Source organism: Phascolarctos cinereus, unplaced genomic scaffold (genome assembly GCF_003287225.1).
Source record: "Phascolarctos cinereus isolate Bilbo 61053 unplaced genomic scaffold, phaCin_HiC Scaffold_4;HRSCAF=312, whole genome shotgun sequence".
NCBI classification, from domain to species: Eukaryota; Metazoa; Chordata; class Mammalia; order Diprotodontia; family Phascolarctidae; genus Phascolarctos; species Phascolarctos cinereus.
This window is the reverse complement of record NW_027555847.1, coordinates 125,268,837-125,395,787: the sequence shown is the minus strand read 5'-3', so window position 1 is coordinate 125,395,787 and position 126,951 is coordinate 125,268,837. Positions and strand designations below refer to the sequence as shown.

General features: G+C 39.2%; 2 protein-coding genes across 11 annotated transcripts; one reads left to right on the top strand and one right to left on the bottom strand.

Moving 5' to 3' along the window:
• The first annotated feature begins 26,241 nt into the window (after positions 1 to 26,241).
• On the top strand, positions 26,242 to 86,032 carry NSMCE1 (NSE1 component of SMC5/6 complex). Of its 3 annotated transcripts, none has more exons than XM_078152519.1 (9): positions 26,242 to 26,373; positions 28,551 to 28,682; positions 69,231 to 69,352; positions 74,733 to 74,810; positions 78,684 to 78,830; positions 79,063 to 79,151; positions 83,265 to 83,378; positions 84,249 to 84,369; positions 85,766 to 85,856. In XM_078152519.1, exons 2-9 carry the CDS (start codon positions 28,565 to 28,567, stop codon positions 85,769 to 85,771), a joined length of 795 nt encoding a protein of 264 aa, XP_078008645.1. In that variant the 5' UTR covers positions 26,242 to 26,373; positions 28,551 to 28,564; the 3' UTR covers positions 85,772 to 85,856. The 3 variants fall into 3 exon arrangements, with proteins under 3 accessions (XP_078008645.1, XP_078008646.1, XP_020862020.1); XM_078152520.1 differs by having other exon boundaries at positions 28,548 to 28,682; XM_021006361.2 differs by lacking the exon at positions 79,063 to 79,151 and having other exon boundaries at positions 85,766 to 86,032.
• Positions 86,033 to 93,864: 7,832 nt separating this feature from the next.
• Positions 93,865 to 122,267, bottom strand: KDM8 (lysine demethylase 8). 8 transcript variants are annotated; one of them, XM_021006335.2, is made up of 9 exons: positions 122,131 to 122,267; positions 121,341 to 121,559; positions 117,764 to 118,318; positions 115,716 to 115,882; positions 107,432 to 107,564; positions 102,465 to 102,509; positions 95,876 to 96,025; positions 94,226 to 94,318; positions 93,865 to 94,140 (listed from the first exon to the last, which is right to left on the bottom strand). In XM_021006335.2, exons 3-9 carry the CDS (start codon positions 118,247 to 118,249, stop codon positions 93,976 to 93,978), a joined length of 1,239 nt encoding a protein of 412 aa, XP_020861994.1. In that variant the 5' UTR covers positions 118,250 to 118,318; positions 121,341 to 121,559; positions 122,131 to 122,267; the 3' UTR covers positions 93,865 to 93,975. The 8 variants fall into 8 exon arrangements, with proteins under 8 accessions (XP_020861994.1, XP_020861993.1, XP_020861995.1 ...); XM_021006334.2 differs by lacking the exon at positions 122,131 to 122,267 and adding an exon at positions 121,835 to 122,003; XM_021006336.2 differs by lacking the exon at positions 122,131 to 122,267 and adding an exon at positions 119,072 to 119,164 and having other exon boundaries at positions 121,341 to 121,828.
• Between the last annotated feature and the right edge of the window lie 4,684 nt (positions 122,268 to 126,951).

The window sequence follows — 126,951 nt, the reverse complement described above, 5'->3', positions numbered from 1 at the left end:
AGAAAAAGGTAAAGATATTGACCCTGCTTGCCCCATTTTATTATCACCACATCACCAGAAATTCAACTGATGCAAAGTGGTTTTCGTAATGGAGAGGCCAAAAGAACCTAGAAACCTCCTTAGTCAATAAACACTTGCTCTTTTTGCCAAGCAGACAGGAATAGCAAGAAAGGGCTGTTTAGAATACCAGGATGTTTAAAATCTCATTTAAAAAACAATCCAGAGGAGGATGGCAGAAGATTGAATAGTCTTACCACATAAAATAACGAAAAGTAGTGGAGGTGAAATTCTTAATTCTATTCAAAGCTTGACATGGTAACCAACTTAGTCAGATTATCTCAAGAATACTGACAGATAAAACTGAAAGGAGACAATAAGTTGGTGGAAGATGGACAGATCACCCAGTGTTTCTTAATGATCTATTTTAAAGCTTCTGAACAAGCAAAATAAATAGTTAGAATCAGAGGTAAGACAATTAATTGGAGAAAAAAATTCACAGTAAATTTCTTTGATGAAGGGCTAATATCTAGGCTGTATAAAAGACATAACTGAAGTCCCAAACAAAGGCTCACCTCTTGTCCACTCATCAAGGTGATCAGGGAATTCTCTTGATCAAGCTCTACATTAGTAATGGGCTTGACAGGAGAGAAACATGGTGGGGACACTGTGGAGATAGGCTCCATCCGATCTTTGAGTTAGGGAACCAGCAAGTTGTGAATGAAGTTTTACATTCCCTTCGGACCTGATATACCACTGCCTAACCACCCTTTCATCTGTGAGTTTGTTGTGAAGGTCCTGGGAGAATGGGGAAGTGGCAGGCAAGTATCTAAAAAACCTGTAGTAGCGCATCTACGGCTTTATCTGTCATTTCCCTTGGTTTAGCTGTGTGTGGCTCCAATGTAGGCAGTCAAAACACAGAGTCCTTCTAAGGGTGGAACTGAGTGGGGATGTGATTTTGCCTCAAAAGCCATGCTTTAGATCCTTCACAACTGAGGTTAATTCCACATCACTGGGGAAGACTGGTTAGGGGTGGTTTCATATCTCACTCTAAGCAGAGCTGGCAGATTCCAGTGATGAGGAAAATCCCAGGGTACAAGGACAGGTAATCCCTGACCAGGAGTAGAGGTACAATTTCCCCTTGAAGGGAAAATAAGCATGAACCCAAAAGTCAGATTAGGTTGGTGTTAAAGGTGGGCCCAATACCAATATCACGCTACTTCAAGTTCTATGTGGGAGAACTCAACCATAGATAACTACTACTGGTATAGAGAAGATCTGTGTTCATATTCAGAGGAAGATAATGGAGCTAAAAAAGCCATTCCTTTTTCAACGAGAAATGACAAATGGTCGAAAGCACAAAAAGAGTTCTTGGAAGAACTTAAAAAGGACTTTAAAAATAAAAAAAGAGATATCAAGGGAAAATTAGAAAAAAAAGAGCAATCTGAGAAAATAAGGAAAATTATGAAAAGAAAATCAATCAACTGGAAATAGAGAATTAAAAACTTAAAGAAGAAAATAATTCCTTGCAAACTAGAATTTAGCAATGACATTATAAGACACCAAGAAACAATAAAATAAAATCAAAAGAATGAAAAAATAGAAGAGAAAGCAAAACCTCTCATCAGAAAAACAAGTGATCTGGAGAACAGACCAAGGAGAGACAATATAAGAATTGTTGGACTACCTGAAAATTACAATTTAAAAAATTATGATACAATATTACAAGAAATTACTAAGGAAAATTGCCCTGAAGTTCTAAAACAAGAAGGTAAAGCAGAAATAGACAAAATCCCTCACCACCTGAAAGAGATCCCATAGGGAAACCTTACAGGAATATCATAGCCAAGTTTCAAAGCTCCCATGTTAAGAAGAAAATATTGCAAGACACTAGAAAAAAGTAATTTAAATATCATAGAGCTACAATAAGGATTACACAAGACCTAACAGCTACTACATTGAAGGATCATAGGTGTTGGAATACTAAATTTTGTAGAGTAAAAGGGTTGGGGTTACAACCACTATAACTTACCCAGCAAAGTTACATATAATCCTGAATGCAAAAAAAAAAAAGGACATTTAATGAACTGAAAGTCTTCCAGGTATTTGTGACAAAAACAGCAGAACTTAATGGAAAAATTGACATTTAAGATCCAGGAGAAATATAAGGTAAACATTAAAGACCAATTATAAAGGACTCAATAAGGTCAAACTATTTACTTCTTATATATGAAAAAGTTATCAGTACTCTTAAGATTGTCATCCTTATGTGGGTAGTTTGAAAGAAAGGCTTGGGCTGAGTTGTGTATGATGGGGTGATTCTAAAAAATAAATCTGCATAGGGAGAGATAAAAAGGAGTAATTATCTCATAGAAATGAGGCATGAAAGGAAGAACTGGTATAGAAGAAGCAAGTAGGGGGGAGGGAGGGCTGGTAGTGCTGGAACCTTACTGTCACAGAAAATGGGTTAAAAAGGGAACAACATATATATCTAAAAGGGTATAAAAGTCTTCTAAGTTCAGAGAGAAATAAGAGGGCAAGGGGACAGGGTCAGAGGAAAGGATAAGGGAGGGACTCTTTGAGAGGTGAGTAGGTTAAGGAGGGCAAGGTAGCCAATAGAGGTAAAGCAGAGGAGTGATGAGGGATAGAGTAAACATGATTTGAAGGATAGGGAGGAAAAATAGGAAGGAGGAAACACAACAGCTAATTTTAGCTTAGAAAGTGAATGGGATGAATTTACTCATAAAATGGAAATGGATAGCAGATTAAAAATTAGAATTCAACATGTTCTTTTCAGAAAACACTATAAAAATGAGAGATAGACAAAGATAAAATAAAGGGCAGGAGTAGAATTTATTATGTAAAAAAAGCAGGGGTAGTAATCATGATCTCAGACAAAGTTGAAGCTAAAATAGATTTAATCAAAAGAGAAAAATAGGGAAACTACACCATGTGTTAGCAATATTATTCAATATTGTTTTAGACCATTTAAAATTACTGGACAGTATAAAATACCTGAGCATATGCCTGCCAAAATAGTCACAGGAACTATATGAACATAAACATAAAACACTTTTTTATACAAATAAAGTCAGATCTAAATAACTGAAGTAATATTTATTGTTCATGGGTAGGTAAAGTCAATATAATTGAAAAAAATATAATTTTACCTAATCTATGTATTCAATGCCATCCCAATTAAATTACTAAAAAAATTATCTTACTGAGTTAGAAAAAATAATGATAATGTTCATTTGGAAAATAAAAGGTCAGGAATTTCAAAGAAACCAGGGGAAAAAAATTGTAAAGGAAGCAAGCAAATTCAGTAGCATCAGACCTTAAACTATATTTTAAGGTAAGTGTAAAATGGATAATTTCTCTTAATTTAAATTGAAATTTTCTGGTACAAATAAAACCAATGTCACCAAGAATAGAAGGAATGCAGAAAATTGGGGAAAAGAACTTTCACAGATAATCTCTCAGACAGGATGTGATTGGGTTGGAATATTGCCATAGTGTAGGAAATTATGAGCTGGTTGAGTTAGAAAAACATATAAAGACTTGGGCTTATGAAAAAACATGTTATCCACCTTCAGAGAAAGAGATAATAAGTGGAAATACGCATAGTACTGTCTTACATACATGTGCATGAGTGTATAGATACATATTTATAGATATCTATGTATGTGTTTATGTACAGACATATATCTATATCTATCTGTGTTTAATTGTAGCCTTCTTTAGGGTGGGGAGGAGTAAGGGGAAAAAACAAAGATTGCATAGCAGAAAACAAAAGAAAACCTACAAGGAAGCAAAGAGAAGTTGGGTGGCTTTGAAAACAATGTGTAGTATTTATTATATAGATTTTCTTGAAATGGGAATTTATTGTTTTATATTGAATCCTCTCTTGTGTTCTGCTGTGTATATGGCCATGCTTTTTTTTTTCTTTTCTGGTTTTGTGTTTAAGTTTAAAATGAATTTTTAAAATTTACAAAAAAAAAGTTCTATGTTAGGATGCAATAAGGTACTCGAAAGTTATTGAACAGTTAACAAAAATGTTTACTTTGCCCTGACACAGCAATGATATGCAAAAAGAATACGGTGCCACTGGCTTTTCTAGATACAACCTCCCTTGTCTCCATATGGAAATGCCTCTGGTTTGCAGGGCAGAGTATAATGACTTGCATGGTCTTCAGACGTTCACCTAGTTGGAGGTGCACCGAATCCATGTGAGTGGGACTTTTTTTTTTTTTGCCTTCAAATGACCAGGAAACTGCACCAAGGGAGGCAGGAGTCAATCAGGTCCCAGGGATAGCTTAATTGTCTTTTAGGGAAAAAGTAATCCCTGTTCAAGGAAATGGGGGAATCCTAATCCTAATTGTAATTGGTAGCAGGGTACCTGTGATGAGATAAGAAGAAAGAATATTTGCTCGGTGGAGATTAGAAGCTGAGGATTCAGAGCCTGCCAGGAAGTTAACAGTTTGACTGACTCAACCCAATTCCCTAAGGTTCAGTTTGTTTGTTACTGGGGCTACTTGTGTTTTCCACTACCCAATTAGTGCTGATGTTCTGATGTTGACACAGGTAGGGTCTACTGAACTTCCTTCTGATTCTGTAGGGCTGTGGATATGTACAGGTGGGTATCTTTTGAGCAAGACATTGGCAACATGAAGATTTGTTTCATGAAACTCCCCTGCCCCAAACTGCGTACTTTTATGGTTGCTAGTTGCTTGTGTGACCCCCTCCCCACATCACTGTGTTGGCATTGCTATAGGACCAAACATAGGAGCATCCATCCCATCACTTGGGTGAGAAGGCTCAGGAAGTCTTGCAATAAAGAAAAAGGTCAACAAGAGACAATCACCTAATTTGAGAAAAGGGGAATAATTAAATGAACTGAAGTTAACAACTAGCATGTCACTGACCTATCAGATGGAGTGATATAAACTGGTTGACATCATTTATAGCAAAATTAATGCTGCAACAGCTTTGAGAGTATGAGAGTGATGGCCTTTTGTTATGGCTATTCTTCATTTTCCTAATGGGTGACAAAGAGCTATTCTGCAATGAGTTCAGTAACATGTAGTAGAAAGTCCTCTGACCTCGAATTCAGGAGTCCTCAGATACTTACTGTCCAATCTGTCCTCTCTACAGATGCCAAAATAATATTTCTAAAACACAGATATGACCATGTCACTCCCCTACTCAAAAAACCTTCACTGGTTCCCTATTGCCTCTAGGATAAAATGCACTATCATTAGCCTGGCATTCAATGGTCCCCACAATATGACTAGGTGGCATGGTGCATATAGTGCCAGCCTCAAGTTTGGCAGGAAGATGACTCTTCCTGAGCTCCAGTCCAGCCTCAGACACTTGCTAGCTGTGAAAGCCTGAGCAAGTCACTTACCCCTGTTTGCCTCAGTTCCTCATTTGTTATTGCTCCTCCTTTGTTTCTCAAAGAGGACCAATGACATCATGAGCATGATATCTTAACTTGAGCACTAGTTGGATTTAAGCAAGACAGAGCTGCATAGTGGTTTATCAAACAGTAGATTATTATAGTCATTGACTACTGCCTTGCATACTTAACCTATTCCACTGATCCACCACTCTAGTTCTTAGCTAGTACCAAGCAGTTTTGATGATTGTTGCTTTATGATACGATTTAAGATCTGGAATGGCTAGGCCACCTTCCCCTGCATTTCTTTTCATTAGTTCCCTTGATATTCTGGACTTTTTGTTATTCCAAATGAATCTTGTTATTATTTTTTCTAACTCTATAAAATAATTTTTGGTAGTTTGATTGGTATGGCACTGAATAAGTAAATTAGCTTAGGTAGACTTGTCATTTTTATTATATTAGCTTGGCCTACCCATGAGCAACTGATGTTTTTCCAATTATTTAAATCTGACTTTATTTGTGTGAAAAGTGTTTTGTAATTGTGTTCATATAGTTCCTGGGTTTGTTTCAGTAGGTAGACTCCTAAATATTTTATAATGTCTACAGTAACTTTAAATGGAATTTCTCTTTCTATCTCTAGCTGTTGGGCTTTGTTGGTAATATATAGAAATGCCGATGATTTATGTGGGTTTAAAAACCTGTTTTTCAGAGCTATATTTCAAGAAGTCAAAAATGAAAACTGTACAAATAAAGTAAATTATCTCAGCTTTTTGAGAAGGAGGAGAAGATACCAACATTTCCCAACCCAGAGGGCAGTTACTGTTACTCGCAGATAATATGGCAAAGATAGTTAATACAAAACCTTCTCTTAAGAACCTGATTCGCCCATTCCACCAAGTACACAGAGCATCCACGGGAGTAGCTGTCTTAACTTTATACCATTCTAGTAGTGAGATACAGGTATGAGAACTACATGTGACATGGTTGAATTCATGTCACCTGCTCTGGAAGTCCTTCTGTCTCTGTTGTTGTTGTTGTTCATCCTCTGCTCTCAGAGAGGATCAGTGACATAATGAGCATGATGTCTTGACTGGCGTCAGCTGGATCTGAGTGAGGCACAGCTGTAAAAAGCTGTCAGCCTAGCTATCTCCTCCAGAGTCATCACAGTCCAGTGACAAGACAAAGGTCAAGATGACCTTCGATGGTCCCTCCTCATCTGTAAAATGAGCTGGAGAAGGAAATGGCAAACCACTCCAGTATCTTTGCCAAGAAACCTCCAAAGGTGGTCACAGAGAGTCGGACATGACTGAACAACAATGACAATTGACTCTCACCACCATTTTGCATCTTCCTCTCTGCTGTCAAGTTGATCTTAAATTTAGGTCTGACCATGTCACTTTCTCCCATTCAATAAACTTTAGTGGTACCTGATCACTTCTGGCATCAGATATAAAACCTTCTGTTTGGTATTTAAACCCCTTTATGACGGGGCTCCCTTCTACTTTTCCAGTTTTCTTACTGTCCCCGCTGACTCCCATACTCTGTGACACTGGCTTCCTTGCTTGTCTAAAACATAGATAGATAGATAGACAGATAAAGAAATATATCTATATATCTTGTTTTCACATAAGCTATTTGCATGTTGAGAGCACAGACTATTTTTTGCCTTTTTTTTTGTATCCCCAGCACTTAGCAAAGTGTCTAGTACACAGAGGGTACTTAATAAATGCTTGTTGACTGACTAAGCTCTTTTTTTTTGTCCTTTCATTTTATTACCCTTCATTCACTCTTTGTTCCAATGAAAACTGCCCTTATAGCTATTCTATGTATACAACATCCCATCTTCTGCAGCTTTGCCTTTCTATAGGCGATCCCACATACCTGGAATGCACTCACTCCCTTTTCACCTTTGCCTCCAAGAATTCCTAGCTTACTTCAGAACACAGCTCAGGTGCTACCTCCTGGACTTTGTTAATTTCCCTCATTGTCAATGCTATTTTCCTCTTAGATTTCTTTCTATTTATTTTGGGTGCCTGTTGTATCCTTCTGGGAGGGTGTAAGCTCACTGAAGGCAGGGGTCACTTTTTATTGTTGCTGTTTTGTATCCCAGAGTGTCTTGTACATAGCTGGTGTTTTGGTAGGTAGTTGTTGAATTGATGTCCTGGCTTTGCCACCTATTAGTTTTATGATCCTGAGTGAGTTATTTCAACTCTATGAGCTTCAGTTTCCTTATCTGTAAAATGGGTAGAAAAGTACTTATGTTCCTTTCCTCACAGAGTTATTGCGAAGGAAAAGCTTTGCCATAGAAATGTGAATTGTTAGCAGTATTATGATTGAAAGGATACTTGCTTCATCACTGACTATGACCTTCAGGTGACAACTTCTAGGGGCAAGTTCCTCATCTAAATGGCACATTGTGGAGGAGCACAGCCAGACCCAATGAAAGCCGGTCCTTTTCCAAACTACATGGTAAGCTTGTGCATAGCAGCTGGCCCTGGCAGAACTTGCTCTAAAATCAATTGTAACTGACCTCTGTGTAGCACTTCACAACTACCAAAAATTTTTTAAATCACATCCATCTTTCTCACTTGATGACCTACTATGTGAGTCAGATAGTGAAAATAATACCCCTTATACTAAACAGACAGCAGAGTGGAAATGGTGCCAGATTTAAACTTGAGTAAAGAATTCAAATTCTCATTCTGATACTAACTGTGTGAATGTGGCTGAGTCTCTCAGACTTGGTTTTCTTATTTGTGAAAGGCAGAAAACAATTCTTTCACTACTCATCTCATGGGTCTGTATGGCTTGTTAAACTTTAAGCGCTAAGGAAATGAGTTTTGTGGATTACCAATTACAGAATTTCTGAGCTTGAGGGAACCTAAGAGGTCATCTAGTCTAACTCATTCCTTTTACAGAGGAAGAAACTGAGGCCCAGAGTCATGGAGTGATTTGCTTCAGGTTACAGTTAGAGGTTGAGCTAGGCGTTAGAACTAGGTCTTCTGATTCCCAATCCAACCATCTCTCCCTCTAGAATGAGGCAGCTTCATCAGGCCTAAATTTAAAAAAGTGGACTCCATCAACTTTATTATGCCAATTCCAGGTTCTTCTTTCAACAACTACCTAGAGAAAGAGGTCATCATTTGCCACCTGAATTGTTTTCATACACTCTTTAAATCTAAGTTTTGATCTCTTTTGTATTTGATGCTATTTTTTCCCTCTCTATTGCCAAAACAACAGACTCATACTTTCTAGTTAATTCTGTGGCTAGAATAATTTCGTGGGAAAGACAGATTCACAACATATTTTTTACCACAGTAACTACCTGCTTGTAGAGGTACAGGATGTTGCTGGAATAACAAGTGAATGCCCTTGTGTTTCAGTGAAAATTCACATTCAACAAACATTTATTAAGCATTTTTCTGTTTTCAGAGAATCCAGGTTATTTAAAGTTTAACTTGACTAACATGAAACTATGTTTTACATGATTTCACATATATAATTAATATCAAGTTGCTTGCCTTCTCAAAGAGAGGGGAGGGTCAGGAGGGTAGGAGAGAATTTGGAAGTCAAAATTTTAAAAAATGAATGTTAAAATTTTTTTACATGTAATTGGGAAATATTTTATTTTATTTTATTTTATTTTATTTTATTTAAAAAATTTTTTTTCCCATATGCTTTTGAGTTGAAAATTTTTTCTCCCTTTTTCTCCCCCCCCCCACCCTCCCCAAGACGGCGCACAATCTGACATAGGCTTTACATTTACATACCCATTAAACATATTTTCACATCAGTGAAGTTGTAAGTAAAAATTAAAACCAATAGGAGGAACCATCAGAAAGATGAAACAAAATTCAACTTAAGGTAAAAATAAGTGAGAGCGATTCGACTTCCATAGTTCTTTCTTAGGATGTGGACAGCATTTTCCATCCTGAGGCCTCTGCAGATGTCTTAGATCCTCGTAATGCTGAGAAGGGTTCAGTTTAACATTCTTAGTCATTGCATAAAGTCGCTGCTATTGTATACAAAGTCCTCTGGGTTCTGCTCACTTCACTCAGCATCAGACCATATAGATCTTCCCAGGTTTTTCTGAAGTCAGCCTGTTCATCATTTCTTATAGAACAATAGTATTCCATTACATTCATATACCACAACTTGCTCAGCCATTCCCCAACTGATGGGCATCCTCTCAATTTCCAATTCTTTGCCACCACAAAAAGAGCTGCTATGAATATTTTTGTACATGTGGGTCCTTTTCCCATTTGTTTGATCTCTTTGGGATATAGTAGCCCTAGAAGTGCTATTGCTGGATCAAAGGGTATGCACATTTTTGTAGCCCTTTGGGGCATAGTTTAATTGGGAAATATTTAACAAAACAAAAAAATATTAAAAAGAAAAAGAAAAGAAGTTAAAAAAAGAAAAAGAACCTGCTCGTAAATAGTTTATTATTAAGTAAGGGGATAAGACACTAAAATACAAAACTATGGTGCATAATATATGATAATTGCATTAGAGAGTTCCAAAAACTGCTATGTCAACTCCAAGGGAAAAAGTAATTATTGATAGTGAAGTTCAGGGAAGGATTAATAAAGGAAGTGGCATGTGAACTGAGTTTTAAAGGATGCTTAAGAATTAGAAGGCAAAACAAGTATGTCTGATAAAGGCCTCATTTCTCAAACATATAGAGAACTGAGTCAAATTTATAAAAATACAAGTCATTCCCCAATTTATAAATGATCAAAGGATATGAACAGGCAGTTTTCAAAGCTATCAAAGAAATCAAAGTTATCTCTCGTCACATAAAAAAATGGTCTAAATCACTATTGATTAGAGAAAAATGCAAATTAAAACAACTTTGAGGCACCACCTCACACCTAACAGATTGGCTAATGTTACAAAAAAGGAAAATAATGGATGTTGGAGGGGATGTGGGAAAACTGAGACACTAATGCACTGTTGGTGGAGCTATGAACTGATCCAACCATTCATTTTTTTTAAAAATATAAACAAGATGATATATTTAGGAATCATTCAGTCTGAAAGGCAAGTTCTCTCCCTGCCGATTCTGAAAGCCGTCTGATGGAGCTGAAATGCTGAGCTTCACGCTCCTACCTCTTTCAAGATTCATTTGTCCATTGTACTAAAGACAGGCATACCGTTTGCATTCCAGATAAATGGATTTGACGGTAAGCCTCATTCTTTAGTATGATTCTTACTAGGAGATAATTCAATATTTAATATCCCCTTGAACATCGCTCATAGATAATTTTGCACCTTTTCTTCATTCCATTAAGTTACCTTTAAAAAAAATTTATATAAGCTTTCAGAAATGACTTCTGAAAAACCAGTGGTCAGAAGCTGCCTGTGATTCATTAATGCAGACAGAGGGTATTTGGATCTCACTGCATTGTGCGGATCAATAAATTCATCTACATTTAGCTAATTCTCAATCCTTAGCTAATTCTTTTTTTTTATTAATTTATTTTGATTTATCAACAATCACTTCCATAAGCTTTTGAGTTTTAAATTTTTCTCCCCCTCCCTCCCCAAGACAGCATGCAATCTGATATAGGTTATACATATACATTTCTATTAAACGTATTTTCACATTAGTAATGTTGTGAGGAAGAATTAGAACCAAGAGGAGGAACCACCAGAAAGAGAAAACAAAACAAAGCAGAAGAAAAAAAATAGTAAATAGTATGCTTCGATCTGCATTCAAACTCCATAATTCTTTCTTTGGATGTGTTATCCAACTATTCTGGAGGGCACTTTGGAACTATGTCCAACAGGATATAAAACTGTGCATACTCTTTTATCCAGCAATACCACTGCTAGGTCTACATCCCAAAGACATTTTAAAAAATGGAAAAGGACCCATTTGTATAAAATTATTTATAGCAGTTCTTTTTGTGGCAACTAAGAATTGGAAATCAAAGGGATTGCCCATCAATTGAGGAATGGCTAAACAAGCTGTGGTGTATGATTGTGATGGAATATTATTGTGCTATAAGAAATAACAAACAGGATGATTTCAGAAAAACATGGAAAGTCTCACATGAACTGATGCAAAGTGAAGTGAACAGAACCAAAAGAACACTATACCCAGTAACAGCAATACTGTTCGATGAAGAACCATGAATAACTTAGCTATTCTCAGCAATACATTGATCCAAGACAATCCCAAAGGACTAATGAAACATACTATCTGCCTCTAGAGAAAGAACTGATATTGTTTGATTACAAATTGAAGCATGCTATTTTTCACTTTCTTTCATTCTTATTCTTTTATTCAAGTCTTCTTGAAAAAAACTAACATGGAAATGTTTACATGATTATACATGTATAACCCATATCTATATAATAATATATAATTTTAAAATCTATGTACCATCTCAGGAAGGGAGGGAAAGAGGGAGGAATAGAATTTGAAACTCAAAACTTTTTTTAAAACGTTAAGAATTTGTTTTAACATGTAATTGGGGAAAATTTTATACATAGATTACATACACACACATACGAATTATCAGGCAAAGGTGGGGAGGGAAGACATTCTAGGTATCACCTACACAAAACAGCTTATCCATAAATTCATTGGGATTAGGGTTCAAACAGATTTGATGATAAACTATCTCATCTGTCTCATTTCTCCCTACTCATTTTGAAATTGGAAACTTCTTTTTAAAACTTTTATTGATATCTTTTATTTTTACAGCACCAACATTTACTAACCCATTCCTCCTTTTCATCCCCCTTCTACTTCTCCCAGAGAACCTTTCTTGATATTGAAGAATTTGAAAAAAAATCAGCAAAACTGACCAACATATCAACCAAGTCTGACATTGCCTTTCATGTTCTGAACCAATAGTCCCCTATTTCTGCACAGAAGTGAAAGAAGTGCGTTCTCATGTCTCTTTGGGGTCAAGCCTGATCATTATAACTTCATTGCGTTTGGTTTAGATTTTGTAGTTGTTCTTTCCACTTATTTTGTTCTAGTTGTTGTGTATGATGTTTACCTGGTTCTGCTCACTTCACTTTGTATCATTTCATATATCTTATCTTCTTTCTCTATTTGTTATGTTCATTGTTCCTCACAATATTACAATTCGACAATATTTGTTATATTCATTGTTTCTTACAATGCAGTAATACTCTTTTCCATTCATGTAACACAACTTATTTAGCCATTGATGGGCATCTATGTTTTTTGTTTTGTCCACTGGCACTTTGTACTTATGTGCCATTTACGATTTGTGTAACCTTGAGGAAGTCAATTAATTTTCTCATCTGTTAAATGAAGAGGTTGTACTATGACTGCTGAGGTGCAGGGCCAACATTCTATGATCTCTAAGGCCTTGTAGCTCCAATATGCTATGACTCTTTGAGATTTCCTGATGACTTAAACATGGACCAAAAAAAATGGTAGGCTCTGGGCAAGCTAATCTAAACTCCAAGTACAACTTGGCAACTTGATTGAATCGTTAAGAATTCCTTCCTCCAGGGCTGCTTCTATTATAAAGTAATATTGTAGTTAAGTATTAATACTGAGTACGAAATATTTTATAGCATGCTTTCCTTTACTCTTAAACATTCCCGGATTCTCATTACACCTTATTTTCACAAAATAATCACTGTTTTTATTGATATGGACTTTTGTTTTCCTCATTTGAAGAAGATTTCCAGCTATTTTAATTTTATGCTTGGAGGGTATAATGGGGAAAACACTGAAAGGGGAGTCAGAAGATCTGAGTTTAAATCCCCATTACTTAATAATCATGTGATCATTGGAAATGCTGTAGGCTTTAAGTTTCCTCAGCTAAAAAATGAGGCAGTTGGATTAGATGATCTTTGAGGTCCCTTAAAGATATAACATTCTGTATTTATTACAGTTAAGCAATAAAACTAAGTATCATACAGAAAAATGATTTATTCATTTAGCCTCTTGGTAGACAAGAACCCAGAACTTTCACTTTTATCCAGTTAATATACAGTTTGAAGAGAATGAAAAACAGGATGAAAGGGTTAAGACACCTAATTTCTTGTTGGAAGAAGAGATATGGAGACAATGAAGTGGGGCAATTGGATGGAGGGGATTGAGAAACAATCAGGACGCACTGAGGAAAGAAGGAAAAGGGTTAGTTCTGTGTCATTCTTTAAGTTGGGTGACTCTTGAGGGGGGAGTAATCTTGTTACTTCTTGAAACCCAGGTGACTTTGAGATTTAACTTCACAAAAATGGTGGATAAAGGCAGAATGATGTCGCTAATGCTATTTTAATTATACATTTCCTCCTTTGATCATGAGGTTCTCAGGGAGGCAGGGACCCTGGTCACAGTTCCAGGGTGGAAATGGTGCTCACAGATCAGAATACAGAACAGGAGAGTAGTAAATACACATCTCCCTAGATCATACCACTTTGGAAGAACCTAAAACTTACAGGTACCCAGGATTACCTCTGAAAACAGCTGCACAAAAAACCTAAAGCTTGGGACAGTGCCCTCTCCACTCCAGAAGCAGAGTCCCACTTTAGCATAGAATTAAAAGTAAAGAAATAGGCTGGAAAAATGAGCAAACAGCAGAAAAAGATTCTGACTATAGAAAGTTACTATGGTGACAGGAAAGATCAAAATGCAAACTTAGAAGAAGATAACAATCAAAACTCCTACATACAAAGCCTCAAAATATGAATTGGCCTCAAGTCATGGAAGAACATAAAAGGACTTTAAAAATTAAGTAAGAGAGGTAGAGGAAAAATTGGGAAGAGAATTGAGAGTGATGCAAGAAAATCATGAAAAAGAGTCAACAGCTTGGTAAAGGAGACCAAAAATATTGAAGTAACACCATAAAAAAACAGAAGAGGCTACATGGTAAAAGAGGCACAAAAATCCAGTAAAGAGAAGAATGCCTTCAAAAGCACAATTGGCCAAATAGAAAAAGAGACACAAAAATTCCCTGAAGAAAAGAACTCCTTAAAAAGTAGAATAGGCCAAATGGAAAAAGAAGTACAAAAGTTTACTGAAGAAAATAATTCCTTAAAAATTAGAACTGGGCCTCCCATTGGTTCTAATTCTTCTTTACAGGATGACTAATATGAAAATATGTTTAATATGAACATACATGTAGAGCCCATATGAGATTGCATGCTATCTTGGGGAGGGAGGAGGGAAGGGAGGCAGAGAAAATTTAAAACTCAAAAGTTTATGGAAATGAATGCTGAAAACTAAAAATAAATTAATTAAAAAATAAGAATTGGGCAAGTGTAAGCTAATGACTTTATGAGATATCAAGAAAGAATAAAACAAAATCAAAAGTGAATAGAAAATGAAAATACGAAATATCTCATTGGAAAAACAGCTGCCCTAGAAAATAGCCCCAGGAAAGATAATTTAAGAATTACTGGACTACCTGAAAGCTATGATCAAAAAAAAGAACCTAGACATCATCTTTCAAGAAATCATCAAGGAAAACTACCCTGATACTCTAGAACCAGAGAGTAAAACAGAGAACTCAAAATCAAAACTCTCACATATATTATAGCCAAATTCCAGAACTCCCAGGTCAAGGAGAAAATATTGCAAGCAGCTAAAAATAAACAATTCAAGTGTTGTGCAGCCACAGTCAGGGTAATACAAGATTTAGCAGTTTAGAATATGATATTCTGGAGGGCAAAAGAGTTAGAACTCCTACCACTGCTGCCAATCACCCTTCTCCTCCTCATACCCTCATGCTGATTGAGACTGTGTGGCCTTCCTTCAAATCCTGCTTATTTTTTTCTACAATTTCAGGCCAAATGCCCTTTATTTCTATAATAAAAGCATTCCCCTGCTTCCCTTTTAGGTTTCTGAGTGTCATTGTGAATAGCAGGGGCCACTATAGTGGGTTTTGATTCATTAGCTTTCCCTTGCTACTTGTAAACCTAGGTGACAGTTCCCTGCAATTCAAGGATATCCTTTCCATACCATGTAAGACATGGCTTTAAGTAGTCTCTGGTGTCTGGAAAAAACTGGATTATAAATGCATTATGGATTATGTAGGCACCTCTTGGATTTAAAGAATCTAGACCTGCAAAGCACCTAGCATTCTTTCAAAAAACTGAATTGGAGATTCATCCTTATTTTGGGTGCTGTCTTGGAACTTATTCCAATTTTCAGGCCTTTCAGCACACTTCCATTTCCTTAATTAGATGTTCTCTAGCCTACTTCAACCTAATGTACTCAGCAGGGGCATTTGGGTTCCACTGAGGATCCTGGGGGTGGGGTGCAATTTGTTTGATTTTCTTGTTGTTGGCCTCCAGGGGATAACGGTTAGCAGTTTCAATGATAGCTGTTCTTTCCCCTGAGGAAAAGAATGTGTCCAATATGTCAGTCATATTCCCCCAAGTGGGATTGTGACCTCTTATTATTGCCTGACATTGCCTAATAACTGTCCCTGGATCCTCATCAAATTGGGGTATGTTAGTGTGAGAGAGAAATAGAGAGAGAGAGGAAGAAGAAGAAGAAGGAGAAGAAGAAGGAGGAGGAGGAGAAAGAGAAGGAGAAGAAGAAGAAGGAGAAGGAGAGGAGAAGAACGAGAAGAAGAAGGAGGAGGAGGAGGAGGGGAAAAGTGAGTGGGAGGAATAGGAGGAGAGGAAAAGGGAGGGAGAAGGGGGGAGAGAAAGGGAAGAGGGGGAGGAGGAGGGACAGGGAGAAAAGGGAGGGACAGGGAGAAAAGGCACTGGAACAGAGACTGCAGGCAAGAGAAAGTCAGGGAGACAGATTGTCAGAAAGAGTAGCCCAGCACATTCAATATTTTAATTGCCTACGTGCATAGATCTCAAGAAGTTTTAATTCTTTTAATTTGCAATGATTAAAGGTCCCTTCTTTGGGCCAGATCAGAAACCCTTCTGGATATTTATATATCTTAGACCAATCATCACATAATTTGAGAGCTCCATTTTTAGTCATTGTGAATGGGAAGTTTTCCTTGTTCCCAGGCTAATATAAATACTTCCCCAAGGGGGTATCCATTAGCTTACTAGAGCTGGTCCCAATGATACCTTTATCAGGTTCTACTCACCTCATCTGGATGTAGTTTGGGGAGCATGGAGGTCTGAGGACAGATGTTCCTTCACTTAGAAAGTCTCTCAGTAGAAATGTTTTACTGGAGCACTCTTTAGGGCATTTCTATGGTTCTCTTGTCCTGTGGCTATTCACGGCAACCCGCTTCTGGCTGTAAACCTCACCCAAACTGTTACAGTTAAACAATAAAACAGTGTCATTCAGACAAGTGATTTATTTAGCAGTGCATGTGGTTGCAAAACAAACTGGGTTCAGGGCTCTTGGTAGCCAAGAACCCAGAATTTTGGTTTTTACCCAGTTCATATACAGTTTGTAGGAAATGAAAAACAGGATGAATGGGTTAAGGCACCTATTTTCTTTTTAGAGGACATCTGGAGACAAGTGAGGTGAAGATGAAGGTTGTTTGGAGGGGATTGAGAAACAATCAGGAGACAGAGGAGAGAAGGAAAAGGGGGTAGTTTTGTGACATTCTTAAAATTGGGTGACTCTTGGTGGGGAGATAATAAACTTGTGACTTCTCCAAACTCAGGTGACTTTGAGACTTGAAGGAAGCCAGGGAAGCCAGGAAGTGGATATGAGGAGAGAGTATTCCAGGCATGAGGATTTACTCTGTGTTCAGAGAACTGTCATAGGCCTTGGGGAAGATAATAATTCAGAAATGATAGTGTTCCTGTGTTCATGGAACTTAAATTTGATAAAAAAAAATATGATATATACATAAATAACTATAGCACAAAAAGTAAACCTAGTTCAAAACAAAATTAGGTAAGATTTTCTGTCCTTTGCTTGTCTAAAATGCATTGTTTAGCACCTTTTGGGAACATTTATTCCATTTCCAGATCAGGAGCTTACACTGTAAGAACTTAAAGAATGATGAAATCCTAAAGTTGGAAGGGACTTTGGAGGGCTCATCTGAGTCTCCACCCAATGCATGAAACCTGCATTATCACTGAGAAGGGGGCATCTGCTACAGTCCCCACCCCACTGGCAAAAGCATTCCAATATAAGTGACTTACTCCCATGCCCTCTGTCTATGTGGAGTTCTTCTAACTGTCCTAATAAAAATAAAATTCTTAGGAGTTCCACGTTTCATCTACCTGTATAGAATCCCAAACAGTTTAATCTTATTGCGTCCCTTATGATTTCTCTTTCATGTTTACCTGTCTATGAGCCTCCTGAGTCTATGTTTGAAAGTCAACTTTTCTATTCATCTCTGGTCTTTCCATCAGGAATGTTTGAAAGTCTTCTCTTTCATTAAGTCTATTTTTTCTCCTGAAATTTTTCTAGGTGGGTTCTTCTTGGTTGTAATCCTAGCTCCTTTGCCTTCTGGAACAGCATATTTCAAGCCCTCTGCTCCTTCAATGTAGTAGCTGCTACATCTTGTGTGATCCTGACCATAGCTCTATGGTATTTGCATGGTTTCTTTCTGGCTACTTGCCAGATTTTTACCTTGGAGCTCTGGAATTTGGCTATAATATTCCCAGGAGTCTTAATTTTGGGATCTCTTCCAGGAAGTGTCAGTGGATTATCTAAATTTCTATTTTACCCTTTGGTTCTAGCATATTAAGGTAGTTTTCCTTTATAATTTCTTGAACTAAGATGTTGAGGCTCTTTCTTTGATCATGGCTTTCAGGTAGTTCAATAATTCTTTTTTTTTAAAATACTTTTTATTCATTTTAAATTTAAATACAAAATGAGAAAAGAAAAAAAAGAACATTTCTACATATACAGTAGAACATGAAAGGATTCAATACAAAACAATATATTTCCATGCCAAGAAAACCTATGTAATAAATACTACACACTGTTTTCAATGCTATCCAGCTTTTCTGTGCTTCCTTCTAGGTTTTCTTTTGTTCTCCCATGTGTACTTTTTATTTCATTTTTCTTCTTCCTTCCTCCCCTACCCCACATAAGGCTACAATGAAAAGCAAATATAAATACATACACACACACACATATATATATATATATATATATATATACATATATATGTATATATGTATATACACACACATATCTTTATACATACACACACATATATACATGTACACATACACATATACGTATATGTAAGACCATACTCCCTATGAATATTTCTATTTGTCAGTTCTTTCTCTAGAGGTAGACAGCATCTTCCTTCACAGGTCCAAGTCTTCCCATGTTTTTTTAAATCAACCAGCTCATCATTTCTTATATCACAGCAGTATTCCATCACAATCATATACCACAGCTTGTTTAGCCATTCCCTAATTGAAGAGTATCTATCATTTTAACCAATCTGATAGATGTAAGATGATATCTCAAAGATGTTTTAATTTGCATTTCTCTAATCAATAACGATTTAGAACATTCTTCAAGAACATTATGTCTAGTTTTGATTTCTCTATCAAAAATCTGCCTGTTCATATCTTTTGACCATTTATCAATTGAGGCATGACTCATATTTTTATAAATTTGACAAAGTTCTTTATATATTTGAGAAATGAGACCTTTTATCTGAGAGATTGTCTATGAAAGTTTTCCCCTAATTTTCTGCTTTCCTTCTAATCTTGGCTACATTGGTTTTATTTATACAAGAACTTTAAAATTTTAAATAATCAAAATTATCCATTTTTATACCTCAACAATGCTATCTCTTGCTTCTTCATATATTACTTTCTTATCTATGAATCTGATAGGTGATATGTTCCATGTCCTAATTTTCTTGTGATATCTCCCTTTATATCTAGGTCATGTATCCATTTTGACCTTATCTCGGTACATGGCTTAATATATTGGTCTATGCCCAATTCCTGCAGGACTGCTTTCTAGCTTTCCCAACAATTTTTTTTTTTACCAAATAATGAATTCTTATCCCCAAAACTTAAATCTCTACATTTGTCAAGCACAAAGTTACTGTAGACCTTTACTACTGCATGTTGTATGTCTGCTCTGTTCCACTAATCTACCTTTCTATTTCTTAGCCAGTACCAAATAGTTTTGATAGTTACTGCCTTATAATATAGTTTAAGGTCTAGTACTGCTAAATCTCCTTCCTTTACATCTCCTCCCTCACAGATCTTTAAAATTCTTGACCTTTTGTTCTTCCAAATGAATTTAATATTTTTTCTAACTCAGTAAGATAATTTTTTTAGCAATTTAATTGGGAAGGTATTGAATAAACAGATTAGTTAGGAAAATTGTCATTTTTATTACATTGACTTTGCCTACCCATGCACAATGAATACTTCACCAATTATCTAACTGTGACCTTATTTGTATAAAGAGTGTTTTATGTTTATGTTCATACAGTTCCTGTGGCTGTTTTGGCAGGTATACAGTCAGGTGTTTCATACCGCCTAGTTATTTTAAATGGTCTAAGATGGGGGGTGGGGAACCTGAGGCTTCAAGGCTACACAGGGACCTGAATCCAAACTTCATTGAACAAATCCCCTTAATAAAAGGGTTTGCTCTGTAAAACTTGGACTTAGTCAAAAGGCCGAACCCAAAAGACCTATCAGGCCACATGTGGCCTTGAGGCTGCAGGTTCCCCACCCCTGGTCTAAGACAATATTGAATAATATTGGTGACACAACATAGTTCCCCTATTTTCCTCTTTTAGTTAAATCTATTTTAGCTTTAAGTTTGGGATCATATTTACTATCTGTTTTTTTTTAAACATAAGTTCTACTCTAGTCCCTTACTATAACTCTGCATCTTTCATTTTTATTGTTTCCTTAAAGCAACATACTGCTGAATTCATATTTTTAATCAATTCTGCCAACCATTTCCATTTTATGGATAAATTCCTCCCATCCACATTCAAAGTTATAATTACTTGTTGTATAATTCCCTCCATCCTATTTTGCTTCACTATCCTTCTGGCACTATTTACCCTATACTTCCTCACTCTTTTCTACTACCTTACTCTCCTCTTCCTTAATCTACCCCTCTAATGTTATTAGCTTCCCCTTGCCCAATCCTACTTTATAAGGAATTATTTTCTTCCTTAAGTTTTTAACTCTCTGTTTCCAGTTGACTGACTTTCTTTTCCTAATTTTCTTGATTTTCTTGGATTGCTCTTTTTTCACAATTTTCCCTTGATTTTTAAGGTCCTTTTTAAGTTCTTCTAAGAACTCTTTTTGTGCTTGTGACCATTTGACGTTTCTCACTGAAAAAAGAGTGCCTTTTTCAAGCTCCACTGTCTTCCTCTGAACATAAACCCAGAGCTTCTCTATCCCCATAGTAGCTATTTATGGTTGGGTTCTTTCTCCTTTGCTTGCTCATTTTTATTTTGTTTTGTTTTATTTTATTTTTAGCAGCTTACAATTATAATCAGATTCTAGGCCCAAGGTATGGGCAATGATGCCCCAGTCCTCAGATCCTTCTTGCCGTTATTTTCTGAGCTCTGTCCCACGGCCCAACCTTGGGCACTCCCCACCACCCCTAAGCCATGGCTAGGGACCCCCAGCCATGCTATCCTACAAATGTTCTTTCTCCCTCTCGTCCTTCTGGTGGCTGCAACCTTCAGCTGTCCTCTCTGCCCTCTGCTCTCTTGCAAGTACCCACAGCCAGCAGGGTCCCTGTCCCTCTGCTACTGCACTCACCAGGCATTTGCTAGTTCCTTCTCCCTCTGTAGCCGCAGCCCAGGACCACGTCTGGTCAGCACAGCTATGCTTGGCATCCCTCAACAGTGGCAGATCTTTTAATCTTTTCTTACTCAGCTGTCTGACTCCCACACCGTGCATGAGTTGAAAGTTCCAGAGGCTGAGGCTGCCTCCCAACCCAGCTGCCCCTATGGCTTGTTGTTTGTTGATTTAGTGGAGTTGCCCTGGAGGCGTCTGCACTTTACTCAGCCCAAACCTCTACCCCTGGAGGTCTTCTCTACTTGTTTCAGGAGGACAACTGTTTTACCCCAACTTTTGTTTGTTTCTGCTGCTCTGTGTTGGCTTTGAGGTGATGTTCTGTCTTTTTTGGTGGAGGAAATTTGGAAAGCCTGAGGTTTTCTGACTTACTCCACCATATTATCAGAATCCTCTCCTAGTCCAACAATTCTTAAATTATTCCTCTTTTGTGTATTTTCCAGATCAGTTGTTTTTCCGGTGAGATATTTCATATTTTCTTCTATTTTTTCATTCTTTTTTGTTTTATTGTTTCTTGATGTCTCATGGGGTCATTAGCTTCCACTTGACCAATTCTAATTTTTTAAGGAATTGTTTTCTTCAGTGAGCTTTTGTATTTCTTTTTCCATTTGGCCAGTTCTGCTTTTTAAGGTATTATTTTTGGTGCCCCTTTTACCAAGCTGTTAATTGCCTTTTCATAATTTTCTTGAATAGCTCTCATTTCTTTCCCCAGTTTTCCTCTATCATTCTTATTTTAATTTTAAAATAACTTTTCCAGGAATTCTTATTGGACTTATATCAAATTCACAATTTTCTTTCCTTTGAGGCTTTGCTCATAGCTGTTTTGACACCATTGTCTTCTTCTAAATGTGTGTCTGGATTTTACCTGTCATCATAGTACCTTTTTATGGTCACATTATTTTTTTTGATATTTGTTTATTTTTCCAGTCTATTTCTTGACTTTGAACTTTATATTAAAGTTGGACTGTCTTCCTGGGAGTGGAGTGAGGGCATCATCCCAAGCTTCAGGCTTTTTTGCCCTGCTGTTTTCAGAGCCTGTTCTGGGATTCAAGGTGGTGTGATCTAGGGAGAAGTGTAGTTACTGCTCTCCTCATCTAAGTTCTCTTCCTTTCCCAGGAAGGGTAAGGTTCCTGATCCCTTGCAGCCACAAGACTCCTCCTTCTCAGGGCCCTTCCTCCCTTGAGACTGAAAGCTCTCCTGTTCACCTGGAACTAAGTGGATACAGGCAATGGAGTTACCAAACAGCACCTATGTCCTGCTCCCAGTGTTGGCCCGGGCCCCCCCCCCCCCCAACCTCTTTCTGACCAGTTGCCCAATCCCCTTACTGTCTCTGGCTTGAGAGCTTCCAAAGCTGCTGCTGCCACTGTTGCAGCCTCCAAGGCCCATAGCTGGTGTTAACCACCATATGGGCTACAGACCAGCTCTTAACCCAGTATCACAATTTTCTCTTTTTGACCTCCTAAGTTATCTTGGGGTAGGAAAATATCTCACTCCAACCTTTTGTTGACTCTGCCACTCTAGAATATGATTCGAGGCATTATTTTAAACTTATTTGGAGAGGAATGTTATGAGAGCTCAACTCAACCTGAACTGCCACTATTGAGGGATGCCAAGTGTAGCTGTGCTGACCAGACGTGGTCCTGGGCTGCGGCTACAGGGGGAGAAGGAGATAGCAAATGCCTGGTGAGTGCAGTAGCAGAGGGACAGGGACCCTGCTGGCTACTGGTTTCAGTTCCAGGGCAAAGAGGACAGCTGAAGGTTGCAGCCACCAGAAGGACAAGAGCGAGAAAGAGCATTTGTAGGATAGTATGGCTGGGGGTCCCTAGCCATGGCTTAGGGATGGTGGGGAGTGCCCAAGGTTGGGCCGTGGGACACAGCTCAGACAATAACAGCAAGAAGGACCTGAGGCCTGGGACACCACTGCCCACACCTTGGGCCTAGAATCTGAAGTAGAGCTTCCTCTACTCTTGACTCTGCCCCTGGAAATTTCAGCTAATAATTTCTTGACTTGCCTTACTGATAATTTCCTCAAATGTGAAGAAACACCTCAAATGGGAAGTTGCACCTGATTCCCAGAAACATGGAGGAACTGGCTGCTTTGGTGGAATTGATGGGAACCTTGGAGGTAGGCGGAAAAGGGAGTGATTACATCATCTTAGAGTTAGGAGTTGCAATAGAGAAAAGTCAAGAATATTTTAACATGCACCCTAGTAGTGCTTCCTATAAGATGTGTGTTGTTATTGTGAATATCCTCACAAGATTTTAAGAAGTACAGAACAATGGCTTGAGGGAATGCATTGATAGATATCTCTAGAATCCTGCCCACCCTCCCTTATGGGAGATTCCTGCCTTGAAGGAAATCAGGAGAAGGGACCATAAGACTGGTGATATATTCTCCATGGAGAGAGAGGGATACCACACTAGAACTGAATCTCTTTGTCCACCAAAATATTGTTGGTGTAGGGGCAAATTTTTAGGGTCAAGCTACTTCTCTGGCCACCACTTCTTAAAGCGGGAAGGTAACCAAAGACAGACTTAACTCTTTTCTACAAATGCTAGTTACATAAAAAACCATCACAGATAGTGAATAGCAAGTAAACTCATTTATCCAAGCAAATAGTGAATGAAACAGAAGAAATTCTATAGATTGGAGTATACTAGAAAACACACAAGAATGATGTAAGTCTGCTGATATCTTGTTTAACCAAGAGAGGGGTATCAATCTCATCCAAAGAAATTTTGTGAAGTCTCTAAGGAAGCAGGATGGAAAGCAGGAACATGCTAAGGCTCCATATTCCCTTACATGTTTGCCATGTCCAAATTCTTTTTCTCCTCCCTCCCTGAAATTTATGTCAAAGAGAACCTGGACCTACTCATGTCCTCTTAAGAAGAGGGAATGAACAACACTGCTCCTCTCCAAAGCCCTCAAGGCAGATTTGCTCCTCACACAGGGAATGAATAATAGCTAACATTTACATAGTGCTTGCTATGTGCCAGGCACAGGAATGTGCTAAGGGCTTTGCAATTATCTCATTTGACCCTCACAACATCCCTGAGAGCTAGGTGCTATTATTATTTTTATTTTACAGATGAGGAAACTGATGCAAAAGAGAGATTAAATGACTTGCCTAGGGTCACACAGCTAGTATCTCAGGCTACTTAATTCTAAGCCCAGCACTCTCTCTGTTGTGCCACCTAGCTGTCCCAATTACATTATCTTTTTTGACTGTCATGGCATTGTTGATTTATATTGAGCCTGTAGTCCACTAATATCCTCAGGTCATTTTCTCTCTCTCTTTTTTTTTTGTTTAGCCATGCTACTTGTGCTTTTGATTTTTTTTTTGCTCCCAAGTGCATTATATTTTTCCTATATTTCACCTTGCTAAATCTGATTCATCATTTTAGCCAACTGAAATTCTTTTGGATATTGATTCTACTGTCTAATTTATCAGCTTTGCTCAAGGTCATACTGTAAGTGACAGAGCTATGGTTAGAACCCAACTGTTTTTATTTTAAGTGTAGTGGTCTTTTACTCCATCTTGAATTTGGTAGAGCTGTGTGAGATAAAGTTGGAGAAGTAGGTCAGAATCTGACAGTGCGGGTCCTTGAATGTCAGCCTATCGAGTATTGGTATGCAGCAGAGAGAGATTAAGTTTCTTCAGAGTTGGGGATTTATGTCCCCTCTTCCTCTTTTTTGTACTCCCCAGTATAGCAATGAGCCCTCCATTACAATAGTGGTCGATCAACAAATGTTTGTTGAATGACTGTTCTATGATAGAGGTAACACACAGTAAAGAAGGGCTGAGATTAGGAGACAGGACTTTAATTTGTTGTATGATTGAGAAATAATTTTTCCTCTCTGGGCTTCAGTTTTCTCATCTGTAAGATATAGGAGTTGGACTAGATAATCTCTAAGGCAGGAGTGCTTAACCTTTTTTTGTGTTGTGGACCCCTTTCTCCGAATAATATTTTTTAAATTCATAAAAAAATATACATAGGATTACAAAAGGAATCAGTTATATTGAAATTAATGTGTAATTTTTTTTCCCATTCAAGTTCATAGACCCTCTGACATCCGTCTACAGATAGATTTCAGGATTATGGATCCCAGGTTAAGAAACTCTGCTGTAAAGTTTCTTCCAGTTCCTAATTCTACCTTTCTATAAATTTCCAGAAATGTTTGTGCTTTGATACTATGCTATGAAACAGTACCACATATGTTTTCATATTAAATAATTTCCTATTAAAAATGAACCTAAGGGATATGAGAGAGGTCTGATACATACGGCCTCGAAGACTTAGATTCTATTTGTTTGAAAGAATTTTTTTGTTTTAATTTTTCTGACATTACTGCTTCAAGCATGGTATTTGATTACTGAGTACTCCCTCTACAGAGGCAGATTAAATCACTCTTTAGTTTAGGATATGATCATTGAAAGTCTCTAAGCTGAAAATATTTGGCCAATATGGTTTTTGTAATACCTATAATATACATATACAGGTATATTGTATACATACATGTATACAATATATAGAATATATAATCTATTATATATATATGATACATAAACTTGTTTGTACATAGTTGTTTGCCTGTTAGGGTGTGAGCTCCTTGAGAGCTTTCTTTCTAATCCCCAGTACTTTGCCCAGTGCCTAGCACATAGTCAATTAATAAATGCTTATTGACTTAACTTGATTTTTATGGCCCTTCCTTAGCACTGACTTTCCATGTTCCATATACCTACCAGCCAGACGTCCCATGCTCTGAGGTCCTTCCCACCTCCGACATCCTGTGTTCTAGATTCCCTCTTGGCTCTGACAACTCATGTTCTAGATCTCCTCTCAGTTCGGTTAGACAGCGTTCTAGGTCCTCCCTCAGCTCTGACAGCCCCTCTGTGTTCTAGGTTCCCCCTTCAGCTCTCACGCTCTTTGACACTCTCTGACATCGAGACTCTCGCGTGGGGGAGCGAAAGTTTATTCCTTCCCCCTCCCACACACCACAACATCCGAAGAAGCCCAGGGAGGCAGGAGTGTTGGTAGGAGGCTACCGGAGGAAGCGTGGGTGTCACCGAGGCCGCGCCCGTAAAGCCAATGCCGCGTCTCCATAACAACAGCATCGCGCCCCTTCCCTTTCCTCCTTAAATTCTCCTTCAGGTGTCCAGGAAGCCGGAAACGGAAGTGCGTGAGCGGAACGGCCCGTGGGGGGGGGCTCGCGGAGCGGCTTCTCGTCATTGACCAATGGGGAAGTCGCCTTCCTTTTGGTCCCGCCCCCTCCCACTGTAGGATCGCGCCAGGTACGGGGTCTAGTATTTGGGGATCGCGGTGGGGATCTGCGGGGTGCCAGTGGCGGGAAGGGGTTGGGGCTGCAGGCGGAGCGGGGAGCGCCAGGAGGCGAGGAATTGGGAGCTAATTATCCGGAGTCACTGGGCTCTGGATGTCCGAGGCAGAATTCGAACCTGGGGCCCCCAGTGGCAAGCCCCCGCGTCTTTCCGCCGCTGCTGGGGAAGGGAGGGCGGGCGCGTAGTAGGCGCCTAATAAATGTTCCTTGACTGATCGGTTGGGTGTAGAAGCCCCTGCGGCTAAAGAATGGAGGGGAACCCCCTCTTCCTCTATTCTTCTGGGTCCAGCCTGTTGTCCATCTGCAGTGCCTGTCCATGGAAAATTCATGACTTAAAGACCTACCTATTGGACACCTATGTGTCATATAGACATGTCATTATCTGTTTTGATAAACTGTATGTCATAGTCTAGACAATGGGCCTCATTTTCCTCATCTATAAAACAACACATTGGATTAGCTCAAATTCTATCCTTTCTCTTAGCTCTAAGTTTAGCGGAACTCTAGATAATAATAAAAACAGTACTTATAGGATAGCATTGTTATAGTTCTATGAAAAACTAGGAGAGTTAGTGGTAGTTGTAAGCATGAATCTGGATCAGAGAGGTCCAATGAACTATTTATTTATAATCGTGCAACTCATGAGCATCAGAATCTGGACTAGAACCTAGGTCTTATGATATTCAGCTCCACTGTTATTTCCACTAAAGCAGTCTGCCTTTCCTTACTTGAATTCAGACTGGTTCTGTGGTGATCACAATTTGAATTTCAAACCTGGAGAGACCAGATGTAAACCACTTCTATGAGAAACTGTTTCTATAAAAGCTATTTCTTACCATAGGTCTAGAGCAAGGATTCTTAACTTGGGGTCAATGGACCACTATGGGGCTATGGAGAGATTTCAGGAAGTCTTTGGACTTGGATGGGGAAAAATATATATCTTTCTTTTCTCTAACATATAACTGAAATGTAGCATTTCCTTCAGTTATTTCAAAACATTGTTCTCAGAAGGGGTCAATAGACTTCACCAGACTGCCAAAGGGGACCATGATACAAAAAGTGAAGAACTCCTGATAAGAACCAACCTCATTGAGGAAACTGAGGTCCAGAGAGTCAGAAAGCTAAATACCGGTAGATCCTTTACCAAACTGCTAAAGGGGTCTATGACACAACAAAGATTAAGAATGTTTGATTTAGAGTAAGAAGGTCAGCTGGTCCAGTCCTCTCATTTCTTGCATGAAGAGCATAATGCTTAGACAGGTTTAGTGACTCTAGTACCGAGGGTGTAAGTGACTGAGACAATATTTGAATCTAGATCCTCTGATTTCAAATGCAGTTCTCCTTCCACTGTTTCTGCTCTGTTGTGGTACTCTACCACCTTTACTCTGTGTTTTTGTCACAGAATGGAGATGAATGACCCTGGGTTCTTAAAGGTTGTGGACCCAATGATAGACTGTTATCCAAAGACTAGGGGAGGCTTATTACCATATTGGATTGCTACAAATTAATGAATATTTTTTGGCCATAGTGACTCATGAAGATTGTCTGCTAAGGCATGGAGGTGTTGCATTCTGTGCTGGTGGAGGGAATAGGCACATGAATAAAATTACATATAATGAAACTTTTGCGTTTCTCAGTATGCTAGGTATTGTGGAATGGAAACAAAGAATAAGAGTCCCTGACCTCTTGGAGTGTATATTTCAGCAGGGAGTTAAGGCATTTACACAAATCATTATAATACAAGGTATAATATGCTGTATTCAGACACAAGCGATCCTTCTGGCTGGGGGGACTATGAAAGGTTTCTTGGAGGAATTGGTAGTTGAGCTGACCTTTTTGGGGGAGTTAGAAGGGTCAAGCTAGGGCTTATTAGAAGTGAAACAAATTTTAAATAACTTAAAATTGACCCTCTCTTTCTGCAGTTTTAGAACCATGCCCCTCTGAAACACAATGGTTGAATTATCTGGGGAAATAAGTCCAAAATGGGAAGATGCTGAGATCCTTTTTAACATGAGGAACTTGATTAAAGCATCACATTTTATCTTCTAAACTTCATGAACAACTTTGAAACAGTATTTTGTATTTGTTCGAAGATGGCTAATGCTCACCCATCTCTTTTGCTCTCCCAAGCAGAGTACAGTATCACCATGGCCAGCCACATGACTGATAGCCATCGTCGATTCCTCCAGGTACTGATGTCTAATGGAATAATAGATGCAGTTGAGGCAAGACGGCTACATAGATTTTTCTGTGAGCAGCATAAAGGTGAGTATGACTCCTTGGAAATCTTGAAAGTAGCGGTAAGGGGGTAATTAATAAGTAGTTAAATTTTGGCAGTGAGAAGCCAATGATGGTTCTTTAGCAGGGAAGGGACATGATAAATGTACATTGAGATTATTCAGGGCATAATGTGTAGGAGGGATTAGAAGGGGAGAGATCTAAGAGACCATTGAGGAAGTATAGGTATGAGATAGTAAAAGAATGAACAAGGACACTGGAAGCCAGAAAAGAAAGGAGGGAACAAGTGAAAGAAAAATTTTATGCAGGGAGGATTTGATGACTGATGGGATTTATGAGATGAGGAAGAGATGAAGATGATTCCAAGGTTCTGAACTTGCGATCCTCGGGAGACTGGTTATGCCTTTGATAGAGTAAAGGAAGTCTGGAAGAGGAATAGATTTAAGGGTAAAAAATTGACAAAGAACCATTGGCTTAACTTTTCAAGTAAATGTGTATTGATCATATAGTATGTGTAGACCCTGAAGAAAAGGTAAAGAAAACAGCCTCTGCCCTCAAGCTTTCACTGTTTTCTTAACTCACTAAAGTGTCTTCTGACCTCATTGTTCCATCATAACTGCTTTTTTCTAAAGTTACCAGTGATCTTCTTATTGTCTAATTTAATGGCCTTTGCTTTTTCCTCATTCTTCTTGACCCCTCTGCAGCTTCTGACACTGTTGTTCACCCTCTTCTCTTTGATATTCTCTCCTTTCTAGGTTTACTATTTCCTGGTGATTCTCTTCTCTAATTGGTCCTTCCAAATGTCCTTTGCTGGATCTTCATACAAGTCACACTTGCTAATCATAGGTGTTCCACAGGGCTCTTTCCTGGGCCCTCTTCTCCTTTCTCTGTATATTGTTTCACTTGGGCATCTCATGAGCTTTCAAGGATTCAGTTATGTCAATGCAGATGGTTCTCAGATCTATTTATCTAACCCTGACCTCTCTGGTGATCTCCAGTCTTATGTCTCCAACTGTCTGTTGAGCATCTCAAACTGGATGTCTCATAGACATCTTAAACTTAACTTGTCTAAAACTAAATTCGTTATCTTTTCCCCCAAACCCTTTCCTCTTTGTAATAACATTGCTGTTACTGTTGAGAGCACCACCATCTTCCCATTCACCCAGCCTGGTGTCGCTCTGGACTCTTCCCTTTCTCCCCACCATTCCAGCCTGTTGCCAAGCCTATCGTTCATACCTCTGCGATCTGTCATCCGTGCCCCTCCTTTTCTCCCCTAACTCACCATCCTAACACAGATCCTCATAGCTTCACACCTGGACGATTACAACAGCCTGCTGGTTGGTATCCCTGCCACAAATCTTTTCTCACTCCCATCCATTGCTCCATTCAGCTGTCAAAGTGTTCTTCCTTAAGTGCAGGTCTGACCATGACCATATTACTGACTTTGTTATCTTCTACTCAAAAAACTCCAGTGATTCCCTGTCACTTCTAGGATCAAATAAAAAAAATCCTCTGTTTGGCATTCAACACCCTTCATAACTTCCTCCCTCCCCACATCTTTCTAGTTGTGTTATACCTTCCCTTCCTCCCCAAGCCCATATTCTGTGACACTGGCTTCCTTGCTGTTCCTTGAACAAGTCACTTCATCTCCTGACTCTGGACATTTTCACTGGCCATCCCCCATACCCAGAATGTTCTGTCTCCTTATTTCTGCCTTCTAGCTTCCCTGGCTTCTTTCAAGTCCCAACTATAATATCTTCTACAGGAAACCTTTTAGGATCCTCCTTAATTCTAGTGCCTACTCAGTGGAGTATTTTCAATTTGTCCTGAATATGTCTTGTTTGTACGTAGTTGTTTCCATGTTGTCTGCCTCATTAGACTGTCAGCTCCTAGAGAGCAGAGACTGTACTTTGCCTTTCTTTATATTTTCAACATTTAGCACAATGCCTGGCTCATAGTAGGCACTTAATATATGTTTATTGACTGACTGATAGACTTTAGGATCTATAGTCTGATAGAATTTTTTTCGTTAAAGAACATTTTAATTTTGATCTCTTTCCCTAATCCTGGGCCCTTCTTTTGGTAATATTTCTTATTGAGCTCCAAATTAAAAGTACAGGATGTGAGCTTCAGTGTTGGTGGGGGAGTTTGACAGTGGCCAGGAGGAAACCACTTGATGACACTGCTAAGTGTAAAAGTATTTTTGATTTCATTTGACCTTTGAAGTTATGATCTAATTTAGGAAAGTCCTCTAGAACTTGTCCTTGGATTGATTTATTCATATTTTTCTTGACATATTGGAGTACTAGAAAGATGTTAGGATGGTTAGGGAGCAGACTTTGCAAATATGTTTTTCTTTTTTGTTTCAACAAAAAACCTGTACTCTGTGATCAGCTCTTAGTGTGAAGGATTTGAGAAGCTGGAGGAATGCTATTTAAAGTGAAGCTAACACTGAGCAAAACCAGTTTTGTTAATTTTTTGCATTTGAAGATATGCCCAGGAAAATCCCCTTTTATAAACTGGAAAAACTATTCAGTTTCTGAGAGAAATGTGAAAGAAAGAAGAGAAATTGAAACTGTAAATTGTTCTTACAGAAATGATGGCCTTTCCTAGAGTGTTTGGATAGCTTTTAAAAATGCCACCTACTATGTGGTGTTAATTTTGGATCTCCTTTCTCTTTTGTCTTGTCTTTCACTTTGGAAATACATCCCCACTCTTTCTTACAAGTCATTTGAATTATTTTTTTCTTGGCTATTACAACAGCTCACTAATGGTATTTCTGTCTTTGTTTATTCTCCATTCATCACTGTGATAGATAGAGAAATTATTAAATGCTTTTTTTGTTTTCTGGGAACCATACTAAACGCCAGGGATGCAAATACAAGCAATTAAGACAATTCCTGCCTTTAAGGAGCTTACCTTCTCGTAAAGGAAGACAACCAATGAAGGGGATCTGGAAGGTGGTGTTGGTGGAGGGCGTATACATGGTTCCATGATATAGAGATGGCAGAGAAGAGGCATTGTAGAGGACTATGTCAGAACAAGATAAGCCAAAAACTGGCCTCTCAGAGCCTGACTTGCCAAGGTCAGAGTCCAAGATACAGATGGGAGGGAGCTTATGATGATAGCAGGCACGTAGGTAACACGGTGCAGAGGTGGGAAGTTAATCTGATGCCAGATAATTCTCATGGCACTGATCATGTCTCTTTGCCTATGCCAACTCTTCCATGGTTTCCATTTATTTACTAAATAAAGTCTATACTCTTTAGCTTGATATTTAAAGAGTTACACAATCTGACACAATCCTCTTTCTCTCTTCCTGTCTCCTAATACTTCCCTTCATGTTCTCAATGCCTCAGGAAGAATGAATTACTTATTTTTTTTACCCATTCATGGATTCCCAGAGCTGGAAGGGACCTCAGACATCATCTGTTCCAACTTGTACCTAAATTAGAATTGTCTTGATAGCATACTCAATAAATTTTATTCAGCCTTTGCTTGGAGACTTCCAGTGAATGGGAATTTACTACCACCCCAGGCAGATCAGTATTAACTGTTTTGTTTTTTAATATCAAGGCTATATTGCCTGTTTACAGCTTCCACGGATTGCTCCTTTTGATTTATGGAATCAGAAGAACAAATCTAATCTTCTCTATGACAGCTCTTACATACATGAAGACAGGGATGTTGCTCACTGTTTATCTTTTAAATTTTTTTTCTTTTTTTTTAATGAACTTAATAGACATTACAAACACAAACATTTCAAAAGAAAATGAAGAATTGTATATGAAATCATAAGCTTCCATTGTAGTTTTTAAAAATATATCTTAAATTTGGTAATAAAATTTCCTGTTTATGTCCCCTTCTAAACTTCCTTTTGTTTTCTCTTGTGTTTTAAAAATATTTTGTTGATGGTCTTTTCTTTCTTTTTTGCATCTCTGTCACTATCTACAAACACTCTTCCATGCTTCCCCTCCCCTAGAACAAATGGAAACCACCTCTTGTGACAAATAAGTATAGTTAATAAAAACAAACCATATTGACCAGGGATGGGGAACCTTCAGCCTCGAGGCCACATGTGGCCCTCAAGGTCCTCAAGTTTGACAAACTTAGAAGTTTGGATTTAGTCAAAGGGCCACACTTGAGGACCTAGAGGGTCACATGTGGCCTCAAGGCTGCAGGTTCCCCACCCCTGAAACTGACTTATTTGAAAACATATCTTAGGGCCAGTGCCAAGATTGTGGAGTAAAGGCAGGAACTTGCCTGAGCTCTCCTAAATTCCCTTTCCAAACAACTTTAAAATAACTCCTCAAAATAGATTCTGGAGCCAAATTGGGGTAAAACAGTTTTCTACCCAAGGGCAACTTAGAAGTTTGACAGTAAAGGTCTGTCCCACTAAGGTGAGAGTGGAGTATAGTTCAGCATAGGCCATCCCCTGGCAAGTCAGCAGCATGCCTTGGAGATGACTGAATCCACAGTGGTGGCTTCTGGAGCTCTCAGCCCACAGATAGTAAGGAGGTTGGACAGCTGGTCAGAAGGAGATTACAGGGGACCCTTTGCTGTCACTGGGTACAAGACTATGTTACATTGCCCATATACAGTTCTGGGTCTCAGTCCCAGGGCGAGGAGGAGCACTAGCAGGAGCAGGAACCCTGGTTGAAGTTCTGGGGTGGAGAAGAGTGCTTATGGTTGCTCACAGACTAGAGCACAGGCCGGAAGAGCAGTGACCATGCCTCTCCTTGGACCATACCACCTTGGAAGAACTGAAAATTTACAGACTTCCAGAACTAACTCTGAAAACAGCAGCACCAAAAAAACCCTGAAGCTTGGTACAGTGCCCTCTCTATCCCAGGAGGAGAGCTCAACTTTAATATAAAGTTAAAAGTTAAGAAATACTCTGGAAAAAGAGCAAATAACAAAAAAAAGAAACTGATTAGAAAGTTATTATGGTGACAGGGATGATCAAAACCACAAACTTAGAAGACAACAAAGTCAAAACTGCTACATCTAAAGCCTCAGAGAAAAATATGAATTGACCTTAGGCCATAGAAGAGCGCAAAAAGGATTTTAAAAATCAAGTAAGAGAGGTGGAGGAAAAATTGGGAAAAGAAATGATAGTGATGCAAGAAAATCATAAAAAATGAGTTAACATCTTGGTAAAGTAGGTACAAAAAAAAATACTGAAGAAAATAACACCTTAAAAACTAGAATAGGTCAAATAGTAAAAGAGGCACAAAAATCCACTGAAGAGAACTCTTTAAAAAAGCAGAATTGGCCAAATGGAAAAAAAATATACAAAAATTCACTGAAGAGAAAACCTCCTTAAAAAGTAGAATTGGTCAAATGAAAAAGGAGGTACAAAAGCTCACTGAAGAAAATACCTTAAAAATTAAAATTACACAAGTAGAAGCTAATGATTCTATGAGACATCAAGATACAATAAAACAATCAAAAGAATGAAAAAATAGGGAAAAAATGTGAAATATCTCATTGGAAAAAATAGCTGGCCTGAAAAATAGATCAAGGAGAGATAATTTAAGAATTATTGGATTACCTAAAAGCCATGATCCAAAAAAGAGTCTAGACACTATCTTTCAAGAAATTATCAAGTAAAATGGCACCAAATATCCTAAACAAGAAAGTAAAATAGAAATTGAAAGAGAAGGTAAAATAGAAATCTCCTGAAAGAGATCTCAATATGAAAACTCCCAGGAATGTTATAGATAAATTCCAGAGCTCCCAAGTCAAGGAGAAAATATTGCAAGTAGCCAGAAGGAAACAATTCAAATATTGTGGAGCCACAGTAAGGATAGCACAAGATTTAGCAGCTTCTACATTAAAGGATTGGAGGGAGGCTTAGAATGTGATATTCCAGAAGGCAAAGGAGCTAGGAGGTAGGTAGAGTCACCTACCCAGTATAATCTTTCAGGGGAAAAATGGTTATTTAATGAAATAGAGGACTTTCAAGCATTCTTGATGAAAAGACAAGCGCCTTCCTCCACAGCCATGGTCTGATGCTGGTGGAGTGTGAAGAGAAAAAGAATCACGGGCCAGGTGGGAGCAGTGAAGAACAAACTCCGTTTATTGATCTGAGGGCTCAGGCTTATATTGTACTGGATCAAGCAATAGTAACATTATTTTCCATGAAAAGCACAAACCTAATTAAATGATTTCCTTATTTTCTTGTACCTTGTCTGTTACTTTCTTTCCTGCATCCTGTCCTGTACCCTATCTGTTTCCTCCCTTCCTACATCCTGTTCTCAAGAGATGGAACAGGGGGGTGGTGAGCCAACATCCTAAGTTTACACAGCTGTTGGGTTTAGTACAATCTACAGGTAAGACTCTGGCTGGCCTAAGCCCTCCAACTCCCCAGAGCCGGCCCTCAACAGTGAATAAAAAATTTGACTTTCAAATACAAGACTCAAGAGAAGCATCAAAAGGAAACATAAATGGGAAAAAGAAATCATAAGGGATTCAATAAGGTTAAACTCTTTATATTCCTGCATGGGAAGATGATACTTGTAATTCCTAAGAACTTCATCATTATTAGGGTGGTTAGAAGGATAATACATAGACAAAGGGCATGGGTATAAGTTGACTATGATGGGATGATATATAAAAAATTAAGAGGTGAGAAAGAGGAATGGTTATGATGAGGATGCTATTTAAAAAAATAAAATTAAGGGTTGAGAAAGAGGGATGCACTGGGAGAAGGGGGAAGGGAGAGGTAGAATGGGGTAAATTAGCTCACATAAAAGAGGCACAAAAGAGCTTTTACAGTGGAGGGGAGGATAGGTGGAGGTGGCAAATAGCACTTGAATCTTACTCTTATCAGAATTGACTCAAAGAGGGAATAACATACCCAATCAGTTGGAGATAGAAATCTATCCTACCCTATAGGGAAGTAGGAAGGGAAGGAGATAAGAGAAGGTCAGGGGCTGATAGAAGGGAGAGTGAGTTGGGGAAAGTGGTGATCAGAAGCAAAATACTTTTTTTTCATGGCTCCATTCATCATCCCTGTATCTTTCTTTTTTTAAAAAATTAATTAATTTATTTTTAGTTTTCAACATTCACTTCAATGTGATTTTGAATTCCAAAATTTCTCCCCATCTCTCTCCTTCCCCCACCCCAAGATGGTGTGCAATCTGACATAGGCTGTAGGTATACACTCATATTGAACCTACTTTCACATTAGTCATGTTGTAAAGAAGAGTTAGAACCAATGGGAGAAACCACGAGAAAGAAAAAATGAACAAAAAAAAGATCAAATAATATGAGAGGAAAAATACTTCTGAAGAGGGTCAGGGTGAAAGGAGAAAAGGATAAATGGGGAAAAATAGGATGGAGGGAAATATACAGTTAACTGTGAAAAAATTTTTATGTCAAGTTTTTCTGATAAAGGTCTCTAAAGGTCTCATTTCTCAGATATATAGAGAACTGAGTCAAATTTTTAGGAGTATAAGTCATTCCCTAATTGATAAATGGCCAAAGAATACAAACAGGAAATTTTCAGATGAAGAAATCAAAGCTATCTGTTAGTCATATAAAAAACACTCTGAATCACTGTTGATTAGAGAAATGCTCTTTTGAGGCACTTCCTCATACCTATTGGATTGGCTGTTATGGAAAGGAAGTAGGAAAATTTGGATACTAAAGCACTGATTCATCCATTCTGGAGGGCAATTTGTAACTGTGCCCAAAGGACTGTCAAACTGTGCATACTCTTTGACTCAACAATACTGCTACTAGGTCTGTATGTCAAAGAGATTTTTAAAAAAAGGAAAGAAAAGAAAAGAAAAAGGACCTATATGTACAAAAATATTTATAGTGGCGGTGGCAAAGAATTGGAAATTGAGGGGATGCCCGTTTGCTAGGGAGTGGCTGAACAAGTTGTGGTATATGATTCTGATGGAATACTATTGTGCTATAAGAAATGATGAGCAGGATGCTTTTGGGAAAACTTGGAAAGATTTAGATGAACTGATGGAAAATGAAATGAGCAGACCCAGGAGAATAGTAGACTCAAGAGAAGTGAGTAGACCCAGGAGAATAGAAAAACAGCAATATTTCATAATGAGCAACTGTGAATGACTTAGGTATACAGTGATCTAAGACAATTCTGAAGGACTTAGATAAAAAATGCTGTATGCCTCCAGAGAAAGAACTGATGGAGTCTGAATGCAAATTGAAGCATACTTTTTTTTTTTTTGGCTAGGCAGTGGGGTTAAGTGACTTGCCCAGGGTCACACGGCTAGTGTCAAGTGTCTGGTCTGAGACTGGATTTGAATTCAGATCCTCCTGACTCCAGGGCTCTATCCACTGCACCACCTAGCTGCCCCCAGTGAAGCATACTTTTAAAAACTTTATTTTTCTTGGTTTTTTTTTTTTGGTCAGTGTTCTTTATCACAACATAACTAATATGGAAATACGTTTTGTACGACTGCACATGTATAATTATATCAAATTGCTTGCCTTCTCAAGGAGTTGGGAGAGAAGGGAGGGAGGGAGAGAATTTGGAACTTAAAATTTAAAAAAATGTTAAAAATTGTTTTCTCATGTAATTAGACAAATATATATTAAAAAAAAGTCTCATTCCATATCTGTAGTCTTTCCCCTCTTTTTGAAAAAATGGGAGGCTTGCTTCAATACTAGATCTCTGAAGTCTTTTTTTAAATTTAAAATTTTTTTTTACTTTTCAACATTCACTTTTATAAGATTTTGAGTTCTAAAATTTTCCCCCTTTTTTCCCTCTTCCCTCCCCAAGACAGCATGCAGTCTGATATAGCCTGTACATATACATTCATGTAGAACCTATTTTCACATTAGTCATGTTGTAAAGAAGAATTAGAACCAATGGGAGAAACCATGAGAAAGAAGAAACAAGCTAAAAAAAGAAAAAAGAGAGAGAGAACAAATACTATGCTTTAATCTGCCCTCAGACTCCATGGTTCTTTTTCTGGACAGCATTTTCCATCATGAGCCCTTTGGAGTTGTCTTGGATCCTTGCATTGTGAAGAAGAGATGAGCTTATCAAAGCTGGTCATTGCACTTTGTGGCTCTTACTGTGTACAATGTTCTCTTGCTTCTGCTTACTTCACTCAGCATCAGTTCAGTCAGATCTTTCCAGGTTTTTCTGAAGTCTGCTGGTTCATCATTTCTTATAGCACAATAGTATTCCATTACATTCATATACCACAGCTTGCTCAGCCATTCCCCAATTGATGGACATTCCCTCAATTTCCAATTCTTTGCCACCATAAAAAGAGCTGCTATAAATATTTTTGTACATGTGGGTCCTTTTTCCCTTTTCATGATCTCTTTGTGATACAGTCCTAGTAGTGGTGTGGCTGGATCAAAGGGTATGCACAGCTTTATAGCCCTTTGGGCATAGTCCTCAATTGCTCTCCAGAATGGTTGGATCATTTCACAACTCCACCAACAATGCGTTAGTGTTCCAATTTTCCCACATCTTCTCCAACATTTATCATTTTCTTGTTTTGTCATGTTAGCCAATCTGATAGATATGATGTGGTACCTCAGAGTTGTTTTAATTTGCATTTCTCTAATCAATAGTGATTTAGAGCATTTTTTCATATGACTATAGATGGCTTAAATTTTTTCATCTGAAAATTACCTGTTCATATCCTTTGACCATTTATCAATTGGAGAATGACTTGCATTCTTATAAATTTGACTCAGTTCTCTATATATTTTAGAAATGAAGACCTCAAGTCTTGACTGGTCATTACATTGATCAGAGAAGAGGTCTGAAGCCTTTCAAAGTAATTTTTTCCTTCCATTATTGTAGATGTTGTGTAAGTTGGCCTGATTTTGCTCATTTCGGTCGTTCTAAAACTATTACATCTATCATTTTTTATGGTGTAATAACATTTCATTACATTAAATACTACATTTTATCTGGCCATCTTTTTTCTAGCCCACGCATCCTTCTGCTGGTCCTTATGTGGTCTGATCTCAAAGTCTTTCACAGTTCTGCTAGCCCATTAATTTATCAATGTCTTCCCCAAATTGTGGTGCCTAGCACTGTCCATGATCCCCAGATGTGGTCTGAACAGGACAAAGTCCGGTGGAACTATAATGTCCCTATTGCTGGACATTATGCTGCCTTAAGGCAGCCTAAGGCCACTTACGCTGTTTTGGTCCTTATATCATGCAGTTGACTTGGCTAGAATTTGAAATCCATTAAAACTCCTAGGTGTTTTTCAGATTAGTTGTTTTCTAGCAGTGCCTTCTGTATCTTATACTTGTGAAACTGATTTTTTTTTTTGGAAACCTACTGTAAGTTAATTCTATTAAATTTCACTTTACTTTATTCAGCTTGGCTTTCTAGCCTGTCAAGATGTTTTCTTATCTTGAAATTGTCTTTGTATGTACTAACCATCCCCCTAGCTTTATGTCATCTATCAATTTGAGAAGCTTATCATCTGTGCTTTTATCCTGAGACACTTTACTAGAAACCTCCTGTTGAGTTGACAACGTCATGACTGCTCTTTGGATCCAGACATTCAAAGTTCTAAATATACTTAACTGTACTATTATCCAACTTTCCATCTTTTTCCTAAGACTGGCATGAGAGACCTGTCATTTGCTTTGCTCTAATCTAGCAAAATATAGCTACAGTATTCACCAATTCTACGACTCTGCTAACTCTGTCCAAAAAGAAAATAATGTTAGGTTGGCAAGACTAATTGTTGATAGAGCTATATTGACTCTTTATGTGATTTATGCTTATATTTTCCAGATGATCATTCGCTGTTTCTTTATTGTATTTTAGTGTTTTTCCAAGACTCAAAGTCAAGTCCACTGGCCTATAATTTGCACATTCTCTTCATTATTCTTCGATTGAAACTTTTGTACTTCTCCATTCTTATAGTATTTCTTATTCTCCAGTCTTTCAAAGAGAATTAGCAGTGACTCACAAATCTTATCTGCAAGTTTTCATTCTTTTTAAAATTTTGAGAATTTAAAATGTGGAGATCCATATCCTATGACAAAAAATAAGAAGATAAAGGATGGAGATGCATTTTCTTATTTCTTCTTTGAATTTGAGCCTGGTCATTATAATTATATAGTATTCAGTTGTATGTGCTCCTCCCCCTGCCGTTTACTTTGTTGTAGTCATATATAGTGTTATTTTTGGTTCTGCTTTCTTCCCTTTACATCCGTTCATCTTAATCTACCTGCATATTTATGTTTGTTATTTCATTTGGCACAATAATATTCCATTATGTTAATGTACCAAAATTTGTTTAGCTATTTCCTAGTCAATGGGCAACTGGGAACTTTGTTACCAGTTCATTACTAATATGAAAAGTGCTACTATAAATATTTTGGTGTATAAAACCTTTCTGCCTTTGTTCTTCTTGGCATCATTGGATCATAGATTTGGAATTAAAAGAGACCTTCGAGGCCATCAAGTCTAACTTCTTCATTTTACAGGGGAAGAAACTGAAGAGGCTCAGAGAAGTTGATTGACTTGCCTGGGGTATATGCTTAGGAGTGCCATCTTTGGATTAGACAATATGGACATTTTAGTCAGTTTCTTAGCATGATTCCGAATTGCTTTCCAGAAATATTGGAGCCATTCTCAGATCTACTAGCAGTGCATCTTTTAGGGATGGGGCCCAACTCAGGCCAATTCCCTGGGAGTTAGAGTTGGACTGCTAGACCCAGAGATGGGCAGATTCAAGTTTAAATCTGGCCTCAGACACTTATTAGCGGTTTGACTTTGGGAAAGTCAGTTAACTTCTGTCTGCCTCAGTTTCTTCATCTGTAAAATGGGAATTTAAAAATCTATCTTCCAGGTCTTTTGTGAGAATAAAATGAAATAATATTTGTAAAGCACTTTACAAACCTTAAAGTGCTATGTAAATGCTAGCTGCTATTATTATCGTTATTGTTATTATATTGGAACAAAATGAGACACTTGTAGGTCTTTCAGCAGCTAACAAAACTAGATTTACTTGGCCATAGTAGGAGGATAGTCACCAAGGATAGGCATAGAGGACCCTTCAAGTTGATTCAGCTGAGGTAAGCTGAATGCTTGCCCGAATGATCCACTAACCAAGCACCAGGGAGCCGCTAGAGCTCCCTGAGTTCCTCGTGGCTGATTTGTACTCAGGAGACAAGAAAGTGATTTGTCCCCAGAGCCAGTCAAGTCTTTTTTTTTTAAATTTTATTCATTTATTTTGATTTATCAACAATCACTTCCATATTCTTTTGAGTTGAAAATTTTTCTTCCCCTTTCTCTCCCCCACCCTCCCCAAGATGGCCCACAGTCTGATACAGGCTTTACATTTACATTCCTATTAAACATATTTTCACGTTAGTGAAGTTGTAAGTAAAAATTAAAACCAATAGGAGGAACCATCAGAAAGATGAAACAAAACTCAACAGAAGGTAAAAATAAGTGATAGCGATTCAACTTCCATAGTTCTTTCTTTGGATGTGGACAGCATTTTCCATTCCGAGGCCTCTGGAGATGTCGTAGATCCTTGTAATGCTGAGAAGGGTTCAGTTTAACAATCTTAGTCATTGCATAACGTGGCTGCTATTGTGTACAAAGTCCTCTTGGTTCTGCTCACTTCACTCAGCATCAGACCATATAAGTCTTAACAGGTTTTTCTGAAGTCAGCCTGTTCATCATTTCTTATAGCACAATAGTATTCCATTACATTCATATACCACAACTTGCAGAGCCAGTCAAGTCTTGAGGATGGTCTCAGTACCTTTTAAGGAAAAACTATCCTATCATAATGAGAATAGAGGCAGGAGATAGTTTGTTGCTCCTACCAGATTATTGGTATGACTTCCTTTCCTTCAACATTGACTGTCTTCAACTTGTTTCATCTTGGTTAGTTTACTGGATGGGAGATGGAACTCAGAATTCTTTCGTTTTGTATTTCTCTTGTAATTGAGTAGAACAATCTTTTGTATGGTTGTAAATCATTTGCAGTTCTTCTTTTGAGAACTGTTTATTCATGTCCTTTGACCGTTTATCCATCAGGGATTGAATCTTGATCTCATATATATATGTATTAATTCCTTGTATATTGTGGATATCAGACAGTTTTCAGAGATTTCGATGCAAAGATTTTTTCCTCCTTTATTCTAGTTGCATTGATTTTGTTCAGTTAAAAGCTTTTCAATTTAATGTAATAGAAGTTATCTATTTTATCTTTTGTGATTGATGATGTTGGACTTGGTTGATATATTGGTTTATTTTACTATTTATTTTTCTATTTTTTTATTTATTATAAGGGATGTCTGGGGTTGGGGTGAGGATGAGGATGAGGACAATGATGGGAAGTGATATCTTGGGAAATGTGGGTGATGTAAAAACAAAATATCAATGAAAACGAAAGGATTTTCTCTCTGGCTGTAGCTATGACAAATGTATCTAGTATAGTCCTATTCTAATTTTGTAAAAAAAAAGCATATATATATATATATATATATATATATATAGATAGATAGATAGATAGATAGATAGATAGATAGATAGATAGATAGATATGACTTTCAGTATTCCTGTCATTTATCTGTTTTTAGTTTATTATTATTAGTTCTTTCACTACCCTAGGATATGGCCTATCTGTGCTAGGTTAAGTCTGTGGTCAGAATGTCTGGTTTTTTTTTTTTTATGTAGACTTACTGAACAAATATAGAAAGATTGTACAGTGTGACTCACAGTAGGGAGCTACTGAGGCTTTTTTAAGGTGGGGAATGAAATAGTTAGAACCATGCTTTAGGAAGATTATGTTGGTGGCTTTGTGAAGGATATATGAGAGAGGGGAGATACTAGAAGCACAGAAACCAATTAGGAAATTATTGTAATAATCCAGGCAAGAGGAGATGAAAGCCTGAAATAGGATGCTATGTGAACAGAGTAAAAGGGACAGATGCCAGAGAGGTGGAGGCAGGATCAATAGAATGTAGAAATTGATATGGGGTATGAGGGAGAGGAAGAAGTCAAGGATGACTTGGAAGTAGTGAACTCAAGGTAAGCAGCTGTGGTCAAGAGGAAAGAGTAATTGATTTGGAGTGAGAAGATTTGGCTTCACACTGTGCTACTTGTCACTTGCTACTTGTATCACTTCATTGCTCTGGGCCTCAGTTTCTTTGTCTATCAAATGAAGGAGTGGAACTAGATGATCTCTAAGATGCCTTCTAACTTGCAATCCTATGATCCCTACAAATGTAGGTTATTGGGAATTGTGGTTCCCTCTGTTGAAACAGAGAAGTTTAGAGAAAGGGCTTAGGGGAGAAGATTATGTATTTGTTTTTGGGCATAGTGGACTTATGTGTCTACAGAACACTTGGATGGAGATGCCTGGGGTGGCGGGGTTGGGCGTGTGTGTTAAAGAGCGATAATTATGTTAGGTCCGTAAATTTGGGATTCATTTGCTTAAAGCTGATATGTGAATCCATACGGACAGATGAAGTGACCAGAGACAGAAGAAAAGAGAGGAGGGCTCCTTCAGCTACAGTGTTGAGTGACATCCAGCCTTAGAGGGGCAGGAGACGGATGATGAACCAGCAAAGCTGACTGAGAGGGAGAATAGCCCAGGGAGGGAGAGCTTCTGAGGGTGGCTGAGAGTGCCAACAGTGGTCAGCTACAAATGCTTTGTCATCTTTACATCATCCACTGCAGTGAAGTGGAGTAAAACTGTCAGGCAGGGTAAAAGTAGAGAAGGATGGCTAATATATCGATGACAAAACTAGGGTCAAAAGAGTCTGGACAGGTAGAAATATGGATTGAAAGCAACGAGGTGAAATTGAATAATTATGATAATCATTTTCATTTACATAGTTTTTTGTAAGGCACTTTCATTTTTTTTCCTTCCAAAGAAGTTGATGAGATCCATGGTACAAAGGGTTCTCTTTGTCTTACAAAGTAGGGAACTGAAGATCAGAGATGTGAAGTAGCTGGTAAATGTTAGTGCTGTTCCCAGCTGCACCCAGGCTTCCCAAATTCAGTGCTTTTTTTTATACTACATCATAAGGTCTTTCTCAGAAATGATCATAAAAAGACATTAAACATTTTAAGGTTTATAAATTGCTTTATGTATGTGATCTTATTTTATAAATAAAAGTCCTGTGTAAATATAAAGTCCTATACTTAGGTTCAAAAAATAAATATCACAACTAGATGAGAAGAAATACATTGAAATATCTATTATTACAGAATTTTTATGGACGTGTTCAAAGACTTTGTAGTCTTTTTATTTTTTAATAAAAATCTTTATCTGCCTGTATATCAATTTGTTTCATGCTTGGTAGTTGTTTAGCTTATCTAATTTATGTAACTATCTTTAATGTCTGTGTATATGTTTCAGGTACAATGGTAAGGAACCATCAATATTGGTAGATGCATTAAAAGTATTAATATTGTATCAACAATGATGTTTCTGACATTTTACTTGAATATTTTATCTTGTATCATGATATAATCTGCAAATATCTTTTTTCCACAAAGAGCTGATGAATGTTACAGAGTCCAAGAAAGTTTGTCTAGACTATTAATTATTTTATGGGAGGGCTTTTTTTTTTTTTACATTGCTAATTAACCAGGAAAGCAATTCCAGAAGCAACATTTTAAAAGTATAACTTGATGAATCTTTCTGCATGCTGAATTTTACCGTAGGCAATTACATTCTAAGTACCATGGAGTGTCTAGACTGAGAGGGAAAACAAAATTAGACTTCTCAGCCACAAGACTAGCTTTTTAATTTTAAAGTAACTTTTATTTCTATTTTGCTGGCCTGGAACTGGCCAAATTAGAGTCAGTTCTTACAGCACTGAACTAAGTCAGAAGATTTGGGATGGTGTCTTGACTGTCACCTGAAACAAGGCATTTAACTTCTCTGAGTCTGTTTCCTTATCTGTAAAATAAGGATGATAACACATGTATTATTATTATTCAGTTAATCAGTAAACACTTATTAAATGGCTACTCTGAGTCAGGCACTGTACTAAGTGCCAATAATCTATGTGAGGATCAGATAACAGAAGGAAAGTATGTGAAGGGCATTTGTACCCATAAGTTGTTCATAATAATAGTTTGGCTGCTCTTGGAGGAGAGCAGTGGAATTGACTAACCCCATACATTTGATTTGATGAGTTAAATTTAGTGAGTGTTTACTGAGTGACTACTACAGTTTTGGCTCTGAGATAGTGAAAAGCCAGATTGTATAGAGGGAAGAGCTCAGGCCTTAGACTCAGAAATCTAGGTTTGAACCCCACCTTAGACCCTTTTTAGTTGTACATCTATGGGTAAGTCACTTAAATTCTCAGAGCTTCAGTGTCCTTATCTGGAAAATGGGGATAGTTGTCCTTGCATCGTTCACTTCCCATCGAGGGTTAGGAAAAGTGCTTGGTCAACTTTAAAGTGCTGTAGGAATGTGAGTCTCTCATTCTGAGGTTCCTGCACCTCTGCTTTCCCTGTCATCTTTCTCTTATATCCAGGAATTATTTGTACAGGGCTTTGTAATACATATACATATACATACATACATACATACATACATACGTACATACATATATATATGTAGATATATATATGTGTGTGTGTGTGTATATATATATGTATATATATATACATATATATATACATATAATGCTGATATCTCAGTTTGAGTGTTTGCGTGACATTTTGGGAATTAAAATTTGATTCACTTTAATACATTCATTAAACACTTGCTGTGTGCCAAGTACTACAAGGAATGAATAAAATTTAAAATTTAGATAAGGTGTCGTACCTGCCCTTATGAAGCTTATAGTCTAGTAGAGTGACATAAACCATGTACAAATAACTAGAATACAAAATAATATATAATAAAATTGCACTGTAGGTACACACAGATAGCTGCCTGAGCACTGAGAGAGAAATCAGAAGAGGCTTTCTGGAATAGTAGTATTTGAGTTAGGTTTTAAAGAATGCATAGGAATTCAAGAGAGGGAGGGAAAAGAGGGTAGGGCTGGCATTCTAGGCATAGGTAACAGTATAAGTAAAAGTATGTAGGTGGGAAAATGTGGGCCATGAAGAAGGGATATTGAGCTAGCCAGTTTGCTTGCAGCTTGGAGCATGTGGTGGGGAATAGCATGTAATAAGGCTGAACAGGTAGGTTGGAGTCAAACTGAGGGATTTTAAATGCCATTCTGAGAAACTGGAGCTTTACTTGGTGGCCAGGTTGCCATTAGAGGGCTCTGAGCAGTGTAAGGTGCTTCGGTATCCTCACATGTTGGTCTTGCCTTTCTGTAGCCCAGGGGTAGGGACCCGTGGCCTTGAGGCCATATGTGGCCTTTTGGCTGAATCCAGACTTCACACATTTGTTCTGGGCTGTGCTTGAGGACCTTGTGTGTCTAGCCCTTCCCAGATCTGATTTCATGCCAGACGTGGACAGCGTTCTTTCTTGATCTGTTTCAGCTTGAGCCACACTGCCTTTGTGCTTGCTCGTGTCTTCACTGGGCCAGGGTATCGCAGGTTATGATCAAGGGGTGATGGTGATGCTGGTGCTGGGCACATCCTATAGGTATGCAGTCAGTGTGTATGGAACTGAGTTGATGATGGGATGAGATGAAGTGATTTTGTTTTAAAGGCCTTTCTTGTATCTAGGGCCATTTCTACATTTATTAAAGGCCTGTTAAATATAAGGCTCTGTAATAGGCAAAGAGTTAAGATGTGAGCCCTAGCCTCCAACCTAGGAGCTTCCGATCTGGTGGAGTAGATAAGCTGTGAACTTTAGTCTGGACTTGCAGTTTCATCAGGATCGGAGATTTCTCAGTGAGAAGCCTTGCTCTGTCAGTGTAGACTGGCAATTGTTACTATTCTGGGATGTGAAGTCTTAGGGAGTTGCCTGAAACATTGAGAAGGTAATTAACTTGACAAGAGTCACATTGTCACCGTGTGTCAGGTGGGGAGGCTAGCTCTTTATTCACTAGACTGCTCTGCTTCTCAAAAATAGCATACAACCAGAATATGAGTGTATATAATGAGCAGAAAGTTCTGTGTAAGCAGAGAGGGAGCGATCACAAGGCCGCCTGGGCCTCTCACACCAGTCAGTCAGCAAGCCTTTATCAAGTGCCTACTACGTTCCAGCCATTGTCCTGAATGCTGGGGATACAAAGAAAGCTCTCCAGGCGCTCACATTTGCTGAAGTCCCCTGTGCCAAAAGCGGATCAGCTAATAAATTCTGACTTGCTTTAGTGCTGATTTCATCTTTCAGAAGGTAGAGGAACAAGAAAGAGCAAATTTATTTCTGGATCTGATTCTCATCAACAAAGAACTGGTTGCTGGAGTGAAGACGATGAAAAGCTTAGGGGGGTGGAGGGAGGAGTGGCTTTCCTTTTAGGATTCGTGATAGAAGAAAATTGGGACCAGTCTTCATTTCTCACCAGACTGCACACCTCTGGACTTCTTCATTCCCCAAGAACCTCTTCATCTTGGAAGATCACTTCAGAAATAGTGATCTAAGCCCTGGGCTCCTTCCCTTCTGAGAACTTCCATTTAAGGAGAACACCATGTCTTCATTTCCCTCCAGCAAATGATTCCTCCTGACTTCTCCATACCATCTTCCCCCCTCCTCTTTTTCAGCTTTCTTTAATGTGTGTCTTCACCATTAGACTATAAGGTCCTTACACCCAATCAGCTTAGCCCTGTTAGAATTAATTAAAAATTGAGCTTAGAATCTCAAAGCTCAAGCAGTCCATCAGCCTCACCAGAATCAGGGCCTACAGATTTTAGCTTCCCATCCCTTGAGGAATATGAGGTCATGAGATAGATCCTACTTATCATTCATCCAAATCCTTTGAAATCTAGTGTCCCAAAAATATAGGGTGCGTGTCAGACCAGCTATAGGTATATACCAGTCAACCACAACATTTATTAGATGCTTGCTGTGTGCCAGCCCCTTGGCTAAGCACTGCCTTGTTCTATTATAGCATGAAAGCTATATGCTCTAAAAGCATTTGCTTCATAGCTTACAAAACCCTTTCTTCACAACAATCCTTTGAGTGTGTTAATGTGAGTGTTATTATCCCTATTTTCTAAATGAAGAAACCAAGTGAGGTTTAATGAAGTGTTTAGTACTAGAGTCAAGGTTCTAACCCAGGTGTTTCCATCCCCAGGTCTATTATTCGTTGTATTATATACCATGGTATCTTGTCACTGCTGTTTTAATGGATTTTGTTGTTGTTCAGCCATTTCAGTTGTGTCCAACTCTTTGTGACCCCACTGGAGGTTTTCTTGGCAAAAATATAGGAGTGATTTGCCATTTCCTTCTCTAGCTCATTTTACAGGTGAAGAATTGAAGGCCAACAGGGTTAAGTGACTTATCCAGGGTCATGTAGCTAGTAAGTGTCTGAGGGTGGATTTGAACCCAGGAAGATAAGTTTTCCTGATTTTAGACATGGGGCTCTATCCACTGTGCTATCATTATATACTTATTAATTGTAGCTGGGATGAATGGAGCTATCATAAATATACTAAAAGAAAACTCCAAACATTTTATGCTTATTGTCATTTGAAGCAAAGCCAAAGCACAGTTTTTCCAAATGAAATCACCTTTTTGAATTTTTAAAAAGCATATTTATGGTCACCTTCTTGTTCTGTGAAATTAGATGTGGTTGTAAAACTTTTGTCATTATTAGACCAGCCCTTTCTTCTCCAACCCTCTGGCAATTCTCAGAATCCGTAACCTGATACACCCTGACAAAAGGCGATTGAATAATTTGTTGCAACATATCCTTTTGATTGAGGCACCCCAAGGTAAAGGAACCACAGTTATGTGATTTAATGTGTTAGGTTAAGTCCTTGAAATACATTTTCCCAAATGACCAAATCTTTTTACCTAAAGCCATCATTAAGATTCATTCTCTTGGTGGAGGACTGGTTCTGCTTAGCAGCTCTCTTCCCCACTGCAGCCATTCTCATCACAGTAAACTCTATACTAATTATTTCCCCAGGATTACTGAGGATTGAGTAGAAATTATTCTTTTCAGTTGATAGGTGGAAAAAAAATATTTCAGCACTGAGGAGTTAAATAAAGCAAAGTGGCCAATCACACATATGAGGCTGGTGGTTGAGATAAGATTACACTGCAGTAGTTTTTGAATAAGGTTGGAGGATTATATTTACGTGCCCTTTATGACTAAGCACAAATCTTGAGTCATCAAGAACAGTGTCGAGCTCTTTCTAGCATGTTACCCTTTGAGCCACAGTGGTTCAGGATTCTCTTCTGAGTGTCTTATCTCCACTCCTCTTCGCATATTTTACTGATCCCATCTCCCTAAATTTGTAAGGTGTGGTCCTGCTCGTCTCATTTCTTTGTTGATATGGTGTATTAGGGAAACCAACTCACTCTTGGTATTTCTACCCTTTTTTGGAGGGAGAGAGGAAAAATAAAATCATTGAAAAGATACACAAAAAATGAAGTGCTGATGTGGAAAAAGAGTATTGAAATGTATAGCTCCTCAGGCTTGGGGAGGAAGACTCCAGAGGTGACTCTGAGAGATGCTTGCCAGTCTTTGGGTCATAGGATTTAGAGCTAGGAAGAATATCAGTGATGACCTATTCTGATCCCTTCCTTTTACAGATGGTGTCAAGAGAGGATAAGTGACAAATCCAAGGTCACATAGATAGTAAGTAGTCAAGGTGGAATTGGAACCCAGGTTTTTCCATTCCAAATCCAGGACTGATGTCATTTTGGTGTGTTGCTACTATTCATTGCACTAAATCAGAGGGTTCTAACCTGGCATTGCTAAGACCCTACATTGAACATTAGGAACCTGAGGCCTAAAGGGGCACTAATATAGGTAGGACCAGTTGAAAAACAAACAATGAAATTCAAGTACAACAATGGCTATGCAGTACAAAGCATTCTTTTTAGATTTTTAGCTGTATATGGTATGTCTCTTGTTATTTACTTCCTCAGTTCAATGCACTAAGAATCTCTTGGTACCTTCTCTGTATATGACATTGTTGTAGGCATTGAGGGAAATACAAAGAGAAATAAGGCATCATCTCATATTAGAGAGGTAGAAAGAACATTGGTTCTACAGTCAGAGGACCTGCATTCAAGTCTTGCTTGGTAACTGCCACTTAGCACCTGTGTCAGCTAGGACTTCTGTTTCTTCATTTTTATTTTTTTTTTATTTAACATTTTTTAGGCAGTTAGGGTTAAGTGACTTGCCCAAGGTCACACAGCTAGGAAGTGTTAAGTGTTTGGTCTGAGGACGGATTTGAACTCAGGTCCTCCTGACATCGGGGCTGTGCGCTATACACTGTGCCACCTAGCTGCCCCCTGTTTCTTCATTTTTAAAATAAGGGGTTTTGCAATAGACGACCCCTGCTGTCTCTTCTGGCTCTGAATCTATGATCAGTAGATGACAGCAGGTTGAAGGACAGGTTGGATTTCAAAAGTCAGAAATGAGGTAAGAATCACAACTTTCAGAAACTCAATGTCCCCCTAAGTATAACACTGAAGTTAGATTAGTTAAGTTCTTGGGGCCCTTGCAAGTTTATTATCATTGTTATTGGTCACAATAAATAATAATGTTAAATGGTAACTAATAAGAAGCAAAAATCTGATTAGACAGCAGTGTAAAGGATGTTATTTTGTTGTTCAGTCGTTTCAGTTATGTCCAACTCTTCACGACCTCATTTGGGGTTTTCTTGGCAAAGAATACTTGAGTGGTTTGCCATTTCCTTCTCCAGTTCATTTGACAGATGAAGAAACTAAGGTAAAACAGGTTAAATGATTTGCTCAGGGTCACACAGCTGGTGTCTGAGGCCTGATTTGAACTGAAAAGATTGTTGTATACAACCTGTCCTTCAACCTGTAGTTCACATGCCACTAAAATTTCCTTGAAGCTTTTTTTGATCTCCTCAGCGATTAGTAACCTCCCTCCACTTGTATCTCTCAAGGTACCTGTCCTTTAGCTTCAGTTTAAATTGTACCGTGTGTATACATGGATCTTTCCTACTGCATTATAAACTCCTTGAAATCAGAATTTGAGTCCTTTTCCTAGGACCATATGATTTAGGTCTAAAGTAGATTTTTGAGACCATCTAGGTTGGCCTCTTTATTTTACAGGTGAGGAAACTGACACCCTGAGAGGGTGATGGGTGAAATCTGAAATAACTGAGGAAATAGAGGTTTGAGCTTCTGAGCATATCAGTTTATTAAGCAACACCCAATTGCGTAATGGACCAGGCCCCCACAGCTTGGCTCTGGACCCCAAACACAGAGGGAGACAGATTTTTATGCATTAAAAGCAAACAATTAACAGAATATAAACCAGAATATAAGATTAGGTAATCTGATTTCTCATTGAAGGAAAGATTAGGGACTTTCCAAGTTGGGAAGGGGGATGACTGAAGGTGTGGATTTTCCTGGATGTGAAACAGAATATTACTCATTTCCCACTGTTAGCAAGCTGTTGGAATGTTCAGGAAAATGAAACTTAAGTTTCAGAATAGAATCTGTTTTACAAGATAGAGTCAGTTGGGTTCATACAATTCTCTCAGAAGTGATGTGATTTTTCCAACATAACACAAACAGTAGAACCCAGCATTCTTTTTTTTTCTTTTTTCTCTTTTCACATTAGTTGTGTTGTGAAGAAGAATTAGAACCATTGGGAGGAACCACGAGAAAGAAGAAACCACAAAAAATAAAAGGGCAAATAGTATGCTTCAATCTGCATTCTGACTCCATGTGGATAGTATTTTCCATCATGAGTCTTTTGGACTTGTCTTAGGTCCTTGCATTGCTAAGAAGAGCAAAGTCTATCAAAGTTAGTCATTGTACAATGTTGCTGTTACTATGTAAATATTCTCTTGGTTCTGCTCACTTTACTCTGCATCGGTTCATGTAAGTCTTTCCAGGTTTTTTCTGAAGTCTGCCTGCTCATCATTTCTTATGGAACAATAGTATTCCATTACATTCATATACCACAACTCATTCAGCCATTTCCCAATTGATGGGCATGCCCTCAATTTCCAATTCTTTGCCACCACAAAAAGAACTGGTATAAATATTTTTGTACATATAGGTCTTTTTCCCATTTGAAATGCAGACCTAGAAGTGGTATTGCTGGGTCAAAGGGTATGCACAATTTTATAGCCCTTTGGGCATAGTTCCTAATTGCTCTCCAGAATGGTTGAATCAGTTCACAACTCCCCCAACAATGCATTAGTGTTCCAATTTTCCCACATCTTCTCCAACATCAATCATTTTCCTGTTTTGTCATGTTAGCTAATCTGATAAGTGTGATGTGGTACCTCAGAGTTATTTTGATTTGCATTTCTCTAATCAATAGTGATTTAGAGCATTTTTTTCATATGACTATAGATAGCTTTAATTTCTTCATCCGAAAATTGCCTGTTCATATCTTTTGACCATTTATTAATTGGGGAATGACTTGTATTCTTATAAATTTGACTCAGTTCTGTATATATTTGAGAAATGAGGCCTTTATCAGAGATACCAGTTGTAAAAATTGTTTCCCTGCTTTCTGCTTCCCTTCTAGTCTTGGGTACATTGGCTTTGTTTGTGCAAAAACTTTTCTTTTTTTGCTAGGCAATAGGGTTAAGTGACTCGCCCAGGGTCACACAGCTAGTGTTATGTGTCCGAGGCCAGACTTGAACTTAGGTCCTCCTGACTCCAGGGTCGGTGCTTTATCCACTGTGCCACCTAGCTGCCCCCTGTACAAAAACTTTTCAATTTAATGTAATCAAAATTATCCATTTTGCATTTCATAATGTTCTCTATCTCTTGTTTGGTCATAAGTTGTTCCGTTCTCCATAAATCTGACAGTGAACCCAGCATTCTTTAGATCCAGTGTTTTCCTCACCCTGCTCTGCTCTTTCTTATCTTTATCTCTTAATGAGCAGCATAGTTCCTTTACAAACTTCAAGTATCTCTGATTTTTTTGGGAGGATTGTAGCTATTCCTTCCACTGGAGCAGATTGCAACCTTTCTACAACTTGGACAGTGGGTGTAGACAAAAAAATTCATCACCTTATTACCAACTTCATGGTGAAATTAATGAGGTTGGGGGGTGCGGGTCTTTGCATTACATATATGCAGTTGGTGATAGGTCTATACTTAAAGCCTTTCAAATTTGATAGGACCTACATTACGCAAACACTTTTGGGAAGCCCAGTTCCTCTCTTCACCATAAGGAAATATTGGTGAACTTTAATGGAGATAGGTCTATACTTAAAGCCTTTCAAATTTGATAGGACCTACATTACGCAAACACTTTTGGGAAGCCCAGTTCCTCTCTTCACCATAAGGAAATATTGGTGAACTTTAATGGAGTAGAACTTCGTTTGAAGTAGATACTTAGTTTACGTTTGTTGGATATGCTGAATTATCCTGTCTTCCTTCTCACCTACAAACATGGTCAAATCTTCCCTAACCTAAAGAATCATCTCTCAACTCTGCTACTTTCCCAAGCTATTACGATACCTTGCTCTTCTCCTTCACTGACAAAATTCTCGAAAGAGTATTCTGTACTCGCCTCCACATCTCACCACCTGCTCCTTCCTCCTAGAAGTCTGTCTTCTGCCCTCTGCCTCCACAACACCTTACATTTTAGCTTCTCACTTCTCTGCCCACCATTCTACTGAAATGGCTCTCTGCAAGGTCACTTGGGAACTCTGTCGTGTTAAATGCGTTGTTCTCTTTTCTTTCTTTATTCCGCTTGTCCTCTCTGCAGTATTTGACATTTCTCCTTCTGGTTTCCACCTCTTCTCTTGGCTTTCGTGAGATTGCATTCATGATTCTCCCCATCTTTCTGATCACTCCTCTCTTTTTTGCTGGCTCCTTATCCTCCGCCCATCCGTAAAACATGAATGTCTCCCAGATTCTGTCCTTGGTTTCTATTAGTGATTTAATTTATTCCTCTGGATTCAATTATCACTTCTCTGTAGTTGGCTCTCAAATCAATACCTCTATCTCCCACCCTGGCCCAGAATTCTAGACATCTATACTACCCCCTCAATAACTCCACTTAGATGACCTGCCAGTACCTAACATTTATCATGTCCAACCAAACTGATTATCTTTTTTGATTGTTATCTAGGGAGACAGTTTTGCATAGTAGCTAGAGCTCTGGACTTGCAGTCAAGAGGAACTGAATTTGATCTTACTAAAGACACTTACTAGCTGTGTGACCCTAGGCAAGTCACTTAATGTTTCTAAGCCTTAGTTTCCTTGTATGTAAAATGAGGATAATGAAAGGCCCTACCACACAGAGTTATTGTGAGTATCAAATAAGATAGTATATGTTAAATGCTTTGTAAAGTGTAAAGTGCTAATATTAACTGCTGAAAGTCACTCACTGCATTGTGGGCCTCGCTAGTTGTCTTGACTCTTGTCTTGCCACTGGACTCTGATGACTGTGGAGGAGAAGGTGAGGCTGATGACTTTGTGCAGCTCTGCCTCACTTAAATCCAGTGCATGTGCGAGTCAAGACATCACCCTGTGATATCATTGGTCCTATTCCAGAACAAAGGACGAACAACAATTTATTAACTGCTGTTACTATGATTGTTCTCACCCACAACTTCCCCTTCCTCCAACTCAGGGGTTCCTAACCTTTTCTGGGTCATGGATCCCTCCGGTAGTCTGGTGAAGCCTGTGGATCCCTTCTTAGAACAGTGTTTTAAAATGCGTGGCATGAAATATACAGGATTACAAAGAAAAGCAATTATATTGAAATATGGTTATTAAAATACTTAAAAAAAAATTCCCAGACCCCAGGTTAGGAATCCCTGCTTTACCTTTTCCATTTCCATTGATGGCACCATCTTCATTAAGACCCAGGCTTGCAATTTTTACTTCTTCCACCTCCCCCCTCTTGTCATTTGCAAAATCCTATAATTCTATCCCTTGCATCTGGCTCCTAATATCAATTTTCATTGCAATCACCCTTGTTTAGGCCCTTATGTTTCTTGTTTAAACTATTGTAATAACCTTCTGACTGGTTGTTGTGTCTCAGACGTATGTTCTTTCTAGTCTTTCCTTCGTGCCACCACCTGAGTAGTCCTCTTACTGTACCACTGATTATGGCATTCCTCAACTCAGAGGCCTTCAGGAGCGTTCCGTTGCCTACCCAACAAAGTATAAGTAATCTCTTTGTCCTGGCATTCCCAGCTCCCTACAGTCTGGCTTCAGTCTGTCTTTGCAGCTTTATATTGTACCGATTCCCTTCACCTACTTCCCAGCCAACCTGGAGTTGTCTTCCATTCTTGTCCTCCTCTCTGCTGAATCTAAACCTTCACTTGTGCCATCCCTCATATGGGGACTCTTCCTTCATTTTCTATCTGTTGAAGCCCCTCCTTTCCTTTGAATCCAGACTTAGATTGAATCCCCTTCTTCTCCCCACATCTTACTTTCCTACTACCCGTATCAGTTTCCCTGGACCTATTCTTTTCACTTATCTTCTTTTCCCTGAGACTTTGTAAGACCTTGGGATTTCAGAGGTGGAAGGGAGCTTTGGGATCTTTGATATGAGCTTCTGATTTTGCAAATGAGAATACTAAAACGCTCAAGCAGTGGAAGAAGATAGTAAATGGAAGACCTGTACTTAGAACACAGGTCTTCTGACTCCAAATCCAGGGTTCTTTTCACTTAGATTTGTTGTTTGTATGCGTTCTTCCCTCCCCCTTTCCCGCATTAGATTTTAAAATCCTTGAATTAGAGTATGTATTTTATGTCTCTCTATCCCCAGCATCCAGCACAGTGCCTTGCATTCAGTAGATGCTCAACAAATGGATAGATATGAATAAAGACAGTGTGCGAACTAGGGATAGATTCAAGTCTCCCAGCCCCCCAGTCCAGGGCTCTTCCTGGTTTATTATTTATTCTGCCTCCTTTGGCAATTGGTACTGCTTGTAGTTTCCATTGCCATAAGTGGACACACTCCCTTGGGGGGTCTGGTTTCTTGCTGCTGCTTCTCCTGACCAAAATTAGAATCTCATGATTGTCCTGCCTAATTTGGAAATATCTCAACAGCTGGAAGTTGTAGTCTCCTTGATCTGTAGCCTCTCTGTCCAAAACCACACCCATCTCCCTAGGTCAAGGAGGGAGAATGGTAAGACCCACAGACAGCCAAGAGTCTCTCCAAGTGGAATCGATTCCTTTCTCTCAAAGAGCAGACATGTCCCTGTCTTATTTACTGTGGGGTCTGTCTTTTCCCCTTCCTTGGAGACCCAGTAGCACCAGCTGACTGAAAGGCATTTCTTGCCAAGTAAACCTCTGTCTGTGCTCTCCCAAGTTTCTGGGCAATGGGCTCTTCTCGTGCTTGGATGTTTGCCTGTGCTCCCTTCCTCCCCTCATTCTAAGTGTGTGGGGCTGGATATAATGTGATTATCAAGGGGACAAAAGATGTGATGAAAGGTGGTGCTAGACTGAACTACTTGTGATCCCAGGGCTGCCTTTTGATGTTACATTGGACTCTGCAGTCACTTTTCATCTTGGGCTTCATGCTTGACACATTCGGTAAATATTTATGAATCCTCTGTTAGCTGCAGGGCCCTTTGCTAGGCAGGGGAGGAAATGTGTACCATTTAATGGTGTTTATTATAGATATCTTCAGTCAACAAGCTTTTTATTAATTGTCTACTATACGTCTGGCGCCTTGCTAAGCACTGGAGATAACAAAGAAACACACAAAAAAGTCATCCTTGTCTTCAAGGACCTCACAGTCTCATGGGAGGAGGCAACGACATGCAAACAGCTGTGTACAGACAGGCCATTGACGGGATAAACTGTCGATAATTTCATGGAGAAAACTCTAAGTTCAAGGAGGAGACTGGAAAATGGCTTCTTGTAGAAAGTGGGATTTTAAGACTTGAAGGAAGGAGAAGAAGCTAAAAAGCAGATGAGGAGGGGGAAGAGTTTAAAGCCAGTGAAAATGCCTGGCGTCAGGAGCTGGAGTGCCTTATGGGAGGAATAGCAAAGAGGCCAGTGTCACTGGATTGTAATATACCCAACTTGGTATATTATATTGGGGCTGAGGAGGAAGAGTCAGGCAGGTTTGAAGTCCAGACAGATTTTATATTTGATCCCAGAGGTAATAGGGAGTCATTGGGGTGTATGTGGCCAGACTTGCATTATAGAAAGATCGCTGATAGTCCAGTGGAGGATGGACCGGAATGAGGTGGGGAGACCCACCAGAAGGCTGTTGCAGCAATCCAGGCTTGAAGTGGTAAGGGCCTAATAAAAGGGTGATGGGCAGTGTCAGAGGGAGAAGGGCATGTCCAACAGATGCTGTGAAGGCAAAACTGACAAGCCTCAGCAGTAGAGTGGATATGAAGCAGGGTGAGAGTGAGGAAGTGAGGATGACATCTAGTTTGCCGGCCTGTGGGCCTGGGAGGATGGTGGTGCCTGGAGAGCAATGGGGAAGTTAGGAAGAGAAGAGTTTGGGGGTAAAGATGATGAGTTCAGTTTTGGATATATTATGATGTCTATGAGACATATAGTTCTATATGTCTAAGAGGAAGGTGGAGATATGAGACTAGAGGGCAGGAGAAAGTTTAGGGCTGGATAAATAAATCTGAGAATCATCTGCATAGGGTTGATAATTGAATCCATGGGATCTGATAGTATCATCAAAGGAGATAGTATAATGGAAGAAGAGAAGAGGACCCAGGAGAGAGTCCTTAATAAGGAAAGACTTCTTGTGTGTGTCTGTGAAGACTTAATAAGAGACTGAGAGGAAAGGAAGTGTGAGAAGGCCTTTTCTAGGGGTTTAGCCACAAAAGGGAGGAGAGACGCAGTATGATAGTCAGCAGGGGTATGCATGTAAGTTGCTTGAGGGAAAGGTCCATTTATTATCTAAACCCTGTGTCTCCTGCAGGCCTAGAATACTGCTCTGTATATACTAGTCCTTAAACATTTGTTGAATGAGATTCCTTCTTTTATAGTTTAAGGCAAGCAGTAGTAACAGTAGTAGATAGTATTTATGTAGCACTTTAAGGTTTGCAAAGTATTTTTCATGTTATCTCACAACAGCCCTCACACTGACCTTATGATGTTGGAGATCTTATTATCCTCATTTTACAAATGAGAAAACTGAGACAGCAGAGGTGCCGTGACTTGCCCAGGGGCACACAGCTAACAAGTGTCTGAGGCTGGATTTAAACTCAGGTCTTTCTGACTTCAAGTCCAATACTTTATTCACTGCACCATCTAGCTCCCCTAGACAATCATTAGTTATTTATTCAGCGTTATCATTAGGTGCATTGTGCTGTGCTAGATTCTGGAGCAGATAACAAAGATAAATAAAACAGATCTTGCTCTTTAGGAACTTTCAATCTAGAAGAGAGCAGCTAGGTGGAGCAGTGAAGACCTGAGTTCAAATTTGGCCTCACACGCTTAGTAGCTGTGTGAACCAGAGCTAGTTACTTAACTTTGTTTTCCTCAATTTCTTCATCTGTACAATGAATTGGAGAAGGAAATGGCAAAGCACTCCAGTGCATTTGCCAAGAAAACCCCAAATGGGGTCACGATGTTACCTCCTCCATGAGGCCTTCTCTGATATCCTAGCTAGAAGTGATTTTTTTTTTGATCTGAGCTGACCTCATTGTACTTATGCACTTTTTATATTTTAATTTGTATTACATTTAGCTGTGTAAATGTCTTTCCTACTTAGATTAGAATTTGAGTTTCAGGATAGGTTGTTTATCTTTTTAATCTTGTGTATATACTCTAGTGGTGGATGGGGTGTTCATGGAAGACTAGCACATGTAGTGTGAAGGCTTGCCAAGCCCTTTTCAGGGCTGCTCGTCCACCTTTCACCCAGCTCTCACCTGTGGCACCAAGAAGCTGTAGCATGTATAGTGGCCACACCCTGTAAAATCGTTTTGGCAGATTTGCTAAATCAGGTTGAGGATAACTGACAGGCCTCAAACCTGTCAGTGAGTTGGGAGGATATCTACCATAAGCATGGGAAGACTTTCCCTGGTAGAATGGGCAGATGAGAACAATTTGAACGGCCGGCCATGAGGGCAGCTGAAGCAGGTGCTATGGAGCATCAAGAGCTTGGTCAGACATCAAAGACACCAAGGTCATGCACTGCATCTCGACCATCGCCAAGTGTCCTGTCTTTTGTCTTGCCTGTGGACTTTGATGACTCTGAAAGAGATAGTGACACTGATGACTTTGTGCAACTCTGTACCACTTAAATCCAATTCATGAGTGAATCAGGGTGTCACCTGTGATGTCACTGGTCCTCTTCGAAAATGAAGGACGAACAACATCTCCTCTAGCGCAATATGGTGCATGTACCTTAGCAGAGAGAGAGGTTTGTTGAATGAATGAACAATGCAAATTAGAATATTATATATGTACATACCTATGTATGCTATATATATATATATGTATTTAGAGAGTACAGTGATGGTACAATAAAATGATTATATTTTGAATTTGGGATTAGGTAAAGACAAGAAGTTGTTCCATAAAAACAAGAATTCTTTCATTTATTGGCTAATCGTGTTTTTACATGCCAGGTTTTTGTATTTCTTTTCACTAAAAATGTCCAAAGTATATTCTCTTGCCTCTACATTGTCTTTCTCTTTAGTGATTGGTGTTTTACAAATGTCATTGAATTCGTTTGATCAGTAATTAAGTGAGATTGGAAGGGACAGTTATTATAGTCCTGATTTTACCAATGTGTGGAATTTCAGTGATGAAACTTTATTAGGGAGGAGGATAGTATGAAATGTGACTGACACAATACATTACAGGGCTGCACATTTAGATTCTCTAGTCATACTGCAATTCAGTGGTAGAGCTGAGACTAGAGACGAGAACTATGATTTCTTCAGAATTAGATTGTCTCTTTGTGATACAATCTTTACCTCGCAGCACTTAACGGTGGTTCCAAGTGATAATACACAGTAGCGTAGTTTCAGGAAGTTAAGGTGTTTTGTGAGGGGTTTGAGCTAAGAACTATATTCAAGTAGTTAAATAAAATATAGACTTCTTACAGTGATCAGAGTAATAACTGACCCTATAGTACTTTATAGTATTGTTGTTCATCCTTGGTTTTCAAAGAGGACCAGTGACTTTACAAGGGTGATGTCTTGACTTGCTCATGAATTGAATTTTTTTATTTTTGGCTAGGCAGTGGGGTTAAGTGACTTGCTTAGGGTCACAAGCTAGTAAGCGTCAAGTGTCTGAGGCTGTATTTGAACTCAGGTTCTCTTGACTCCAGTGCTGGTGCACTATCCATTGTGCCGCCTAGCTGCCCCTATGCATTGGATGCTAAGTGAAACAGAGTGGCACAAAATGATCAGCCTCACTATTTCTTCCAGAGTCATTAAAATCTAGTGGCAGGACAAAAGTCAGGATGACTGGAAGACTCATCTTCCTGAGTTCAAATCCAGCCTCAGACACCCTGTCTGCCTCAGTTTCCTCATCTGTAAGATGAGCTGGAGAAGAATGGCAAACCACTCCAGTATCTCTGCCAAGAAAACTTTAAATGGGGTCATGAAGAGTTGGACACAACTGAACAGCAATGACACGCTGTTTTGGATGATAAAGCTCTTTCTTCACAGCGGTCTTGCTGTGTGTGGTGGATTATTATCTACATTTTACATATAGGGAAAATGAGGCTCAGAGGCAAGGCAATTCTTGACTATTGAAGATGGGTGGGTTTAAATAAAGAGATGGGGAAGGGAGAAGAGTTGGGAGGATATAGAGAATGCTAAAAATTGGGAAGGGTAAAAAGGAGAGAATAAGTCTGAAAAATGTTCATTGCACCAATAATTTCAGTAGTTTTTTGCAAAAGGACAGAGAAAGCATCCAAGTGTCTGAAATTGGGTTGAACAGACTAGAGGGAAGAAGCTACAGATAGTAACTCTTGGCTTGGAACTAGGCGTACTTGATATCTGGAAAGTCCATCACATTAGAATGTTTTTGATCCACCTACAGAGTACCTTTTTTTTTTTTTCTGAATGAATTCTGGCAACAGTGTTTTCAGTGGAAAATTTAGTTTGTCATTTTCTGTCAGTGACGTGTCTGCCTAGAGATGAGAAGGTGGGGTAGGCCTTGTGTGGCAGGTAGATAGGTACTGTGGCTTATTGATCCATACCCTTTACCTAAAATCTCTTTTCAATCAATAAATCAAACATTTATAGAACAGCTATTGTGTACAAGGCAATAATTTTTTGAGCAATGTGTGCTAGAGGTCTAAGATATGGTCCCTGCCCTCTAGAAACATCAGTGTGGCTGAGGAGATAAATAAATTACAATAGGCCATATGAGTTGAATGCACAAATATTTTAGGGGCTCAAAGAAAGCAGTGAATCAAGCCAGTGTTGACCAGGTCAGTGCTGATCAGGACAGTGAAGAAGGTGGGATTTCAGTTTGGCTTTGAAGGATAGGGAGTAGTAAGTAAGGATGAGAGAGTATGTGTGGTAAGAAAGGGGAGTGATAAGTGGACCAGTTTCACAGGGGTTGAAGGTTCACATAGTGGAGTTGTGGGAGGCTAAGAAAGTAGGTTGGGGTGAGACTGAGGAAGACCTTGACTACCAGGGTGTTTCAATTTTGTTTGTTAGGTACTAAGGTGATACATTGCCTTATGAATCGGAGTGGGAGAATTAGGAAGCAGGAGATCCTAGGACACTACTGCCTTTCTCCAAGTCCCAAGGTCATAAGACTTGAGCCAGGGTGGTGGTAGTTCAGAAGGAGTCAGGGGCCAGCAAGTGGAGTGCAGGTATGATCTAGATCAGGGCTAAAACTTTTTCCACTAATGACCCCTTTTCATGTTTCTGGCATCATTCACTGGTGTTGCATGTCCTGAGGGCATGTGCAGTGCAAAGTGTGCATGCTTTGTGTTCAGAACCAAGGCTACAGTGAAGTTGTGTGTGCAACACGGGCAAGTGCTGCCAGAAACACCTCAGATTCATTACGTGTTTGATTTTTAATTAAATTTTGGTTGTTGTGCGTTCAGAAACCTTCTACTGTTGCCAATTCACGACCCCATATGGGGTCGCAACCCACAGTTTAAGAAGTGTGGTCTATATCAGAGGTCTAGACTGAAGCCTGAGGATCAAAGGAGCCCAAAACTACTGAGTTAGGCCCCAATTAGATTAAAATGTAATTGGGAAATAGTTAACAAAATAAATAAAAATGTAATACAACATAGATAATGTTGATCTGTGATTTTCTAAATCAGCGTTTCTATTTGAGTTTAACATCACAGTTCTAGATCATCGGTTCTCAAAGTGTGGTCCAGGGACCCCTAAAGTTACTTTGACAGGTCTGTGAGGTCAAAATTATTTTCATAATGTTACTAAGGTATTTTGGTTTCTTATATGGTAAATATTAACAGATATGGCCCACATAAACAAAAGCTCTTTACACTCTTTAAGAGTGTAAAGGGGTTCCAAGACCAAAAAGGTTTGAGAACTACTGCTAGTCTAGATCCTAAGTCAACTTGTATAGAGGTTGGGGAGGAGTTTGAGGCAATCCGAAATGCAAAGTTGCTTCTCTAATCTGTGTCAGTAAACACAGAACTAGGAAGGAGGGTGTCAGTAGACACCATGTCTGTCTTTTATATAGTTAACATAAATTGATTAATGGCCTAGAGGGCAAAGTCTGCTTCTAATCATGCATATACTCACGAATTATTCTTTATAATGCACTTCAGTGTATCAGATTGTTGGTTCTACTGGTGTTCAAGCACAAGAGGCATAAAGAACATTTGCAATCAACTTATACTAATATTTTCAGAGCCCGAATCTCACAAATCATGTAGACCCCAAAGAGCACTCTGTAGTAAACCACAGTTTTATCTGCTGGTGTCATGGAAAGAACACTGAATTTCGAGTCGGTGGACATAGATGTGAGTCCTGCTTGTGCCATTTCCTGGATGTAGGACCCTGTTATATCCCCTGTGAAATGGACAGCGAGAATACTTGAACAGTCTACCTCACAGAGCAGTTGGGAAGAAAGAGCTCAGTAAACCTCAAAGCACTATGCAAATGTGAATTTTTATTATCTGGGAACTAGCTGTTTGACAGAAAGGTATTTTCTAGATAACTGGTGTTTGCTCTTTTAAACATCCTATTTAAAAAAAATACCTTTCTAAATAGACTCTTCTGAACATAATTTAATTTTTCCTTGATGGCTACAATGATCCCACAGTGCTATAACAGGGATTGCTATGGGTACGATTAGGTGCATAAGGGCTATCTATGCCTGTATTAAATAGCCCTACATTTCTCTGCTTTTAGAATTCTTATGCTTGCTTTTTGTAATTGTTCACTGTCCTACTCATAGTGTGCCCTAAGAGGAAATGTTGTTTAGTGGATGTAACATGGCTTAGGGATGCTGTGAACCCAAAATGTCAGGGTACATGGCAGTGTTGCCTGGAATGAATTCAGACATTTGAACTGTCTTCCAGTCAAATGGTAAAGTTTATTGTAATGCCAATAAAGCAGATGAAGTTCTTAGGGAACCTGCAAACTAATGAGGATGATGCTGATGCTTATATACAAAAGTATATAAGTAGTGAAAGGATATGGGTAGGATCAAGAAGTGGTAAGTAGTCTGGGAAGGGCCAGATGCCCAGGTGGTCTGGGCTGTGTGGGAAAATTCAGGGAGTCAACAGAAATAGCTTTGTTAAAGGGACAGGATAGTTCTCTTTATACAAAGGTTTGCCAGAGGAATGATCCTTGGGCAAGCACCCTTTGCCTGCACTAAAAGCTTTTATCTGAGGGATTATAGGGTCAGGCCTGTATGTGACTGGGTTATTTACAGAGACGTAGTCTTTTCCTTTAGGGGTCCAGGGCCCATCACCCCATCAGATGGAGTGCTGGATTTGCAGTCAGGAAGACCTAGATTTGAATCCTACTGCCAACATTCATTAGTGACTCTGGGCAAATCACTTAATTTCTGTGCATTCTGATTTCCTCATCCATAACATGGGGCTAATAATAGCACCTACCCACTAGAGTTCTTACTGAGGTTAAATGAAATGTAAAACACTTGGTAAACTTTGAAGTGTTTATATGAATATGAGTTATTTCGATTATTATTAGGTGTACCTGCAGACCCTTATTCTTAAATCACCAGGTTTATTAGAATTTTATGCAAGGTAAAAGGTCAGTATACTCTGAATGAGGGTCACAGGGCTCTCCAATGAGGTGAATTTGAATGCATGATTTCAGGACTCTGGGATCTCTGATTCATTGTTGTAAGGTTACTCCCTCCACCATCAGGTTGTTATTCTGATGCAGTTTGGGGTTGCTGGGAACCCCAAAATGTCAGGGTACAGGGTGGCTTCCACCTGGAATGAATTCAAGCACTCAAACCTTCTTCCAGTAAAGTGGCAAAGTTTATTGTAATGCCAATAGGAGTGGGCAGGCTTCCTAGTGAACCTGCAACTTAGTGGGAGTGAGACTGATGCATATATAGGAAAAAGATAGTGAAAGGATCTGGATGGGATTAAGGATTCCTAAAGTAAGTAGTCTGGGGTGGGCCAGGTGCAAGGACTATCAAGTAGGCTGGAATATTCGGGCCAAGGGTGACTGTGAAAGGACTGTCTAGTGTCTGTGTGGGCCGGGGTGGGCCAGGTGCCTTGGGCGAAACACCAGTGTGTTCTGGGCTGCTGAAATGTATGGGGAAATTCAGGGACTGGGTTGCTTTCCAAGATATGATCTTTTCCTCTCAGGGGTCCAGGTCCCATCACCCCATCAATTCTACTGCGCCTTGGTAGACCATCTGCAAAAATTGATATAGCTGAAAGATTAATCCTACTGCTGCTCTTCTGTTGATGAATCCCCCAGAACTTATCCAGGCTCTGAACAAAGCCTTTACCTTAGGCCTTGCCAGCTGGGTGGGACCTTCCGTAGCTTGGGTGACAAGATCCCTGACCCTGGAGTCAGAGAACCTGTTCTCTGACCCTTACTACCCTTACTACTTGGGCAGGTCACCTAAAACCTCCTGGCCCTTTTACTCATCTATAAAATGAGGGAGTTGGTCCAGATGACCTCTGAGGGACCTTCCAGGCCCCCCATCTGTGAGCTCTGTCATTTCATGATGAGACACTAGCAGAGGTGGGGAACCTGCGGCCCTGAGGCCACGTGTGGCCCTCTAGGTCCTCAAGTACAGCCCTCTGACCAAATCCAAACTTCACAGAACAAATACTTGTATTAAGGGGATTTGTTCTGTGAAGTTTGGATTCAGTCAAAGAGCCGCACTTGACAACCTAGAGGGCCACACGTGGCCTTGAGGCCACCGGTTCCCCACCCCTGCACTAGAGCATGGACTGTATTACGTTTAATTTGGTGGCTCTCTATACTAGTTTTTTTACATCTGGGTTCTTGGCTTTGATGAAAGATAAGCTGATCTGGTCGGATAAGTGACTATGGGTTTCTGCGGCTGCAGCTGCTGCAGCTGCTGGTTGTTGGAACAACCCTGAACATCTCTACATCGGTATGCTGCTTTTTCCCACTACACCCCTATTAAGTCAGTAAGTGGGTAAGTGAGGCCTTTCTTTAACTCACACTTAAAATTATGTTTCAAATGAAGTACTGTTATTGCTAAAATGTTGAATTGCTAAAGCAACAAACCACTTAAATCAGTGAGAAACTTCCTTGTATTTTATCTGAGCAGCAGCTAAGGCAGCTGTGGCTGAGCTTTTTGCTCCACACTTGGTGTCAAGCAGGTAGGCTTGGGATTCTGCTGCCTATAGCCAAAGAACGTAGGGCTTGGGCCTACCCCTACCCCCAGCACACGCCCACCAGCCCTTCTCCCAGGGAAGCTGTTAATACATTCTCTGGTTTACCTTCTTCACTCTGCCAAGTTAACTCTAGACAAGGCATATACCATTTATTAGTAAAGCAAACACACACACACACACATACACATATGTAGGATAGGTTCGTGATCCAGCTTTGGCCAGGATTGGAGAGTATTCTTGCTGATTTTCTTCCATCCAGAGGCCTCTCTCTTTTCTAGCTCATGCTAAATCAGAAATCTCAGGTCTGGGAGACAGTCAGTATTGTAGTGGAAAAATCAATGGGCTTTGTCCTGTAAGATCTGGGTTTAAATCTCAGTTCTACTTATCTCACTAACCATGTAAACTTAGGAAGATCATTTCTCTCGATGATCTCATCACTCCTATTACTTAAATTACCTCAATGCAGTTGATTGTCAGGTCTGTTTTTCCAGTCTTGATCTTTCTGCTGACCTCCAGTCTCATATCTCCAACTGCCCCTTGGATATATTGAACTGGATGTCCTGTAGAATTCTCATACTCAACATGTCCAAAACCGAACTCATTTTCTTTCCCCCCAACCCTTCCCTACTTCCTAAGCTCCCTATTATTGTTCAGGATGCCACCATCCTCCCAGGCTTGCAAACTAGGTGCTGTCCATGACTTCTCTTTCTCATTCCCCATATCCAGTCTGTTGCAAAGGCCTGTCAATGTCACCTCTGTGATACTTCTTGGCTATGCCCCCTTGTCTCCTCTGATACTGGCACCGCCATGCGCAAGCCTTGATCACCTCACTCCTGAACTTGTAATAACCTGCTGCTTGGTCTCCTTTCTTCAATCAAATCTTTTCTCAATGTAGTTGGTCCTTCATTCAGCTGTCAGAGTGATCTTCCTAAAGTGCAAGTCTGACCATGTCACTCTTCCCTATCTCATTCCACCCCTCCCCATTTAGTCAACCTTCATGGTTCCTTGTTACCTCCAGGATCAAAAAGAAAATCCTCTTTTTGGCTTTGGGCCCTGTATCATCTTGACTCATCCTACCTTTCTGGTCTTCTGACACTTTGCTTCTCTTTCCCTCTTTCCATCCTCCCCCATTTGACACTCTGTGATGCAGTGACACTAGCTTCTTTGCTTTTCTCTGAACAAGACACCCCATCTCCCAACTCTGGGACTCCCAACTCACTGGCTGTCCCCCATGCCTGGAATGCTTTTGTTCCTCATTTCCAACTTACAGCTTCCCTGGTTTCTTTCAAGTCTCAGCTAAAATCCTGTCTTCTGCAAGAAGTGTTTCCTGATCTGCCTTAATTCTTGTGCCTTCCCTTTGAAATTATATCTGGTTTATCCTATGTATATCTTGTTTGTACATAGCCGTTCATGCAACTGTCTCTTCCATCACACTGTGAGCTCCTAGAGAACAGGGGCTGTTTTGGGGTTTCTTTGTACCCAAGTGCTTAACACAGTGCTAGGCACATAGTAAGTGTTAAATAAAGGCTTGTTGACTTGTCTTCACCTTTCAGGCCCTCAGTTTTTTCATGTATAAAGTGAGGGTAGTAAGCTCTACTTATCCCATTGGGTTGTTGTGAGGTTGTACATATGGTCCAGTGATGTCCAAATGTGAGTTATTGTTGCTATTCCTTCAGGAAGCCTTCCCTGATTCTGTATGAAAATAATAATGATAGCTATCAATTAATGATTAAAGGTTTACAAAATGTTTTACATACGTGATCTCATCTGGCCCTTATAACAGTCCATGAGGGATTGTTATCTCTCTTTTACAGATGAGGAAAATAAGGCACAGAGCCCTTAAGCCACTTACTGTTGGTCACAAGCTGTTGTCAGAGTTGGGATTGGAACCCAGATCTCTCCTGTTTCTAAGTCCAGCATTCTTTCCATCGTGCCATATTGCCCATTTTTTTCCTGGACTGTATATCATCAGAGAGTTAGACTTGGCAGTTTTGGAGAGCTTCATCACTTGAGGGTTGATTCCCCAGGCGATGAATGTCTTGAACCACAGAAAGGGATGATGACCATCACTTCAGTACAGAAGGGGCTGTGATCCACATCAGGGGAAGCAGCCATTGCCTAGCCCAATGGAATCTCAGAGACCCGTGACGTAAGGCTCAGGGTATCTGCCTTCGTGGCCTGCTACACAGAGAAGGCGATGTTAAGCCTGGTCTTTCCTGTTGCCTTTGGAAAAATCCGATGCCATCTCCCTCCCTTTCCCTTGACTACCAGGCAGCCTCTTACACTCGCTGCAGTCACAAACACATCCACAAACTCAGTCCCGCTGCAGCTGAAAGTGAGTTTTCTGTTCTCAGATTTTCCAACAGTGCTTTGCTTGGCTCTCTCCATTGCACCTGTCATACTTTGTGTCCATGTTGTACCTCTTCTGTTAGATTGAAAGCTCCTTGAGTTTAGAGATTGTGGTTTTTTTTGTTTGTTTTCTATCTCTGTACCTTCAGCACCTTGTACATAGACCTTTAATATGTTTGTTGAATCAATTTGAAATGATTTATATGGCAAATATTTTTCCTTATGACATCTGTATCAGCAGCTGAGTGGTGCAGTGGATAGGCTGTTAGGCCTGGAGTGAGGAAGACCTGAGTTCAAATCCAGCCTCATATCAGATGTGTGACCTTGGGCAAGTCATTTAATGCTGTTTGCCTCAGTTTCTTCATCTATAAAATGGGGATGAGAATAATGGCACCTACCTCCCAGGGTTGTTGTGAGGATCAAATGAGAGAAAATTTGTAAAGTGCTTAGCATAGTGCCTGTCACATAGTAGGTGCTGTATAAATGTTTGCTATTATTATTGCTATTGTTATTATTATTAGTAGTATTTTCAGATGTCAAAATGAATGTCCTTCTTTACTTTGGTCAGTAGTAAAGTCCAGGAGAGAATACTGTAGCTCATTATTACCTGTGTCTCTGTGCCTAAACAACTTTCCTCAGATCTCAGGGTTCCCCCACTTCCTCTCTGCCGTCAGTTTCTCAAGTCTGGAAACAGTTTGGTGGCATGGTATATAGAGGATTGGACTTGGAATGAGGAGGATGTGAGTTCAGATCCTTATTCAGACACTTACTAGTGACCCTGGTCAAGTCACTTAATCTCTTTTGCATGTGGGGGGGAGAGGGAAAGCATTTATTAAGTGCTTACTGTATTCTAGGCACTGCTAAATACTAGGGATAAAATACTGGCAAACAAGACAGTCTCTGCCCTTAAGGCGCTTTCATTTTAATGAGAGAGGGTAACATATAAAGGGCTGCTAGAAAGAGGGAGATAGAGGGGATGTGCATGAAAAAATAGCACCTAACTTACAGGGTTGTTATAAGGATCAAATGATACAGCATTTAAAATGCTTTGCAAACCCTAAAGTACTATATAAATGTTATTATTGTTGGTATTATTTTGGGGGGAGTATGGGATGATAGGGGAACATGAATCCTATGGCTACAACTATATTGTCATCATTACCTAATATATACAAAACATAAGGAGTTCAATATTCAGTTCCGTTTGGTGGTGACGGCAGTGATGTGCAGGGGGGTGGGAAGGATGCAGTTTTGGGTAGTGGTAGAGGACTCTAGACAGCAGAAAAGAAGCTATTTCTAAGAAATCACATTTGGTTTGTCTAGAGATCTAGTTTTATGCCTCCACCATTCATTAATGTGTTATTTAATGTAGACATTTTCCAGAGGTGCAGGTGCTTTCTGGCTGTAGAAATAGTTGCAGTGAGAGGTGTTGAAGGAAAGATTGAAAGGGGAAGGATGTTTTGATTCATCTGTTGCTTTTTCTTGGTTACGAATTTTCAGTGTATTATGCCCATGACAAATTGGATGACTTCGTTGGCGTTATTAACACATTTCTGCGTCCATTGTTTATGGAAATCAGGAAAGGACGCTCAGAAGATCATGGAAAGATGTTTTATGCTCTGGTAAGTGCATGGCTGAGCGCCCCCTTGTGGAATGTTCCTGTAAACAGAACCCAGGCTAAACGGAAATGCTGTTTTATGTGGTTAAAGCGCACTCTGCCTTCCTCATCCAGCCCCTCCTTCATCTGCTGCTTTGGGTATGGACAGGGAGGGGGGAAGGGAGGAGAGGGGGATTGTAGAATCATGATGATTAGAGCTGAAGTGGACCATCCAACCTCTTTGTTGGTCAGTCATTTCAGTCTTGTCCAACTCTTCATGACCCCATTTGGGGTTTCCTTGGCAGTGATACTGGAGTGGTTTGCCATTTCCTTCTCCAGCTCATTTTACATATGAGGAAACTGAGGCAGACAGGGTTAAGTGAATTGCAGGATTTGAACTCTTAAAGATGAGTCCTCCTGTCTCCAGGCCCAGCATTCTATCCACTGGGTCACCTAGCTGCCCTTCCAACCTCCTTACAGATATAGAATCCTTAAGAGAGTAAATGACTTTCCCAAGGTCACATAACTGGTTAGTGGAAGGAGTGGGACACAAATCAGGTCCACTGATTTTCTGAATATTCTTCATACTGGTCTGTTGGCATACTTTCTATAGGTCTATTGATCTTGCGAATATTCTTTCCATTACACCATGCTATCTCTTCATTAATACAGTCAGACTTGGAACACAGGAACATAGGGTTTAAATCTGTAAGGACCTTAGCGATTTGTAAGGGACCTGGGCTAAGCACCTCATTTTGCAAGAGAGGAAAACTAAGGCCCAGAACCATTAAGTGACCTGCCTAAAGTCACATGGGTGGTAATAAAAATAACAGTAATCACCACAATAATTATTGGCATTTCTATAGCACTTCAAGGTTCAGTAGACATGTTCTTCACAACCACTTTTAAGGTAGGTAGGCAAGTGTTATTGTTCACTTTCTGCTATTTTACATGATGTTTCTTCTGCTTCTTCCCCCACCTCATATTCCTTTGCAACAGGCCACAAAAGTTCATCTTTTTAGTAATTCTCTTCTAAGAAATACCCCCAAATATATGGAGTATGGGTCCAGAGGGAGGAAGATATTCTTGCCCAGAGCCAATATGCCAAACTTGTTGAAAGAACCCCTGCGTTTTGTATTTTTATTCTATTTCTATTTGCCCTTGGGATTAGGAAGGGAACCAAAATGTGAGCCCTAAGGTGAGCTGGCAGTTTGGCCACCTCCCTCCTATTCCCCCAAAGGGGGTGGGGAGTGGGAGAGGGAGAGAGAGAGAGGAAAGAAAAGAGAGAGACAGTGAGAGAGAGAGACAGAGAGACAGAGACAGAGAGACAGACAGAGACAGGCAGGCCCCTGAGGCTGTCTCAGCTCCTCTTGCCCCTTGGGAGGTTTAACCAAGGCTTCTGAACTCAATTGCTATATAGGAAGAGGGTTAGGTGACCCAAATCTGCTGTATTTAAAGCTGTTCTTAAGAGTCTACTGTTACTTTAGCCAGTTCTTAGAATGCTAATATATATTAGAAACATTTATTAATGCTAATATATATTAGAAATCCCCCAAAGGCCCCAAACTTACCCTCCCATTGGGATCTTTTCTAATTCTAGAAATCATCTTAGAGTAGTCTTCCCAAAATGGATTGTGACCAAAATAGGTTTGGTAGGGGGAAGGGTCCTTTTTTTCTAGATCACTCTAGAATCACTCTGTATTTAGGGTTGTAAGAACAAGAAGGAACAGGGGATTTGCCATGGCTTCGGGGAAACTTTTGCTTTCAATTATGTCTGAGCAAAGACTGATGGCCCTACTCTATGTAAGGTGCATTGCAAACTTGAATTTCTGCATAGCAAATGTGGTGTATTATTTCTTCTGATGCCTGGTGTGCACAGAATGATTTAACTGTGGAATGTTCTTGTCCTGGGCTGCTGCTTATCTGGGGCCAGAGCCATTAACAGTAATTCACAAGGGGGAAAGCCTTCAGTTTTAGATTTCAGTTCTTGTTAATAAGAAATAAGGTTTAAGCTGCAAAGTTTGAAACTATTTTTACTGAGTCATAATGATAACTATTTTGGCAACAAACATCACATGGCCTCATCTGGTTGTAGTTATGAGAAGGGCTGAACTTAGGGTAATATCAGGATTGAAATGGTTATGAAGACCAGAAGTAATAGTTAAGATTTCTCTGGCCAGAAACACTTGTGACCAAAGTAAATAAAAGCCAACAGGACTCTGGCTAACTTACACCAAAGAGATTTCATTTCACAAATGGGGACTTGAGTGAAACATACTTTTAATTAATTTTTCTGGGAGGAAACTCTCAACTCATAACATTGTTATGTACCAGGCGAAAATATATGAAATGCTTTTCAATAATGTCCTCATCCTAGTTTTCTTCGTATTACCTCCAGAGCTGCCTGTCCTATTCCTGTTACACGACATTTAGGAGTTGAGTCTCAGTATAATTCTGAAATGTCAACTAGTCTTATTATAATTAAAAAACCGCCATGATCACCTATGGCAGTCTTAGTCTATCCCTCTAGCTTATAAGGCAAAAAAGAGAAGGATAAGAGTGGAGCTTTGGAGGGAACCATTTTAGACTCCATTTCCTGTTGTTTCTAGCAGTCAGACCTCTTAGAAAACCTCAGGAGATGTATGTGGTTGCTTCAGGGGCAGGAGCAGAGGGGAAGTGGTGAGACAGGCAGGGGGCAAGAGATGTCCCTGCTGTTTGGCAGTGGCTTACAGCTAGCTGGTCATTCCTGTGTTCTGCTGTTCAGTCTTCTTGCTGGGGCTATAGACCAGGGAAATGGATTCCTGACCTTACAAATTAAAATGTTATCACACATAAAGATGATGCTCCATATTACTCTTAGAACTGTGTGAAGCTGGGCAAGTCTTTTGATCCTTCTGAGCCTCAGATTCTTCCTTTTTAAAATGAAGGGGCTGGCCTAGGTGGTCTCTGATGGTGATCTCCACCTCCAAATTCTGTCCTCTTCCATTCTGATGCTCCAGTTTTGATAGTGTTCATGGGAAACACCCTGGTAAAACAGAGAGAACCCTGCACTGTGTTTGACTTTTTCCTCTAACTAGCAGAGGAGTTGTTTGCCCTCTGAGCCTAAGCATTTTCTTCTAGAAAATGAGAGGATTGGATTAGATTATTTCTAAGGTCTCCTCCATTTCTAACAACGTCTGTTATACTGCTTGCTCTTTTGCAGAAGCAATTAAGCCAGCGTTCAGGGGCTGGCCTAGGAATCTGATCATGTTTCTAGGGGAAAATGAATTCCAAGTTGCAGAATACTAACATAAGTTACAAATGAATTTTATCAACTCAACTAATTTCAGAGTGCTTTTAGGACTGTCTGTAAATATGGGAATTGCTGTCATAAGACAAAGGCAACAACGTGACTTTTGACAGCAGAAATAGCCATGTCTATCATCTAATGAATTGACTGGATATTCAAAATTTTAAAGTGTAAAATCTTTCCCCCTAAATTTACTGAAATCAAGTGTAATTCAGTGAAGTTAAGGTATAATTTTGTGTGTATACGTGTGTGTGTGTGTGTGTGTGTGTGTGTGTGTGTGTGTGTGATTATTCATTAAGAAAATAAGGCATAAATAAGAATTCGGTTATTAGCAAGATAATTGAATAGGAATCAGAACTTAGAATATCCAGTCCAAATACCTCTCATCTTCTAGAAGCTGAACCTCAATCTGAAAGAGTACATGGGATTTGCTGAAGGCCACATAGGGATTAAATAGCAGAGGTAGCCTTCAACTCCAGGTCCTCTGTTTCCAAACCTAGTGCTAATTCTGCTATGTGATGCTACTAAAAACTGTGACTAAATGAACCTCTGCTGTTTTCACTTATAACATGCAAGTGATAACCTATGCACTGGCCTAGAGTAAGGAGCTCCAGATGGGGCACTGAATAACTCTGGACAAACTGCTCTGGCTTGGAGCATTGTAGCAGGCTTAAAATCCTTTCTGAGCCTGTGTTTCCTCCTTTCTAAAATTGAAGGTTAGCTTGGATGATCCCTGATGTTCCTTCCAGCTCTGGCATTTTATAATTCTTTACAACTCTAACTGACCCGGTTTAAAAAATAATTATATTCTTTTTTTCATTCAGCAAAAATCTACCTTCTTTCCCACCTTGCCCCCCACGCCCAACCTCCTCATCAACTGAGAACAAAAGAAAAACAAACCCCTTATTGAAAACATGTATAATCAAGCAAAATACATTTCTGCATTGTCTGTGTCCAAAAACCATGTCTCATTCTGTGCTCAGAGCCCTTCACCCCTCCATCAGGAGGTGTGAAACATATTTCATCATTAGTCCCCTGGAATCTTAGTTGGTCATTACCCTGATCAGAGTTCCTAATTCTTTTGGAGTTGTTTGTTTTTTCCATATGGTTGTCATTGTATATGTGGCTCTGTTTGCTTCCCTCTGTATCAGTTCGTACAAATCTTCTCAGCTTTCTCTGTAATCTTCTCCATAATTTCCTTCAGCACAATAATATTGCATCGCATTTATATACCATAACTTGTTCAGTTATCTCCCAGTTTGTGGGCACTCCTTCAGATTGCCATTCTTTGCCACCTCAAATTTGTTTTGTTTAGGACTAATCCCTCCTTTAATCTACTCCCCCTCACCTAGTTCTGCCTCCTCCCTTTTCCCTCCTATTTCCCTATTGAGTGAAATCTATTTCTATACCCAAACTCTGTGGGGGTGTGTGTTCTCTTCTTTGACAATTCAAATGAGAATGAGGTTCAAGTTTCAACTGCTTCCCTTGCCCGCTCCTTGTTTGTATAGTTGTCCACTTCAGCATGTGAGATAATTTTCCTAATGTTCTTTTCCCTACTCTCCCCTCCCCCTGCAGTGTATTCCTTTTCCCTGTCTTTCCATTCTTTTCTTAAGATCATTAAGAATGTTTTTAAATGCATAAAATAAAATATATGATATTACAAAGGAAACCAATTATATTGAAATATAGTTATCACAGTATTAGACTTCATAACCCTCTACTTCTGCCCAGATTAAAAGCCTCTGGTTTGGGGGAAAGAACAGTGAATTTGGAGTCAGGAATCCTGGTTCTGCCACTTGCTAACAGTATGACCTTGGGCAAATTGCTTCCCATCCTCAGATTTCATTTTCCTTTTTTTGCCAAATGAAGAATTTATGCTCGATCATCTCTAAGGTCTTTTCCAAGTTAAAAAATGTTATTTGGTAATGTAGAAATGTGAATAATTATGATAATTTACATTTCTATATTATTATAAGATTGACAGAGTAATGTAGGTAGAGCAAATATTATCATCTTAATTTTATAGACAAGGAAACTAGGCTCAGAGAAGTCATACTCCTAAACTGGTTGTTAATGAAGGGGCAAAAATTAACATTTAACCTGACCGTGTTTTTAGGTGAATCTTGCAATAACGGAAGCTACCAAAGTGGCATCTGACTATGCAGAAAATGAATTGGAATTATTTAAAAAAACTGTAAGTATCATCAAATAGAATAATTGGGGAAAATTTTTTTATCCTCTAGTTAAAAAAATTAATAAATAATCTTTGGATAATGATTAAAGAGGTACATGTCATTTTATTTTGATGCATAATAATTAGCTATATTAGGCATATACCATAAGTCAAATGAATGAAAAGGGCTTTATTGAGGGAGCTAATTTTCTCTTCTGAGATAAATGAGTGTTAAATTAAAATCATTGAAAATTGAAAAATTCAAAGAAGAGTTTGGTTTTTCATTTAATGTAGTCATCTTTGTTTAGCGATCTCACCTGGAATTCCCAGCAAAGATTGCTGAATGGTCTCTAGGGAGAACAGCTGTCTATGGAACACTTTATTGTAGCACAGAAGTGACCCTGGATTCTCAATCAATCAATCAACAAGCACTTATTAAATGCCTTTTATGTCCCAGGACTCTACTAGGCATGTAGATAAAGGCGAAAGTCCAATAGTCCTTGCCCTTGAGGAGCTTAAAGTCTAGGCTGGGGAGAAAACATGGACTTATAGGTACATACAAAAGAAATGAACTGATGAATTACAAAAGCATTTATTAAGCACTTACTATGTGCAAAGCACCAGAAACACAAATAGAGAGGTAAGACAATCTCTGCTCTTGAGGAGCTCATGTTCTGATGGAGGAGACACCCATATGGGAGGTTTAGTTAAGCTGCAAGTTTGATGGGACATCCCATGGTCTTTGGGGTAGAGGGACAAAGGAGATGTCAATGCTTGTTCTTTAATGTCATTTCTACTAATAAAGTCTTATAAGTTTCTGATGTTCAGCCATTTGATGTGCCAAAATCTTTGGTGGCAGGAACTTTCTTTTCTGAGTCTTCAGTAGCTGTGGCTCTAGTACCTGCAGAAGCAGCTGCCAGGCTGCATTTCCACAGGGGTTGCTTCCCAGGATGATGGCTGTGGACCACTGTGCAGGAAATATTGCTTTTCCCCGGGTTTTTGGGCTCTGGGTCCTGGGCTGTCTTCTTCAGGCTCTGAGATGGTGGTGGAGGTAATCTCTCTTGCCTGGCACATACTGCCTTCCATCTGTCCCCCAGACTGACTTGCTGCTTCAGCTAGACTGACTTGCCTGCCTTATGCATGGCATTGATTGGCAGTTGGTGAGAATGACTAGCCCCTTCTTCAAAGGAGTTGCTAGATGGAAGAAAATTTTGGGGGGACATATACTTGAAATTGAGGGGATCAGAAAAGGCTTGATGTAGAAAGTGATGCTTGAATTGAACCTTGAATGAAACATGGAATTCTTCAAGGCAGAGGTGAGGATGGAGTACATTCCAGGTATGGGGAGCCATTGCAAAGGCAAAGAGATGGGAGGAGTGCCTTGTGTAAGGAACAGAGAGAAAGCCAATTTGGCTGGATCATAGAGTGCAAGAAGGGGTTTTAATGTTTAATGAGGCTGGAAAGACAGGTTGTGGCCAGCTTATAAAGAGCTTTAAAAGCCAAGTAGAGGAGTTATCTTTGGTCAGAGACAATAGAAAACACTGGAGTTTATTGAGCAGGGGAGTTTCATGATCACATGCTTAACAAAAATCACTTTAGTAGTTTTGTGGAGGTTAAGTTGGAGTGAAGTGAAACTTGAGGCAGAGAGGCCAGTTAGGAGCCATTTCAGTGTTCTGGCAAGAGGTGATGAGAGCCTACATTAAGGTGGTAGCTATGTGAGCATGGAGAGAGGAACAAATGTGGAAGATTTTGTGAAGATAGAAAGGACACAACTTGGCAACTGATTAGATACTTGTAGTGAATGAGGAGTTGAGGAGGTCACTGAATTTGCAAACGTGGATGACTAGAAGGAACTGGTGGTGCCCTTGACAGAAAGAGGGATTGATTTTGGGGAAAAGATGATGAGTTCTGTTTTGTGTATGCTGAATTTGAGATACGTACAGAACATTCAGTTCCAAATGTCCAACAGGAAGCTTGTGTTGTGTCACTGAACCTAAGGAGAATTACTAAGGCTGGATATATCAGTTGGGGAGTTATCAGCCTAGAGATGACAATAAAATCTATATCAGCTGATGTGGTAACCAAGAGTGAGGAGAAAGAGAGAGAGAGAAAGAGAGAGAGAGAGAGAGAGAGAGAGAGAGAGAGAGAGAGAGAGAGAGAGAGAGGGAGGGAGGGACGGAGGGGGAGAGAGAGAGAGAGAGAGAGAGAGAGAGAGAGAAGAGAGAGAGAGAGAGAGAGAGAGAGAGAGGGAGGGAGGGAGGGAGGGACAGAGGGGGAGAAGTTTTGGGTTAAAGGCCTAGGGTTTTTCCACAGCCAAGGGGCTTGATGTGTATGAAGAACCAGCAAAAGAGCAGATAAAAAAGAGCAGATAGAGAGGAAGAGAACTATGATAGAGCAGGGTCACAAAACCCCGAAATCCCAGAGAGGAGAGAGGATCTAGAAGGAGAGGATGTTCAACAGTGTCATATGATTGAGAAAGGTCAGGAAGGATAAGAATCGTCCAGAGACCATCAGATTTGGTGTTTAATCAGCATTAGAAACTTTGGAGAGGGCAGTTTCAGTTGAGTGATGAAGTCACAAGCCAGATTACAAAGAGTTTAGAAGTGAGAAGAGAGTAAGCTTTTTCTAGTTTGGCTAAGAAAGGGAGGAGTGATATAGCACGACAGCTTGAAGGAATGACAGGGTTTACCGAGAGCTTTTTAGGATGAGGGGGACTTGGGCATGATGGAGGCAACAGGATTCATTATGAGGCCAGTGGAGCATAAGCTCTGGCAGACCCTGCCATGCTGGAAAAAGCCTTAAGACTGGTTCTAGCAACAGACTGAGTCTGTTTTCTGAGGGCTAGCCTAATTAAATACAGAAGTTTCATCAATAATAGGCCGGCCATGTAGGAACAAATATTTTGGCCGAGGCAACCTTGAAATAAATTAATATAAAATGATCATCTGTTCCATGTGGCCTCCATCTGCTTCCACATTGATGTTGGCAGAATGGCAGAGTCAGAGGCAGAGGGCACTAATAATCACAGTTTTAGATTATCTATAAATAATAATACAACACAATAAACATTTATTGAACTCCTGCTATGTGCCCAGTGCTAAGCACTGGGCATACAACAAAGAAAAAGAGTCCTTGCCCTCAAGGAGCTTATAATCTAATGGGGGAGACAATGCACAAAAGTTTAAGAGGGCATGGACAACAGTTGCACCAGATGGGCAGGCATAGATAGTTGTAAGTTGTGTTGTTGGAGGGGATACCCACATTGATGAGCTACGTTTGAGTATTTGATTATCTTGCCATAGTTTTTCTATAAGATAGATTATGATGTAAATTTTGCCCTGCCTAGATTAGGAACAACAAGGCTAACTTTGTGTGTGCCTTTCTGGTGATTTGTAAAATACGATTTAAGAGTTATCAACTGTTTTTAAAGGTATTTTTCCCTTTCATCTCTCAAGTAACAAATGCAGTAACTAACAATTTAAATAATATTATTTATTATATAAATACCACACCGTGCTTATAAAGTGCTTTACAAACAGTATTCATTTGACCCTCACAAAAAATCCAGTGAGGAAGGTAGGTAGGCAGGCAGTGTGTATCACCCCTTCAGTTGGGTTTCATAGGCATTGCCTACTTATAAAGCTATTTTCCCAATGCTGTGGAAGAGAGAGAGAGAGAGAGAGAGAGAGAGAGAGAGAGAGAGAGAGAGAGAGAGAGAGAGAGAGAGAGAGAGAGAGAGAGGGAGGGAGGGAGGGAGGGAGGGAGGGAGGGAGGGAGGGAGGGAGAGAGAGGCTCCTTTGCAGGTCTGCCAGTTTGGGACTTTACATCTTGGAGGTAAAAGTGGGCCAGAGATACAGACTTGAGATTTATTTACTATAAAAATATTTCTTGCAGATGGACTTGATTGTTGAATCAGAAAGTGGCTATGCATCATCCACCAGTATTTTAAACCTGTCCGACAAACTCCAGAGCAAAAAAATGAAGAAGAAGGAAGCAGAACAAGTGCTTCAGATGTTTGTTCAGGACAAGTGGCTTTCAGAAGTAAATTGTTCCGGGATACCCTGTGGCCATTTTTAAAGTTTTGACTGATTTTTAGGGCAAACAAGAGTTTCTTCCAAAGTGCTGGTTTAATTAACTCTATTACTTTAGGAAGAAAAGTAAAACTAGAAAAAGATTGCTCCACGGATTGTGCTGGAACGTAAAGATACTTGCTCCTCTCCCTTTGGGGATCTCAGTGCTGACACAAAATTTCTGGTTCTGCATTTTGTAACAGTACGATAGCATTTCCAAGAAACTCCAGACAGCGGCACAGAAAGCGAGCTTCTTGTCACAGAAACCTTGTTTATCAGCAGCTTCCTTCCAGTGAGTGTCTGGCGATTTTGTTCTGTCTGGCCGGCATGACAAGTTCTGTGTGGTGATGCTCCACTTCCTCATGCGGTTCCTGGCCAACACGCTGGACCTGCTGATACCGCTGTCAGCTTCTTTTTCAGGGAAAGTTACTTCTTGGTAGCCCTGCATACATAGTTCACTGATGTCATGGAGGTAGACTGGTAATTTCAGGAGGTGTGACTAACACAAGGCAGTACTGGGGTATTTTTCAGCACTAACCAGTTTGTTTACATTTTGAGGGGCTAGCTATGAAGACAGTACTTAATATTTATGAGTAACCTGACAAATTCCAAATGCGTTGAGCCTGCAGGACATGTTTAACTTATGAATTAAATTTCTCACTTAATTTTAACTTGGTTTCTAGAATCAGAATTTTTTAATTTTAGAAGAGACCTCAGAGATTCACAGAGAAGTAAACTAAGACTCAGAGAAATATGGAGTAGAAAGAGGGCTGGATTTGGAGTCAGAAGATTCAGGTTCAGACCCCTAGATTTGCTGCTTGGGGGAAGGGGAAGGGGAAGGGGACTTGTTTGGTTCAGGCACCGTGCTAAGTGAATCACACATATTGGCTCATTTGATCCTCACAACAACCCTGTGAGGTAGGTGCTGTTCTTATCTTCATTTAACAGTTGAGGAAACTGAGGCAGACAGTGGTTTAGTGACCAGGTCACACATTTAGTATCTGAGGACAGATTTGAAGTCTTCCGGGCTCCAGATTCAATGTTCTGTAACCCTTAGCTGGTTACTGCTTGTGTGACCCTGCATAAGTCTCTTCATCCCTCTAGACTTTGGCTTCCTTTATCTGTGAAATGATTGGGCCAGATTAGATTATTTAGAACATTCCACCCCCATTCCTAGGATCCTGTTGATGATGATGTGAATTGCTCAGGAATGTAGCCAGTAAGTGGTAGAACCAGGATTTGAACCCAGGTTTTCTGAGTTCAGGACTTTCTCTATCGCCTGATACTGTTCTGTATGTCTGGTAAGAAATAGGAACTAGTCTGTAAATTTAGGAACTGAAAATTCCAGCTCCCCCATTCTGTCTTCTGTCTCTCCTTTTCTATGGATTAAGATGTTATTCTCACTCTAACCGTTTTCTGCTATTTCCTATACTTTAGGGTAGTAATAAGATCTTTCCAGAAAGCTGAGAAGGCCCAGTGGTAAATTGAGAGAAGACCTCCTGAGATGCAGGGCAGGGCAGGACAGCTTAGGGCCCTCTGTTCTGGCTGTCCACATAAACACACGCACACACACACACACACACACACACACACACACCCCATTATTGTGCAGTGCTAGTATTACTGATAATCATATCTCTGTCATACTTTAGGAAAGACAACCAGAGCAGGCAACAGTGGATAGGTAACTTGGAGTCAGGAAGACTTGAATTTGAATCCTACCTCAGACACTAGCTGTGTGTCTAAACTAAAGCACTTAAGCAGTTAAGTTGTTCTGATCATCAAGTGAAATGTCCTACATGAAGTACTTTGCAAACCTCAAAGTACTTGCAAAACTCTATAACTGTTAGCTATTATAATTTTCTTACTTCCTAGTGTAATGTATCTAAGATGTGAAAATCTTTGCTGTCTGGCACACTGACCAATATAAGTTAATAAGAAACCTGAGATGGGAAGAAATCTTTAATATTAGGCGGTCAGTACATTTTGTGAATAAAAGGAAAAATGTCTGACCCCAGGTTATCTGATACCAAGGCCAGGGTTCTTTCCATTTCTGGCTGGTTCCCCTGGGTTCACATCCCAGTTGTGTTGCTACCACCAGCCAGATCATCTTGGGCCCATCCTCAAACGTTTCTAGACCCAATTCCTCCTTTTGTAAAATGAGTGGGCTGCCTCAGGCAATCTCTAAAGACTTCCTGAACTTTCTCATACTTTCCAATGACTTAGTTACATGGCCAGGGACATCAAGAACCCAAAGCACATCAGGATCTAACTGTAGAGATAAGCACAGGTCTCCAAGGGAGGTCTGGGTATCACCACTGGCCTTGGCACTAGATGTGGGATCTTAAGACTAGGCTCTTCTCCTCTTAGTTGAGGCCTTGTTTTCCTTGTCTCTAAAATAAAGGGGGGTATATTCAGCCACTTCAGAGGTTTCTTCCTACACGATCCAACTTCACAGAAAAATTGTGCAGAAAGTACTTTGTAAAGTGCTATGTAAACGGTAGCTCTTACTAATTTGTTAAAAAGAAGTGTTCATTAAAATTCTTACTTGACAGTCAAGAAGCTAGCTCTACCTTTTTCAGGCCCTCATCCTGTGTTTATTCGCATTGCAGGAGGCCCACCAAGGGATATTGCAGAAGCATCTTTATTTTGATTGGCCAGTTGTGTGGTCTTGGACAAATCACAGCCCCTTCCTCTGCTGTTTCTTCTTTTACAAAATGAGGAAGGTGATCTAGATGAGCTTTGAGGAACCCCTTACTTTCAACTCTCAAGATCTTAAGGCCTCTGCCCACCTTGATCCTCTGCCATTTTCTTTACTGTGTTATGGAAGACTGTGAGGGCTTCTCTGCCTCCTCTTCCGATGCAAGGGTTTTTTGAAAAACACCAATCCTTGTTTCAACAGCCTATCCTTATTTAGTCAAAGCTACTGTGATATTTTGGAGGAGAAGCAGTGGGAACTTAGCCCAGGGAATTCCAAAGTATAACTTCCACTGTAGGACCATAGGATTTAGATCTAGAGAGATTTAGAAATCATCCCTTTGAAGAGCTAAAGAAAGTGAGACTTGGAGATGTTCAGTATCTTGTGACTAAGTTCACACAAACAGTATGTAACAGGGCCACCTGAATGCAGATAAACTGCTTTGATTCCAAATCTAGAGATTTTCCCACTGGGCTGCACTATGTTTAATGTCTACATACAAACACAGCCTGGGTCTCATAGATGTGGATTTTCCCTGTCCCTTTAGGGAAAAGGCCAATGATAGTGTTTTGTTTATACCAATCCTATACTTCTGGGTGCTCAGAGGATCTCAAAAGTCAAAGTGGCTCTAGTGCTTTCAATTTTTTGGCCTTAGTTGGACATGATTTCACTTAAGTGAAGAGATTTGATAGGATTCTTGAGTGAAGTGGGAAATCAGTAAATGATCATTTTCAAATGTTAATCCACACACCATTATGGGGAACCTGTGTGTCCAAACCGTGTGTAAATAATAGCATATATGTGTGTGTGTGTGCGTGTGTATATATATATATATATATATATATATATATATATATATGTATATATCACCTTACAATTTATAAAATGCTTTATGCTCATAATATTCCTGTGAAATAGGATTTTAGTTTGAATATCCCCATTTTATAGATGAAGAAAACAGGCTGAGGCAGGGGAAGTGCCTGGCCTTCCTTCACATAGCTTAAATCCAGATCAACTGACTCCAAATCCAGTGTTCTTTCTACTATACTACTTTGCTTTTCCTCCTGAAACTCAATTTTATTTTATTTTCAGTTCCAAATTCTCTCCTTTTGAGAAGACAAGAAAAATAAAATCTGTTTCAAATGTGTATAATCATGCAAAACCAATTTCCATAGTAGTTTATGTTCCAAAAATAAAAACAGCAAGAAAAAGAAAGAACTAGAAGAAAATACACTTCATTTTGAGCTCTTGAGTCCCTCAGTTCTCTCTCTGGATGTAGACAGCATGTTTCATCATGAGTCTTTTGGAATTGTGGTGGGTCATTGTGTTGATCAAAGTGACTAAGTCTTTCAAAGTTGATCATCTTTACAATACTGCCATTACTGTATAAATTGTTCTGATTCTGCTTAATTCACTCTGAATCAGTTCATATGAGCCTCCCTACATTGATTTTTCATAAATAAAGTTGTAGAAGGAATATGTGTAATATATTATGGCACTGTTTGGTATGGTGCCACATTGCCTCTTAACAGGGTGCTTTTTAATGTTCTTGACATTTCATTTCTGTGTGTTTCACCTCCACAACTAAATCTTAGCCTCAAGGACAAGGGTCTTGTTGACATTCCCGTTATTCCCCCCCACGCCCCATCCTGATCTTTCTACCATGAACCTTCAATAAATGCTTTTTGGCTGTTACTATCTCTTTAGAGACATGGTGAATACACTTTACATACTCGCTGCATCATGGAATTGGATCAGTATATATGTGAGACATATCAGGATGTCAAAAAGTGCAACATCTGCCACAGTCTTGCCATTCAGGTAAATAAGTATGAAGCTTTTAAACTGATCTTTGAGAATATTTTCCCCTTCATGAAAACCATTCCATAGATTTGTAGTAGTTCTGCTGGGTACTTTGAATTTCATAGACCTTTGATATCATAAGCTAACTAGCCCATTAATTTCTCTCTGGTCACATTCTACTCAATTAGCTAATTAAGAAACATTTATTAACTCCCTACTATGTGCCAGGTACAGGAGAGGTAAAAAAACACTATCCTTTTAGTAATAAACCTCTGTTGTTACTAGTACCAGCTTCCTGCATCTAATACCTTTTTCATAGTTTAAAATATTGTAGATATTTTCATCAGAACATTGCTTTCTCATGCTATTTCCCCCAAGTAAATAGAACATTATTGGGCCAGGCCCCTCCCTCAGAGTATTAGTCACTTTGGAAAGTACATGAAATTGGATGTCAAGAGAGGGTTAATCTAGAGGACAGATAGAATCCTAGATATCTGGTACATTTCTGAAAGTGTCCAAAGAACATTTGTGGTAGTAGTACAATCAGCTAGAAAGCACATCAGAGATTATCTTTCAAGTTCAACTAGTTTTAGTGAAGTGAAAATGGAGAACTTTCCCATGTTCACACAGCTGATCTGTAGGACAGCTGGGACTTAAACTAACAGACACACCTTTCCAGACATATATCCTATGGCTTAGCACATCGACTCCTGAAAGCAAAAGTGAACCCAAGGGGTTCGAGAACTCACTGGAGAAAGTTCTTGATCATTGGACTGAATAACAATAATTGTGGACTCCTAAGGGAGAAGATACACAGGTCCACTTAAAAATGTCAAGCAAAGCGCAGAGAAATCTGAGACCTTTTGTAATTAGCCTTTTTCATTTCAGGGCCAGTCCTGTGATACCTGTGGAATTAAAATGCATTTACCTTGTGTTGCAAAGTATTTCAAATCTCAGCCTGAGCCACACTGTCCTCATTGTAATGAAGTGTGGCCTCATGAGACTCGAGGTAGGATGAATCACAATTTGAACTTTGCCCTGGGTTTACTGGACTATTAATGGATATCTTTATTTTCTTTATTTTTCTTACTTCCTATTTTTTGTATTACCTGCTTTTCCTAATATCTTCATATTCCCTTCCTAGAGAGCCTTTCATTTTATAATGAAGAAAAAAAGGGGGAAAAAAAGGTTTAGCACAACTAATCAACGTGCCAGACAAGTCTGACATTATCTGCAGTGTTTCAGACCTCTAGCCCCTCACCTCCATAGCAGGAGGTGCATTATTATTTTTCCTCTTTGGGACCAAGCTGTCATTATACTTCTGCAGCTCTATTTCAATTGCTTTGTTGTTCTTTCCATTTACATTTTTGCAGTCATTGTATAGTTCTCCTGGTTCTGCTTATTTTACTTTCCATCATGTTATCTTGTTATATCATCATGTTATATCTATAGTCTTCCCTATGTTTCTCTGCATTCATTGTTTTTAATAATATAGTAATTTTCTATTACATTTACCACAATTAATTTTTGCCATTCTCTAATCAATGAACATGTTTACTTTTTTTTTTTTTGCTGCTACAGAAAATTTTGCTGTAAATATTGTGGTGTTTATGTAGCCTTTCTTTTTGTCATTAACCTTCTTGGGGTATATGCCTATCATATCAAATCCTTACCAGAGATATTTGATACAAAGATTATTTCTCGCTATAGACTGCTTCCTTTATTCCTAGTTATATGAAATTATTTATGCAAAACCTTTTCAATTTTATGTAATCAAAATTTTTTCTCATATTTTATGATTAACTCTATTCTTTATTCCTATTAAAAATAACCCTGGTCATAGCTGTAAAAGGTACCTGATATGGTTATCTTATGGTTTTTGTGGTAAAATTCAGGTGACATATCCATTACTCCTTTCCAGTTTTACCAGCAATTCTTATCAAATAGGTAGCTCTGCCCAGGTAACTTATGATTTGGGGTTTTATTAAAAACTGGATTATTCAGTTCAGTTATTTTTTATTTTTTCTTGTCTGATCCACTCTTCTGTGTTTTTTTTTAAGTAGTGCCAAATAGTTTGATGATTTCTGCTTTATGATATAATTTGGGGTCACTGTGCACATTTTCTATGCTAAAGATTTTAAGTGAGATGTAAATTTCTTTGCTTCAGTATTCTTACTTCCAAAGTTTCTTTTGGGAGGAGTTTAGGGATAGTTTGCCCTAACTTTACCAATATTTTCTTGGGAATCTATTGAAAATCTGAAGCTTCCCTGAAACTTTTAGACTTGAGCTAAAAACCAGTTTTATGTTACATGTTAATATAGTACCTAGGAATGTTGTTCAGCACAGAAGCAGCTTCTGTATGTGAAAACAACCTTGTAATCTTATCTGTGTTCTTCCTTATGCAGATATAGTTCGACCAGATTCCTATTTGCCATCTAATACCCCAAGAACATCTAGAAGAGTCTCATCTTCAGAAACAAAGTGATGTTGAGTTCACTATTGAGTCAGGATTTTCTGCACTGGAATTAAACACTCAGATATGTTCAAAAGGATAAAATGTACTAAATGGTCCTATTTTGAACTTAATAATGCATTTTTAATAGTTTTATATTAATTAGTCCAGCTTATTTGTATTGACTTGCTAATAATCTAAGTAAAATAATTTTAATGAGGTGGTGATTTGGGGCATTTTTCTTGGTCTGTGCCCTGGTACTGTTGATATTAGTATTGTTTGATAATTTATAACACAATGAAATAGGAATACATTTTGCTTTTCATAATTCAGATTTAAACTTGAGTATCACATACATCAGGGTTTAAATAAATATCTGAATTTAATTGAACTAAAACTGAATTAAGTTACATTTTAAATCCTTTGTTTTTATTGATTCAATGATCCTTTTCAGTACTTAAGAAGCTGTCCTTTCTCTCTTGTCCCTGTTTTTCTTGATGCTACATTAGGCCATAAGTGGCCTCTGGACAAGACTGCCTAAGTTTGAGACTTGGGCCAGAAATGAAGTTAGAAGTCAAATTATGAGAAGTCCTCAAAGGCAGGATGGAACAGAGAGGTACTGCAGAGCCAGACATCTTAACCTGTAGTCCTTTGATCCATCTTATTCTATTTTTCCAGTCCATCTTTCTCACTCTGTAGCAAGGCTTGACTCCATGGTATGCAATATTTATAATTCATCAGCCACCACCTTCTTGTCCTCCTTTTGACTGAAGTTTAAAAAAAAAAGTTGATTTATCCCTCTATAATTTCATGGTAAGAACCTTAGTGAGGCCTTCATTGCTACTTGCCAATTCTGCTTTGCTCTTGCCGCCTTCTTGCCTTATTCCCTATTGCAACTATTCCAAACTGTTTCCTCATACTTCCAGCTTCCAACCACATTGCCATGGCTCACATTTAATAGCAGAGAACATTGCCTCCTACTTCAATGAGGCTATACCAATGGGAACCCTTTATTTTCCTTTTCTGCAATTTAAAATTTCTAAACATCACCCATTTTCTTCTTTTTGCCACCTATTTCAAAGGAAGAGGTATCCTTAGTCCTTTAGGACAACTTCTCTCTCTGTGGCACTGTCCCCATCTCTTCCCTGGGAGTTTGCTCCAAAAATCCTCTCCTCCAACCTCATTGTCTTCCCTTGACTCTTCTCCCTTGTTAAAGCTATCCTGAGATCTCTTCTCTTCCTGTCATTGTCATGCTTCTTAAAAATAGCTGTTTCCATTGCCTCCATTCCTTTCCTGCACTCACTCTTCAGTCCTTTGATAGATGGCTTCACTTCCTACCATGCGACACAAATGTCTATCTCAGAAGTCAGCAATGACCTCTCTGTTGTCACATCCAGTGGCCTTTTTAGCCTGTATTTTCATTCTGCAGCATTAGACATTATTAAACCACTCCTATTTCTGGACACTTTTTCTTCGGCTTCTGAGGCATGACACTACTGGTGCTTGTACCTCCTGAATCAGTTCTCATATATGTTTGTTCTCTTCTTATACACTTAAGGTGGATGTTCCTCAAATCTGCCTTTGCTCCTTCCTCTCAATAATTCCATCCTTGGCTAATGCATTCACTCTCACAGTGCCAGTTATTGCTTTAAATTTTTTAAAATTCATTTTCTGTTTCTGATATCACCACAGTTATCCCAAGTATCCATCCCTCTTCCTCTGCCGGAGAGTGATCCCATGACAAATGATATTTCTTTTAGTACACTACAGAAGTCTGAAAACATGTGCAATGCGTAACTCTTGTGGACCTCCCACTTCCACGAAAGGGTAGATTGGGGATGTCCCCTCATCCCTCTTCATTTGAGTCCTGTTTGATCTTTACACTTTTTTCACATTTACTTTTGATTTTTGGGTGTGTGGTTGTTCTTTCCATTTGCATTGTTGTAGTTACTGTGCATGTTGTTTTCTTGGCTCTGCTTACTTCACTTTGCATCAGTTCATATCGAGCTTTCCTTGCTTCTCTGTATTTTTCACACACATCATTTCTTAGAGCACAGTAATATTCCCTAAACTATTTGTTTAGCCATTCCCCAAGTAATGGGCATCGACTTTGTTTTCCATTCTTAGCTATCACAAATAGTGGCCAGCTATCACTTCTACCCAGTCAGTTGCTAAGTTGATATTTCTAGTCTTGATCCTTCTAGACTTGCATCCCAAACTATACTTAGGACTTCCCTACCCAGCTGTCCGATTAGCACTTCATATTTAAAATAGCCAAAACTAAAATGGTCTTTCCCCTAAAACATGTTTTCATCAGCTCCCATGGATTTAATTACTATCTCTGTGCTGTTGATTCTCAAATCTATCTATCCTGCCCCCAGCTCTCTACTGACTTCCAACGTCACATCTTCAACTGCTTTTCAGTCATATTGAACTGGATGTTCAGTAGACATCTTAAACTCAATATGTTCAAAGGGGAACTCATTATCTTTTCCCCCAAGTCCTTCCCCCTCTTACCTAAGCAACACCATCTATCCTCCTAGCCCCTCAGGCTTGCACACTAGTAGTCATTCTGGATGTCTCACTCTCTCAGACTCCATGTGAATTTGTTGCCAGGGCCTGCCAATTTCACCTCTGCAACATCTCTCAAATACTCCACCTTCTCTCCCCTGACACTGCCTTCACCCTAGTCAGGCCCTCATCACGTCGTGCCTGAACTACTGCAGCAGCCTGCTGGTGGCTCTGTCTGACCCAAGTCTCTTCCCACTCCAACCCCTCCTCCATTCAGCTACTAAAGTGATTTTCCTAAAGCATACGTCCGACTGTATCACTCCCCTACTCGAGTCAACTCTAGTGGCTCCCTGTTATTTCCAGAATCAAATACAAAGCACTGTTTGGCATTCAAACCCCTTAATAACCTAGCTCCTCTTCCTTTCTGACATGGACTCTTTGAATCAGTGACACTGGCCTTCTGGCTGTTCCATGAACAAGACTCTCCATCTCTTGGCTCTGGGCATTTTATATGGCTGTCCCTCATGCTGAGAATGCTCTCCCTTCTCTGCTGTGTTGGCCTCCCTGCCTTCCTTTAAGTCCCAACTAAAATCCTGCCATCTACAGGAAGTCTTCCCCAATCCCTCTCAAATACAGTGCCTTCCTTCTGTTCATTATTTCCTATTTATCCTGTATATAGCTTGCTTAGTATATATTTGTTTGCATGTTGTCTCCCCCATTAGCCTGTGAGCTCCTTGAGGGCAGGGACTATCTTCTGCCTGTTTTTATATCCCCAGTGCTTAGTACAGCATCTGGCACATAGTGGCTACTGAATATTTATTTTTTTCTTTCTACCATATTTCTGCTCACACTGTATTCCCTATGTCTAGAATGTCCTCCCTACTCATCCACCTATTATATTCACACCTATCATTGAAAGCAGAACTCAGCACTAGCTCCTTCAGGAGCCCCTCCCTCATCATAGATCTTTGCTTATTTTTAGTTTTCTGTCTGTTCTCTCTCTGTGCCAGACAGTAAGTTCCACAAAGGCTGGAACTGTGGCCAATCAATAATCTTGATCTCCCTCAGTGCCTATGCACATTTAATAAACATTTGTTGAACTGTACTGGCAGGTAAGGTTCACAATCCAGAGGACAGGCAGCAAGGAGTTAACTAAAGAGACCAAACTAAATGACCAAGGGAAAAGGAATCAAGGGCTGGAGCCAGCAATGGAACCAGGCAACAAAGAGTCAGAAACCCAGGTCAGAGTTAGGGAGTTATCCAGATAAGGGATCTGTGTAAGGAGTGCGGGGACCCTAATGACTACAACAGAGTTTGAGGCTGGGCCGAGGGCTTCTAAGTCTGGAAATTTCCACATACTTCTTTCTTAGGGCCAGAGATAGTTTTAGTACACACGCAGGCTTTACCACATTTCATTAGGCAAAGGAGGGAACACTTTCATTTGGGGAGAAAAAAAAACAGATTTCATAGATGACATGGCATTTAAGATGAGCTTTGGAGCAAAACTGGGATTTCATTAAGTAAAAGGGCACAGTACAAACCAGACATCAGGGTAGGCCTGTGTAGTTGTACAGGGGAGGGAGAGGGCAGAATGTGATTAAAGAAAAATGGGTCCAATTTGACGGGAATCTAGTGTATATAAAGGAGACAAATGTGATATTTACAGCTGGAGAGGTAAGCTGGAGCCAGACTATGGAAAGCCTTGTGACAGAGGCAAATAAGTACAGGTGGCTGAAGTGGGCAGTGAGACATCCAATTTTTATTTTTCAGTAAAGTCTGTGTGATGCTGTTAGTGTAAAGGTTATAAATTCATTCCAGGGGGGCGGAGCCAAGATGGCGGAGTGAAAGCAGTGACTTGATTGAGCTCTCCCCCCAAACCCCTCCAAATACCTATAAAAAATGGCTCTAAACAAATTCTAAAGCAGCAGAACCCACAAAAAGACAGAGTGAAGCAAATTTCCAGCTCAAGACAACCTGGATGGTTAATCAGAAAGGTATTTCACGCTGGGCGGGGAGAGGAGCGGTGGGCGCACAGGCCGCAGTGAAGCTGGGGTGGCTTCCAGACCTCTCAACCGACAAACACCCAAGACAACTTAGAAGGTCAGTGGGAAAAATCTGTTTCTGCAGTGCTGAGAGAGGAGCTAGGTCAGAGCCAGCTCCAGAGCGCAGAGTGCAGAGCACCAGGGCAGTGGCTGCTGAGCTTCCAGCCCACAGACTGAGGGGGAATCCAGTGGCTGATCAGAGAGGGATTTCAGGGATCTGTTTGCCAGTGCTGAGGCAGGAATCTCTTGCCTTGCCCGTGCTTGGATCTGGGTCACAGTTCTGGGCAGCAATGCTGGGGTGAGAAGGAGCATTGGCGTGGTGGAGCTTGTAGTGGCAGTGAAGAGGAAACCTTCTTCACAGTTCCAGGACAAAAAGGAGTGCTTGTGGTCACTAACAGACCAGAGCACAGGCCAGGAAAGGAGTAAACACCTCGCCCCTTATCATACCACCTTGCAAGAACTGAAAATTTTCAGGTCCCTACAAGTATCTCTGAAAACAGCTGTATAAACCCCCGAAGCTTGGGACAGTACATTCTCCACATTGGAAGCAGACTCTTACCTTAACAAAGAGTTTAAGACTCAAGTAATTGGCTGGGATCATGAGCAAGCAGCGCAAAAAGAGTCAGACTATAGTATCTTACTTTGGTGACAAAGAAGATCAAAACATACAACCAGAAGAAGACAACAAAGTCAAAGCTCCTACATCCAAAGCCTCCAAGAAACATATGAATCAGTCCCAGGCCTTGGAAGAGCTCAAAAGGGATTTTGAGAAGCAAGTAAGAGAAGTAGAGGAAAAACTGGGAAGAGAAATGAGAGTGATGCAAGAAAACCATGAAAAACAAGATTAAGGCTTAAAGGAGACCTAAAAAAATACCGAAGAAAATAACACCTTAAAAAATAGCCTAACCCAAATGGCAAAAGAGGTCCAAAAATCCAATGAGGAGAAGAATGCCCTAAAAAGAAAAATTGGCCAAAGGGAAAAGGAAGTCCAAAAGATTACTGAAGAAAATACTTCCTGAAAAATCAGAATAGAGCAATTGGAAGCTAGTGACTTTATGAGAAATCAAAACACTGTAAAACAAATCCAAAAGAATGAAAAATTAGAAAATAATGTGAAATATCTCACTGGAAAAACAACTGACCTGGAAAATAGGTCCAGGAGAGAGAATTTAAAAATTATTGGACTATCTGAAAGCCATGATAAAAAAAAGTGCTTAGACATCATCTTTCAAGAAATTATCAAGGAAAACTGCCCTGATATTTTAGAACCAGAGGGCAAAATAGAGATCCCCAAAGGAAAACTCCTAGGAATACTGTAGCCGAATTTCAGAGTTCCCAGGTCAAGGAGAAAATATTACAAGCTGCCAGAAAGAAACAATTCAAGTATTGTGGAAACGCAATCAGGATAACACAAGATTTAGTAGCTTCTACATTAAAGGACCGCAGGGCATGGAATATAATATTCCGGAGGGCAAAGGACATAGGATTACAACCAAGAATCACTTACCCAGCAAAACTGAGTATAATCCTTCAGGGGGAAAAAAATGGTCATTCAGTGAAATAGAGGACTTTCAAGCATTCTTGGTGAAAAGACTAGAGCTGAATAAAAAATTTGACTTTCAAACACAAGACTCAAGTGGAACATGAAGAGGTAAACAGGAAAGAGAAATCATAAGAGACTTATTAAGGTTGAACTGTTCATTCCTGCATGGAAAGATGATATTTATAACTCATGAGACTTTGTCAGTATTAGGGTAGTTGAGGAAAAATTATATGTATGTATAGTAGATAGATAGATAGATAGAGGGCACAGGGTGAGTTGAAGATGAAGGGGTCATATCTGGAGAATAAAATTAAGGGATGAGAGAGATTATACTAGGAGAAGAAGAAAGGGAGAGGTAGAATGGGTAAATTATCTCACAAAAAACAGAAAAGAAAAGTCTCTTACAGTGGAGGGGAAACGGGGAAGGTGAGAGGGAATGAATGAATTTTATTCTCATAGGATTTGGCTTAAGGAGGGAATAACACACACATTCAATTGGGTATGGAAATCTGTCTTACTCTATAGGAAAATGGGGGGGAAGGGGACAAAAGAGCAGGGGGATGATAGAGAGGAGGGCAGATTGGGAAAGGGGTAATCAGAAGCAAATACTTCTGAGGAGGACAGGGTCAAAAGAAAGAATAGAATAAATGGGAGGGCAGGATAGGATTAAGGGAAATAGTTTTTCACATGTCTACTATAGAAGTGTTTTGCATAACTGTACATGTATAACCTATATTGAGTTGCTTGCCTTTTCAATGAGGGTGGGTGGGGAGGGAGGAAGAGAGAAAATCTAGAACCCAAAGTTTTAAAAACACATGTTTATAAAAAAAGTTTTCACATGCAACTGGGAAATAAGAAATACAGGAAATGGGGTACAGAAGTCTATCCTGCCCTACAGGAAAACAGAAGGGGATGGGAATAAGAGAAGGGGGGGAGAAATAGAAGAGAAGGCAGACTAGGAGAAGGGGTGTTCAGAATGCATGCCATCTTGGGGTGGGGGGAGGGGTGAGATGGGGTGAAAATTTTGAACTCAAAATCAAAATCTTGTGGAAGTAAATGTTGAAAACTAAAAATAAATAAATTTATATTTAAAAAAATTCATTCCAGATGACTACCAGTCAATTTACTTATCCATTAAATATTACATCTAAATACTTGCTGTGTGGAGTTGGTTAATGGATGAACAACACATTAATAACTTTTATTCAAAATCTCACTGGTTCAGTACAACAGAACTCCTTTGAAGCTGTCATCCTAAGAATATGCATGGAAATTGAGCCATAAAGTCAACATTTTGGATTTCTGACAATATTGGAGAGTTAACAGGATGATTTGAAGATTTCATTTGCAGTATTCTGCTGAGCTGATGGAAACACCTGCTTGAGGGATATAAGGTCATGGAGGTGTCCATATTTTAAATATTACATTTTAATGATTTTTTTTCCTGTAGTTTTGAACTTTAAAAAAATCCTATGACATTTCAAAAGTACATGTTTCTTTCAACTCTACCTGAGAGCAAAAGCAGAATCACCAAATTAGTACAGAAGTGATCATGAAGGATCAGTTGCTAGATAGCCTATCTCTGAGTTAGGAGGAAAAAGCACATGTTATATAGCTAAGCTCCCTCTGAATTACATTCTGCCTTAATGAATTTCAGTTTATCCCTCCTTAATGTTAGAGATGCATGAAGAGATAATATTCCTATGTTATATCTTAGGTCAGCGTACCTTTAGTGACTTAATAGGAATCTTGTCATGTGAAAATTTAGATAAATACTGTCTATCATGTCAAATATAAAAAGAAACAATTTTGATATCCACTAATTATTGTTTTTGTGGGACACTGGAATCTACTTTTATAAATTTCAAGCAATTTGTGATACTTAAAACAAGTAAAGTGCCTTTTCTTGCACCAGTTTGAGATTTGCCATACCCAAGGACAGGACGAAGGTCTATATATTGTTAAAAAGTTCAAATTTATTGATCTTAGATTACATTATTACTCTGCCTTCAGGAAAAGACTATGCTGTTGCATTACAGATGTTTTTAATTCCTCTTTTAATAATAGTTATGACCACCAGAAACTGACAGAGAAGCTGATATCCAAAGCTCGCACATAGTGCCAATACTTAACTGGAATAAACAGAATCTGCCCAGGATTCAAAATACATGACTGATATGAGGCCTTAGTAAATTTGGGGAATTTAATTAAATTGGGATTTTCCGCATCCACCTAAAAACAAAAGAAACCAGTTAGCTGTATTATGATTAATGAAAGAAAAGTGACAGCATCTACAACTATACCATAAATATTTCACCTGGCTAGTATTGTGAAGGAGTTGTGTTTCATGTGGATATAAAGACTCTGATTCTTCTGGAGAGTACAACTGGATGTATTTTCTTCCAAGTACCTGAAAAGAGAGTCTTCATCTGTCAGTTGGTATTTTAGTTGTAGAAAGAATTTAATTTTAAGGTAATTAATAATATGCTATTTATATAGTGACCAAGCAGTAGAAATATAGGGTGTCCCAGAAGTCTCACTGAAGTGTTAAGCTATTAAGCTTTGGGGACACCCCATATAATCAAGGTGAACACATAAAAATGAATTTAGTCTGACTTTTGCTAATTTGGTACTATGATTAACATATTACGATAAAGAACCTCTCTCCAGACTTTGCTCCATTTGTGAAAGTCAGAAAGGTCAATGTCTGAAACAAAGAATACAATTGTCTATTCTTAAAAGTTCCAGTGAAATCGCTTAAGCAAGAATTAAAATTAAATGGTGGGCAGTCATAATCAGCTTCAAATCTAATGAATAATATGGGCATGACATAGTAGATGAAAAAAGCACATATAATACCAATGAGTTGTCTTTTTAAAAATTTCAAATGTCACTGGCACTAATTTAACTTGTTACGTTGTACATCTGAAATAAAGACCATGGGATTATGGGATTAGAGAAAAAGTGAATTCACTCAAATTGGTAAAATGTGTTTTATCATGCAACTTCGTCATGACTAATTTATCTTCTCCATTTAATGAACACAATGGTACAAGGCACTAAATTAATATAGATAATTCTATGAGAATAAATGGCATTTGAACATAGCATGTCCTTCTATCTACTATTACCATAAAAGAGTGACAGCTACCTTAACTAATATTTTCTAATAAAAATATAGGTGCCTTTAGTGCCATTTTATAGTCTGAGTTAAAAAGTGCTCTGTAGTTTAAGTTTTTGATACTGTGCTTCTCAGACTGATTGCTGTTTTGTTTTTTTAAGAACTTATATTACTTCAGCAAAAATTTGTTAAGTGCCTCTATTTTGTACACTATGGTACACTAGGGGCAGACTTAATACAAAAATAACTGGCATAGTCTTTGCCTTCAAGAAATTTACAGTCTAGTAAAATATAATCTGGTAGATGCACTTAATGAGGGTGACAATTTTCTGTGTTCTTTCTTGAGAATTTTTGTACTTAAAAAATACAGAGTAGGACATGTGCTCTTTCCAACTCAGATGATTTATTAGTAAGCCAGTTACTGCTGAGTGAGTAAATTATTCCCTCATTAGTCACCTAAGAGGGCACATTTTTTTAGGCCACTTAAGAAACTGGAACAGTAATTTACTAAATGGACCAAATGCAGCCTGTTCGCTTACAAGAATTAATGTAATTACAAAGTATTTAAGTTATAGGGGAGTAAATGGCTTAGTGAATAGAATATGGCCTATATGTAACTGAGAGCCCAGGGATAGATAATGTATTATAGTGGATAACCCAACTGCTAAAAGCATAGAATTCTGTGGATGGGATGGGCCCAAAAAACAGATACATATATTTTTCATGGCTGATTTAAAAAAAAAACCACTAAGACTATACTGACCCCATGAAAATAAAGATTCTTTTAAATTATATTTAAATTCTTTAAAATGCTGATTTGATGATGATAGTGATGACAGCACAAACCTGGGCTAAAAAATTCTGCTGTGGATCTTGGTGAAGAGGAGAGATGGTTCCTGCTGGACCAAACCAGGCATTAATAGTTATGTCTTCTTCTTCGCCATTACCGAGACAGCAGTAATCTGGTATACAAATATCTTGCTTCAGTTCTGGAATCTGTCCCAGTCAAACCAATTATAAAAGATTACAGTCAGGTGCTACATGTTAAAGACAAGAATCAGTTTCAATTATGAAAATTTAAAATAAAATTGGGGCTATATGATTCAAGATTAAAGGCTCTGCAAGTAATATTAGCTTACCTATCTCAGGCTTTACAAAGGCATTTTCAACAGGCTAACTTATAATCAAAATACCATAAATGTGGCATGTAGGTGAGTTAATATCCACTTAAGATTTTCATTAGCTCAATTTTGTTTTACTTTCATAGCCAGACTGTGCATTAACATGGTGTTTTGCATTTAATTTCCTAGGTTTATGGTTCTAAAAGAGATTTTTCTTTTAGGTACAAAACCAAAGCTTCCATAAAGTTTTCATTAAGTTCAGGGGATGTTTCATGAGCCCATCAGGCAATCTTGGATGTTAACCTTTGACAAATATGCTCAATTTTTAAACAAGAGTTAAAAAAACTAAGAACAAATCTATACTAATTTTTAGCCACTTCCTAATCTGATTATCTGAAAACCATAACTAACTGACAACAGTAATGACTGCTTTACTGCCCATCTTACAGTCTACTTTATTAATCATGAACCCACAAAAGAGAAATATTCTGAACCAGACAGTATTGAAGATATAAAAATGGGGTCACTAAGGAAACCAAGTTTGCTGTTTTAACTTACACATTTTCTGAGTATAATAAATATATTCAGACACTTCTTTAGTCTGGGTAATAGACTCCAATAGCATAAATATATTCAGATTTACACTTGGATTTCAACATAATACTAAACATTTCCTTCTCATGTTAAAAATGAAAATTAGTTTAAAAATGAGAGTTGTGGAAGAAGAAAGCAATTCTCCAAAAGCATCGTATAAATCATAACATCAAAAAGTACTATGTAATAGATAAGATTTCAATAATTAAATTTGTTTTATTTTCCAACATTCCTGATTACATAAGTGTCAGAAATGATTTAACTTTTAGCATAGCAGTACTAAGAGGTTTATATAAAAGTACAAGAGAAACTTCCCAGTGACTATGGCAATTTGAAGACTAGAAGTTACAGAACTTTTGGCAGTCTAGATTAGTAGGGAGGATTTCCTCATCAGGAGTTCCTTATATCAATAAAATCACAAGTATGGGCCCCCCAAAAATGTAAGAGAAGACAACTGATGTTATTTTTCAATTACTTTTTAATAAATGATCAATTATTTTAGAAGTCTCGACTGGTCTTGAGTGTAATTAAAGCTAATAGTTCAACTGAACAATTATTATAAGCATTTATTAGGCACTTAGGTTCCTGGTATTATGCTGAATGCTAATGATATATAGAAAAAGTATAAAGTTTCTGTTATTAATGAGTTTACATTCTGATAGCTAATAATAATAATAAGAGCTAACATTTATAGAGTGTTTACATATGTAATATCATCTGACTGCAGTAGGGGAGACAACCATGTAGACTAATAGATATGAAGATGGGAAAGAGAACGTTTGTGAAGCTGAAGGGGTGTGGGAAAGGTCTCTTTCACAGGTTACACTTGATTTCAATCTTATAGGATGCCAGGGATTCTAAGAAATAGAGGTGAAAAAGGAATGCATCCTAGGCCTGGGGGACAGCTAACACAAAGGCAGAGAGATAGGAGACAGACCATTATGCCATTATGGCTGGACTATAATCGTTGTCATTCTTGATTCCTTTCTCTCACTCACCCCACACTTCCAGTCATTTGCCAAATCTTGTTTCTACCTCTACAACATTTCCATATTTACCCCCTTCTCTCTATTCACACAGATCAGGCCTCTGTCACTTTTAGCCTGTGCTGTTGACTAACCTCCAGAGCACCTTCTCTGCCACACTCCTGCACCTTGTACCTTCTCTTCTACCACTCCACTTTCGGCTCCTTTTCAGTACTGTCTTCTCCCATTAGAACGTAAGCTCTTTGAAGACAGAGACTATATTTCTTTCTTGCTTCTTCTCTCTGTATTCCCACTGATTAGCACAGTGCCTGCCTGCCTGCCTGCCTGACTAGGTGATGTGGAAGGTAGTAATGTGTAGGAAAATTAGAAAGACAGGAAGGGGCTAAGTTGTGAAGAGCTTTAAATACTTAAAAAGAAAACGAATTTCTATTTTATTCTAGTGGCAATAAGGACCCGTTGGGATCTGCTGAGTGGGGAGTATTACAGTTGTAGCTGTGATGTTAGATGTGACTTTGGCAGCAGCAGAGGATGGGTTGGAATGCCTCACATTAGGAGGCTTTTAAACTAGCACAGGCTAAAAGTGACAAGGGCCTGATCTGTGTGAATAGAGAGAAGGGGATATATATATATGGAAATGTCGTAGAGGTAGAAACAAGATCTGGCAAATGACTGGAAGTGTGGGGTGAGTGACAGAAAGGAATCAAGAATGACACTGAGGTTTTGACCCTGGGTTACTGGAAGGACATGGTACCTTTGATAGTAAAAAGCAAGTATGGAAAAGTATGTGAGTCAATAAACATTTATTAAGTGCCAGCTATGTCCCTGGCCCTGTGCTAAGCAATGGGGATATAAAGAAAAGCAAAAAACTGTCCTTGTTCTTGAGGGGCTGACAATCTGATGGAAAGGGACTAGTTATGTTTTGTATATGTTGAGTTTTAAGATACATGTGGGACATCCAGTTCAAAATGTCAGATTATTGATAGAAGGTCTTGACTGGTCTTGAGAGTAGGTAAGGCTAATAATAATTTAGTGCACAGTATCATTTACATAGGAAGGAGGGGAAGGGAATAAGCATTTGTATTTATATTTTAGTTGCTTCTTTGTAAATAAGAGGCTTTTAAAGCGCATGGTACAGTGGAAACAGCACTATAATTGCAGCTAAAAAATCAAGTCAGGTCCTGGATTCTGCCACTTATTTGTTGTAAGAATTTTAGCAAATCACCTAACATTTCTGAGCTTCATTTTCCTTATTCATAAAATGAGAATAATTCTATTTTGCTGCTACATTACAGCACTGTTGCCAGGGAAGTGCTTTGTAAACTGTAAACCACTATGTAAAAGTGAATACATTACTGATGTTTTAAGAAAGGTGGGGGAGGAGGGCAAAGGGAGAATTGGTGTCAACCAACCTTTGCACTGAGACATACTGGGCATCTGGGAGCAGTATGTGTACAATCAATGCTTTCCTGAGGGTGTGTGTGTGTGTGTGTGTGTGTGTGTGTACGTGTGCGTGCATGCACAATATGCAGAAAGGAAACTGGGGAGTATAAAGAGGCGAGGAGTATAAAGAGGTGAGGGGGAACTGAAGATCAAATTCATGTACCTCCTAGTGTTGCTTGGCACAAAGTCCTTGGCCTTGCTTATTTTTACCTCTATACCTAGACAATGTAATTACTAAGTCAGGTTTGGAAAACTGCAAATTTAAATCTAATATACTTCAGTTTATCCTTAAGCCCAGGAATCAGAAGCTGCTAAGATGGCAGTAAGGGTAGGACTACTACGCTGCTACCAAAGAGAGTAGCATTTCTTGGGTGTACGGTGGTACATTGGAAAAAGCAATTCCATCTGAATTCAATTTCTAAAACCATAAGCAACTACCGTGTGAAAGACAATGAACTAGGCCTGGGACTACAAAGACAAAAATGAGCTAGTCCCTTCTTTCAAACAGCTCCACTCTATATTTAAACCATAAGAGGCAGTATGGAGGGACTGGGGTTCAAATCTCAGCTCTTACACTTACTAGCGGTACAATTAACCTCTCTGACACTCACTTTCTTCACATGTAAAAACAGAAATAAAATATTTGCTTTGCACAGCCCGTTACAGAGTTGCTGTGAGAATATGACATAATGTACAGGATGAAATTTGTAAACTTTAAAGTACTATCTTGTGTCAGCTAGTATTCCTAGTAGAATGTAAGCTTCCTGAGGGCAGGGAATATCTCATCTTTATGTGTGAATTTCTCATATGTAGGAACATATTTATGTGTGTGTGTGTGTGTGTGTGTGTGTATGTGTGTGTGTGTGTGTGTGTATAAAATCTCATTTATATATGAATATCTCATTTATCTTTATATCCCCAGGATGAAGCACCTAACAATATCTAGCACATAGTAAGTATGTGGACTTAACAAATGTTTACTGAACTGAACTGATTAAGGCACAAATCCTGGGTCTGTAATTTACTACCTGTGTGACCTTTGGCAAACTATTTAACTTATTTGGCCTGATTCTTAGGCTATTTCTCTGCACTACGTATTATAGGGCAATTGCTTTTGACAAAAGATTATTTCAGGTTTTCTCCCAATCTTGCTGTCTTGATTCTGCTCTAGTATTTTTGATGTATTATTAAAGAATGCATTTTTTTTTTTGCAAGATGTCTAATGCTTTGCCAGGGTTTTCCAGATTCCGCTCTAAGCTTATCCAGTTCATTCCTTTGCTGCTCCTTCAGGCTTTTTTTTAAGTTAGGCCTTCCAACCACACTTGGGGTTCCAGTGTCTACTCTACTCTTTTTTCTGGAGTTCTAGATAATGCAAAATTTATTTTCTTTTTGAATTTTATCCTAGGATTTTACTACTCCATGGTATTTTTTCATTGTATTAGGTGGTTTTCTTTTCTTACTCGTTTTCACCTTCAGTCTCACCACTGTTTTTTTTATTTTGCTCTCCTCGCTAAGGGAATGGCTAACCATTGGCAGCAAAACCTCCAACCTGAAGAGATGACTATAAAAATTAATACTTCAGTCAACTCTCAGCTCTGAAACTACTTTATACACTTTTGGCATTTCAGGGAAACGTTCAGCACCACCAAGCCCAGCTTCATGCTATTCTGGCAAAGTCCAACTCTCTTCTACCCATATGTTAAACTTCCCATTAGCCTGGAAATTAATTAGATTCTTTCTCGAGGTTTGACCCTTATTTGTGTTTGTTAGTAGAAAAATTAGCCAGATGAGCTCATCTTTTTCTAAGAGGCTTTGGTCTATGGAATCTATATACATAAAATACTAAATACCAATTGATTTATTTTCTAACCCCACCACGGCTCTACTCTGATGGCTTCATTATATGAGTGATTCTGTTTTCTTGAAGAATATGGCTGATCCTACCAAGATGGAAAGATTTTGAATTTGGGCCTAGTGATGGACTTTGTGTATATCATTTGAGGGGCATACTTGCTATGATGAAGAGACATGAATTATTTTGGCCATAGCAATTCAAGAAATTGTTTAATAAGGAATAAAGGGATTGTAATGTCTCTTGGTGGGAGGTCTATCTACATAGACGAAATTACACATCTCCAAAGTACTGAAGAAAGTATTTGCTAGGAAAATTTTGAAGTTGTAGCCTGCTCATATGACAGAAACTGTGGAATGTGAATGTAACATATGAATGGCTAACTTTGATTTTTTTTTAACATGGACTCTTTTTTTTTTTTGTAGTGAGATTGTTAATCTGACAATAAATTCCCATAATTTCCTAAAAATTCTCTTTAAAATATAGGGACAGTAATATAATTTGGAAATTCCTCACTCACAGATATGGTATGGTGAATACAATGATTAAGAATCAGGAAATCTTGCCACTGGTTATGGCTCTGCCATTCACTAGCTGTTTGACCTTGGAAACATAAGTCGCTTACCCCATCAGGCCTCTCATTTTGCAGATGAGAGGACTGGCCCAACTAATCTCAACAGTCCCTCTAAAAGTAGCTCTAACATTTTGTGGTTTCTGCTGCATCCCTATCATATGGATACATTCTAAATGTCTCTGCTGGATTTAAACTTTCCTCAATACTACTTTCACCATGTTACACTCCTGTTCAAAAAATTCATCGGTTGCCTACTGCTTGCTAACTATAGCTCACGTCTAAAAAGGTTATCTGTTATTATGCGTTAAAGCCCAGATTCGTTCACATGGAATTCCAAGGCCTCTACGATATGGCCTACATCTATCTATGGCTCAAATTCCTATTGTTCCTCCTGTCATACTAGTCTACTCGCTGCTCACGAGCACATCTTGGATGGGTCTGCTGGGGTTTTTTGTTTTGCACACTATTCTGCTCACCGGGAACATACTTCCTCTTCCTGTCTATCTTTTTGAACCTAATCATCCTTCGAGACTTTAGCTCATGTCTTGCTCTAGAAAGCCATCCCTACCTACCCTACAATGATCTTTTCTTCCTTTGAACTCCAATGACACTTGTCTGTACCACCCACTTGGAACTTACCATAGAATATTTATTATTATTACTACTTTTAAAAAACCAGACCTGTGATTTTATTGGTGTATCCTTGTGGGGAAACTTCCTTTAAAAATGCAGCTCATTAACTGCTCTGCAATTTAGAGAGTGAGCTACTCACAGAGAGGTTAAGTGATTTGCTCAAGGTCACAAAGCCAGTTAAATTTCAGGGTCAAGACTTGAACCCAAAAAGAAGAAATGCAATCCATACACTTACCTGATCAAATAATTGGTGCTGAGCAAGGTATCCAATGTCATTCTCCTATTTTGAGGGAGGAAGAACAGAAGATCAAAGAGAAGATGGTGATATGCAGGAATCAGTTGTGACTATATGATGTCACTGTGATCAAGCTATTATTGAAGCTATTATTTAAAAAACTATCAATTTGGACTATAACTTACTGTTCTGGGAATGAATGTCCTTTATGGGGAGGAAGTAGGGCTGGGGAGGGGGAGATGCAGGGTTACAGCATAAAGCTCTCCCAGCTAGGTTAGCTCCTTAATGGAGTGAACTGTAATGGCACTATGTTTGCTTTCTAATCAGCAGCTGTCATTCTTCAGTCTTCCCAATCAGTGCATTATATAAATAGCTATTTCACTTCAGCACTAGGAAAACCCATTACTTTAATAAAAGTACTCACACTTAATTCCATGTCCCAAGCTTAATATTAAGAAATATGACCATGTTCACCCACAATATAACTCTTTGTGATAAGATCAGAGACAGGATATTAGGTTTTGCACCATGGTAATTCTGATTTTTGTGACAAAAGTTAGTGATTTTAATGTTCCTAAGTGAATTTTCACTTTTTGTACTGGTGTAAATGAGCATTCATGGAGTCTAAAATCTGTCAAAATAATACAAGTTTACATTTATATATCACTTGAAAGTTTACAATGAATTTTTTCTTAAAACAGGCCTATAAAGCAGGCTTGTTCACATTTTAGAGATGAGGAAACTGATACTCAGGTTAAATGACTCATCCAAGGTCATACAGTTAGTATCAGAACTGGGTGAACCCAGATCTTCTTGCCATTAAATTCAGTGCTCTTTCTACCCTATCAAACAATGCCTCTGGAATAATGAAAGAGTGGACTGAGCACTGGGCTTGGAATCAAGAAGACTCATCTTCATGAGTTCAAATCGAGTCTAGACACTTAACTCTGCTTGCCTCAGTTCCTCATCTATAAAATGGGCTGGAGAAGGAAATGGTAAACCACTCCAGTACCCTTGGCAAGAAAACTGTAAATGGAGTTATGAAGAACCAGACATGACTGAAACAACTCAACAACAACAAATACAACATGACAATCATTTGGAGTTGATGGTCTTGCTTGAAGGATACGAGTAAGAAAAAAAAAGGAAGATAAGAGTAAGATATGGAAACATCATAGAACATATCCTCAGTAGAAGTCCTACTTGTATACCTCATTATGGTGTGATGATGGCTCTGTGTTCTTGAAGGCTATGCTACTACAGCACAAATCTGGTAGATTTTAGCAAGTTGGAAAGGAGCTCAGTGGCCATTCAGTGCATCCCAATATACAAATAAGAATCCTTTCTAAAACATACGCAAATGGCTATCCAGCCTTTATTTGTTGAAGACTTTCAGTGAAAGGGAATTTACTACTTCCCAAGGCAAGCCATTATACCTTTGGATACCTCTATTTATTAGGAAGTTTTTCCTTATGTAAAGTCTAAATTTGCTTCTTTGCAACATCAACCCACTGACCCTAGTTTTGCCCTGGGGGTGAGCCCTAGCAGAAATAGTCTAATTTTATGACAACTGACAGGCCTTTACTTACTTGAAGACAGCTGTCATGTCTCTCTGAAGTTATCTTTCTGTGCTAAAAATTCCCAGTTATTTCAACAGATCAAATGTAGCATGATCTCAATGCCATTCACCATCTTGTTAGGAGTATCTACGATGTTCTAGAGCTTAATAAATTAAGGGCAATGAAACCTGAATACAAGATTATATAGAAGACCTTACTCTCTATTGGAATTCCTTCTCAATTTGGACTCTATCATAGATTGAACATTTTTTGTGAGCTTACAGCTTCCTGTTTTATGCCCTGCTTTATATTAATAATCAGAGGATTGCCAAACAAGGTTATCTGTTATTATATCTTGTAGAATTCTGACATATGCATGCATGGTTTTTACACATCTTATTGGATGAGTGCCTTTAAAGTGGCATTTTGCTTTACTGAATAAAATTTTCACTTATAATACAAACTTAATAACTACATTAAGCTATTTCAGTCAATTGTATAACGTTCTGGAATATTGCTTGTGAAAGTCCACCTTTTCCCTTCAAATATCTTCAACAAATATGTCCTTGATGCATGTTTATTCTCATAAACATTTTTTTTGTAGAAGGAAAAGTAGGTATTCAGATGAGGAATTATTGATTTGCTCCTGGTATTCTTTTTTTTTTTTTTGGTGGGGGGGAGAGTTAATAGTATGGACTGAGATATTTTTTCTTCCATGATTTTGGCAGCTTCCCCTCCCTCTTTTAGATACCCTGAGAACTCTTCTGAGATCTGATCTCTCCTCTTCTCTAATCCTTGCCCTTTTTTCATTTGAGACCATCAAAACATAACAAATCACTCCCAAACCTTACCCCCAATTATGATAGAGTAAAGAGAAGCTACAATTATCATCTTCCTATGTAAGAATGTAAAGTTATTCTTTAATCCCTTATGATTGATTGCTTACTCATGTTTACCTTTTTTATGCTTCTCTTGACTCTTGTGTTTATATTTCAAACTTTCTACTTAGCTCTGGTCTTTGCATCAGGAATGCTTAGAAGTCCCCTATTTCATTAAAGATCCATCTTCCCCCCCCCTGAAGATTATACTCAGTTTTGCTGGGGAGGCGATTCTTGGTTGTAAGTCAATATCCTTTGCCTTCTGGAATATCATGTTCCAAGCTCTCCCTCCCTTTGAAGTAGTGGCTGGTAAAACTTGTGTAATCCTGACCTTGTCTCCTCAGTACTTTTATTCTTTCTTTCTGGTTGCTTGCAGTATATTTTTCCTTGACCTGGGAGTTCTAGATTTTGGCTATAATGTTCCTGAGAGTTTTAATTTTGGGTTTTTTTTTCAGAAGATGGCTGATTGATTCTTTAAATTTCTATTCTGCTCTCTGGTTCTAAGATATTTTGGCAGCTTTTATGATTTCTTGAAATATAATGTCTAGGTTCTTTTTTATTGTTCATGGCTTTCAAGTAGTTCAGTGATTCTTAAAACATCTTTCCTTGATCTGGTTTCCAAGTCTGTTGTTTTTCCTATGAAATATTTCACATTTTCTTTTTTTGGATTTTTGACTTTGCCTTATTAATTCTTGAAGTCTCATGGAGTCATTAGCTTTCATTTGGCCAATTCTAATTTTCAAGGAGTTATTTTCTTCAGTGATCTTTTGTACCTCTGGGGATCAGAGCCACACAATTATGGTTCTGGAGCTCGTTCCTTGCTCAGTACAAAGCTACAGCCAACCCTCGAGACTGCTTCTCTCTGCCCTGGATCAATGACCTGGAGCCGGGTAGTAGGCAACAGAGCTGTTACATGGTACCCATTCCTGCACTCAGAGCTAGTTCAGGGCTCCCCTGGCATCTTTTCCTGTCTTGGTGCCCTATCTTGACTTTCTTTCAGGCAGTCTCTGTGTGCTGAAAGGCTCCATGCTATGCATGCTCCTGGCCAGACTCCGTCCCCAGTGTCTCCAAACCTCACTATGGCTTTCTCCCTAAACCATCCTGGGCTGGAAAAGTGACTCCATGTGACTTCTCTCTGTCCTTCCCAATCAGAATTTGGTCTGATAACTATGGGGAACAAGGCTCAACTGCTTCCTCTTACTCTGCCATCTTGACTCAGCCTCAAGGAGTTTATGTTTTAATAAGGGAGACAACATTTATAAATCTGAACATACAAGATAAATATAAAGTCAACGGAAGTTAACCTTAGAGGGAATGGCACTAGCCTAGGCTGGTCTCCCTGTATAAAGACAGCTAATTCAGGAAGGTGTCTCAAAATTGTAATAAGTTATTTCCTGCCAATTAAAATATAATCAGTTTATTTTGTCCATGTGATATTATTCAGTGCTCACCATGTCCAACACCTCTCAATTCTTTTCTCAAAGAAGTATGTGTGTAAGACTTTTGTGTAGAATACAAATTTTTTGCCCCTCTCATTCTTTACTCCTAAAATCATATTTTCTCCCACATTTTTCAACACCTATTCAATGAAGTCACTGAGTATGAAAGTATATGTTGATTTAATTTAAAAGGTCTTATTTTTTCTTGCTGTTCATCCTCTGAAATAGTGACATAAGGTATAATTATTTTCATAGTGGTCTTTTTTGCAAATAATTATCACGAGCATACAAGATAATCAAATATCCCATGAAACATCACTTATTGCTTTTGGACGCACAAATACGAACACAACGAGTTCATTCATTTACCTCTCCAAGGAGAGCCTGTGAATCATCCTTTCATTTGGCTGTAACTTCCTACTGTCTTCTGGTTTTCTTTATAAGGAGAATGTAATGATTAATATGACTCCATGACAGGTGTTTCACATTTAGACTACCAAAATCTAAGTTAATATTTATAGATGGCCTAAAAACTGTGATTCTTAGTATCCTCTGCCTCCTTTGGTTTTATTCTGCCACCATTATTGTAGAAACAGAGGGGCTTGCATGGGATTGAAGTCCATTTTGTATTTTTACTTGTAGTATGGGTTGCAATGGCCAAAGAATTCATCACCATAGAGGTTACGATCCTCTCCATGTTAAGCTATGCTTTTCTCCGGAAGGTAGACACAGTCTATTACAGGGATTGCACCCAAAAATTTTCTAACACGGCAGAACCTGACATAGCTTGTGCTCTATTGGCAAAGCCTTCCTGAACCCAGGGTCACGTCAATGCCATAAATAATGATGTATCAGAAGATGGCTTCATGGAGGAAATAGGTCACATAGGTCCTAACACTTCCAAATATTCTGGTTTCCATATCCTGGTATATCTGATTGCTTACCTCTACTCTACCCCACTGAGACTATGAAGTTGCCTGGCACTTACAGCCCTATTCCCATATATCTCTTTAAATTTCAGTGCATGGGAACACGTGTCAAAAATATTAATTTATCTTTTCATAAGCACTTAGAGAAAAAAAAGGACAGACCTTATTCACAATATATTTGCTGATAAATTCACTGACAGTCATGAGGCTTTGAGACCATTCTTCATCAGTGTACTTGGACCCCAGTTCCACAGGGACAGTACGGCAGCCAGCTATTTCTTGAATATAGTCCAAACTATCAGAAAGAAATACATACAATATGATGAGTTTGGAATTTGTTTCTAAAAATCTTTGGGCCAGTCAAAACTTTCATCAGCCTAACAAATTTCCCTACTTATCAATCCTCTTCCAGTGCTTTCCATGTTCTACTGTTCCTCCAACACAAAATGCCAATGAAAATATAATACAAACCAAGAGGCTACATTTATTCAGCTTTCTTTAAACATGCTACATAATTCCCACCAGGAGCAATCCAATTTCATTTATATCCTGAGTATGCAAATATTTGCAGAGTTTTGTTCAATTTCCTGGTCACTTCCCTTGTCACTTTCAATCCTGATAGAAGAGTCTGGGGAAATGTAAACTCAAGGTACAAATATAACAAAGGTTATGATAATTGAAACTTTTATTAGTCTAAGGAAATTTTTATCATCTATGATTCAAGGACATTAACCCTCTCAACTAATAGGAGAGTACTATTTCTCGGACCTCAGCACACCTTTCTTCTTCTTCAGTAGTGTGTATACTTTAGCTGCCACAGAATTTTTACTGTCTCATTTCCATTACCTAATGTCCTTGACCTACACTGACACATTCCTAACTGAAGTACTAGATTATTTATCCCCTATAGCTATATGAGGTGGTACAGTGGATAGAGCCCTGGGCTTGGAATCGGGATGACTTATCTTTTTAAATTTAAATCCAGCTTCAGACACTTACTAGTTGTGTGACTCTGGGCAAGCCACTGAACCCTGCTTGCCTCAGTTTCCTCATTTGTAAAATGAATTGGAGAACGAAATGGCAAACCACTCCAGTGTCTTTGCCAAGAAAAACTCAAAGAGGGATCATGGAGAGTTGGATATGACTGAAAATGACTGAACAACAACAGCTATAGTATTAATTATTATGAATTGCTATAGCAGTAACAGAGCTAACTTCTTATATGATAACCTAACTTTTTAGACTTTAGTTCTTCCTCAGCATACGTTTGCTTTATTAACTACTAGTTCTCTGAACCTGCTTAAGACAGGGTAATTCACCTTTTCCTAGAGTAACCCAATCTGATGGTTATTCATAATGTTATGCCTCAAGAGCCAGTTCCTTTAGAAGTTATCACTTGAAAATCTGCAGGCTACTACGCTGAGAATAAACACCTGACACTTGGGCTTGGAGGGGAGAAGTATACAGGAAAATTCATTTTTTTGAAAAGCAGCTACTTGTTAAGAATGCCTGTGACCACTACTAACCAATTCTTTGATTTGGTTAGAGTGAAACTGAACGAGTGGATTTATTTCAACATCCGCTAACACTTTTGACAAGTTTATCCTATTTTTACACAGACAGTCTTTTGATGAAAGACTTGTGAACAAGCTTTGACTCATGCCACATTTTTTTGTTTAGTTCTTGCTTTCTGAAAATGAAGATGTGGATAATAGTCATCTGGAAAGAGATACGTGGAAACTGAATGATTCCAGGGCATATTACTAAGTAAGGGTGCAGACTTCTCCTGTTTGTACTGAAACAAGATTGACCACGAAGACACAAGTTGTGCTCTCACTCTTAGAAACCACTTAGTGATGGGGAAATCATTGAATCGTGCCGGGCTTCGGTTTTCCTACTCTAAGAAGAGGATCACAGTATAATTTGGAGTGTCATTTCTTTTAGTCTTATATTATGAGCTGTTCACTTCAGCCATTTTCTCCCAACATGCCCTACTCATGCTCATGATGATCCCCACCACTTGAATTATCCTCACTTCCTTCTGTTGTCCTTCCTGCAAAGCCCACCTCAAATAAGACTCCACGAAATCCCTGCAGTTGTCGCTCTTCAGGCCTCTGAAGTTCTGTTTTGCTTACTGTACTATACAATTTTGTTCCTCTATTTACTCAATTTAATAAACGTTTAGTCAGTGCCTACTATGTGCTAAAGAATGGGGAACAAAAGTAAAAAGTCTGCTCTTGAGGGGCTTATACTCTTATAAGCTCAAAATTATCTTAGATTTCTTATCATATATTATACCTCTCTGAATTCCCATTGTCAGTGTAGTTCCATAAAATATATCCTATTTGCCTTGTAACTCCATTCCTCTCCTGGTCTTCACCACTGCCCCTTCCCCAAACCTCCACCTCCCCCCCCACTAAATTGTGCCCTTTTCAGTTTATACTTGTCATTATGTCATTGTGTCACCCCACCCACCTATCCAATAAATTTTCATGGCTTCTTACTGCCTGCAGGAGCAAACACAAAATGCTGTTTGGCATTCAAAGCCCTTTATAACCTAGCCCCCTTCTACCTTTCCAGTTTTGTTTTGTTTTTTATACCTTACTCACCAGTGACACTGAACTCCTGGCTGTTCCATGAAGAAGACACTCCATCTCTCAGCTCTGGGCATTTTATCTGGCTGTTCAGCAGGCCTAGAATGCTCTCTCTCCTCAACTCTGACTACTGACTTTTCTGGCTTCCTTTAAGTTTCAACTAAATCCCACCTTCTACAGAAAACCTTCCCCAACCCCTCTTAATTCCTTCCCTCTTTTAGTTACTTCCTATTTATGCTGCATAGCTCACTTTGTATATGTTTGTTTGCACATTGTCTCCCCCACTACATGGTAAGTTCCTTGAGGGCAGGGACTTTCTTTTGCCTCTTATTGAATCTCCAGAGCTTAACAATAACTGGCACATAGTAGGTGCTTAATAAATTTTGACTGATTTGATTGTTTCCTGTTTCCTGGGTTCTTTGCTTCCATTTGTCCATGGAGAAGCACAGGATGTATATGATCATAGAATTTAACACTAGGAAAGCTTCCGGAGATCCTTTAATATAACCCCCTCATTTTACAGATGAAGAAACTGAGTCCTAGAGAAGAAAACCCTGTCACATGAATAATAAGCGGCAGAGCTGGGATCCTAACCCAAGCCCTTGGAATCTAGTAGTCTTCCCACTCCACTATTAGTTTCCCCAATGCTCTTAAAATGATTTGCTTTAGAAAGGGTTACATTTATATTTAAAGTCCATAACAATCTGGCCCCAACAGACCTTTCCAGCCTGACTGCACATTATTCTCCTTCTAGTACTCCATAGTAGGGCCAAACTAGCCTTCTTGCTGGTTTTCACACAAAGCATTCCATCAGCCATGTCTGTGCCTCTGATGTCCTTCATGGCCTTACTGTCAACTTAGGGAATTCTTTACTCCTTCAACACTCAATTTAAGCATTACCCTTTTCTACTAACCCCTCCCTCCGCCCCATCCCTCAATTGCTGACACCAACACACCTAAAGCTTAGAGCAGGGTGTGTGTGTGTGTGTGTGTGTGTGTGTGTGAAGCATATGCACAGGATAGGAGGCAGCCGTGAGGAATAGCTGCCGCAAAGCCAGTGGCAGAGCCTCTCTCTATGTGACTGCAGGAGAGGAGGGAGGAATGTTACTCAAGCCATGAGGCAGCTGTGCAGATCCACTAGCAAGTTCCTGCACTGGAATCACATGGCTCTAGGAAGGGGGAATTTTAGCCCATCGTATTTGATAACCCTGGACCCAGGCTCCTGAAGAGAACTGTAAGGAGTTTTGGCTAGCGCTCCATTCTTAAACCAATCCCCTCCTCCTCCTTCTTTATCATCATCATTACCATCAACATGGCTAGCATTTATATAGTGCTTTAAGATTTTCAAAGTGCTTTAATCCTCAGTCAGTCATCAATAAACATTATTAAGCTCCTACTCTGTGCTAAGCACTGGAGATACAAAGAAAGGCAGTCTCTGTTCTCAAGGAATTCACATACTAACAGGGAAGCCAACACGAGAACAATTACAGACAGACAAGCTGTATACAGGATAAACTGGAAATAACTGAAAGAAGGACAGCACTAGAATTAGTGAGGAAAGGCTTCCTGCAGAAAGTGGGATTTAAGCTGGGACTTATGGGAAGCCAGGAGGCAGAGACAAGGTAGGAGAGCATTGTAGGCATGGGGGACAGCCAGAGAAAATGCTGGGTGTTGAGAGATGGAACATGAAGGAGGCCACTGGATCAGAGAGTGCAGAGGGGGTGTAAAGTGTAAGAAGACAGGAAAGATGGTGGGAAGGCAAGTGATAAAAGGCTTTGAACACCAAAAGGAAGATTTAATATTGGCTCCTGGAGATAATGGGGAGCCAATGGAATTTACTGAGTAGTGGAGTGACATGGTCAGCTATTCTCTTTAGGAAGATTAACTGGATAGCTGAGTGAAGGATGGATTGGAATAAGAGAGATTTATGGCAGGGAGGCCACTGCAATGGTCTAGCTATAAGGTAATGAGGGCCTGAACCAGAGTGGTACCAGGTAGCTAGGTGACACAGTAGAGAACTGGGCTTGGAATCAGGAAGATTCACCTTCATGTGTTCAAATCTTGCCTTATACACTTAATAGCTGTGTGACCCTGGGCAAGTCAGTTAACCCAATCTGTCTTAGTTCCTCATCAGTAAAAAATGAGCTAGAGAAGGAAAAATGGCAAACCACTCCAGTATCTTTGCCAAGAAAACCCCAAAATGGAATTTTGAAGAGTTGGACGTGACTGAAAAGACTGAACAACACCCCAACCACCAAGGTGGTAGTGAGAATGAGGAGTTGAGGATGGGACCTAGGTTGCAAGCCTAGGTGACTGAGAGTGTGGTGGTACCCTCAGCAGTAAGAGGAAGTAGGAAGTGGGGAGGGATTAAGGAAAGGTAATGAGTTCAGTTTTGAACATGTTAAGTTTAATATGTCTACAAAACATACAATTAGAAATATCCAAAAGACAGTTGGAGATGTGAGACAGGAGGTCAGAAGAAAGGTCAGGGCTGGATAAGCAGATTTGAGAATCATCAGCATAGAAATAATAATTGAATCCATGAGAGCTGATGGGGATCACCTAGTGAAATAGTACAGAAGGAGAAGAGGAGAGGCCCCAGAACAAAGCCCTGTGGGACACCCATAATTAGGAGGTTTGACCTAGATGAAGTTCCAGCAAAGGAGGCTGAGAAGGAACAGTCAGATAGGTGGGAGAACCAGGAGTCAGTAATGTCATGAAAACCTAGAAAGAAGAAAGTATCAAAGAGAAGAGGTTTGACACTGATTAACAGTGTCAAAGACTGCAGAGAGTTCAAGAAGGATGGGGTTTGAAAAATATTAGATTTGGCAATTAAGAGATCACTAGTAACTAGAGAGCAGTTCTGGCTTACTGATGAGGATGGAAGCCACACTATAAATAGTTGAGAAGAGAGTGAGACACGTATAAAAATATTTATAGCAGCTCTTTTTGTGGTGGCAAAGAATTGGAAATTAAGGGGATGCCCATCAACTGGGGAATGGCTGAACAAGTTGCCGTATATGAATATAATGGAACATTATTGTGCTATAAGAAATGATGAGCAGGTAGACTTCAGAAAAACCTGGAAAGACCTGTACGGGCTGATGCTGAGTGAAGTGAGCAGTACCAGGAGAACGTTGTACACAGTAACAGCAACATTGTGCGATGACTAACTTTGATAGCCTTAGCCCTTCTCAGCAATGCAAGGATCTAAGACATCTCCAAAAGTCTCATGATGGAAAATGCTATCCACATCCAAAGAAAGAACTGTGGAGTTTGAATGCAAATTGAAGCGTACTATTTGCTCTTTTTTTTCTTCTGTTTTATTTTGTTTCCTTTTTCTTGTGGTTCCTTCTATTGGTTCTAATTCTTCCTTACAACAAGACTAATGTGAAAATATGTTTAACAGGAATGTATATATATAGCCTACATCAGATTGCATGCCATCTTGGGGAGGGAGGTGAAGAGGGAGGGGGAGAAAAATTTAAAATTCAAAACTTATGTAAGTGAATGTTGATAAATCAAAATAAATCAATAAAAAAAAGAGTGAAAGTAAATGGAGATACCTATTGTCATTGGCCTTCTTAAGGATATTTAGCCATAAAAGGGAAGAGAGATATGGGATGATATCTAGTAGGGATGGATGAATTAGGGATGGGCTTTTTGAGGATGGGGAAAACATGGGCATGTCTGTAGATAAAAGGAAGCAGCCAGTAGACAGCGAGAGACTGAAGATACATGAAAAAGTGCTATTATCTCCATTTTACAGATGAGGAAGCAGGCCAAGAGAAAGGATTTGTGTCTTGCTCTGGATCATACAGCTACTAAATGTGTAAGGTAAGATTCAAACTCAGAACTTCCTGACTCCAAGTCCAGTGCTCTATCCACTAAGACATTTCACTGCCTCATTCTCTTAGAAGAGGATCAAACATTTAGCACTGGAGGTAGGGAAGCTACAAAATGCAGATCCATGGTTTGGAAGAGCAAACTGGGACCTCTATCTCCAACTAGTCTGAGGATGGAACTATATGGTAACAGTGGAAGAATAAGAATCCTTGGATATCAAGAATTCCTAGATTTAGCCCTCCAGAAAGAAGATGGGCAAGCACATAGTTCTGGGGCTGGAGGAGCAGCAATGGACTGAGTGAGGATGTGGGGGAAACAACCAGGATCTCTTGTATTAGTTAGAGGAGGTAACGATCAGCTAGTTATTCAAACTGTGAAGCCCCAGTGGGAAGCAGAGTGTTGTCTCTCTAGCAACTGCAAATTCCTTTTGTCGGTATGGAAGACTGTCCCTAAATGGGGTAGGAAACTCAGTGTATGGTGGGGGGAGGGAGGAAGCCTCTAGCAGCCCCTAATGTAAAATTCCCTTTTTTGGAAAGCTCCTGAAACACACAGCAAACCCAAGTTCATTTCTATTCCAAAGGAAGTCCAAATCACAGAGCAGTACTATAATTCTCAAGGGCTGTATAGGTCTCCAGGATGAGTGGGAGGTGGGGGGCGGGGAGATGGCCCACCAGCAGGGGAAGAAAAATAACACACATAATAATGAATATTTTCCTGTCCATTTGAATTTCACTTTTTGTGATGTTATTTGATGCTGTGTCTAGCACCTACAAATTCATTTCTTGAAGTGTTCACGACAGAAAGTCATGAAGTTTCTGTGCAGTCTATAAGTTTGGCTTCTCTCACTCCTTCCTGAACCATGCTTTCTCATACACTTCTCAATGACCTCAATTTTTTCTAATCTTTGTGTTGAAGCAATAAATTTAGTGGTCATGTAAGTGTATATCGATTTAACTGGGAAAGCCTTATAGAGTTTTTCACATAATTTTTCTACCTCTATTCTCTTTAATAATGTCAGTATGTAAGGTATAATTATTTTTATAGTAGTTTCTTTGCAAATACTTATCATGAGTATTGCAATATGAGATGATCAATATCCCATGAAAAAATGCTTCCTGTTGCCTTTGGCCACAAGATAAAACCAACCCCAGCAACTCCTTTTATTCCCCCTCCAAAGAATATCTACAAGCCTTCTTCTATTTAGTCACAACTTATTTGTTCCTTCTGATTTCATTTATAGGAAGAATATAAAAATGTGTTTGATTTGGGTCCTCCAGCAGTGTGACCACTCTTTGGTCACTGGACAAGGACCTCACAACACTTAAGCATATCTAATTAATATTTATAGATGGTCAAATAAGTGATTCTTAGCACCCTCTGTCCCTTTCCTTGCTACTCTGCCACTGTCACTGCAGAAGCAGAAGAGGGCCACCGGGGTCTGAAGAACACTTTGTATCTTTCTTTGTTCCATGGGTTTCCATGGCCAAAGAATTTGTCACCAAGTGGCTGGTTTACAGGTAAGAAACCTCTCCATACTCAGATAAGCTAGTCTTCAGAATGTAGACTCAGTCTATTGCTAGACATTCTACGGTGATAATAATTCTTTCTATTGTACTAGAAAGCCCCTCAAAATAATGGCAACTCATGTTTCTATACTGTTTTAAGGCTGACAAAGCAGTTTCTTCATAACACTTCTGTGCAAGTACTATTATCTCTATTTTATAGCTGGGAAAATAAGGCCCAGAGCAGTGAAGTGCTAATACGTGTCTGATTTAGTATAAAGGAAACCTAAGATGTAAACACCCACAAGAATGGGAAGGGGGAAAAAGTTTAAAATAATCTTGCAGCCTATGGTACAGAATAAGAGAACCAAATGATTTTTTTAATCACAAACATAAAATTCTTAGATTCAGTGGTAACTTGTTTATTGAGACTATATTCATCAACCTGCTGAGGAGGCACAAAATGGGGAAAATGACATGAACTTATTTACTTTTGCTACTTACCTCCATTTCTTCATGCATGGCCAGTGGTTAGCAATCCCTTCCAAAATAACAGGCTTTTGTGGAACCAAATAATTTTTCCTAAAAAACTCAAGTGAAGGGCATTGTAGTTGTGGAACTGCAGTTCCTAATTTCACAGCTGGAGTCAATGTACGGTTACTCTTGGTTTTCTGTATATAAAGACAGAATTTGAGTTACAACAAACTGTATTTACACATAGTTTACACAAACTTATGAAAGTACCTATTTCCTAGCAATGGAGGTAAAGAAAAGGTATTTTCTAAGGAAAACTACCATACAAACATATGAACTTCCCAGGAAATACATATTTCAGATGTCCTACATTTCTTCCCAATGGTCAGAGATAGGAACACTATTTAGAGTCAAAAATTTATTTAAAAGGATGGATTTGGGGCAGCGTGGTGGCGCAGTGGATACGGCACTGGCCTTGGAGTCAGGAGGACCCGAGTTCAAAGCTGGCCTCAGACACTTGACCCTAACTGTGTGACCCTGGGCAAGTCACTAAACCCCACTGCCTATGGGGGGAAAAAAAGGACGGATTTTCCCCTATGATACATATCTTTCATTTGGATCAGCTCAACCTTTTCATGTATCAGGCTCTAGTTCTTTGCTTATGCTCCTGTTTATAATACCTTCTCATGTCCTTTCTGCCTTCCTATAGGACTTAGAATTTAAGAAAGGATCTTTAAGACACCCTCATTTTACATACATAGTATGAGGCCCAGAAGGTCATAAAGGTAAACAGTAGAGTCAAAATCTGAATCTAGGTTTTCTAACTCTTTCTGCTGAGCGACCAGATGGCTCAATGGATAGAGCACTGGGTCTGGAGTGAGGAAGACTTGTGTACAAATCCTTCAAACACAAGCTATATGACCTTGAACAAGTCATTTAACTTCTGCCTGTCCCAGTTGCTTCATTTGTTAACTTCAGATAATAATAGCCCCTACTTCCAGCATTGTTGTTGGTACAGAAATGTTAGTTTTCATTATTTTGCTACATCTCAGATCTTTTCTATCCTTCAAGCCCCATTTCTACTACTAGACAGAAGCTTCTGGACAGAAGGAAGTATTTCTTAGTGAGCTAGGTACTTTCCTCAGCATCTAGCACCGTTCTGGTAATGTAGCAGGCAATTATACATGATGGCTGAATTTCTTTACTGTTCCCAGCCAATACTATACACTTCAGCACTTAGTCACATTCTAACTTAGGCTATTATTTAATGCTGTCTTTCCCTAAGGGCAGAAAACGTGTACATTTCTCTCATGTTTCTCATAGCACAGAACTGAAAACACTTTTTGAATTAATGACTGATTATTTGAACTGAGACCCATTAGGCAGTAGCATCATCAGGTGTGGCTACAATACCTACAACAACTTTAGTGGAAGGCTAGGAAAATAACATAAGCTGGTTGATTCTGATACTTTTAAACAACTCAGATTTAAACCAAGCCATAAACCCTGGCTGGAGGTATTCTTTGGCAAAACACATTTAAGATACTGATTCTCAGTAAGGTAACATATTTCTGGGGCAATAATATAAGCATCTCAAAAAATCCCATGTACTCAAATGACAGCATCCATGAGTCAGAAAAAGTTAGTTTGTGGCCATTTCCATTACAAACTCAACAACAGGAAACAAAATAGAAGCACATGTAACAAGAAAAGTGAATGATAATTCAGCTAGCTGACCAATAAAGATATGTACAAAATGGACTAAAATGGACTCACTCTTACAGAGTGTCTGAGGTGTTTCTTTTTGAGACCATAAATGCTACACTAAAAAAAAAAAGCAATGGAAAATTGCTGCTGGAGAAATTGCAAATAAACCAAGAAAATAGGCTGAAATGTTCCATTTGTAAAATCAATGTCTGCCTCAAAACAACATGTTCAACAGTTCATCAACCATGGACAGCTCAGGTCAGTGGGCTACAGACATTCAGCCTGGAAGGAATCTGGGATTCTGCTTTTATAGGAACCACTATGTTAGCATCTATTACATGTAATTCAGTAACAATCTCTCAGATTAATACCTTTTTGCTCAGTTCCTCAATCCCAGTTTCAGAAGGTCTTTTCCTATGTTGAAGATGCTTCTGAAGGACATTGACTACTTTAACCAGAATATTCCCCAGTATGGATGCTCCCATCAACAGACCCATGTCACAGACTCTGATTGCTTCTGCTATGTCATCAATTTTGAGGCACATACAAAGAGCTTTCAAAAGACACCCATAAGAATAAACTCGTCTCCATTCTTTGTCCACATCCCTCCAAGTTCCAGTATTAAGTTTTTCCCAGGAGTAATCTCGTATTATTTCACTTGTCTTCAGACATTCATTTTTTTTTCCTTCATAGAAAAGCTCTCTAGCTTGATGAAGTAATACTACTACACTTTTTTCAACCTTCTCATTGAAATCTAACTTGAAGTCCTCTTTGGTCTGTGGGAGCAAGGCCCTGAGTTCTTCTGAGAGGGAACATGTTGCTGACATCTTATTGTCAGAAAGACTGGCTTCTGACATCTAACCCACAAGATGGCTCAGTTTGCTTGGTAGACTTCTTTCTTCTCTCTAATGATGTTCACGAATTTGCTGTTAGGAAACAAACAAAACTTGTAAACCACAGAAAACCCTTCTCTACACTAATATCACTATAACTTTACTATGACTGACATCTCCATGGCACAGTGCTTGGTACACTGTAAGCACTTAATACCTTTTCATTCATTCTCATGATTTGTCTAGTGAAAACCTAGAAATACAGAAATACAAAAACCCCCAAACATTTTATTGTCACAGTCACTGTATTTCATTGAGTAATCTCAATTCAGAAGTGGAGCGAGGCCAGGGAATACTCAGGAGAATAACTCCAGATTTCCTGGACTGATAGCAGGCAGATGTTTGCAAGAATGGGTAGATTTCTAAGTTTTACACTTTATATGGGAGCTAGAAGCAAACTTATATTGCTTCCATATTAAGAACTGTAGAATACCTTGGGATCTAGAGTCTGTCAAATCCAAGCCAAAAGGAAAAGGAAAACAAATGATTTGTATTTAATAGTTTGGCACACAGGAAGGGAGTCAAATAGTGGACAAGAAAAAAGGCATTAAGAGTCCTAATCTTCTGAGCTAAAGAATTCTGTAGACAACCTACTCCCTATCAGAATACCAACTGTAGATTTAATTTACACAGCACTTTAAAATTACAAAGCACTTCTCCCTACTACTAGGCCAAGTGGTTTTAAATGTGGGCAAATATAACTCTCCAAATTTTAAAAATGAGGAAACTGAGGGTCAAAGAAGTAAAGAGATGTGACCCATAGCTAATAAGTATCAGAGGGAGTACCTGATCCTGGTCTTCTGATTCATATTTAGAAGAGACATTAGTGGTCACCTAGTCCAACTTCAAATGCAGTGCAGGATGACCAGTTAATTCTCCCTGCAATTTTAGCATTCATTTAATAAATCATAATAGTTCACATTTATATAGTGCTTTAACATTTACACAGTGTTTTCCTCATTTCAAGTGCAGGGTTCCTTTAACTGCTACCAGGTCTCAAAACTGGATCTTCGGATTCTAAGTTTAATGTTGTCTCATAGTTCTCTCACTCTCTTTGTAGGAGTTTGGTGAAGGGATTGAGAAGCTGTAATTTGAGAGGCCCTGAAGCAGGGGTGTTTTTCGCTAAGAGAATTATTATTATTGGGCAGCTAGGTGGCGCAGTTGATAGCGCACTGGGCTTAGACTCAGGAAGACTCATTGTCCTAAATTCAAATCTGGTCTCAGACACTAGCTTTGTGACCCTGGGCAAAGTCACTTAACCCTGTTTGCCTCAGTTTCCTCATTTATAAAATGAGGTGGAGAAGGAAATGGCAAACGACTCCAGTATCTTTGCCAAGAAAACCCCAAATGGGGTCACTAAGAGTTGGACATGACTGACTGAGTTATTATTACCTTGGAAAAGAGTGAGCAGGGCCCCAAAAGAATGGGATTAGGCACATATTGTTATATGATCTCAGGACTTGAGAGGATCTTAGAGATCACTGTCATTCAATCCCCTGGTTTTTTACAGTGCACAATGAGAACCACATAAAAAAAGTAACACAACCAAGGGCAAACAACTAGTTTGAACTGGGGCTAGAACCTAGACTTGAACCTTGACTCCCCAGTTCTATGCTTGTCCCACTTCACGAATACTACACTAAAGGGAACATGATAATAGCAGGTCACATTTACATATACAGCTTTATAGTTCACAAAGTGCTTTCCTCACAACTCACAAGAGAGCACAAGTATTATAATCCCCATTTTACAAAGGAGAAAATAGGCTTCCCTATGTTGCCACGGAGCATAAGAGCTCAACTTCAGGTATCTCTGACTCCAAATTCAGGCTCTAAAAATCATATTACTCTCCCCAAATGTGTTGTTCTTCCTATTAGAATGTAAATCCCTTGAGAGCAGGGACTTTCTTGCTTTATCTGTCTCTCTAGCACTTAACACAGTGCTTTGCAGATAGTAAGAACCTAACAAGTGCTTTTATATTCATTAATTCATTCATCCTATCCCTCCTTTTCCCTCTCTCTTTTTCACTGACTTTTAACACTGGAAAAATCTGATGCCCTTTGTAGGTAGAAAAACTCTTGTAGGGACAGAATCCATAGGAACCTGGTGCACATGCACTTGGAACAATGAGTGGCTAAACGCTATTTGACAATTACTTAGGTGCTAGAAATAAAAAAAAAAGATGGAAACAACGCAGTGTTTGCTTTTAAGGAGCTTACTGTAATATGGAAGAGATGAGGACTATTCACAACTAGGTATGGTTCCAGGTAAAACTTGACCAGGGCAAAGGACAAGATGTTTTAGTGAATGGGAGAGATCACCTTCAGCTGAGGGGAAAGATTTCTGGGGTGACTTCATTCATGGATGTGGGACTGAGTGCGGAACTTAAAGGAAAAGAATCCAGTTGTCAATAAGCTGAGAAGAGGATCAAGGGTGTTTTAAGCATCAGAGACTGAGTTTGCCAACTTGCAGAAGCCAGAAGACAATGATATTCACAGAACGAAGCCATCTTGCCCAATATATACAGGAAAATCCCCCTTACAAATGTGTAGCCAGCCTTTATCTACAGCTGCCTAACAAGAGGAACATCTTAAGGCAGCCCATTCTACCTTTTGAAAGCTAAAAGTTATTGCAACCTTTTCCTTAGGTTGAAGAAGGTCTGGACAAGCACATCGTTTTTATTCTGTCCTGACCGTCTAACAATTTGAAGTTTCTTTAAGTAACCTTTTCCACTCCCCTTCATCTTAGTGTCCTTCTTTCTAAGAGCACCTCCAACTCAAGTCTATCTTGTTTGTACCTAGTTGTTTGCATGTTGTCTCTTCCAGACTATGAGCTTCTTGTGGGCAGGGAATGTCCGTCCTGTCCTGCCCCACCCCCGATTTTGTAGCTTAGCACAACTGGCATATAGTAATCGACTAATACAAGTTTGTTGATCTGACTTGTTGCCTCATACCTAGCTGTTCGCATGTTGTTGCACTTATTTGACAGTGAGCTCTTTGAGTTTAAGGTCTTTTTTTTCCTTTTTTTGGCCTTTTTTTGTATACCCAGCACTTACCACAGTGCCTAGCACACAGTAAGCACTCGATAAATGCTTGCTGTTGTCATAGTTTCCTCTAAGTCTTTTCTCCAAGTTCACCATCCCCAACCCTCTAAATTTCAACAATCACTTCGGCAGCCTCTATGGCATGATTCTCTTGGACCCCGCAGGGCGCGTAGGGTAGTCGCAGTTCCCATTTACAGGCACCTGGTTATTTCACAGGCCCCCGACACTGGGCTGGCAGGAAAGAAGAAGAAGAAGTTAAGACCACAAAATGAGAAAGGGGCCTTTCTCCATGAACTCCTTATTTTAGCCCAGAGAGGGGAAGTAACTTGCCCAAAGACACACAGCTGCGACGTGGCAGGGCTGGAAAAACCCCGCCCCGATTCTGGCAGAAGCAGTATCCGTCCACAAAGGTTTCAGGCCCCAGGAAACAAGATTCCCCTGAGACCCAGGCCCACTAAAGAAATCAACTGGACAACACAAGCAGCAGAGGGAGATACAGAGGTAACCTGAACAGCCGCGCAAGCCTCTTAGCCCCGACCACAAGCGTCTTCCACACGGCGCAGGCGTACTAGGCTCCACCTAAATAACACTGCGCAGGTGCACAGACCTCCGCCTAACGCAGCCTCAGTACCGCGCAGGCGCAGCGTGCTCTCGCACGGCCTCCTTCCCAAAGCTGGTCTTAGGTGTCGCGCACGCGTCGCAACCTACAGTTTCCTGACTCTTAGTTTCCCCTCTCAGCTGTAGCCTCGTGGGTTTGTGGCCCACATGCTTTTCTCCGACTCCGTCACTGTATCATCCTCACCCGGTTCCTGCCCCTTACGGTGCGTCCTTCGTCTTTCCGGGCATGAAGCACGTGAGAATGTATCGATCACTCAGAGCTGGCCTCAGCCGCTGGGCTACGCTCCTAGCCGAAGACCGAGCGATCGATCGGCTGCTTCGCTGAGCCTACCCCTCCCACACGGGAGAGGGAGGAGCATCCTTTGGAGGGGCGGGGAGAAGGAGGGGGCTGTGGGAAAGGTCTGGGAGAGACGTCTGGGAAAGAAGGTGCCACTTTGGAGTGGTCTTAAATTCACCAAGTTCTGGCTGGGCTCAAGTACCAATTCTTCCACCTACTAGCGGGGTACCTTTGGGCAGATCATTCGCAGGGACTCAGTTTCCCCATGGGTAAAATGAAGTACTTGGATTAGGTGATCTCTGAGGCCCCTTCTAGCTCCCACATTCTCTAAGTAGTACATGCTAAAGGTCTCCTTGCAGCAAGACTTCTGCACAGACAACTTTGCTGATTCTACCATCTCCAGTAGACTTACATCATAGGTTTAAATCCCATCTCTGACATTTACTAGGTGAAGATAGTCGAGTCACTTAATTAGGAAAATTGACTCCTTCATCCCCGAATGCAGTCAGGCCTAAAGTTCCCCCAGTTCTCTTCCTGATGCCTTTTTATTTCTTTTCCCACTACTATTACTTCAGTTCTAGCCCTCAATACCTGAACTGTTGCAGTAGCTTTCTAAATGGCCTTCCTGTCTTCATTCTTTCCTTTCTCCATTCCCTTCTGGACATAGACAGCTAGGTAGCATAGTAGACAGACAGTACTGGACCTGGAGTCAGGAAGATCTGACTTCAGATATTTACTAGCTATGTTACCTTGGGCAAGTCGCTTAACATCTGTTTGTCTTAGTGTATTAGAGGCAGGATTAAAACTCAACTTTTCATTTCAGTTTTTCAGTTTCCTCATATAAAAAACGGCTATAATATTAGTACTTACCTCCTAGGGTTATTGTGAAGATCAAATGAGATATTTGTAAAGTGCTTAACACAGTGCTTGGCACAAAATAGGTGCTCTGTAAATGCTAGCTGTTATTACATGTGGCCAGTTCAGTTTTCCTAATGTACTGATTTAATCATGTCATTCCACTGCTCAGAAATCATCAATGATTCGCTGTTGCCTCCTGAATCAATTTCAGACTTCTAGGTCTAGCATTCAAGATTCTATAATCTGACCCTAATTTACCATGTTAACCTCATTTCTTACTACTTCCCTGCAAGAATTCATCTGATCCAGCCAAACTGACTGCCACTCACAGTGTGGCTGAACATACTTTTCATATTTTTGCTTTAATACTTTTGTTTATGTATATGTATATACATATATGTGTATATATGTGTGTCTGTGTGTGTATATATATATATATATATATATATATATGTATTTATTATTATTATCAGCACTTTACAGGTTAGGAAATTGAGATTCAGGTTAAGTAATTTGCCCAATATCACACAGCAAATTGTCATCAAAGCTGGAATTTGAAACTGGGTCTCTCTTGACTGTAAGCCCATCACATGGGCCAGATTATATTACTTCTCAACAAAATGAAGTCATTTATAAGGTACTTTATTGTTTACAATGCATTTTGCTTACAACAAACCTATGAAGTATGATTATCTCTACTTTACAGATGAGGAAAATAAGACTCTGAACTGTTTAGGAACTTGCCTGGGATCACACAACTTGTAAGTGTTAGAGTCAGCGACTCTGATCCAGGCCTATTGCTCCAAATCCAGGCTCTCTCCACTGTATCAGGATGCTTCACTTGAGTGGCTTGCAGGAAAGACTGTAACTGGTAGCCAATTACTGGTAAAAGCTGCCCTTTCAGACTAAAACAAATACCCTTTCTAACTTGTTTTTGTTTTTAACAGGGGAGTTGAAATGAATTAGAGATGCAAATGGATTGTTTTTTAAAAGGAAAACATGTCTTTAATGAGGGGGTTGTATGCTGGACTGTTTATTTCAGGCGCTTTCATTGGCCAAAGCTGCACATTGCAGGGAGTTACTGAAGTGGCTATTAGTCTCGCAGATCCATTAAGGGACTGTTTCAGTGACTGTGAGGGACACTGAACAAAAAAGGCCTCATTTATAGTCGTCTTCCAATTTTTTTCATTAATCAGAAGCCTGCAGTTTTAAAATATACACATGTACTGGAAACATTTGAGGCTTAATTATCATATTTAATAAGAAAAAAAAACCTAGCACCCCCCAATAGCCTTTAATATCCATCACAGAAAACCACAACAGCTTGCTTGCAACCAAAGTCATTGAGGTATTTGTGTTTAATTAAATGGTTTGTGGATACATGACAACCTCTAAAATCATTCTACTGCTAATGAATTGGTTGACTTTGGGTAAGTCATTAAAAACAAATAAACCAACCTCTCAGTGCCTCAATTTCCTTGTCAGTAAATGAAACTCCTTCCTTATCCCCTTTTTCTAAAGGATATTTTGAAGAGAAATAAGATGGGGGGCTGTGGATGCAAAATTTAGAATTTGGACTTTATCCTGTGGGCAGTGGGGAACCACTGATGGTTTTTGTATAGACAGATGATACAGTGAAAGCAAGATTTTAGGAAAATTAATCTGAAAGATTTTCTAAGATTGACTGGAAGTAGGAAAGTCTTGAGGCAGGGAGAACAGTTGGAAGAGTATTGTAGTAGCCTAGCCATGAGGGCCATCATAAAAGAATCAATTGATGTGAGAGGCAACATGGTATAATGGAAACATCATTAGTCTGGGAGGAAGGAGCCTTGGCTTCCAGTCTCAACTCAGCCACTTTAGCTAAAGTCCAGTTCTGATACTCTGTAGTTTGGTCTGTGATGAATGCTCCTGTTCAGTACAGTCTATAAGTTGCATTCTCCAGGATATCTTGGGGTTTGTATTTGTAGTATGGGCATTCATTGACATGAAAGATAGTAAGCTTCTGATGTATAATTCTAGCTACTAGGTTATGTCTTGCTAGCTATTCAGTAGGTGTTAAAATTTTTATGACCTAAAATGATATGCTGTTGCCATGTCCTTGAATAATCTACATTGAACATGAAAAGTCTGGGCTCCTTAAGGATAACCTTTCTGTAATTACTGATGGCAATGACCTGAGGCTGAATTGCCATCACAAACCCCTCCATTTCTGTAAACAAATCCACATGCCTCATCCATTTCTTTAATACTTCTTTTTTGATGTAGTTTTGGCTGAGTTCATAAAGATGTAATCTGTGGAAGGACTTTTGATTCTATTTTTGGGTATTAATCATTTCATAGGTTCCATCTAGTAAGCCACTTTTAGTTACATTCAACAAATCCCATGGTATATACCTGTTACTAGCCTTTATTTTTGCTTAGTGAAGTGATATCTAGTTATTATTAGTATTGATATTAGTTGTAGTAGTAATAGCATTAGCAGCAGTAGTAATATTAGTGGTAGTGGTAAATGTTGATAATATATAGTAAATAATAGTATTATTGTTACAAACCTCCAGAAAATTCTACCTTTAGTTCCTCATCATGACATAGAAATAGTCCCCAAAATCTCAAAAGCTACTCTAGTGGATTGCATATTCTGGAAGGTTCTGCCAAACTGGAAAAACTTTGAGGATTGTCCCAGTGACAAATTGCATCTTTTGTCCTTAGCCTAGCTAGTTGTAGAAAGTCTCATCACAAGAGGTGATTAATGTTTTGACTGTGATGACTTATGAAACAAAGAAAAATACAAAAGAGCCCTTAGTCTTGTGAATCTCCTTTCTATTTTTATAATGACAGTAGAATAGTAGCAGAAATGAGAGCAGAAGGATCTAGGAGTCACATAGTTTTGAGAATGTCCATAGACGACCATTTAACTGTTGGTTGTTTAAGTGAGAGAATTTTCTCTGGTAACAGTGGGTTGATGTATTGCTGCACATAGAAACATAACTAGGGCAGGAGTGTTGGGGATTTTCCCTCCCCAGGGACTGAAATTTAGAAGGTACCAAAAGGTATCAAAAATAACTGGGCTTAGCACCAAGTTAGCAAGAACAATTAGTTAAAATAGGAAACTACCAAGTTAGAGGGCACTATTGCTAATCCCAATCTGTGAGCCGCTATTATAAGAAATATTCTGTTCTACTCAACTTAATTTGTCTTCATTGCTTCTTGTATTACTTTTATACCATACATTGTGAAGTTGTTTTGACCACACATTTTATAATGCTTGTAGTACATCCAAAATTGGCAGTTCTATTCTGATTAGAAGAATAGAACCATGTTAATGATTCAAATGACATTTTGGCTGGAGATGAAACTAGAAGACAAAAGGAAGTTCTAGCTACTTGAAAGGATAGCTCATAGGTCTTCTTAGCGAGGCAAATAAAGCATCTTATAGAACTAGTTTCCTATTGTCCCCAGAGGCAACATATTTTTATATAGGGTCAAAGATGTAGAGTTGGAAGGTACCTTAAAGGTCATAAATTCCAACTATTTCATTTTAGAGATGAGAAAACAGAAGCCTAGAGACGTTAAGGGACTTTCCTAGGGTCACACAGCTCAAAAGCATATGAGACAGGATTTGGGTCCAAGTCTCCTTGACCACAGGTCCCATACTCTACTATACCTACTGCCCATGGAGCACTTGCTCATTTCACCTTTCAGTGCCCGTGAGAAACATTAAGCAAAAAGAACACCATGAAGATTGCTACATTTTGTGTGCCAACATCTGTTGGAGAGGATAAAGAGGTAGAGGCATTCTATAGAGGACTCAATAGCATGCTCCCAACCAAGTCATCATACCTTTACATTCAGTGACTTCAGTGTGAAAGA

Excerpts from the sequence above, each read along its gene's own strand:
- KDM8 (XM_021006335.2), bottom strand. The coding sequence starts at position 118,249 with ATGTCAGAAGCCAGTCTTTCTGACAATAAGATGTCAGCAACATGTTCC. Across the intron at positions 96,026-102,464 it reads AGCACCAATTATTTGATCAG|ATTCCAGAACTGAAGCAAGA; the intron begins GTAAGTGTATGG and ends TGACTGGGACAG. Across the intron at positions 94,141-94,225 it reads TCCTTCACAATACTAGCCAG|GTGGATGCGGAAAATCCCAA; the intron begins GTGAAATATTTA and ends TTTTGTTTTTAG.
- NSMCE1 (XM_078152519.1), top strand. The coding sequence starts at position 28,565 with ATGGCCAGCCACATGACTGATAGCCATCGTCGATTCCTCCAGGTACTG. Across the intron at positions 69,353-74,732 it reads GAAAGATGTTTTATGCTCTG|GTGAATCTTGCAATAACGGA; the intron begins GTAAGTGCATGG and ends CCGTGTTTTTAG. Across the intron at positions 79,152-83,264 it reads TTATCAGCAGCTTCCTTCCA|AGACATGGTGAATACACTTT; the intron begins GTGAGTGTCTGG and ends CTATCTCTTTAG.